The sequence below is a fragment of the Capricornis sumatraensis genome, chromosome 4 (assembly GCF_032405125.1).
Source record: "Capricornis sumatraensis isolate serow.1 chromosome 4, serow.2, whole genome shotgun sequence".
NCBI classification, from domain to species: Eukaryota; Metazoa; Chordata; class Mammalia; order Artiodactyla; family Bovidae; genus Capricornis; species Capricornis sumatraensis.
The window spans coordinates 30512549-30656727 of record NC_091072.1 but is presented as its reverse complement, the minus strand read 5'-3'; the positions used below and the strand labels follow the sequence as shown (position 1 = coordinate 30656727).

Here is a 144179-nt window from a genome sequence, read left to right as displayed (position 1 = left end):
TTGCACACACGTGTTTGCAGTTTCCCATGGGCTTCTCTCAATCCTGTGCTAAAATGCCATCTTTCAGGAACATGACTGCCCCTGACAATGGAAGGTGCTGATACAGAAACTTTCACTAAAAAAACCCTTTTATCAAGTCCTCTCCACAGTGCTTCTCAGCACAACTGAAATTGAGTATACTGAGCCCTAATCTGAAGAATCTGGAGTTGCCAGGGAAGCTGATCTAGTTCCAAGTGGGTTGTTTTTTGTTTTTTTTTTTAATCTCAAATTAGGAGATAAAAGATCCTGGTCAAGGACCTTCTCTGTTTATCACAGGCCAGTCACAGAACCAGCTAGCAGTGTGCCATCGGGCGACAGTGGCCCCCACGGAAGTGATCCTTTCCTTCCCCCCACCCCACCTCGACTCTCCACCACCCACCCCAGCTCTCTTATCACCCCACCATCCTCAAATTTCTGCACACACTGAGGGCTTGAGGAAGCTAGGACGCAGGAAAAATGGAGGCAAAAGCCACGGAAGACATTGCTTTGCTCTGGGTTAGTGAAATACAGACAGGAAAGAGATTATTATGGGTCTGATCTTTGCCAAGTAAGATAAAGGAATCAGCCATCACTCTGTCAACTCTCCCAGAAGGTTTTACAGTATTCCAGATACATCCAATCTTTTCCCATAGATACTTTTATTTGGGAGAGCTTTCATAAATTAGATCTATGAGAAAATTCATTACTCTATTTCCTGGGGTGTTGGAACCACACACTGCCGTCTCCCCGATGGAGTTCATCTCTGCGTCTTTTACAGCACCATCCTAGCCATGGCTCCTCTCACAGCAGAGTCCTGTGGGGTTTTTTTTGTTGTTGTTTTTTAATTTTCTATTTTTTAAAAAATTATTTTTTAATTGGAGACTAATTTACAATACTGTATTGGTTTTGCCATACATCAACATGAATCCGCCACGGGTGCACGCGTGTTCCCCATCCTGAACCCCCCCTCCCACGTCCCTCCCCATACAATCTCTCTGGGTCATTTTTACAGTTGTTCTAGGACTTACAGTGGCTGGTTTGCAAGGTTCAGAATTCTACAAGGCTCGAGGGGGACTAAACCTTCTTCTGATGATTGTATATTACCAGTTACAGGGCTTTCTTTGCTCCTTACTGTCCTCAAACGTGAACATACGCACACACACGCCCTGCCAACGAGGAAAGGGGTTGTTTCCCAGGTGAGGTGGCCAAGACTCTGGAAGCCAGGGTAAGGCCAGAAGCCTTACCCATCTTTTCCAGGAATGTTTAATGTTTGGTCCACATACAGCTGCCTCCCTCCTTGTCCAGAGCCTGGTTTTGACATGCCTGTTCCCTTGTGCCCTGCCTCCCGAAAGAGGTACCAAACCCGAGATCTGAGGTCTCCAGCACGAATCCTCTGCAGTTATACAAAATCCATCCTGTCGTGTACACACACAGCTCCTCGCCTGCCCTTCCTCCCCGTCCGCCCTCCCTGCCTCCTCCCCACTTAGATCCCGATACACCTCCAGGGTTTCCACATCGGAAGGGCAAAGCAGTGTGTGGTACTGTGCGCACAAGGATGCGTTAGGAATAGAGCTGCCCTAGGGTCACCTTCATGTAAGTATTGACAGCTACAAATTAAGGTCCTTAGAGTAGTTGACGTAGATACAACTGTCTAGAAGAGAATTAAATTTCAACGTTCAGTTTAAAGGGATCATAATTCTGCAGGTATCTTTCTCCGAGTGACTGAATGTGACTATTGCATTAGGGTAAATGAATTAAGAAGTGCAAGTGGGATTTACTGTATGTTAGAAAGGAATTTTGCAGCCAAGACTGCCTTGAATAAAATGTGTTTGCACTGAAAAAAAAAATTTTAAATTACTTGGTCTCTGGTTGCTGTAAAGGTCATCCAAGATGGATGTTCTGTTTATATTGTATAGTATTTCATATGAAATAATTACAGTTCATGAAATGTCTTCCCTAATGTTACTGATTTATAACAGCACATTTGTAACATGGTTTTTATCGTGTCAGTGTACCATATTGTAAATGATGATTACTTGTCATGCTTAGTATAATAACTTAAAAGAAAAAAAAGCACAGGGATTTTTGTAAGTCTATATTTGAAAGTCCCTCCATATGGTAATATTGTGTTCATGTTGTTTATGTAGTATTGTGTGAAATATCCATTTTGGATTGTGTTACTTTTTAAGATATTAAATAACATTTGGTTATATGTCTAAGTGGATTTTTTTTTGGGGGGTGCTTGAGAGAAAAATACCTTACATGAGACCACTTTATTTCTCTCCTCAATTAATATTACATCATAACAAAATTTTATTGCACAATCTTGGTTATTAGAGCTTTTGAATTAAAACAACTGAAAATGGAAATTCCTGATCAACATCTTTTCCAGGAATGTTTGAAAAGATCCCATTTTTAGCCAGCTATTCAAATTTAAAACTGAGTGAGGCTTACAGAGGCATATAATTAAGTTTTCTAAATGAAATTATGAAGTAATGTGGTCAGTTTGTTTTCTTGTCACTCATATATCTTCTACCCCCGAATGAATGTGGTTCCCCTATCCAGCACCCACTCGGAAGCTATCCACGTTCTCCAGGGAGGCCTTTTTGTATCGGTTTTGAGTGCCTCCGTGTTAAACTGCCTTCAGAATCTATTATCCATTTCTCTGACTCTCCTCAGTGGTGACAAAACTTTGTCCTGGGAGAACGGACCTCCTTTTTTCAAACCCAAAGTGACCTGCTGTCGAACAAATGATGGAGCTGGGAAACATTATTAGTCAATAACAGTATGGAGCTGTAAAGTCTAGCCTAATTTTCTTGTGAAGGCGATACCCAAAGCAGACGTCCCAAAAGTGTTCTGAACAATGACAGAGCCATTTGGGTAAGTGTGGAAAACCTAAGGGGACTCCTTTGAAGGACAAGCCTTATTTTTAATTGTTTGTCTATACAGACGCTTCATTTTTCAAGCGTGTGATAGGGGAAACAAGAATACTGGAAGTATACTTTGAATTGTGTGCTAGGAGCAAAATCCTCTGTGCTGGAGGAAAGGTAATTGTTCCTTTCAGAACCTTCCGGTGAACTGGACACAGGAGGAAATGTAGTGACTCACCAAGAAGCTGGAAGGCAGGATTCTGACTCCGCTGAGAGAATGGTCACAGTTCATAAAAACTTTTCTTTCGAAAGGAAATGGTATGGTTTAAACTTATTTTTAAGTGTTTAGAGTGGTGTGTTTTTTCCTCCGTAAGGAAAATCCAGAGTCCTCGGTATTTGTCATCTCCGCTCTTGCAGCTGTGAAATCAAGAGTCGGTGAATAATAAAAAGAAGTTATTCACCTGACTTTAATAATTTATTTAACTGTGAAACCTTACCCCTACTGTGGGAATACCTGGATTTAGTGATATTCCCCCTCTGAGCTCCATGGCTCCAGACTCTTCCTGTAAAGCAAACAGCTAGTCATCTAACCCACGGGATAAGTGCGTGTGATGAATGTTCACAGAGCGTCACACACTGCACAGGAATTTCAAGAAAAAACAAGTCACCTGCATGCACGATACCCTGGGTAAGGTTTGGGGTGAATCTTCTCAAAAACAGTGCATTAGAAGTATGATGGTAAAAGGGGGAAGAGAGATGCAATGTGTTAAAAGAGAAATAAGGCCAGAGATGTTAGCTTCGAATTCAGAGGGCAAGATGGGACTACTGATGCTCAGTGAAGACCGGATTCTGTCTTCCTAAGTCAGATCTAGGACTGGTGTCTGGCTCACATGGAATGAGTGTGTCAGCCTGTTGTGTGTCTGAATGATGGTGTCCATGGGTTCCTTAGACAGCCTTTAAAGTCGGTCCAATACTCGCCTCCAGGCCAGCTTCCCTCACGGGCCCTTGTTGCTCTTCCTTGCTGTGAAGCTCCAGGCATCATTTTTCTTTTCCATTACCTGGGGTTTGTTTCACTTTATTACTCTTTTCTCTATAGAAAACTAAGAATTTTTGTGTTACGCTTTCTAGTCTCTTAATGCTTAGACTCATTCCTAATCTCAAGTGTATATCTGTAATAATGTAGCATATAATAGTACAGAATAGGATATATAGAATAGGATATAACACTAAGTATATTAGTAATAATAATAATACAGGGAAGCGTGGTGTGCTGCTTGGGGTCACAGGATCAAATACGACAGTGACTGAACAACAACAGGATTATGTTAATAAGGACATTATAGTACAATGTAAAATATAAAATTAATATGTATATTACTGTATACTTGTATATAATTGAGATTCATATACATTCAGCTCAGTTCAGTTCAGTCGCTCAGTCATGTCCGACTCTTTGCGACCCCATGAATCACAGCACGCCAGGCCTCCCTGTCCATCACCAACTCCCGGAGTTCACTCAGACTCACGTCCATCGAGTCCGTGATGCCATGCAGCCATCTCATCCTCTGTCATCCCCTTCTCCTCCTGCCCCCAATCCCTCCCAGCATCAGAGTCTTTTCCAGTGAGTCAACTCTTCGCATGAGGTGGCCAAAGTACTGGAGCTTCAGCTTTAGCATCATTCCTTGCAAAGAATACCCAGGGCTGATCTCCATATGCATTATATATATTTATACTGTATTGTATCTAATAGTAACACATGCTAAGTTATATACATAATAATTTTGTATATAACTACAATTGATTACTAGCACTTTAAATTTCACATTTATAGTCTTACACTCCTTGTATCCAAAGCCCACTATCTTTGCTTAATCTCATTTCCACTCACCTTTGCACTGAGAAGTTGTTCTCCAGCACAGGGATATAAACTTATCCCAGCTATCAAAGGCCTGAGAAGTCACTAGAAACTTTCATATATATAGATGGTTGATGAAAGACAGACAGATGATAACATAGATATTGCATTAGACCAAAGATCTCCGTATTTTTTTATAGTCTGTAAAAGACAACAAAACGAGAGTGCGACTCTGTTGTAATGATGTATTAAAAATTTGTTTTCTTGGGAAATTGGTTTGGAACCCTCTTGTGTCCACGCTTCAAGCCAGCATCCGCCATTCTTTACTGTATCCTATACTGTGGGGAAAATTTCCCCCGGTAACGCACCTCGTTCAATGTCAATAACAGTTCATTGGTTCTAGCATTTAAAATCTCTTTCTTGAATTTTTCCCGCAGTCATGAGATTTCCCCTGTTGCCATCCCATCTGACCGCAAAGGTGGCAGTGGGTCTGCCCTACACGGTCCAGCTTCACACTGCGTGTCATTGTTGACAGGACATGTGACGGACTAACAAATCTTAAATGGGTTGGAAAAGACAGGCATTGTTCTTTCCATTCCTTCCCTTCATATGTGTTTGATGGCCGTTATGGGACATCTGTGTCAATTGTCAAGAGATCGATATTCAGGCTGGGAACATTTCAGGATTCTCAGGGAGAGATGCCCTTGGAAACAGGAGATGCCATTTCCACAGCTGTATCCCTTCCGTGTCTCCTGCCTGTAAAAGGGATCCAATGAGATGGACCAGGGGCTCCATCTGGCCCTATAAGAAGTTAGGGAAACGGATGCAATAGAGCTTATCTTTTACAGCTGACTTTTGTTCTAGCCAGTTGATAGAACTACCAGTGCTTTGAGAGACTGCCCCAAAGATTTCAGCCGTCAGAATATTTTGTAGATAGCTTATTGAGAACAAAGCACGTCCATTGCATTTTTAGACTTTTTTTGGCTGCTCTGCACGACTTGTGGGATCTTAGTTCTTCTACCAGGGATTGAGCCGGTGCCCCTTGCCGGGGAAGCATGGAGTCCTAACCACTGGGCCACCAGGGTGGTCCCCCGCCACTGCATTTTTAAACAAACATTGTATTACAGTTTTAGAATTACAGAATTATTGTGACTGCTGTATGGAGAATGCCTGTGTAGCTACCCCATCACCAGTTTCCCCTGTTATTAACTTTTTGCTTTAGTGTGGTGCATTGGTCATAATTAATGAGCCAATATTGACACGTTATGAACTAAAGCAATACTTTATTCAGACTTCTTCAGTTTGTCCCGGCTGTCATTTTCTCGTTCCAGGAGGCAGTCTGGGACACCACATTATTATGTGCCCTTCGTCTCCTGTGATCTGAGTTTCTTAGACTTTGTTTTTGATGACTTGGTGGTTTTGAGGAGTACTGCTCAGGAATTTTGTATAATAGCCCTCAATCTGGGTGTTTCATGCTTTTCTGAAGATTAGGCTGGGTACAGGTTATGAGGGGGTCACAGGGGTCAAGTATCATTCGCATCATATATCAAGAAGGCATATTAACAATATGATTCATCACTGTTGACGGAAACCTCAATCACCTGGCTTAAGATAACGTAAGGTCTCTTCACTGCCAAGTTACCCTTTCTCCCTCAGTTCTAGCTGTCCTTTTCAGAAGAAAGTCCCTAAGCTCAGCTCACACTGGAGTCAGGATTTACCCTCCATCTCTTGAAGGGTGGAGAATTTAAACAGATTATTTGAAATTCTGTATAGGAAATGTCTTCTTCCCCATTTATTTTGACATAATTAAGTCACATCAGTATCTGCTCAGTGTATGCTCACTTGATTTATGTGTTGGGTTCCTACTTTTTACATGTTATGCCTCAGTTTTTTCAGCTTCTCCTCTCACTTGCTCCTTTGATGGGCTCCCGAATCCCTTTGACCTACCCCCATCGTTATGGTGGTTTGTTCATTTCTTTGTGAGCACGTCCTAATTTCCCGGCATTATAGGATGCTCTAGGCTCATTTTGTATATCCCACTCCAGTCTCTGAATCAGTCACTTCTCTACAGAGCACCTAGTTTCTTATATTGAAGGATGATAAGAAACCAAGATCTAGGGGATAGTTATGCGCACCCACCAGTATACTGGAGAGCCGTAATTCCTAAGTTTCTTCAGCTGATAGAGCAAGGAGAGACCTGTGTGTGTACTAACCTGTGTACATACATGTCAGTAAATATCTCTGTGCGGAACATCGGTTATCTCTCATAAGCTAAATGTGAATTGACGCTGATGTATCCAACTCTGATCCATTGCTACACAGATCCTTCTGCCTCCTGCCTCTGCTTATCTGTAACCTCCCACCCCAGCTGTGAGAAGAATCCTGGCTCCCATCATCTGCCCTCCATCATCCATTTACTTAATCAGTTACAGTGTACACATTTAGTAGCTCATCCTTTGCATTTTATAAAACTGATTAGATAAATATGGATAAACATGGAAGTGAAAAAATGGAACATTTTTAACTTATTCTTGCTTGATATGGAAGTACTGTGAAGATCGTAAACCTTGGGCTTGTTAGTTCCTAATGGGATTGCTTTAAAGAATTTTAAGGTTCAAAGGGTAAAAGGGCACGATTAGTATTATTTAATGTGCTCCTTTCCTTATGTCACACTGTTAGTACTTGGAAAGAAAGTGGTATGTTGACTTAAGAGCAATATCCATATGTTTGATAAGACCTTACTTTTTTCTCCCCACTCCAGTCTGTGCAAATCTGAATTGTAACCATATTCCAAGGTCCAGATCAAATGTCTTCTCCATCACAAGGCCTCTCTGAACATCCCTTCCCACTTCTGTGTCCTGACAAGAGTATGGCCTCTTGCCCGCTCCTGCAATAAATGTACCGTTTCCAAATCTGTGTTCCCAATTTTCATTTTAAAGTCAGGACTTCGGACTCCCACCCGAAACCATGACATTAACTAAACAATTTATGTCACTTTTATAATGATTACTGGATTTCCTGGGGTCGGGGGGTGGGGATCTCCTCTTGTAACTGTTTCTCAGTGGTCCTTATGAGCTTGGAAAGTTCAAGTAGGCTGGGCTGTGTAAGAAATGGGCTCAGTGAGGTGGCTTCTAGCAGGATTCCAACAACTTTAGGGGCTTATTAAAAGTGGAATGGGAAGCTTTAGTCCCTTGCAAGGTTATCCCCATCCTTCACTCCTGGGCTGTTGCTCGGGAGCCACTGAACGAGCCGCTGTCTAACATGTGAAAGGAGCAGGCCTCACCTGCTGAATATGGGGAGTCCTTTTGTGTTGGTGTAAGAGACTGTGGGTGCAGAGTGGGTCTTCCCAAAGTGGTGGGGGTGTTGATGACTGTGGACACAGTATGTTTCTTTTTAACTGTATCTTAAATGTAAAGACAGCTGACTGTTTATGCAAATGTTCCATAAAAGTATAATGAAAAGTTTACTTTCTTGATTTCACGGGTTTTTTCGCCTATCTTAACCACATGTTTTTCTATTTCTTGTCATTTCTTTCCCCAACCTCCAACCTCTTTTTTTTTCACATCTGTGAGATTTTGACAACTCACTTTTAATATGCTCATTGCTCTCCCCTCCCCCATCTCACACTTTTGAAACAAGTCCTTGGTTTTTCTTTCTTGATTATTGTTGTCACATCTGCCTATGACGTTGTCCCCAGCTGTGACTACTCATTTTGTAGCAGTGACTATTTTAAAAGCCCAACCAGGTAATAGCAAAATTCCTTGCTGCTGCTGCTGCTAAGTCGCTTCAGTTGTGTCCGACTCTGTGCGACCCCTTAGATGGCAGCCTATGAGGCTCTCCCCATCCCTGGGATTCTCCAGGCAAGAACACTGGAGTGGGTTGCCGTTTCCTTCTCCAATGCATGAACGTGAAAAGTGAAAGTGAAGTCTCTCAGTCGTGTCCAACTCCAAGGACTGCAGCCTACCAGGCTCCTCCCTCTATTATTCCCAAATACTCAAATTAGCTTTAAAAAAAGTTTTAAACATTGCTTTGGATTGACTGTGTACCAGATCCCCTCCCCTCAAGCTCTAGATCAGCTGTGGTGTTGGGAGTTGGCTTATTCAGTAGGTAAGCTGGAACAACATTATTCTCTGTGGCCCCAGGGTTCAGAAATGGTGATGCAGTTTGTACCCTGGGGTGTGGTTTCAGGTCAGGTTGAAGTCAATGATGACATAGTCTAGTTCCCTCTGGGGGTGTTTTAGGTAACTTAAATAGTCTTCTAATTCCATTCTTCCTAAAAGTCATGCCTCTATGAAATCTACATCTTAATTTTAGTTTTCTGCCTATTCCAATTTTTCTACAGTAAGCACATATTGTTTTAAAGTCAGAATACTATTTGTGAAAATGTAAAACATTTAAGAATACAATAAGTTGAAGAAGGGTGATAAATTGTGAGTGATGTGTGTCCTGTGTTTTAATCCTCCCTGGGCAGCCAAGTCCTCCCTTTCCTCTCAGCACTTTGTGGCCACTTCACCTCTGATGGGGACTACATGCTGAACCTTGAGATTTTTCTTGAGTATAAAAAGTCTTCTTAATTGTTCAAGTTGCAGATCTATGTATTTCCTGCTTTCCAGAGCATAAACAGTCTCCTGGTCTCAATAAAAGGCAATCCAGAATTTCCTCAGATGAGGTAGGATTAAGAGGGGGGGAAAAAACAGGATTAAAGGTAAGGATTACTCTTCTTTTAGGGGCAGAGTAAAAGCCATCACGTCAGGGGGACGGTGAATCATTCGGAGCCCAGGTAAGCTGGTGCTTGATTCATTTTCCCTAGTTGTTACTTTAGTAATTGAACATTCTTCCCAAATGATTTATCACAGCTAACTCATTTGCCTTCAGAATCCAGTTGAGAAGACTTTGCTGTCAGTCCCGTGGTTAAGACTCCGAGCTTCCAATACAGGGGGCGTGGGTTCAATCCCTGGCTAGAGAACTAAGATCCCACATGCTGTGTGGCTTGGCCTAAAAAAGTAAATATTAAAAAAAGAAGAAAGATTTTTTTTTCCCTTAAAGAATCTAAGTAAGAATCTTTAGATACTTCCTACTGCATCTGGAATCTAGTATTTATCAATTCATGTTGTACTTAATCAATTCTTATCATAATTTCTAATAAATATATCACAATCATAGACATTAAAAAGTATCACTTCAAAAAGGTAGTCCATTAAGCAGTTGCAGTTTAAAAATTTAGGGCCCTGTAGGCGTAGACTAGATCTTTGCAAAACTAGAAAAGTAAATGAGGTCTAAATTGTTCCAGTTGTATTGAGTTATAATTGACATACAGCATTATGTAAGTTTAAGGTTTGTATATATTACATGATGGACTTCCCAGGTGGCACTGGTGGCAAAGAATCTGTCTGCCAATGCAGGAGATTCAAGAGATGCAGTTTCCATCCCTGGGGCGGGAAGATCCCCTGGAGGAGGAAATGGCAACCCACTCCAATACTCTTGCCCGGAGACTCCCACGGACAGAGGAGCCTGGTGGGCTACAGCCCATGGGGACACACAGAGTCGGACCCAGCTGAGCACACACAGACACAGCACACAGTTCTGCAGATTCTACTCCATTGTAGGTTATTAGCCGATAATGGCTATAGTTCCCCACCCTGTTCAGTGTATCCTTGTTGCTTACCTATCTTTGTAGAGTAACCTGGATCTTCACTCCCTTACCCCTAATTTGCCCTCTGCCGTTCCCGCTCCCTGTTCATAACCACAAAATAACACAAGTGAATGTATAAGCGAAACAGAATCCGACATAGTTCTAAAAAGCCAAACACGAGGGTATGTCACTGCCAAGCTGAAGCTCATTCTATGGAGACGTTCTGTACAGCCACTAACATCTTCCAAGGACAGGCAATCCTTTAAAACATTCCTTCCTACCGTTACAAGAATCCTGTTTAAACCGAAAGCCTCATCCTTAAGACAACCTGGAGATGTTAAGGTTTCTACTAGAAGTGAGTAATGTGCCAGCTGTTGGCACAGCCTCTCACCAACACAGACCCCCTGGAGCCATTGCTTCCAGATTCAATGTCACATTCACCCTTTTAAGGATGCTCTGTAGAAGTGAGCGCCATACTCAAGGCTGCCCCTGGGTGGACCTGAGAAATGGGTGAATGAGCCTCGCCCTGGTCTCTGCTCATCAGTTCTCTCCTACAGCCTTGTCTCTCGGATACAGGAGGAAAGCCAACAACTATCTAGAAAAGTTCTCTTTTCCAAAGGGGTTCATGTTATAAAAGAACCTACAAGAGGAGAAAATCCTAGGGGACACAACCTTCCACCTAATTTCACAAGAGTCTGTCTATGTGTCTTTCTGTCCCGTCAGTCTGTAACGAACTTCTGGAGGGGAAGGGCTGTTTCTTAAGTCATGGATGCTTTTCCTGTGCAAACACAAACTTCGATGTTTATGAAGGAATGAATGATACGCGCGCAAACAAAGGAAGGCGTGCATGAGAGTGGCCGACGAAATGTAGGCACTGATGGTAAGATGACCTGCGACAAAGACTCAGATCCATGAGAGCCACCTGGAGCTCATTTCATTCTGCTTTTAAAGTGTGGCTAACCAGATGAGGAGACTGTGGAATAAAGGTCCATTCTTCCAAGAAGCCTCTCAGAAAAACCATGTGGCTCTGATTCTGATATCTATGTGGGGGCGGGGGGTGGCATTCTTGTCAGTGTTCCTAGCGAGGTGTGATTAGCAAGAACTTTTAAAACAGAAACAATAATATTTGCAATATATTTGAGATAGCGCATATTTATGTAGTTGAACACCAACTTTAGTAAAATTAGAATTAGGTTAATAATACAAATCTCTCCTGAACCCTTGTACCACGTGACCACTGCGTTGTACGTGGCTGGAGAGATTCCAGCACACACACATGTATTCACGCATACAAACAATAGCAGTGCAGTATCGTACAAGTAGTGTGAGGAATGGGAAAGCCATTCATAGGTAGGGAACAGATAAGCATTTGGAATGTCTGGTCTATGTGTTATCCCTCACTGATACTAATGTTTTTTTTTTTTGTTGTTAAAAACAAATATATGTTTATTATAGGAAATCTGAAAATTATAAGAAAGCAGAAAAGAAGCAAACAAGAATTATGCATCGTCATATCTCCCAAGATGATCACAAGTATTGTACAGTATGTATTTCTTGTTAATGTTTTTACATATTTTTTTTAAAAATTGGGGCCACCTAGTCCAAACTATTTTGCAACCTGCTTTTCCCCCAAAGTTTTCATGAACATTTCTCATGACTTTAAATATTCTTCTGCCATGTTCCTCTAAATGGTTGCACAACAGGTCTTTCCTTGAATCATTTTCTTTCTGTTTCTCATTGTTGAACTATTCTTTAAACGTTTTCCTGATGCTGGAATTTTTAGGCTGCAGCGAACATCCTTAAAGAAATCTGAATGTTTCCTGAAATTAGAGTTCCTGGGTCAAAATCTGCATGCATGTTTAAGACTTTTAAAATATATTGTCACATTACCCTTCCCAATTTGTTGTGTCCAATTACCCTCCTGCCAGAAGTTATGATAAGATTTATTTTCTAAAGTATTTAAAGGTCGGTTTTACTTTGGTATGTTTATAACTGTATCCATTCCTTTGCCAGTTATATTCAAGTGTTAGATTCTGGTGTCTGATCTGCAGAATTATTCAGTCTGTTGATCGAGTCTTTAGCAGGAAAGATATTAATATCACACATCTCCTAATGAAGCTTTAACAAAATAGTATTAGGATGACAGATTTTTTGACTTTTTCACCTTTAGAAGTACACTGTGGGAAAATGAATCAGTCATGTCTTGTCATAAATATGTTGAGAGAAAGGAACTTTTTTGCTTATGTATCTTTTTCACATGGATGGCCAGCAACGGTATTCCAATTCAGAGTTGTTCCCACTTTGTTGTCTCAAGTTGGAAGCACAGTATAAGTACGATTAAGTCTCCAGCTTGGCAGCAAAACACTTACAGTGTAACCTAGATAGGCTCACCCTGTGTGTACAGGTTGAGTGAAAGCATCTCTAATTCCCTTGAGGATGCAACCTCTTATGTTTTTCATTTGAGTCCAGAGTGAAAGCTGCATGGAAACGCCTTGACAGTATTCTTCTCTATCAGGAACATTAGATTCCCAAGATGCAACATGTTTTCAGATTTATTATTCTCCTATCATGAAGAAACTCAAGGATACTTCAACCTGGAGAAGCTTTTTATTTGATGTCTTTCTTTCAAGGTAACAGCTCTGCAGCAGTTTATTTCATATGCACCCGCTTATTAGTGGTAGCTTTTGGTGAAAACATGCTTATCAAAAAAGGATGATATATAGTGAAGAGCAGCTGCTCCAAATCACAAACTATTCATAAATAGCTTCCCACCCCCACCCTGAGTGAGGCCCTCTATTCACCAGTTATAACAGTCAGCAGAAAATGAAAACCCTGTAGGGTGATAAATAGTTGAAAAAATATTTCTCCCTAGTGTTTCGAATGTTGTCTTATAATGCACTGCACTTTCACTGAACCAGAAATTGTCTGTAATAAAAGAATATTGAGGGGGAAATGTTTAGATTCTCATTGAATGCTAGAACTTAGAAGACATGCTCTGCTTTCACTGACAGAGGTTAATAGCTGAGTATATGTCATCAGCATCAATAAAATGAGAGGTTTTGGTCCAGGGCCCCTAATAAACAATTACAATTTTTAACATGTAAAAGCTGGAGACCTTTTTTTCCTCCTAATTTAAAATAACAGTCCAATTACCAATAAGCAAATGATCACTTTTTAAAAATTATATAAATATTTCATTTCTTTAAAGCCATCAAAAATAAAAGACCACTTCTTTCAGGTGTCTTTTGACTTAAGACCGTCTTTTCCATTTATCTAAGAAACAAATACTATTGTTTCTGGAAAGTATGCTGCTTTTTCTCCTGGTTATTAATCATCTGTTTATACGTTGTAGTGACCATACTGCTACACATACTCTTAACTTGGAGCTTCCTTCCTTATAAAAGGAATTTGGGCAACCCGGAAATCATTTCAGAGTCATCCCAAGATCTGTTGAGGTGGAAGTGAACTCTAAATGGTCAGCTGTGATAACAAATTCACTGTCAGTTCCGGACTGTGATTTCTCTACTTGACCAGCTTGGTTCCGCTAGAGGTGAACTGAATGTCAGTCTTGCCTATAGGTTACTCTTTTTCGAGCTATTAGTACAGTAATCATCCAGTATCTACTGGAGAGAACTGCAGTTGTAAACAGCTTGAGTGTGTCTAAAGTGCAACTCTGTTCTTACCCTAGAGGACTAAAGTCTCAAAGTCCTTGAACTTTTAATTTTTTTCTTTCTAGTGTGTGCACTAAAGCAAGGATGTGAGCTGGTTTCCCTCAGTCTGAGTCTTCCTCGAAACAGATGGGGCTTGTACTTATCTGGATGGTTGGGGGGTGGGGTTGGGGGAGTCCTGAGGACTCCCACCTTGACATTGCAATGAAAACTTTCCCTCAAATCTCTAAATTCTCTCATCTGGCACAATAAATTAGAAAAGCCTGCTGTTCCCTTTGGTAGGCTTATGGAGTACCCCCATGTTAGATTAATATCCAAAAATCATCTCTTCTCTGGTGGAGCAGAAGGCAGGTGATGAGTCCCAGATGTTTCTGCATGACCGTCATTCCCAGACATAATAGATGACATCAGGGAAAGAGCTGTGACTTCTCTTTTTCTTTCTTCCTCTCTTTTTTCCCGCCTTCACCTCCTCCTCCCCCTACTTCTTCCCTCCCCCTCACCCCCGCTTACACACACACATGCACACACACACGCACATACACAAACACACACATCTTTTTCTTTCTTTTCTAAAGGATTCAGAGGGTTTGAAAGTTGACTAAGTAACCTCACGTAATGGCTCAGTTGGTAAAGAATCTACCTGCGTGCAGGAGACACAGGGTCGATCCCTGTGTCGGGAGGATCCCCTGGAGGAGGAAATGGCAGCCCACTCCAGTGTTCTTGCCTGGGAAATCCCATGGACAGAGGAGGCTGGTGGGCTGCAGTACCTGGAGTCGCAAAGAGTCAGACATGATTTAGCAACCAACCACCAGCAGCTTCGTTTGATGGAATAACTTGCCCCACATTTCAGTAACCACAGCTGGCGCTGAGGACTGGGGGTTGTCGGGAGATACCTCAGAGGTGGCAACCTCAGATGTGGGACTTGGACATGGCAGTGTAGAGGGGGCTGTGAACAGCATCGCAGGACAGTGGTTCACTGGGTTGTCCCTCCTGCAGTTCTCCTTGCTCAGAGCTCTGGTTGAGTCCATCCTCTTTGCTTTAGCCCCTGTTGCCTTAGAATTATAGGGAGACCTGTCAGCTCCCTAGGAAATTCCAGGAAGTCTCCAGCTGCCTTAAGGAAAGTGAACTTGGTAATAATTGAACCTCCCCCACTTCTCTTGTATTATGTTGGCCCTTCTGTTAGATTAGAGATGATGACTTTCAAGGATGCATTCAGCACCCTGATTTCTTAGATGAGGGGTCTAGGATTCAGGGGAGCATGTGGTCCAAACATGTGATCCCAGCCTGCACATCCAGACCTGTGTGACCCTAAAGCATGTGTGCAAGGGCCTGTGGGGTGACCCCAGCCTGCACATCCAGACCTGTGTGACTCTAAAGCACATGTGCAGGGGCCCGTGGGCACTCAGTGCGCCCAGCCCCTCTGATTGCAGGCTCTCAGCACGACGGCATGACGTCACCGAACCCACAGAGTTGGCAGAAACGCTCGTTCTGCCTTTAGGAGGCCCACAGTCGGGGCTCGGTGCTCACTGCTGGTGCCCCTACAGCGCCAGATTCCTCCTCCTGACGTGGGGGAAGATCCTGAACAGAACAGAGACAAACTCTAGGCTTTCCTGTGGCCATGTGCTGTGCTGTGCTTTGTCTCACAGTCATGTCTGATTCTTTGTGACTGGATGAACTGCAGCCCACCATACTCCTCTGTCCTTGGGATTCTCCAGGCCAGAATACTGGAGTGGGTAGCCTTTCCCTTCTCCAGGGGACCTTCCCAACCCAGGAATCGAACCAGGTCTCCTGCATTGCAGACAGATTCTTTACCATCTGAGCCATCAGGGAAGCCCTCCTGTGGCCATGGAAGATGATCAGAAGCTTTTCTACAGCTCTGTCTCTTTTATTGCTCTCAAGCTTCATCCACCCGGGATGAATGGAGTTCATCTTTCTCAAATTAAGGAGTTTCCAGAACTAGAGAACAGAGAGGATAGCCAGTGCCATGCTGGAGCAACCCCTGTGATGCTTTCACCAGAGCAGACTTGCTTCATGAGCTTAAAAATCTGTAAACACTTTTCCTAGCCAATGGTTTCCCCTCTAACTGAGGAGTGTGCATGGAGACTCACGTGCTTCTGTGTTTGGATGTAACCTCCCAGGGAATCGGTCTCCGAGGGAGGAGAAGTGAGAAGCATTCTTCAGCTCTCCACTCTGTGCTCCAAGAGGTAGTCCATCAGAGTCTGTTGAAAGTGTTAGTCAGTCAGTCCTGTCCAACTTTTTGTGACCCCATGGACAGTAGCCCACCAGGCTCCTCTGTCCCTGGATTCTCCAGGCAAGAATACTGGATTTGGTAGCCATTCCTTTCTCCAGGGGATTTTCCTGACCTAGGAACTGAACCCAGGTCTCCTGCATTGGAGGCAGATTGTTTACTATCTGAACCACCAGGGAAGAGTCTGTTGGGCAGGAGGGAAACTGAGACTTTGACTCCCTTTCTTACTGATGAAAGCAAGCAGCATTTAAGAGCTTGGGAATGTTCAGCCATCCACGCCCATCATCCACTCTCCCTTACCTCCTGTGCCCGCATCAGATGTATGCAGAGCTTAGCCCTGGAAGTTAGATGGTTTACGTAACTCACTGCTGTCAACTATTTTGATCACACCACCAGGGTAGCTTCAGTAGCTGGCATCCTCTCCTTTTCAAGAAGGGGAGATTTGGACTCAGAGGTCAAATCTGTTGTCCACAGTGACAAACAGCAGTCAGGAGTCAAACACCAGCCAGCCTTACCCCAAAGCCTAGATCTCAGGGATGTCAAGCTGCCTTCTGTACTTTTAGATAAACGGAAAGTATCATTTTGCCTTCTATTTATAAGACTGTTACTTATACAATTCGTGATTCCAGTGTTTTTGGAGTGTAGCATGCCAAACCAGGCTCGCAAAGGGTCACAGCAGAACGTGTCCACAGTCTAACCACAGTGCTGTTTACAGAAGACAGACTTCAGAGCCAGAGAAATTCCACAGAGTGTTGTGTTTCTATGAAGCCAAGTCATCAGGAAGTTTTCTTTTTAAAATAGTATTTAACTTTTTTTTTTCTGTTTATAAAAATAATACACAATCAGTAAAAAAGAAAAATGGAAAAAATAAAAGCCACCTATAATGTTACATTATGGTATACACAGTTTTAATTATATGTGCATATACAGGACTATCCCAGGTGGTACTGGTGGTAGAAGATCCCGCCTGCCAATGCAGGAGACATACGAGACGAGGGTTCGATCCCTGTGTTGGGAAGATCCCCTGGAGGAGGGCACGACAACCCACTCCAGTATTCTTGCCTGGAGAATCCCATGGACAGAGGAGCCTGGTGGGCTACAGTCCATGGGGCTGCAAAGAGTTGGACACGACTGAGTGACTAAGCACACGTGCACATGCATACACGTATACATCTTTTTATTAACATGTAATGTACTAATATGGCTTGCATATTTAACATATTTATAATAGTATATATTGTATATATAAAATCTTTTAATAAAGTTAGACTAATGCTATATAGCATTAATCTAATTTTATGTAATTATATATAAAATATACCTATGATTTAATATATATATGGCTGGGGTTTCTTTTAAGCATGACACTTTCTCTCACCATATGGCCAGCCATTTGCCACTCTGTGGATCAATCCAGGGTCTTCCTCCAGGGCATCTCACCTTACAAGCAAAGTGCTACCCTGGGAGGATTTGCGGTCCTTGGCTGCTCCCAATGGGGCTACAATGACTGTCAACCCACTTTGGGCTGGTGCAGGCATCTGGTGGAAAGCCATCTAAATCTGGCTTGACTTGCCATCTCTTTTCATCAGTTGGTCATTGGGAATTCGCCACGAGGCCATGGGCATCAGCTGAGGTCACCAGTGTGGCTGGTCCGAGCATGCTGGGGTACGACTGACTGGCTTCTGGGCCTAATCTGTGCCTTCAGGAACAGTTAGGCATCAACCTGTGTATATCATCTTTCTGTAATGGTTGAGCACTTCTTGAAATGTCCAATTTTATGGTCAAGCGAACCAGATAGCACACGTTCATGAATGGCAAGTATAAGGTGTCTGTCTGGTCACTTGGGGGACTGCGGTGAGTTGCCACTCTGCCCCTAAACCCCGCCCCCACCCAGGTTCTAATGGCAAGCTAGGAGCTGTTACCCCCAGAAGGAGAAGAGGTATTTGTTGGAAACTAGCTTAAATCGTAAATCTTAAGGTCCTGCATTTTTGATGCTCCACTGAAGCTTGAGATAGGCTCTAAATGTGTCCTGTCCATCAACTGGTGAGTGGATATGGTGTGTTCACACAAGGAAAGTTATTCAGCCACAAAAAGAATGAAGTACCAATATATGCTGCAAACTGGATGGATATTGAAAGCATTATGCCAAGTGAAAGAAGCCAGATGCAAAAACTCAACGTGTATGATTCCATTTATATGAAATATCCAGAATAGGCAAGGCCGTAGAGACAGAAAGCAGAGAAGCAATTACTGCAGCTGGGAGAAGGTGGGAATGAGGTGGTGTTGGGAGCATGACTGTTTGGACGGCATGGAGTTTTCTTCTGGAATGATATTAAAGTCCTAGAACTAGACAGACGTGATGGTTGCAAAACACTGTCAATGTACCGAACACCTCTGTGTAATGGTTAAAAAGGTGAATTATATCATATGCATTTTACCAGAACTTTTAAAAAGTCACAGAATTACATGAGATTTCTTTTTGTAAACACCCTTTTGTCTATCTGGGAGTTTTAAGTTGTTACTACTTTTTTTGCGTTGCTCTTCTTGATTATGTCCTCAGGCTTTTCAAATGGTCTGTAACAGTAGGTATTTCTCTTGTGCCCAGTGTTTTCCAGGAAACCCGCCATTCACAGCCCTGATTTTCCTGATCTGAAAGTGAAAGTTGTTCAGTCATGTCCGACTCTTTGCGACCCCATAGCCTATACAGTCTATGGAATTCTGCAGGCCAGAATACTGGAGTGGGTAGCCGTTCTCTTCTCCAGGGGATCTTCCCAACCCAGGGATTGAACCCAGGTCTCCTTCACTGCAGGCGGATTCGTTACCACCTTGGTTAATTTCTCTGCAGACTTGCTCCATGGAAATTCCCTTGACTTACCTTCACCTATTCTTTGTCTGCACCTCTGTTTCCCCTCACCTTTTATGTTTCTGTTCTTTGCTTAATTTAAGCGTATCTTCAAGTAATTGCAGATTGTCCCATCTGGAAATGTCTATAACCCACCCTTAAAACTGATCGATTAATTGCCATAGTTAAATATACTAGGCCCTCTGCTTTTTTCTAGGCTTCAGTGTTGCTTCTGTTTTCTCATGTTTTATATGTTACTTGTTTTTTCTCCCAAGAAAAAAGAGATTCTTATTATTATCTTTAGTATTCTGAAATTTCATTATGATATGCTTGGATAGAAGCCTTTTTTCATGCATTCATTTGTTCACGTATTCAAATGGTCTCCAAAAATGTAAAGACTTTTATTTTTCAACTCAGAAGTTTTTCTGTTACATCTTCACTAATTTTCACTCCTCTATTTTCTCTAGTCTCTCTTCCCCAAACCCTTATTTGGAAGGACATCATATATATTTCTAAAAGATGGAAGATGTCATATATAGTTTTCCTAGTTTTTTCATAATTTCTTTTAGGCCTGTCTCTCCCAGTTGTTGTTTTGTTTTGTTTTTTAAGAGATTTCCTTGACTCCTTCCTCCAATTACCCTATTGATTTATTTCATCTTGCCTCTCATTGTTTTTTAAAAAATATTTTTATATGGGCCATCTTTAAAGGCTTTCTTGAATTTGTTACAATATTGGTTCTGTTATGTTTTGCGTTTTTGGCCATGAGGCATGTGGGCTCTTCACTCCCTGACCAGGAATGAAACCTGCACCCCTGCATTGGAGAGCAAAGTCTTAACCGCTGGACCACCAAGGAAGTCCTTCTCATATTTCTAATTTGTAAGAATTTTCAACTTGTTTCATACCCATTCCTTTATCAAAACATCCTGCTTTAATTTTATAGATAAAATATAATTCTTCAATCTTCTGGGGAATGCCAAAGTTGTGTGTTCATTTAGTTATTTCTCTATTTTCCACATCATTCCTTCCTTCTGAGATCACATGTTCAATCTGCTTATCATGAAGTCTGTACTTTATATTGATCTCAAGTTATCCATTCGTATTTAAGAGTAAGAGTCGAAAAGAAGGTTGAGAACATTATGAACTGAAATAAGGTTCTTGTTTTGCTGTTGTTTTGTTTTGTTAGGTCATCAGGCAGGAAGGCAGCTGTTACCATTAGGAGTCCATCAAAAGCCAGAATGTGGAGGTTTTTCAAGGGGAAGGTAGTCATTTCATTTTCCAAAAAAGAAATTCTGATTCTTCAGCTTTGGAATGCTTAGGTCATAGCATTCTGTGGAATAGGCTGGGACGTTGATTGCTTAATTTACTTAATTTACTTTTAAAGAAGCCACATGTTTGCAGCCTCAAGTTTCACCTCCCTCTTGCCATTCTGAAGTCTCTAATTCCTAAGCCTGGAGGCATCCCACAGGGTGCACCATCTCTCCCTCCCTTTCATCCAGATTCCCCTGGGTGAATACTCGCTGCTTTCTTCCTTCTCCCTGGGTAGTCCATCCATCATGCTCCCCAGGCCTTCTTCCCTTCAGAGTTTTGTGGAAATCCCTCATCTGCGGATGGGCTCTCTCCAATCTCTCTGACACTGCAGGTTAATATGTTTTTAATCTTTTATTATCCTTACATTATAGGGTGTCTCCAGGGAGAAGATCTTTTTTTTTTCCTCTTTTTACTATGGGCTTAACCTCTCAATTTATTAATTTCGCCCAACTGCAAAATGGTCTTTTCTAAAGTTACTTATAATTTTAAAATTCTGTTATAAATCTCTTCCCTACTTGTGAGTTGACCTTATATCCCCAAAGCCTCTGCTTCACCAAGTTGCTTCAAGTCTTCCTCAGACTTAATGTTGACTGAGTGAATAATTTAACTTTTTTTTCTAAAGGGACTGATTTATTTTGACCTGCTCCATGATCTCCCTAGAGTTCTTTGGAGAAGCATTAACCATTACATGTAGTTAACAACTCCTCTCTCTCACCTGGGTCAGCCTGCACAGAGTTACTCACGTGAAAAGTATCTTGAAGGCAAGTGTTTGCCCTTGTGATTTTCAGGTTAGGGCTTACATTCGAAATGTCTCCGATTTTTGTCAATGACATCTTAATATTCGTAGATGTCTCCTAATTTTCTGTCCTATGAGACTTTGGTTATACTCGAGTTTCTGCTGTTCTGGACAAAGACTATCATTTTGAAATTTCCTTTGGCACTTTCCCAAAGTGAATTTCGACCATACCACTCATTCTATTTCTGAAGTCAGATGACTCTACATTTGGAGAAAACCTGTCTGGATATGTTGTATGAGGCAGATAGAAGTTTAATTTTTGTTTTGCTCTATTTTTGGTTCTGTTGATTGATTCAATTTAAAACCTAATAAAGTGTGTATCAGACAAATTTCTTCATCATACAATACTATTGAGAGGAAACTCAATATTACACTTAGTTCTTCTTATATGCCAGACACTGTTTTGGAGAATTTGTATTCATTAATGCCTTTAATCCTCAAATGATCATGTATTTTTACATTGTACGGATGAGAAAAAGGGAAGCCAGGGTATAAATTCAGGCTGTTGGGCTCCAGAAGGGACATTTTTGTGGAAAGTTGTTTCTTTTCTTTTAGAAATTGTCCAGATAATACCTCTTCCTAAGGAAGAGACATGAATCCTAGAGTTAATTTGGTGGAGAAATAAGAGGAAGAAGGTAAATATCTCAGAAATCAGAAGATGATACCCTTGTTTGTTAGGAATTATAAAAGTTTCGTTAGAAAAAAAAAAAAAAACAGAGGAACCACAGAGCAGAATATCCAAAGAGACTAATAAACCTTCTTGGTTTTAGAGGCAACACTCTCAAACAAATGTTTTTAAATTCTTCCATATCCTACATTCAATATCACTTTTTGATATATTATGGAAAAATATTGAAAAGAATTTTGTACCCAAATTGACTTATCTATTCACTCATTCAACAAGATTTTAATTCACTGATACATCTATATACATACACATATATATACATACATATCTACATTCTTTTTTTAATGTTCATTTCCATTATGGCTTATCATAGCTGCACTCTTCATGATAGTTAATACAGAAACACCCTAAATGTCCATTGACAGAGGAAGGGATACAGAAGAGGTGGTACTTCTGTATCGTGGATTACTAATCAGCTATTTTAAAAAGGACGAAATAATGCCATTTGCAGCAACATGGATGCAACTAGAGATTATAAGTGAGGTAAGTCATTCAAAGAATATTTTTTGAGCACCAGCTGAGAAGCTAACATCATTCTAGGTGGAGAGGATGCGTTTGTGAACTAAAACTGAGCTAATCTCAAGCAGGTTGTTCGCAGGTGGGGGCAGCACCGGCAATAAACATCAGAAACGGATGATGTGGTAGAGGATGCCATGGAAGGAAGGAAGAACAGCCCAGCGTGAGGGAGATTTGGAATCCCTAAGGAGACGGGCACAGGTTACAGTTTCCAACGTGGTGGCTGGGATAAGCCCTTAGAGAAGGTTAGAACTGAGCTAAGGCTTGAAGGAAGTCAGCGCGTTAGCCTTGCTCTATCTAGGGGAAGGCTGTTCCCAGCAGAGGGAATCGCTAAAGAGGAGTACCCCAGCATGTTGGAAAATCAGCAAGGAGGCCCCCCAGTAAAGGGAAGAGGTGAACTCCGAGAGGGATTGGGGATCCAGAATGTTATGAGCTTCGTAGGTTATTTTGGGGGCCATAACTTTTACTCTGAGTGAAATGGAAAAGCATGACAAGGTTTGACACAGTCCAGCTTGGGTTTACAAAGACTGTTCTGGCTGCTGTGTTGAGAAGAGATTACGGAGGAACAGGAAATGGATCAAAAGGATTGCTAGGAGACCAGCACAGTAACCAGGTGGGAGGTGATGGGGACTTGAACCGTTGCAGGGGAGGAGGTGAGGAGTGTTCAGATACGAATGTATTTTGAAGTTGGAGCCAGTAGAATTTTCTTATATTGGACTTGGGTTGAGAGAAAACTCAGGATGCAGGACTGAACTCTGGTTTTTAACTTTAGCATCTGATGTCTCTTCCATGAGGACGATGGGGAAAGTGGTGGGTGGAACAATTTTGGGGATCTGTACCTATCGAGGTTGACATGTCAGACATCTGAGTGTCAAGCAGGCAGTTAGATTATATAAGTGAGGCATTTGGAAGGGAAGTGTGAGCCAGAAGTATAAATCACTCCCATGAATACTTGACTACAAGCAATTCATCTAGTTTACAATGGGGTATACTTTTAAAAGCAATCATCGGGAGCACTTAGGAATTTGTATAAAGTGAGAACCTTTAAAATCTACAAACTGTCTCAAGTAAAGAAAATATTTGTGAATTCTGAGTCTAATAATCAGATGGACATAATATGTTTTATAAATATTATGGGCTGAACCGTGTCTCCCCAAAATTCCTCCATTGAAGTTCTAACCCCCAGTATCTCAGCCTGTGACTGTGTTTGGAGATGGGGCCTTTAAAGAGGTAATTAAAATAACATGAGGGCATGGGGTGGGCCTTAATCCAGTATGACTGGCGTCCTTGTAAGAGGAGGTTACAACACAGACACATGGGCAGGGACGCACACATGAAAACACAGGAGAAGGCAGCCAACTGCAAGCCCAGGAGAGAGGCCTCAGAAGAAACCAACCCTGTGGATGCCTCAACCTGGGACTTCTAGCTTCCAGAAATATGAGAAAATAAATTTCTGTCATAAATGCCCTATCTGTAGTACTTTGTTGTATATTAGTACAAGGACACAACAGATAGCTAATTGAACCTGAATTAATTATGTAGGCTTTTGTATTTTTACAGCAGTTATATATATATATTTATTTATTTATTTATTTATATTTTTTTTTTTGCAGAGTTTTGTAAGCATTGAAGTATGTGCAGTCTGGGCATTGAACCTGAGGCTGAAATGGCGCTGGGGAGGGGCGGGTTGGGGCGAGGGAGGCACTGTGGTCAAGACAGAGAAGGCTTTAACTGAAGGCTTGGAAGTGCAGAATTTCCTCCCGAGAGGATGAGCTTGCCTGTTTTATTCAATGTGTATCTAGAGGGACGATAACTTTGTGTTTTCTCCTTCTGTCTTTTCACTAATTTTTTCCTGTCTGGGTGTTGCCTTTCATGGGGAGAAACAATGACTTTTTAACTCCACTCCTTTCAGAAGAAGGCTTTATTAGCATCTTTATCTTACTGAAGGTGAGGCGAGTCGTTGAAATTTAATATTGTTTATTATCCAGAATCTAGTGTGCGCCGTGTGTGTATGTTGATTTAAATGTGTTCATGAATAAGATATTGTGAAAACAGTTGTTAGGAGATTTAACTTAGTGCAATTAATAGCCAGCAGTTGGGTGCAGCTGAACAGATCGAGTCACTTGGTCATGTGCTGAATATCATCATTTGCTCAGTGGTGTAGAGCCTCGAAAGAGAGTATGGTCAGCTGGGATCCATACCCAAAACTGACCTTGCAAAGATCCAGAAACCCATCTCTGAATTGCTGGCAACACTGGATATTCCTGGAAGGGAGGAGAAAATGAAACATTCCCACTCACTCAGAGATAAGGCTTCGAAGGGAGCTGGCTGGCGGAGGCAGCCATCACCGGTGGGAGTCTCAGCTCCCTGAGAGCCAGGTGTGAAGCACCCTGTAGTAGCTTCCAGAACATTCCCTGGGGCCCAGCACAAAGAAAGCCTTGAGTACGTCAAACAAATAGATCTGATTTTTTTTCCCCCTAAAGAGTGAGTTTTGCTAGGAGGTGGGGCGGGGGCGGGAGTGGTGAAGAGCCTAGAATGCAAGATCAGCACTTTTTAAATAAAACAAGCAAAACTGACTTTCTAATGAAAATTCAGTAAATCCAGAACTCAATTAAAAAAAATCAAGAATCAAGGCTTGGACCCAGAAGGAGACTCTCTAGCTGGAGAGGGATTCCTGGGCTCCCTTCTTTGCTAAGGTTTTACTTCTGCTGGGGTTCGCTGGGCTCTGCTGACCTCAGGGGTGTCCCTACTTGAAAAGTGCTTGCCTGAGCCTGGACGCCATCACCTTCTCTGTGTTCCCTTCAGTATAGCTACAGGAGGTGGGGCCCTGCACACAGGGTTCCAGAAGGTGGAGCAGATGGAAAAGAAGACCCAGTACACGTGAGCATCAGAACAGCCCCACTTTGAAAGACTGAGCTAATGCCTTTTCAGCTCCAAAGACCTGGCACAAAACCAGGTCACCCCTTGTGGGTTCTTGAGTCCCAGCTCTTGGTTTTGCTTCAGAAAACGTACCCGCCCATCAAGACTGTAACCCCGAAATCCAGGGTCCCTTTCTCTGTCCTGTCTGAGGCTCTCCCTCCAAATTCCAGGTTGAAGTTGGAGAGATGGGCTCCCTTCCCTGATGACTCACCTCCCCCTCAACATTACTCTTCCTCCAGTGAGCCCTCCATCCTTACAAGCAGAGAGGGACCGTGTGCTGCCCAAGAGCCACCTGAGCACCGTAAGCCAGCGTAGCCTCAGGGAGCGTCTGTCACACGCAGCCACGGTGGGACTAGCTGCCACCGTTCCCCGTCCCACCCCAACCCCAGCACATTTGGAGGGAGAGAGGAAAGACACATCGTGTGAGCAGCCCTGTGCCAGCCGCCCTGGACCCCCCGGGAACCAGCTCTGCCTGCTTTCCAGTTCCGCCCCCGAGCTGCTCTCCATTTACGATATTTGAGTGGGGGAATCGGAGGATTGAAGTAGAGCGACTGTGTCTTTAAAGTGGTCACAGGAATGTCAAAAACACGCAGCAGCTCCATTTTAATGGTTTTTCTTGGGGAGTAGACAGCCTGGCCGCCAGCACTGCCGCATCCGTGTCCTGAGTCAGGGGCTCGTGGGAAGGAGAAGGATGCTCCAGAGAGCACGTGGGGCCACTTCCGTTCTCCTTGGCTGGGATTCGGGGTGTAAAACTCTCAGAACAAGGCTGGTCTCTCACACCCGTCACTCCCTCAGCCTATTGGCTGCATACATGCGTGGTTAGTCGCTTCAGTCGTGTCTGACTCTTTGCGACCGCATGGGCTATCGCCCGCCAGGCTTCTCTATCCATGGGATTCTCCAGGCAGGAATACTGGAGTGGGTAGCCATGCCCTCCTCCAGGGGATCTTCCGGACTCAGGGGTCGAACCTGTGTCTCTTAGTCTTCTGCACTGACAGGCGGGTTCTTTACCACTGGCGCCACCATTGACTAACAGATGCCAAATAGCTTCACGTTCTAATCCCCCCTCCGCTAACTTTTCCATCAGCCCCACACCCACCCTTGTAATGGTCCTGAACTTGCTGTTATTCAAACATGAGCTCCTGAACTGAAAACTCAACTTTATGATTTAATGCACAGGTTTTGTTTTTTTTACCCCTAAGAAATTTATCTGATCTTGGCCGGGTTTTAGTTTGTCATTACGCCGTATGTAATGTTCTTAGATTAATCTTTCTTCTCACTCCCTCAGCTTGGCTTTATATTAGTCATACCTGGGATCAGAAATGCTTTATTTCTTCATATTCTGAATACTGATATTTCAGATAGATATGGAACATCTCTCTGGAAGCCTCAGAGAGGCTTCATTTGGCTGAGAAAGGGGTTGAGGAGAAATATCTTGTATCCTTTGTAAGATATAAAAAAGCCTTCTCTGTGTTTTTGTGTTTAGGTTTTTTTTAAAGGATGACCTGGGCTACACTTGAGACTTCTTGAGAGTTTGAGTCTGTCTGGCACTTTTATCTTTTACTACTTCCCGTCTCAGTTTTATTCAGCGTGGGGCAAAAAAAAAAAAAAAAAAGTCACAAAACTTCACCACAAAAACATTAGTCAGAGGTGAACGCTTTGTTCTTTGCCAAAACCTTGGAGAAAAGGGAGGTTCAGAATTTAGATTCCACCCCCACCCTTGTCTTTCCTAGAAAGAGCTCTTCTTTGGAAATAACTCAAGACTACAGATTCTTCTGAATCCCACCTGTCTTTGAATCTTTGTGATTTCAGTCTAAATAAAGTAAATGTTCTTGACTTTCAGTTGGGTTTCTAAATGAGGAAGCCATGTGCAAAGTCCCTCCACAGGGCTCTTCTGGTATTTGAAACTTTAGTTCTCTCCCAAATGATGATGGTTCCTCGGAGAGTCTTGACAATAATTTCTAAATTAGCCTTGTCTGAACTTGTGCTTGGTAATCTCAGGTATTTAATTGTAAGTGTCATAGATTCCTAGCATTTCCAGGGCAGATGTCAGATTAAAAAAGACAGTTTGACATCCTCATTGCGTGGGTCATTTTAGTCATTTTCCACACCAGGAGCAAGGTAATTAATATTGTCCCTTCACTGCAGGGCTGCAGTACATGTGGCACTTCCATGTGTGGACTGTGATGCACATTGTACCAGCGGTTTTTCTTATGAGGCACCACAGAGGATACCATCATCAGAAAGCCAGACAGTGAGAAGTAATGAGGTAATTCTATCAAGAAGCGGAGTAGCCAGAGCTAATGAATGGTCCTGTCTTCGAAAATGTCTATTTTACATAATTCTTGAAAAGTGAGCGGAAACCATGCTTTTAAGTTGGCTTAAGAGAGATTGTGTTATAGGGGAAGTCAGATGCGCAAAGTGTTCGAAGGAGGACACTTTGGAGCTTAGAGTCAGATTTGTTGTTCTTCAGCTTCTTACCAATTGCGCAGAGCTCACCGCTGGCTTTGAAATCAGTCAGGCTTCTGGACAAAGTAGGAAAAGAATCAACCGTGGGGAGATGGTGATTTCTGGTACCAATTTTGATGTTGCTTCACAGTCAATGTTTTTTCTGCTGCTGCTGCTACTGCTAAGTCGCTTCAGTCGTGTCCAACTCTGTGCGACCCCATAGATGGCAGCCCACCAGGCTCCTCCATCCCTGGGATTCTCCAGGCAAGAACACTGGAGTGGGTTGCCATTTCCTTCTCCAATGCATGAAAGTGAAAAGTGAAAGGGAAGTCGCTCAGTCATGTCCGACTCTTAGCAACCCCATGGACTGCAGCCCACCAGGCTCCTCCATCCATGAGATTTTCCAGGCAAGAGTACTGGAGTGGGTTGCCTTCTTCCCAAATATTTATCCCTTTTCAGGCATCAGAATGCTTAAGTCCTTACCTCCTTTTTAGCTGGAATTTCACTGGAGAATTTAAATGCGTAATCAGTAGGTTGCTTGGTGAGCAAAGGGATTCAGAGACAAGGGAAGTGAATTGTTTCAGGCGAGGGTACCTCTGGGCGAGGGAGGGACCCAATTCTAGTGCCTGCAGACAGCAGCCTGGCCACCTCTTCCGACTCCATCTGTGTCCATCCGTTCCCTGCTTCTCTGCATGGGTTGCACCCCAGGAATCTTGCCAATCTCTGCTTTGGGCTTTACCTCTTTTTCCAAGTTCTGGGTATGTATCCACCCATTGCCCAAGTCATATACATGAATATACTTAGAGAGCACCTGCCTACCAGACTTTGGTTCCCAATTTTTCTCCAATCAAGGCATCATACAATTGATTTTGTGTCCCCTCATTAGATCACACCCTAGTCCCTGTCTTCTGAGATTGCCCCATGTTGATTTTAATAGGATTAGAGATGGTTTCAAACTCAGTTTAGTTTACCGAATGAAAGTTTACTGGATATATACCATTGAAACTGAAAACATCCAGTGTCTCTTTTGGAGGAATTCAAAGGAAACCAGAGCCTAGTAAAGATGAGTAGAACAGAAAAGTATTTCTAAATTCCTCAGTGGCATTGCTTACTTCATGGATTCATGCCATTACTGTTATTTTATATTACAGTACCAGTCTGTCACATTTCCCCCTGTGGTGGGGGGAGGGAAATCAGTGAATGGTGCATCTTGGACAAAATTTGAAACAGATGAGTTGTTCCTCTTCTGATCACCTGTATGCAGAGTTGATGACTGTGGGGTAAGAGAAATCAGTGGCCAACTTCCCAAGATCCCAAATAATGTCCTCAAATAGAGGGATACGTAAGGATCTGAATTTTTTTTTTTAGCTTTTTTGAGGTATAATTGGCAAATAAAATTGTAAGATAAGATGGACAACATGATTTGTCATGTTTATACAATTGTGAAAGGATTCTCTCCAATGAGTCAATTAATGTGCCCATCACCCCCATATTTAAATTTGTGTGTTTAAGTTCTATTCTCATAGCAAATTTCAATTATAAAACACAGTATTATCCACTAGAGTCCCTGTACTATACATTATGCTGCTGCTAAGTTGCTTCAGTCGTGTCCGACTCTGTGCGACCCCATAGACGGCAGCCCACCAGGCTCCCCCGTCCCTGGGATTCTCCAGGCAAGAACACTGGAGTGGGTTGCCATTTCCTTCTCCAATGCATGAAAGTGAAAAGTGAAAGGGAAGTCCCTCAGTCATGTCCGACTCTTTGCAACCCCCTGGACTGCAGTCTACCAGGCTCCTCCGTCCATGAGATTTTCCAGGCAAGAGTATTGGAGTGGGGTGCCATCGCTGTCTCCAATACATTGTGCTCTCAGAACTTATCCATCTTATGGCTGAAAGTCTGTTCCCTATTTCCCCCACCCTGCCAGCCCCTGGAAACCACTTTTCTATTTTCTTTTTCTATGAGTTTAACCTTTTTTTAAGATTCCACATTTAAGTGATACCACGTGGAATTTGTCTTTCTCTATCTGACTTATTTCACTTAGCATAATACTCTCAAGGTTCATCCATATTATTGCAAATGATAGGATTTCCTTCATTTTTTAAGGCAGAGTAATATTCAATTAGCCATGAAATTAAAAGACTCCTTGGAAGGAAAGTTATGACCAATCTAGATAGCATATTAAAAAGCAGAGGCATTACTTTGCCAACAAAGGTCCATCTAGTCAAGGCTATGGTTTTTCCAGTGGTCATGTATGGATGTGAGAGTTGGACTGTGAAGAAAGCTGAGCGCCAAATAATTGATGCTTTTGAACTGTGATGTTGAAGAAGACTCTTGTGAGTCCCTTGGACTGCAAGGAGATCCAACCAGTCCATCCTAAAGGAGATCAGTCCTGGGTGTTCATTGGAAGGACTGATGCTGAAGCTGAAACTCCAATACTTTGGCCACCTCATGCGAAGAGTTGACTCATTGGAAAAGACCCTGATGCTGGGAGGGATTGGGGGCAGGAGGAGAAGGGGATGACAGAGGATGAGATGGCTGCATGGCATCACGGACTCGATGGACATGAGTTTGGGTAAACTCTGGGAGTTGGTGATGGACAGGGAGGCCTGGCGTGCTGTGATTCATGGGGTTGCAAAGAGTCAGACATGACTGAGCGACTGAACTGAATATTTAATTATATATATATATAAATTATACATGTATCTCACACTTTCTTTATCCATTCACCTATGGACATACACTTAGGCTGTTTCCGTGTTTTGCCCAGGGTGAATAATGCCACTAGGAACACAGAAGAACAGATACTTCTTTGAGATAATGATTTCCTTTCCTTTGGCTATATACCCAGAAGTGGAATTGCTGAATCATATGGTAGGTCTATTTTTAATTTATCCAATATGCTTTATATATTATATTACCTATTATCTATTTTATACATTTATCTATTTTATATATTATATGTAATGTATATATTATATATTTATATATATGATGCCTTTGGTGCCTGCCTGTAGGCCCTTCTGGGAGTTTAGCGGAAAGAGAAAGTCAGTGAGCAAAGTCTTAGATGGTGGAAGCCTTGGATGAGCAGAGGCAGGAGGAAGAGTTGGCTCTTCAGCCATGGCCTTGGAAAGGCCGGGTTCCCAGAATGATGGAGCTATAGTGTGAGGAGCAACGGGCAGACCCCACCAAGGGGACTGATGACAGCACCTCTAGAACTTGGCTTGCTTTCTGGCTTCCCTGCCAGGGCTGGATGGAGCCTGGCTGTTCTGGGCAGGTTCCCTGGTTTCTCTGGGCTGCCGTACATGCCCCACCCCAGATGTCTGAGGCTGAGGTCACCTGAGTGGGTCTCACTCCTCACTGCATAAAAGAGCATATTTACCAGCAAGTGTCAGGAGCTTTGGGAGATCAAAGTCCTACGAGATCAGCTTTGCTTGTGCTGAGCCCTAACCTGTCACCGAAACTTTGGGCTTCACGTTCTCATCATAGACTTCCCTGGTGGCTCAGATGGTAAAGAATCCACCTGCAATCCAGGAGACCTGGGTTTGATCCCTGGGTTGGAAAGATCCCCTGGAGAAGGGATCGGCTACCCACTCCAGTATTCTGGCCTGGAGAATTCCAAGGACTGTATAGTCCATGGGGTTGCTCGGTTGCAAAGTCGGACACGACTGAGCAACTTTCACTTTCAGGCTCCATGTGTGAAGATAAGGCTCTTGACTCCGCCCATACAGCACACACGTTGAGCTTTTTGTTTTTCCTTAACAACAGTAGGGGAATTTTGCTTATTCACCTATATTCTGGATGGGTTTCACTCGTCTTGTGGTCAACAGCTCACATTTTACCATACTTGGCATTTAAAGAGGCACTTCCTGAAATAAACAATGGAGGTGGGTGGCCTAAAGGGAGGGGATGGAAAGGCCAGGAGGGAATTTTCTCTTCCTATCCAGTGAAGGTGATATTTTTATTCCAGGCAAGAAGTCGAATTCACCAACTGATGGATTGGAGGATGATTTGAAAAAGAGGGAAAGAGAGAACCACTGAGTTGCCCACAATAGAGGTGTGTGTGTGTGTGTGTGTGTCTGCCTGCGTGTGTGTGTCTGCATGTGTATGTGTGTGTGTTGTGATATGTTCACCCAAACAAAACCTTCCCAGCCAGTTCCTATGGATGTTTGGGTCTCAGGAAACGTGTGTCAGGATCGAGTGGTGGTGGTCGCAGGACTAAAATGCAAATGATTCTTAGGGAATGGAAATGGGAATTTACTTTTTTAAAAAAATTGCACTCAGCTGCAGTTTATATATTTATTTATGGCCGCCCTGTGTGGCATACAGGATCTTAGTTACTGAGCAGGGATTGAACCTTCACGGCCTGCAGTAGAAGCCTGGAGTCTTATCCAGTGGGCTGCTAGGGAAGTCCCCTGGAAATCTACATTTAATTGGACAATTTTCTTTTCTTCTTTATAAACTAAAAACCTTACTTTATAATCTTAGTACAAAAGGTAGCATACCTTCATTTTAGATAAATTGGAAAATACAGAAAGCCCCATATTTCCCCAGAAATAAAAATCTTAGCTTTCATTCTTGGTCCCTTTATTATTCATCTGAAGATTGAATAAGAAATTTCCAAAAAGGTAGAAAGTTCAAATCCAGATCTCACCTTCTCAACACTTGCTGCCCTTGAGAGGACTGTCTCTTCACTCTCCATCAGCCTCTGCTTGCCAGCGGACAACCGAGCTCCGGGTGGACCCGTCTCCTCCCTCCCTTGCAGGCTCTCCTGGTTTCAAATATCACCTCTTGACTCCAAAATCTGGATTTCCAATCTCGACAGTCCGTGTAATCAATCTTCTACAGAAAATGCAGTTCATTCCACTTTCCTCTCTCCTTCTATCGCCCTAAGACATCTCTCTTACCAGATGCCAAGACTGTGACAACATCCTCTAAACTGCTCTCCTTCACTCCAGGGCCTTCTTCTAACCCATCCTTCATCCTGGGATTAATTTTAATTTTCTAAAGCAATGCTTTGAATGTTGCCTTTCCCCTGTGTCTCTCTGGTGCCTCTAGGGTAATGTGCTAACACTTGACCCTGAAAATCAAAATGCTTTGCAGTCTTGCCCTTATTTACTTGATCGACTCATCTTTCCCATGACAGTCCAGCTATGGCAGAAACATTTCACTTTCACTGAAAATCTATGTTCTCCCTTGCATTTCTCAGCTTCTCTTGCTATTAGACTGGGCCCAGGTGGCTGGGTTCAGCCTAAAGAGATGTGGGTAGAGATAAGGTTTGTCAATTCTAGGCTTGGCCACGACAGCCCCTACCTGGCTGTCTAGTCTCTCTTCAGGTTTCATAGTGTTTCCAGAGGCCACGTGTTGTGAAGGTGCTGCTACGATACAGTGGCACCTCCATCAGCCTGGGACCCTGAGTGTCCATGTGGAATAGAACACCTTGTTGACTCTTGCTGGACATGTAATATGAGTAAGAAGTAAGTTTGCCCCTGGTGTCTGGTAAAGAATCTGCCTGCAGTGTGGGAGACCTGGGTTCAATCTCTGGGTGGGGAAGATCCCCTGAAGAAGGAAATGGCAACCCACTCCAGTATGCTTGCCTGGAGAATCCCATGGACAGAGGAACCTGGCGGGCTATGGTCTATGAGATTCCAAAGATTCCCACACGACTAACACTTTCACTTTTACTTTGAGATTTTTATGCTCAGTTTGTTGCTAGAATTCTTGATTCTGAGTTAAGAGGTGGGAACACTCCTGAGTGGTCACACCAAGATGTGGGTAATGAAGGGTCAGAGTCAAGGGTAGGGGAAGGCTTCTCACAACTACTAATAACTGGCAGGGGTGGGATTTGAACCCAGGTCTTACTCTACTATCTGAGAACCACACTGCTCTTGGGACATTGAAGACTCGACTCTGCAGAGCAAGCCCACAGAGCTCCCTGGGTTTCCCAGAATGACTCTGGGGCCATCATTTGGCCCCTCTGTTGTTGACTCCCAGATCCTGGATGCTATCTCAGCTTACTTCCTTGTGCCTGGTGAGGTCTTTCTAGGCTCTTCTGAAGGTCTCTTCTCCTGGGAACATTTCCAAATCTGAAACTGAGGACTTGAGCCTTCTCCCTCTCACAGCCTCCTGGATATATATCATAGTAGAGTACTTCCTGTCTGCTAATTATCCACTTCCTGTCTTCCATGATGGGGTTGCTCTAGGCAGTGTGGACAACCTATCCCTGTATCCCACTGCCTCCTTCATTTGCCCATCCTAAACCTTTGACACATGTCTGTTCAATAAATGAATGAACGCGTGTCTGAATGACCACATCTAAAAATGCCTCGCAGTTATTATGCTGTCTTGCATTAGAAGAAAGATGTGCTAGCTGTTTGAGACTTTTTTTTTTTATCATGGTTACTCTAAAGGATTGAAATTTTCTTCAATTACCTCTGACTATAACTTATTGACATCTTCAGCCTGAAACAGTATCTAGCAGCTTTCCACTGTGCCTATGTGGGGAGCCTCCTGAGGGCACATTTTGGGTGAATTATAAACTCCTCTTGCTCTGTGTCTCAAATAGGTGTCCCACTTTTCTTTTTTACCTTTCACAGTTGAAGACAATGAAGATTTTAAACTTCACCTTCTTGACCTGAATTTGAAAATAATGGCTTTCTCCTCCCAGTTCCAATTCCAGCACTTAGATGGAGTGACAGAAGAAGGAGCTCTGAGTTAGGTAATCATGACCCATTCTTGGGGAGGATTTGTCCTGCTTGAGACTGGAATGATGGCTGGCTTAGTAACTCTTGTGGATGGAAATGAATCTGGGAAGGAGCAAGGATCCATTGGTGTTGAGCACCTCACCTATGCGTGGTCCTGGGTGCCAGAGTGGGGAGAGAGATCTCAGGGTGTTCACCTGTGTTCCTGCCCTGGGCCTCCCAGGTGGTAGATCACCTTCCCAGTGGCACGAATCCATCCTTACTCAGCATTGCCAGAAAAGGGCATTTCGGGGCAGAGGGAGAGAAAATAGCAGTTACTTGAGCACCCTTGTCCCACCCTAAGCCTTTTACTCAGAGAGTTTTCTTGGTTGTGCTCAACACAGGGATGGGCCAGGCGCCCTGGCTACACCTCAGCAGCAGAGCGCATGCCCCAATCTCTGGCTGGTGGAGAGGCTGCTGGAAAGGGAAGTTGTTGTTAAGTCGCTCAGTTGTGTATGACTCTTTGCAACCCCGTGAATGCAGCAGGCCAGGCTTCCCTGTCCATGGGATTTCCCATGCTGGAGTGGGTTCCTTCTCCAGCGGATCCTCCCGACCCATGGGTCTCCCACATTGCAGGAAGATTCTCTACCCCTGAGCCACCTGGAAAACCCCTGGAAAGGGAAGGATAGCCCCCAAACCAGGCACAAGGTTCAACCACTCCCAGCTCATCCTTCTGAAGACTGCTGGACCCCAAGACCCTGATGCAAGGCCAAAGGGTTGCAAGAAACTGGTGAGACAGAGGCCCTGTCGCAGGTGAAACCACCCACAGTGTATGACCTGGCTACCTGGCTGGGTTTGCACGAGGCCAGGACACCCAGTCAGTTCAGAGAAGGCCGTCACCTGTGTCCTGAGTCACCTGGTGGCTGGTGCAAGGCCCCTTTCTTCCTCATCATCACCATTACTGACTCCCTCACAAACTGATGGTCTAAAACTTTACTGGATTTTCCTTCCTGAGAGGATCTTCTCACATTCACCCTGTCTCTCTCAATTTAGAGAGACAGTGAGAGCCACAAAATTTAAGTTATTCCCTGAAAGGCAGAGCCTGGGTGGGCCTCCAGCCACCACATCAACAGACCACATCTACCAGCCAAAATGTGGCGCCCTGGCCATCCTCCCTTTCTGATGTATAATTGCTTCCTGATTTTCTCTTTCCAAATGGAAAGGAATTTTATTTTACTTAGTCATTTAGAGTTTTACAATAATGCAAAATTAATATCAGGAATTCTGATGAAGGAAAAAATAGCAGATCAACCAAAGCACAGCATTTATGTTCTTATTATTTTTATAACTAATAGTTTGATTATCATTATTAGATTATTTTCTTGAAAATTATTTATTATCAGATTATCATATTATTTTATTATCATAATTATTTTTGATTGGTGTAAAATTGGCTTAACATTGGTGTAAAATTTGCTTAACCATTTTCAAGGGAGCGACTCAGTGGCATTTGGTTAATTCCCAATATTGAGTGACCACCACCTCTATCGAATTCCAAACCATTTTTCTCAGCCCCAGAGGAGCCCCCAGACCTCCTGGCAGTCCCTCCCCATTCCTTTTTCTCCTTGGCCTCTGGTAACTATTAATCTGCTTTTGGTCTCTATGGATTTACCTATTATTAATATTTCATATGAATGGAATCACACCATATGTGATCTCTGTGCTTGACTTTTTTTCAATGATTATTTTAAAGCATAGTTTTCTACAGTAAGAAGTAGCTAAATGGAAAACATTAAGCTCAGTAGGATTATTAAGTATTCACTCCTGAACAGAGTTTCATGTTCAAGGGTGTAGTGGTGTTTTAATCTTTTTTTTTTTTAAACCATGCTATACTGTACATGCTCAGGACTAACTTGTCTTATAACTAGAAGTTTGAACCTTTTGAGCACCTTCACCCATCCCCCACTCCCTGCCTCTGGCAACCACCAACCTCTTCTCTGTGTCTATGAGTTTGAGATCATTCAGTATTTATCTTCGTCTGGCTTATTTCCATTAACACAATCCCCTCAAGGCCCACTAAGGTCCAATAAATAAACAAGTGTTTCATTTATCCTTGGTGCCCCCCTCTGCCTGGGCAAGCTAGTACCACTGTCTTTTGTGCCTTACTACTACTGTTATTGGGCTTCCCTCGTAGCTCAGTCAGTAAAGAATCTGCCACACAGTGCAGGAGACCCGAGTTCAATCCCTGGGTCAGGAAGATCCCCTGGAGAAAGAAAATGGCAACCCACTCCCATATTCTTGCCTAGAAAATCCCAAGGACAGGGGGTACAACTTAGCAACTCAACTACCACTATTGTTATTACTATTAATAAAGCACAAATGGCTTTATTAATTAATAAAGCACATTAATTAATGAAGCACAAAAGCCCCCAGTGGTACTAGGGGCTTCCCTGGTAGCTCAGCTGGTAAAGAATCCGCCTGCAATGCAGGAGACCCTGGTTTGATTCCTGGATTGGGAAGATCCCCTGGAGGAGGGCATGGCAACCCACTCCAGTATTCTTGTCTGGAGAATCCCACGGACAGAGGAGTCTGGCAGGAGGCAGTCCATGGGGCTTCAAAGAGTCGGACATGACTGAGCAACTAAGCACAGCACAGCATTACTATTAATACACTTTATTTTCAGAACAGTCTTAGATTTACAGGAAAATTAAGCAGATAGTACAGAGAGTTAAAATAGAGAGTATATAGGAATGTACCACCCTCTGCCCTTTATACGATTTCCCTTACCCTTAACATCCTACTTTAGTACGGTAATGAACCATTGTCACAATTAATGAGCCAGTGTCAATGTATCATTGTCAAAGTCCGTAGTTGATTCAGATTTCCTTAGTTTTTTACCTAATGTCCTTCTTCTGTTCTAGGATCCCATCCAGGACACCCCATGACAGAGTAACGTCATGTCCTCTTAGACTTCTCATGGCTGGGACAGTCTCCAGCCCCGTGACTTTGAGGACCTTGACAGTTTGAAGGAGCACTGGTCAGGTTTATTATGGGATCTCCCGTTACCAGGATTTGTCTGATGTTTTTTCCCGAGACTGGCGTTGTTATGGGTTTTTTAAAGGAAGTTCACAGATGTAGAGGCTTTCCTGATGGCTCAGACGGTAAAGCGTCTGCCTGCGATGCGGGAGACCCGGGTTCAATTCCTGGGTTGGGAAGATCCCTTGGAGAAGGAAATGGCAATCCACTCCACACTCTTGCCTGGAAAATCCCATGGACGGAGGAGCCTGATAGGCTACAGTCCATGGGGTCACAAAGAGTCGGACATGACTGAGCGACTTCACTTTCACTTTTCACTTTCACAGATGTAAAGTACCGTTTTCATCATATTTATAGGAAGGGTACAGATCAACATAATGTATGACTGTTGATCTTGACCTTGGTCACCTCACTAAGGCAGTGTTTGTCAGCTTTCTCCACTGCAAAGTTACTCTCATGGTCCATCCCTTCCTGACTTTAAAATTTCAAAAAAAAAAAAAAAAATCTTGTTCTCAGGACTAGATTGCACTGTTTATGTAACCAAGTGGATGTTTTGTATAGATGCAGCCTTGAGGGTTGGAGTGGCCTCGCTGTCTGTTCAGCATTGCAGCCGTCAAAACAGAGGCAAACCTATTCAGGGGCTGTGTGTGCCCCAGAACTGCAGCCCCGGTGATGAACACGGGGCACAATCCACCCTGACGGGAGAACCAAAACAAAGTTTCTGCTGGTTCACTGGACACTTCCCGAGAACAGTCAGCGGTTCTTCTCTGCTTGAATTCTTCTTTAAAGCTCTTCCCAGTTTTATCAGTTATGACGTCATAGCTAGTGTGAGCAGGCGCAGGAATGCAGGAGCAGAATCATATTTCATGTAGTCATTCAACAAACTTTCTTAAAATGGGCCCAGCATTCAGCAAGGGCATGTCATTAGGGTCATTAAGCACCCTGTGACAAACAGGTTTTAGTTCTGCTTCAGTAAAGTGAGGAAATCTATCTAATACATGATGTATAACAGAAGCCCCAAAGGTATGGTTGCAAAACCTATCGAATAATCATGCTGTTGCTTTCATGAAAATTCAAGTAAATGAGAGATGAACTCTGGGCTCTTGACACCCAGATTTAGGAATAAACTTTTTTTTTTGGTTGCCTCGGGTCTTGTGGCACGTGGGATCTTCCCTTGCAGTGCTCAGACCCTCTAGTTGTGGCGCTCACGCTTAGTTGCTCCATGGCCTGTGGGATCTGAGTTCCCCAGGGATCAAACCTTCGTACCCTGCATTGCAAGGTGGATTCTTAACCACTGGACCACCAGGCAAGTCCCTAGGAATAAACTTTGGCCTGGATGTTTTCAATTAAAGTGTAACAGGACAGATTTGGATGGTGGCGAGAGAACGTCCAAGGTCCTTTTCATTATACTTTGCTGATACTTTCAGGTTCTTCAGTGAAAAACTTGAATGTCCTGCTTGCCATTAATAAAACCTTTGGAAAAGATAGGAAGAAAATAAGCACCTCTCTTTATCAAATAAGACTGGGAGGGAACTGAATAAACTTATCTGGGTAACTGGATACTTTACATAATTATGTGGAACGTAACTTTCTGGCTGGGAGCTTAAAATTCAGGACAGCATGTGGCTCCACTGACCCACCCTCTGGCTACGGCCCCAGAGCATGGGAGGAAGGGAGAGGAGGAGGGCAGAGGGTGTGGAGGAAGAGGGTGGACTCAGCTGGGCTGGGTAGCTTGAGTCTTGGGGGGAGGTCGTTCTGGGGCTCGGGTGACAGATGATGAGCAGCAGACAAAAGCCTTTGCCCAGTAAACACGCTTCGAAAGGTGATGGAGCAGCTGATGCTCCCCATCACCATCACCCTGGTCATCGCAGTATGGTCAGCTTGCACAGGGCATTCTGCTCTCCGAGGGCTGTTCTATCCATTTTCTCAAGAGATATTTAAGAATGGAGATTTCAGATTGGTCAGTGCCTTTGACCGAGTGACATAGCTGTTACAGACTGAATGTCTGTGTCTTCCCCAGTTTATATGTCAAAGCCCCAACACCCTAGTGTGGCTGGATTGGAGGTGCAGAGGAAGGAATTAAGGTGAAAGGAGGTCATAAGAGTGAGGCTTCGATCAAATAGGTTTACTGTTTATAATAAGAGACATCAGAGAGCTTGCTTTCTCTCTCTGTCCCTGTACACACAGGCCGAGAAGAGGCCAACTGAGGTCACAGTAGGAAGGAAGAGAGCCAGGAAGAGAGACCCCACCAGAAATGAAACATGGTCTTGGACTTCTGGCCTCTAGAACTGTGAGCAAACAAATGTCTGTAGTTTAAGCCACCCGGCCTGGTATTTTGTTACGTTGACCCAAGCAGACGAAGACATTTGGAGGCACATGGAGCCTTTCAGCTGAAGCTTCAAGACTGTGCTATACTTGCCACTGAAGGGGAGGAAATAGGCTTATAGGCTTAAAACCTTCTTATATTGGGGTACTTTGCAGTCACTGCCGAAGACGTGTTTCAGTCTCTCAGGAAAGAGTGAAAGGAGCTCTGAGTTTGGTTCAGGTACTGTCTCTGGTCCACCCGGCAGGGGGCTGGCTTGTCTGAGTTTGTCAGGTTTCATCACTGCAACTCCACTTCGGTCACCTGCCCCTAATATCTTCATTTTAATGACCTGGTTTATGAATAACCTGGATTCCCTTAGTCTGAAATTACCAGCGGACTTTAGGGTGGGTCTCTCCCGACTCCCATAGTGAGGGAGCGGGCTGCAGGCACGGCTGCACTGGGAACCAAGGTCAGGTACGGATCAGGAAACCTGAAAGCCTCTGTTACCATCTAGTGACCCGGTAGCACCATTGTTCTGATCAGCTGATCACATCAACTCTGCTGAAAGCAAAATGCCCCCAAAGCTGGAACTTGGGGCCAGAGAAAATTATGGCAGAATAGTTGGAAAGTTCCCAGGTTTGTGGCCGAGTTGGGGAATTCCTGAAGAGGAAATCCTGGGAGAAACTGAGTTGCATCAGGGCCCCTAAGACCTGGCGCTGATAGAGGGGGATCTAGGAAAGGGTGGGCTGATCCCATTTCTAGGGGAGTCGCCTTTGGGACTGTCAGCCACTCCATGACTCCTACGAGCTTTGACCTCCAGGGCAGGCCAAACGGACCCCTTCGATTTCCCTGAAATGCTAGGATTTATTTATGTCTGTATCGTATCTGCAGACGTGTATGATGTGGGTTTCCTCCACTGTGTTTCTTCAGCTGCACTTTCGTAATTTATTCTGCCAGGCTCGGCCTGTCCTTGACATACCAAGCCATTAACTTGAAATCAGAAAAGGTCTGAGAGGCCTCTACATTCTTTCCTGTGATTATCAGGCCCTACGCTAGCTGGATATAAAGTCACCGGGCTGGAAAGGGGAAAAGAAATGGCCTAAACGGTCATGGAAAAGTCTAAACAGAAGATTTTCTTTCTCTCTCCGCTGGCAATGATTTATTTTCATGGTTTTATGAGACTTTAATGAGGAAACCTTATCTCTATGCCTGGTAATTATCAACCAAATTCCCATTTCCTGTCAGAAAATCCACCATAAGTAAAAACAAAAAAAGGTGGAATCGAGAGACTCTTTGACCTCCGAGAGCTGTATGTCTGAGGAATCACTCACTGCCACGCAGAGAATGTGACGGCGAAGCACGTGTGTGACGTCCCTTGTACACTGACCGCTGCTGCAACTGGACTGATCAGTGCAAATCAATTTAGTGTAACTCGGAGCAAGCAAAGATGCCCTGGTCCTGCTGAATGCTGTCTCAAGACACAGCTGATTAGGACAAAGGGAAGTGCCATTCCCCTCTTCAGTGCTTAATCACTAGGCCATGTCTGACTCTCTGCAACCCCATGGACTGTAGCCCACCAGGCTCCTCTGTCCATGGGATACTCCAAGCAAGAATACTGTAGTGGATTGCCAGGCCCTCCTCCAGGGGACCTTCCCAACCCAGGGACTGAACCCAAGTCTCCCACATTGCAGGCAGATTCCTTACCATCTGAGCCACCAGAGAAGCCCAAGAATACTGGAGTGGGTAGCCTATCCCTTCTCCAGGGGAACTTCCCGACCCAGGAATCAAACTGGGTTCTCCTGCATTGCAGGTGGATTCTTTACCAGCTGAGCTACCAGGGAAGCCCCATTTCCCTCTTTATGATTTAACCTAATTTCTAGTCTGGTTCAGTGCCTTCTGCTGGGTAAATGAGTTCACACCTAAAGCAAAGGCCTGACAAGATGCTATGAATTTTGCCTTTTGGAAAGTTGAGTTTGGGATTTTTTGTTTGTTTGTTTTGGGGGGTTTCTCTGGCAACCAGTCACAGCTCTTGCCTGTACATAAAGAAGCTACAATGTCAGTCACCTAGTGAAATTGCCATGATTCAAGCCACCAGAATGGATTCTCCCCAGCATCTTGAGATTGAAGCAGAGAGCTTATCAAGCCTCCAGACCTCTAGGATGGAACAGGAGCTCAAACGAGCTCACCAGAAAGGAGGAGGCCAGTGAGAGTGTTAGAATCTTTTTAGAATTTTAAGGCGCCATAGCACCCAGAGCAGCCAGGAAGTCAGAACACATCAAATCTTTATTTTCGGTTCCAGTTTTGTTAACAAGGTGAGAATCTCTTTTTCTTGCACTTTTCTCTAGGTGTAAAATTTGTCATGCTCCCAAATAACCTACAAATTTCTCCCTGCCTGTTCTGTCATTTAAAAAGAATTATGTTTGTGCCTTTATCATATCTTCACTGGCATCTGGGCCAGTGATAAGAGACCCATAAAAAGAATGTAATGACTTACTTTAAAGAAATACTCTTCAAAAAGGTATTTTCAAGTCACTGCAGATAGGACCGGATAGCCTTGTTTCAGGTTCAACAAAGTGAACTCTGGGAGAAAGTGAGATGGCCTTCATTTGCTCTTGCCCTCACTAGAGCTGGGTACCACTTCCCTCACCCCATCGCAGCATCCCTCCTGTTCTTCCCTTCCCCAGGAGGGTAGGTAGGAACAGGACTCTAGACAATAGAGTTACTCTGCAGCACAGAAGTGGTCAACAGGTTTAGACATCACTGTGATTTTTATTATCTTTTTAGTGATTAATTAATTTATACCCTTGACTGTATATAATGCAGGGGTATTCATGCTTGGCAGACTTTTTTGGACTAATCAATGAGCTGGGTCAGGCTTTTTTCTTCTTCTCTTTTCTCTCTTGAGGAGCCATTACAAGTTAATCACCTTGCTAAGATCACAATGAAGAACAGGCTCTTGACACACCAGTATTATCCAGAAGAAGCATATGGCAAGAACTAGGACTTCTATAAATTAAGATCCAGACAGTATATGGATCTAGAACAACACTATCCAAGAAAAATATAATGTGAGTCACAGAAGAAATTTAAAATTTCTGGTAATGTCATTAACAACAGAAAAAGGAAACAAATGAAATTCATTTTAACATATTTTAGTTCACAATGCAATTCTAAAACATTACTATTTCCACATATATCAATGAAAAAATGCTAATTAAATCTTTTCTCTTTTTTGCATTAAATCTGTTTAATCTGGTGTCTTTCATACTTATATTAAATCTCAATTTGGACTTAAATTCAATCTCACATTTTAAGTTTTCAGTAGCCACATATGGCCAGTGGCTACCCAATCACACAGCTTGAATACACAATATTTATCTGCTCCAAATAACTACTTCATGTTGATGAGTGGCAAAACCAATACAATACTGTAAAGTTAAAAAAATAATAATAATAAATAAAATATATATATTAAAAAAAACTATACAACCTCAGTCATTTATTTGCTGCTCTGGGTACATGAATGACTGTACTTAGTAATGGTGTGGAGTCTCCCCCAGAAAATTCTGCCTCCCCTATCCTCTCCACTATCCATTCTGAAGCAGAATTTAGGGACTTACTTACCTGGTAGTCTAGTAGCTAAGACCCAGTTCAATCCCTGGTCAAGGAACTAGCTCCCACAACTAAGATCCTGCCTGCTGCAACTAAGGCCCAATGCAGCCAAATAAATAAATAAAATATTTTTTAGAAATAATTTAGAACAAGGGTTAGAATTCAGTTAGGCCCAGTCTATCCCTGCCTTCAGAGAATCATGCCTTACAGCTGGCTGTAAAATTTAGATCCCTGATTCTCAAAGGTTGGGATGCATAAGAATCAGCTTACTTGAATTCAGATTCCTGGGCAGAACTCCAAACTAACCATGAACTCCAAACCGAACTGGCAACCATGATGGTTTCTAGAGGTAAGGCCACCAAGTAATTTTAATTCTCCTTGAAGTTTGAGAACCACAGACACCTTCAAACAACTTAGGATGGTGTTTCTCTAGGGACTTCTGGGTCGCTACTCGTTCAGGGATTCATTCAACTTCCTGCGACAACTCGCATCGCACACGTCATCCCGGGCGCGCGGAGCCTGCTGGGAAGCCTGCGGGTCAATTTCCGCCCTACGTGTCATCGTCTCCTTGCCCTCAGCCAGTTGCATCCAGAGACCTATATAAAACCCATGCCAACCGAGGAACAGCCCTGGGGTGTATTTTTAAGGCTCCAACTCTCCTTTTGAACTTTCTTCCCTCTATTTTTGTGTGTGCCAACAGAGCCGGCCAGGTGCACCACCTGATGCCTACACAACCACAGCCCTGGGGGCTTTCAGGGTGTTTAGAAAAATCTTCTCATTAATCTTCAGGGCACCCCTGTAAAGTGAATGACAAGTGAAACTGTCTTCATTTGGCAGGAGGGAAACCGAGGCATCTGGTGGTTGATGTGTGAAGAAACTTGGGGTCTTCCCCTCCTCCACCACCCACTCCCCATTTCCCCGCAGCAGAGGTAGGTGGGACTCAGAAGGTGTAGGAGGAGGGGAGCTGGTGACTGGAACACCTCCTCTTCCTCCACGTGCTAGAACTTGAGCATCCAGGGCTCTGAACCGCCTTCTGCTGCCTCTTTCAAGCCACAGGGAAATGACAGTGCAGGCTTGTGTTAGCATCTTGTTGAAAAGTCGAATTAAGCATGGTGAAGACAGGACTCATTTATCTTTTCTTCCTTTATTCCCATCTGCTGCACTTCCTAGTGTTCATGGCTAAAGAGGGGGCCTGCTGAAATGTTGAAAAAGAAGCCCCTGCCCCCTGGATTCCATGTCACACATTAGTCATTTGTCAAATCCTGCTACTTTCTACAACAGATTTCCTGCCTCTGGCTTTTACAACTTATCACTACTGTGAGAAGCTCTGTCCAAATTTAGATGATCTTCTGACCAGAGCATCCTAAGCTTTTCCATTCCTTCCTTCCTTCCCTCCTTCCTTCCTTCAATAATGCATTCATTTCACCAGGCAATTATCAACTGTTGTATGGGCAGACTTTGCTGGTGCTACAGATGTGGTCTGGTGACTTCATGGGAAGATACAATCCCAGCATTCTGCTTAGCTTACAGTCTCGTTGGAGAACACTTGACAACAGATTATTACAAGGCAATGTGATTTGCTCTGCAATAAATGAAACAAGAAAAGTGTTACAGAGACGGCTCTGAAGGATAAATGAAAGTTTGCTAGACGGAGAGTGGGAAAGAGCATCCTGGACATGGAACCAAGGTAAGAGAGTTGACAATGGTTCGTCCGGGGGCTCAGCTGAGAAATTTGACATGAAATATCCAAGATGTAGAGGGACGTTAAACCATAGAAATGGATGGGAGGCAGAATTTGGAATTTAATTCCATAGGAATGAGAGACAAGGGTGGTTAGCTGATGGCTTCTTCATTGTGTTACTCCTTTTTCCTGTGAAATTTGCTCCTTGCATTGGCCATAGCAACCAGAACATTTAATTCTACAGAAATAAGAATTTGACTCCTCTCAAAAATGGAAGAAATGACACAGGGAACTATATTCAACATCTTATAATAAACCATAATGGAAAAGATTATAAACCTAACCAGAAACTAACACAACATTGTACATCAACTGTACTTCAATAAAAAATAAAATAATTTTTTAAAAATTGGAAGAAATGAAATGACTACCTTATAAATTCTGTGAGGACAGGAAAGATAGTTTTTCCTCTATGCATCCCCAAAAGGTAGCCCAGTACCTGGTGTGAAGGAGGAGCTCAAGAAATCCTTGATGAGCTAGACTGACTACTCTGAAAGCAGTTTGAAAGGTGTATTAATTTCCTGTGGTTGCTGAAACAGATGACTAGAAACTGAGTGGCTTAAAAGAACAGAAATGTATCCTTTCATGGATCTGGAAGTGAGAAGTCTGAAACTGAGAAGGCTGCTCCCTCTAAAGGCTCTAGGAGAGAAGACTGTTACTTGCTTCTTCCAGCTACTGGTATTGTGACGTGTGGGGTTGCATGTGGCTGGTGTAAAGAGTGTCAGCCAGCAGGGCCTGATCTGGTCCAGAGTGTAAGGAAACACTTGGCCTGAGTTCTCGGGGAAGGGGCACTAAGTAGGTGAGGATGGGGTACTCGTCAAGGAGGAGAAAGTGACAGGATGGAAATGCCCCAAAGCAAGAAGAGCTTACAGAGTGAAAGGGAGAGTGACCCGAGATCAGGTAAAAGGACACACAAGGTGCCCGCCCCAGGAAGCCTGCTGCAGGAGTAAGATTAAGAGGAGTAAGATTAAGTCAGGTAGTGGGGCGGCAGGGGCAGTCAGTGATGGGTTCAGGCAGGCGAGGGGCCTGGTCAGCATCTGAGCAGGACCCTCAAGTGGAAGAGAGGAGAACGACCCAGAGCCAGCCTTCAGCATCTCAAGAACACCTGTCAGGAAGCTGACGCACAGTGATACGCAGAAGTCCTGGCTGGGCTGCTGGTGAGAAGGGGCACGTGGGCTGTTACTGGTTTCTGGGGTGATGCCATAAGGATGCTCCGGGAGAGAGTTCCCTGGTGTTCCAGTGTTAAAGACTTCACCTTCCAGTGCGGGGAGTGTGGGTTCAATCTGGTCTAAGATCTCACATGCCTCATGGCTAAAAATACAAAGCAGAAGCAACATTGTAACAATAATAATGACTTTAAAAATGATCCACATCCAAAAAAAAAAAAAATGCTCTGAGAGAGACAGTATATTTGAGTAGTGATGTTGGCTAGAGCCTGGACTCAGACGGCCACAGAGTTCGTGGCTATTCCATTTTCTTGAAATATCCCCAAGAGGCAAATCTGTAGTGATAGAGTGTAGTTTAGAGGTTGCCTGGGGGTGGGTAGGGGGAAAGGCGGGGTGAGTGCTAACATGCTCATGGATATGGAGTTTCTTTTCAGGATGATAAAATGTTCTAGAGTTGATTGTGGAATAATTGCACATCTCTGTGACCATACTAATGCCATTAAATTGATACTTTAAAAGGAAGGGTTATAAGACATGTGAACTGAATCTTGATAAAACTGTCATATTTTTAAAAAGTAAATATGCTTAGTATATTCAAAATCTAATCTCCTTCCTTCCTCCTACCAATCTGTCAAGTTTATAAGCTTGGGATGGAGTATGCTTAGTCCATGAAATGAAGTATAATTATATTGTCACTTGGGTGATAAGAAAAAATAGCAATCCAAAACGGAAAGGTTTGTTTGAAAAAGTACAGACAAAGAGAAAGAATATATGCTGTGTAAGCAAGTCTCCTCAGTTTTATTTATTCTTTTTTCATTCAACACATTTATGGGACATTTATGAAACATGTGAGGCACGGCGCTAGGTGCAATTTTATGATTTCAAAGCAACACATAAGCATATCTTCCATCACACAGACCTGAGACCAAGTTTCCTGTGGTTTATAACTAGGCTGTCGAGCCTACCATCTTTCTTCCTCCTCACAAGTAGCTTACAAGAGCTGATTTTGGTCTATCACCAATTGCTTACAAAGATTAAACACGTAATCACATTTGGAAATCTCTTGAGATTTACAGACATGTAAAACACTTTCATAGAAAATTCGTAAAAGAGCTGTGTCTTGAACAATGAGTTTGTCTGATAGCACCGTTGAGGATCTTAAACTCACAGGGATTGGGTATGGAAAAGCCATTTCACCACCGGGACTTCCAGATCTGCTTTGGTTTTAGAAGGGTGGGAAATTGACCCAGCTGGGATCAGTAGCTGATGCCAGGCTGATGGCCCCTGAAGAGACCAGCAGATTATGAAGTTGCTGTGGGAGACTCGGGTCTACCAAAGTCAAATCAGAACCCACCACTCCTTAGGGCAAACCAGGACCTTAGATCCACGTGACTTAAAAGTGTTGTCGAAGGCCCCATGCCAGGTCTTCAGAACCTGCATCTCCAGAAGAGGGCCAGGGATGCTGGCAATCCCAGAAGGTTTGCAAACTGCTGTCTATGACAGTTCAGATCCTCTGTGGCTTTCGAAGAGCCCTTTAAAAGTAAAGAGAGTTGGGACTTTGTAAGTCAGGCCTCTTGGAGGTGAGAAAGAATTCCCTGGGCCTGCTCTAATTTATGCTGAAGTCTTCAGCACGTAGTTGAGTTGGGGTCTGGTGATTCTGCATATAGGCAGGCAGTAGCCATTCATCTTATCTTCAACTTAAAGATCACGCCTTTCATCTGTCTTTGGTATTTGCAGGTCAGTCCAATGAACTTCCTCCCGGAATTAGCAATGAAGTGGTAAAATAGGAGGAAAGTTGTGTGTATAGTCCTAGCAAATGTTACTCTGATGGGACAAAATGCATTTAGAGAAAGTAGAATTTTCCTTGGGAAAAGAACAAAACTTAGAAAAAAAATCAAAAGAAAAAAATTCTAGGTAAACAGTTAAGCCACCAAAACATATGTATTGCTTTAAGTTTAAGGTTTTTCCTCCATTCAGTGTCTGAATTTCCTTTATTATTCACCAATATTTATGATTCCAAAAGTGTCTTATTCTCATTTTTGTTGTTGTTCAGTTGGTCAGTTGTGTCCGACTCGTCTCGACCCTGTGGACTGCAGCACACCAGGCTTCCCAGTCCTTCACCATCTCCCAGAGTTTGCTCACACTCATGTCCGTTGAGTCGGTGATGCCATCCAACCATCTCATTGTCTGTCATCCCCTTCTCCTTCCTTCAATCTTTCCCAGCATCAGGGTGTTTTTCTAAAGAGTCAGCTCTTTGTATCAGGTGGGCAAAGTACTGGACCTTCAAAACCACTTACAGAGTAACTACACCTTGTCAGGCAAATGTCTGAAATTTTATTATGCAACTTGAAGATTTTAAGAATGAGTGAGGGGAAAAATTGGTAGAACAGAGTGGGAAGGACAAACTCAAGACCCTGTATCTGTTCGTACCCCTCTAGACTTGGATAATCCACTTTTAACTGAATTACTGGCTTTCTTTTAGGGCTCCTTCCTTTACAGGGGAGCACAATGAGCTCCACGGAATTAATTAGAACACAGTCCTTCACAGAGAAAGAAAACTTCAAACAATAGATGCTCTTTCAGTAACCATCACAATGTTCCCAAAGCACTAATTGGCTTTCAGACAGATAACAAAGGCTGATTTGCCTTTCCTATTGACTTGAAGGTTTGCTAGCGCTTTAAAAACACATTACATAAAACCTTAGAAATCTTTTGTGAAGATAAATGTGATATTTTTAAGCAGTGATCCTTTGCTCTCATGATTCAAGGTCTAGAGATGGCTCCCAGACTTCTTGAATCAGGGTGAGCATAGATTTTCATTTTTCAAGGTAAACAACACATGAGGGGCTTCATTGTCCTGCTGAGACCTGATCTGTTGGCTTTTCTTGATGAAAAGTCTCATCTGCAGGTGGGCTTCATTTAGTGCAAACTCATTTTTAATGCAGTGATACATGTCTATGACTCTGAGCATATAGAAGTGCGGGTATCCCTTGTCTTGCAACAAGGTCTCCTAAAGCAGACTTAGGAGACTAAAAACATTTCAGCTCAGGCTCAGTGCCTCTTCTTTGGGGTTTCTTAAAAACCAAGGTCTCTAAGGTGTCGCTTTGCCCAACTATTACCTAATCAAATGGCCGAGTGGTTAGTGACTGGGATTCAGTCGCGTCACACTGACTCTGGTCCCTGCGCTCCACCATTTTTCTTGGAATTCTGGGTCACTCAAGGGTCCACTTTGCTGTGGTTGTTGAAGAAACCTTGCTCTCAGCGACACGGGTGCGTCAAACTTATGCTCAATACGTCACCATTTCAAGCAATGGAGTGAGATTTCTGCAAGTATGTCCACACTCATCAGCCAAACATCCCTTTCCCCGCCTGTGATGATAGATGGTATGTATGGCAGGTGTTGCTGGAGTTTACGGAGCCACTAGTGGTAAAGAACCCACCTGCTAATGCAGAAGATGTAAGAGACCCGGGTTTGATCCCTGGGTTGGGAAGATTCCTTAGAGTAGGAAAGGCAACCCACTCCAGTATTCTTGCCAGGGGCCCATGGACAGAGGAGTCTGGGGGCTACAGTCCATGGGGTTGCACAGAGTCAGACATGACTGAAGTGCCTGCGCACCCACTCACATTCTAGATGGGATCCTCTGAGTCAGCCTTCCCACAGGCAGATGGGCAGACAGGCAGTCCAGCTCCTACCATTTGTGTGTTCACACCACGGACATGCTAGGAGAAGGCTCGTAGAAGCCCGTATCTATGGTAAACTCTTCAGCCGTGCAGGGAGAAAATTTTGTGCGCTCAGACTTTGGGAAGGAACCCATATCTTTCACTTTGTTCTCTGCATTCTGCAATTCTTAGTGAGTTTGACTGATGAGTGAGCCAAACCAAGATATGCCTTTTCTGGGACTTCGTATAAGGTGAAGAAACATCACGAGCTGGGTCAGAAATAGACAGCAGCTACCGCTTTCAAATGGCCTCCGTTTCCCACCGCCCCCCCCCCCCCCATGGAAGAAGACATACAGCATGGCTCCCAGGTGTAGACAGACCCCAGACAAGAGCCTGCTTTGTGCAAAACAGAGGGGCCAGGACTCCATAGAATACCCACCTGGGGTCTGGTCACTACTCGGGATACCCTGTTCAGACAAGCCATCTGAGTACATGAAAAAACAAAAGAAAATAACCTATAGTTGAACAAATGAAAAGCTAGAATTTTCCTTACCTCTAGAAAAAATAAACAAAAAAATTTCTAAAGAAATAGGCACTTTTGTGTATGGAATCATCCGAGAAGAAATTAACAGTTGTATGGCCTTGCATGAATCAAGGAGGAGGTTAATTCACCCACTGTGCGGAGTGTTGGGGACACGGCGCAAGCAGCTAGGCCAGCATCGCCAGCAGTGCCAGCAGGATGGTGACCAGTGCGCAGGCGCTGGGTGGGGCGCCCGGGGCTGAGCTGGCCGGGTCCTTCAGCATACACATCACCCGGGACCAGGACCCGTTGTTGGGCAGGGGGGTGACGCCTGTCACCTTGCACATGAGGTTGTAGATATCCACGACTCTGATGGGAGCGGCTCTGAAGTCGGATTTGAAATCTGCAAGGGAAAGGCAAGGAAGCAAGTGGTCAAGGCCACTCCTGGGCTGGGCAGGGCAGAGAGGGGTGAGTCACGTGGTGGAGGGATTATGCTTGGCATTTCAGCAGCTCTAGGACTGGTAGATCCCCCTTGTCCACAGAAACTGGCCAAGGGATTGTGAACCTGGAAGGTGATCTGGAAGGTTCTAGGTGTGAAAGGAAGTTGCTTTCTATGGTTTACGGAGATGTGAGTATGTGCTAAGTCGCTTTAGCGTATCTGACTCTGCGACTGCATGGACTGTAGCCCCCCAGACTCCTCTGTCCATGGGATTCTCCAGGCAAGAATACTGGAGTGGGTTGCCATTACCTTCTCCAGGGGAATCTTCCCAACTCAGGGGATGAAGCTGCATCTCTTGCGTCTCCTGCATCTGCAGGTGGGATCTTTACCACTTAGCGCCATGTTTCTTTGAAAGACAAATCAGACAACAAACTGATTTGTGCATAACTGTGCTTCCCTTTGTAACAACAGAGCTTTCCTTGAGGAACCAAAGGCCACTTGAAGCTGCCCATTTCTGCAAGCCTCATCTTGCCCAGCTCCTCAAACCCAATTTGGTTGCATAGGATTCTACCAGGCCACCTATCTGGCAGGGACTGGTTAGCCTGGGTGCCCCCAGCTCAAGAATGTTTCCCATTTTTCTGCCACGTGGAGGTCCCAGGACTGGACAGAACCAGCAATTGTATAGTTTTTCTCAGTGTGGCTAATGCACAAGCCACAGAGATGGTCTCCCAAGTGTGTCTGGAAGATCAGTGGAACATTCCTTGGGAGCTTTTCACTAGCAGATAAAGTAACTTAGCTGTGGGGAAGATAAAGAAGCTGGTATTGGAGTTGGGGACCTGAGTGAAGGCTGCAAACCATCTCATGAAGGAGAATGCTTCCACCCAGTTGCTACGTGGACACAGGGGCAGGGCTGGCTGTTCACAGCATAGAAAATAAGGGCGCTGAGGGGACCTTCTCTTTCTCCATAGGAGGCAGAAGAGATGCTGAATGAACATCATCGACTCAATGGACATGAGAATGAGCAAACTCCAGGAGACAGTGAAGGACAGGGAAGCTGGGTGAGCTGCAGTCCATGGGGTTGCGGAGTCGGACATGACTAAGTGACCGAACAATAACAAAGAGTGAATGTGAGACGTTAGTGATATTCATAAGCTGCTTCATGGTTAGGTTCCAAACCGGCGCTTCCAACAAAGTACCCAAAACTATTGAAGTTGAATTTAGGAGGGACTTTTATCTATCAATAGTGGCTTCCCTGGTGACTCAGTTGGTAAAGAGTCTGCCTGCAGTGTGGGAGACCTGGGTTCGATCCCTGGGTCAGGAAGATCCCGTGGAGAAGAAGATGGCAACCCACTCCAATATTCTTGCCTGGAGAATCCCATGGACAGAGGACCCTGGTGGGCTACAGTCCACGGGGTCACAAAGAGTTGGACTTGACTGAGTGACTAACTCACTTTATCCATCAATAAGGGCCCAGACATGTGCTCTTTTAGTCCCTCCATAATTTTTTTAAAAGGTAGTTTGGGGGCTATAAGGACAAGTTTTCTATCTTAGAAAATAATCTTTATAATTGCTTTGCTAAAACAATCACGTATCCTTGATTTAAAAGCAAAGAAACACTAACAGCGACAGCAATGTGACCCAGAAGTGTCCACACCAAATTCTGCTCTTAACGTTAACCCTGAAATTACAAATACAGAAGCAACAGAGAGAGCTCTGCCCCAGAGTGTGTTAGATCCAGAGCAACAACTCAAATGATGGGTTTTGCTCATTTTGAGATATAAAAGTAGAATTCCATATAAAGAAGTTCACGGGCTTTACAGAGCAGCCTGCAGCCACTCACCAGCTGGATAACCTCAGGGGATGGTCAGAGATGCTGCCTAAATCCTAGTTGCAGGCTCCTGTCTGTGCTCAATTGATGGGAGCTGTTGATATTAATAGAATAAGTGCCCAGCAAGGGAAGGTTCGCATTGAAAATATTTACCCCATAGCTTATGTGAAATGTTCACTTACTTTTAGGGTAGGGAGAGTAAGGATCTGCATTGCCTCAGGGTAAACACTAATTTCAAACAAATTCAGAGCCGCCCTGGGAAGGAGAATGTAGAGGCTGAAGTGCCAACCCTTCTCATCTGAAGGAAAACATTAAATTAGCTGAGGATGGTGGTTGTTGCTGCTGCTGCTGCTGCTAAGTCGCTTCAGTCATGTCCGACTCTGTGCGACTGCATAGATGGCAGCCCACCAGGCTGCCCCCGTCCCTGGGATTCTCCAGGCAAGAACATTGGAGTGGGTTGCCATTTCCTTCTCCAATGCATGAAAGTGAAAAGTGAAAGTGAAGTCGCTCAGTCGTGTCTGACCCTCAGCAACCCCATGGACTGCAGCCTACCAGGCTTCTCCGCCCATGGGATTTTCCAGGCAAGAGTACTGGAGTGGAGTGCCATTACCTTCTCCGGAGGATGGTGGTTACACCTCCCCAGAGAAGAATCAGCCACAGCTGAGGAATCAGTGGGGAGGTGGTCCCGTGACACGGAAGACTTATCTCCCTGACTTGCTGTGGATGTAAGGTCACCCTGCCGCATCACGTGGTGGCCGTGTCCTGTCACGTGTGCAGGTGGAGGTCAATAGCAAATCCAAGACAGCCGTCCCCAGCCTTTCAGACATCTCCTTCTTTAACATTTGGCAAGAAAAATTGAGGTCAAGCTCTTCTGACCAAAAAAAAAAAAAAAAAGTTAGTGGATGGACTTAGAGATTGTTATACTGAGTGAAGTAAGTCAGGCAGAGAAGAAGAAATATCATATGTGCTTAGTCACTCCGTTGTGTCCGATTCTTGGCGACCTCATGGACTGTAGCCCTCCATGCTCCTCTGTCCGTGGGATTCTCCAGGCAAGAACACGGGAGTGGGTCATGGCCTCCTCTAAGGAATCTTCCTGACCCAGGGATCAAACCTGCATCTTCTGCACTGCAGGCGAATTCTTTACCATCTGAGCCACTAGGCTACCTAGAAATAATGTATGACATCCCTTATATGTGAAATCTAAAAAGAAATGATACAAATGAACTTCCTTACAAAACAGAAGGAAGACTTAGAGACTTAGGGCAAGGTTAGACTGTTCCAATTAGGAGCTGGGATTAACCAGAGAGAGCCTGTCTTCCAGAATGATTTCCCTTTCGCTTAGCTGGACCAGACTTCCTGACTTCTAAAGCTGTATCTGGGCAGCCGTAGTGATGCTCAGCATCCTGTATGAGCGAGAATTACCTCCAATTAATCAGGAGGGGAGTACGTTTACCTCAAAGTGCAGCTAGATTGTTATAAAAGACCTCGCTCTTAAATTTTCTTCTGCGTAAACAGTCAGTGTGTAGAGCTGTTCAATCTTGTGTGCAAAGTGAAGCCAGAAACGTGATGGTTTGCGGGAGGCTGTATCTGCCTGGAAACAGTTTTGCAATTAGCCCAGTGCATTTTCGTCTGGGGTCGTCTTTCTGTCTATAAAAGACCTGGGCTTTTAGTTTTAAAGGAGCGTATGATGGAGGCCTTTGTTAATGGACAAAAAGCTCCCCACTGAATTTCAGCTGTTGCAGCTCTGGGTACTGGGTTTAAAATTTTGGTTTGAGGCTAGATTCATTTCTGTTTCAAAATCTGCCCAAGACGCTTGCTCATAAACACTCCAGCTGACAAGTGTTTTGTGTTCATGATCTGATTCCTCTCTTTTAGGGAGGGAGGAGGTGATGCCTTTGAATGAAAGCACCCCTGTCTCACTGGCCTCTGTGTAAAGGCCATGGCCTTCGATGTCTCCATGCTGAGCTAGCGGTTGACCTCACAGCATCCTCAAGCCTCCATCCTGAACTCGGCTGGCTTCTGAGCTCCACAGATCTAACCTGGTGCTTGGCTAACAGGTAGCTGTTATTGGTTGACGGTATCAAGAGGAAACATCCTCTGAACTCTTTGAGGTCAATGTCGTGAACCCAGCTGTGCCCTAGAAATGCTTGCAGCTACTGGTCCTGTTGCTTGCTTAAGGACGTGGGGACTTGGATGATGTGTGGGCAATGATATGGACCCACGTGTGTTCCCTAAGCTCGGCCTCCCAGAGGCACCCGTGGAGGGGGCGGAAGTTGACACCTTGTAGCTCTCAGCAGGTTTTTTTTTGTTTGTGGTTGAGAGAATGACCTGAGGTGAATGGAATGAAGGAGGGCTCACAAGCATCTCTGTCCAGTATGTTGAGGAGGAGGGCAGGGCTTCCAGGTGTGACCTCTAGCCTATCACCTGATAGGATGGCGTGGGCTTTTGTGGGCTAAAACATTTTGATCGAAACATTCAGAAAAAGGAACTTTGACTGTGGATATCAGGGTAAGCTAATAAGCTTAATGTTTAATAAGGAGTGTGCATAGCAGGAAGGAAGACAAGGAGCTCGTGATCTCATCAGCTGACTCTTGATGGTTGTTGACTGCTTTTCAGGCTTTTTTTTTTTAAGGGCGTGTACAGGTAATAGTATGATTGTTAGAGGGTTTGATAAACTTCCAAAATGTGAATTTTACAGTGCTGTGTTAATTAAAGCAAATGACCAAATGGGCCCCCCTCCACCCCACCTCTCTTCCAGACCCAGGAAGGCATCAGGTCCAAGAAAGGCAAAGTCAATTCGCTCTCATCCTAGACACTGCAGAAGTCATTCTGGCTCATCCTCAAAGTGAGTCACAAAACTGTTTCCTAGCCTGCCGTGAGCACATCCTAGCTTCTGGTGGGCCTTAGACTGGCTGACCCGCACAGGGGTGGCCGCTCTAGACAGGGAGGAAGTGTGGAAGTGTCAGACCCCGTGAAGCGAGCACGTCGACTCTGGGACTTGTGGCTGTCAGCAACCTGGTGCCTGATAAGCTTTCTTGGACATCAGATGGCTGTGAAGGGATGTTTTGATGAATTAAGTAAAAAATGAATCACAAACATGTGGAATACATTTTCCTCACTGTGCTTGAGATTTAAAACTTACAGGGAGAAGTATTTGGCCACATTTGCCAAACCCAAGAAGCATTTGAAAGCAAGCCAGCCAAAGACATTTCGTGGAGACCGGCTGGCTTTGCTCAGCTTTGCTCATAAAGAAGATCCATAAAGAAATCGCTCCAGCCTTTCCCAGCGCCGTCAGCCCCTGATGCCTTGGGGGAGGAGTGACTAAGATCTCGCCTACCAGGTCCGAAGGCCAGGAAGATGCCCCTCATGGCTCTGAGCTCGTTGTCGTATCCGTGCCAGCCCCGTTGCCAGCCTTCAGGCTTGCGGGTGACAGTGCTGTTCATCCAGAATGGAAGCGACTCTCGATTCTGAAATCAACAAGGCATTGACATCACCCTGTGACCAGGCCAGGGGGTGAGCAAGCATCAGGTTCAAACTACCACCCACCCAGAACAGGGCTTTCCTGCTCAGGGGTCTCAGCCAGGGTTGTCCGACCTCAGCCGGATCACTTCCCACTCCAGGTAGCTCGAACCTTTAGAGGTGGCCTGTTAAATTGCCAGAGAGCCCTAGTTCTGAAAGTCTCTTCTTGCACTGGGCTGAACTGTGCCTCATAATCAGTTTCAGAGCCACTAAACACAGCGTGTCAGAGACAGAAGGGACGTGAAAGTGTACCTGTGGTATAATAAAAAATAGAGTTGGCCTTTGTCCCAGGTTCCCTGGCCCAGAGCCCCTAAACCCTTGGAATTTCCTGAGTGCTGGGGGTGTTTTGTGAGTCCTTAGTTCCAACACCTGAGTTTATGCTAATGGGATGATGGGATGATCTTTGGGATCGGGGGCTAGATAGCTTCAGGATGGGGGCTGGTCACCAGAAGAACCAAGAAGAGAGTTAGAACTTCCAGCCCTATCCTCTGATCTCTAAGACTGAGTTCAACCTTGTGGGTAATGATTTTGTTACCTGAGCCAACACAGTGAGACCCCACGTAAACCCCCAGGAACAGCAGGGTCCGGGGAGCGTCTGGGTTAATGAACACACAGTGATGGGAGGCTGGTGCCCCCGACCTGGGTTCTCAGCACCCCTCACCGCCACAGCGTGCCCTGGGCCTCTCTTCCATTTGCCTGCCCCTGCGTAGCACCCTTTATAAGAAGATTGTCATCATGAGTATAGCAACTCTCTGAGTTCTGCGATTCATCTCAGTGAGTCATCAAAGCTGAAGGCGTGTGGTGAGAACCCTCAGATTCGTGGCCAAGTCAGACACAAGTGTGGGCAGCCTGGGGACCTGGGACTTGGGACGAGCATTCAGATGTGCGGGCTGTCTTGTGGGCCGGAGCCTTTAAAGTATGGGTCTGCTCTAACCTGGGGTGGTATCAGAGTGGAATTGAAATGGTAGGACACCCGGTTGCTGTGGGAGAAATGTTGCTGGCAAACACAGCGGCTAATGGAATCGCTTCGTTTTCCTAGCCCAGCCTCAGAAGCCCTGAGGCAGCGGGCCTGCACCACCCCAGGGGCCCCTCCATTGGAGGAATCAGCCCTGTCCTCTGTTTGTCCAGCTCTACCCCGAGGAGCGACTCCAAGCACAGAAGTCCTCCTCTCCACTGAGCCAGCCTTTGAAGATGGCCCCATGTTCCTCTCCTCCATGCCTTGTGGATCTTCACATCCTTTGACCATTCTTCATTCAGATTGGCTTCCAGACCTGTTGCTGCCCTGTCACCCGTCTTTCCTTCAGAACTAAATTTTCCTAGGCTGTAGCAGCATACTTGAGAGACAGCAAAGCTCACAGGAGGTTTTGCAAATCCCAAGGAGACTGTAGCCAGCTGGACACAAACCGAGCTCTTTGAGGCAGACTAAGCCTTCATTCCTGATAGTCTGATCATCTTCTGGCTCAACAGGGTTTAATATGACAAGTTTTCCAAATGCAGGAGGTAGAACTGACTAGTCGTGATGAATGCATGGAAGCAGCGGAGCTCAAGGACCAGGGATTTACAGGTCAGCTTCCCTGGTGGCTCAGACGATAAAGAATCTGCTTACAATGCAGGAGACCTGGGTTAGATCGCTGGGTTGGGAAGATCCCCTGGAGAAAGGAATGGCAACCCACTCCAGTGTTCTTGCCTGGAGAATCCCACGGACGGAGGAGCCTTGTGGGCTACAGTCAGTGGGGTTGCAGAGTCGAACACGACTGAGGGACTCACGCCTTCGCAAGGCTTGTAACAGCACATGTATGCCGTTCTGTGTGTTGTGCGGTTCACTGAGAGCCTCCCCCGACATCCACTTAGACGTCAACACCTCCTGCTGTGGACAGTATTTTTTTTTTCCCATTTTGGCACAGAGGGGTTCAGTGACACTCTTAAAGTCACACAGCTGTTGGGAGGCAGGGCTGGGCCTGGAAGCCAGGGCGTCAGTCTCCTGGTCTTTGTGCACCTCCAGGACCCCACAGCCAGAGGTCACTGCAGGGCTCCTACAGCCTGTCCCTTGCCACTTCATTCACTGAGTGGCAGCCAGTATGGAGATGAGATTTTGAATAGGATGTGGGTTAAATTCTGGTTTGTTGCTTTCCAACTCTGTGATCCTGGGCAAGCTGCATCTCTTGTCCGAGCTTCAGCTTCCTTGCTGGATGTGACAACACCCGCCTCAGAGACTCTGAGGGATAACCTGACTGTGTGCTATGCCTGACACACAGTAGGTGCTCGATAAACAGCTGGGGGCAGTCTCCAGATGCCACCGGCTGCAGGGTGAGGTGCTCCAGGCTTGTGCAGCAGGGTTGATCCCGCCTTTGCTTATTTAGCTGTCATATCACATTCACAGCCGTCCCGTCTCACCCCATAAATCTCTCCCTGGCATTACTACTTTCCAAATCGCACTGTTTCATTGACTCTCTGTTTCCTCAATTTCCATCCCTCCTTCTCCAGCTGTAGCTTGTATTTTTCCACGGAAATATATTTATTAACTTACTGCATTTCTAGTTTATACCCGTTTTGTTCTTTGTGGTCATGCTCACAACACATACCAGCTTAGCTTCGTTTGTTAATTTCACGTGCTGCTCCCCTCCCCACCCCAGTCTACAAGGCAGTGATTCCTGAAGAACTAGGTAGGACACGTCACTAGCAGTGTCACGAATTGTGAACCCCATGGGACACGTATGTCCCATGGGGGAGGGACAGGTAGAAGGGAGACGAAGCCTGCCTGAATTTGAAAATTCCAGTCTAACTTCCACATGCAAACATACAACAACAAGGCATCTCAGCCCTGAAGATGATGGGAGATCTGTATGATTGCAGATAAAGCCACTGGTATTTTTATTAACATGACAAGTTGCTCTGGTGAAACAACTGTTCTTGCTTTTTTTTTTTTAAAACAACTATGTTTACTGATTTTAAAAAGTAATAATAACCTGGCTAGCTAGTTATGTGAGAAGCTAAGTGATTGAATGGATTACGTGACATAATCAGACTGAGTGGATTACATGACATAATCTAATTACATGACTTAATGAACCTCAAGAAGGGGAGTTGATGAATTTTTCCCTTGTCCTTCCTGGTGGCTTTTACTGATTCACTTGGTCCTGTGTCTCCTCCCACTGCCCCACCCCCACATTATCACACCAGTGCAGGCCTGTGCAGCCGTGTAATGCACACCTCACACGTGCAACCCTGCTGGTGAGATGGTCCACACCTCCCACGTCCCCGGGCTGGGGTGTCCTCAGGTTACGGGTTGAGGAGCCTCCATCCCTCCTGAAACCTCCCAGGTCCGGGGACCACCATACAGCGCCACCTAGCGACAGATGAAAAGTCTGTGTGTGTGTGTGTGTGTGTGTGTGTGTGTGTGTGTGTGCCCTCCAGATGAAAAGTGTGTGTGTGTGTGTGTGTGTGTGTGTGTGTGTGTGTGTGTGTGTCTGAGTTGGGGCAGTGTGGACACAGAAGAGAGTCCCTGCGAGGCCCGGGGACCTTGTGTAGTGACTGCACGTGGGAAGAGCATGAGAAAGAAGCAGCGTGAGGATGCTGGAAGGAGTGAGGCGGTTTCTGTAGGAAGCTGTGCCAGTCAGAGGGGCTGATCAACCATCTTGGTTTGCCCGGGACTGAGGAGTTCCAGGGATCCAAAAAAAATATGACTGACCTGGGCAAGCCCGGACAAGTTGGTGACTCTGTAATGAACACTTCCTTGGCAAGTCAAATAAAACCTTCGCTGAGTGTCATTTGTTGTCCAGCACTTTCCGGTACCCCTCCTCTGTACAGGGGTGGATAGCAGTGCCAGGACCTCCCCCCGATTTATGAGCCCCTAAACTAGTTCGTTGTTTCTGATGGGAAGGACCCAGAAACCGTTCCCCAGGAGGAACACTGAGGAACGGCTGTTACTGTGTTTATAGACGTATGTTCTAGTATTTGCTGCCTGCCTTGTATTCTTGATGCCTCTCTCCACTACCAGCTCACCACCAAACGCCTGCCAGAAGCTTGCTGAACTGGGGAAGCCAGGCGATTACTTGTGAGATGAGTGTTTTGGTTTCTAGCCTAGATCTTTGTCTCATTCATCCGTGGCATTAACGACAACAACAAAGTAGCCTTCACTCTTTACCCCCCAGATCAGAAAACCAGTTAAGGAGGTTTGTTCGGCACTTGCCGGGACCCATCTCTTTGACTCGGCATTTTTGGATTCCTTTCTAGACCTGAGCTGAGCTGTCGGGGGTGGGGTGGGGGCACAGTCAGAAATGGGGGTGGCGCTGGGAAGGAGGGTCAGGGTGACAGGAGTGATGGAAGGCCGGGGAGAAGCAAAGGGCAGCCTGGACAGTCTGCAGTCGCTGCTGTCTGTCTGTGGCTGAGGCACTTGCTTTGCTGAATTGTCCAGCATTTACTCACTTCGCACTGCTGCATTTGGAGACTATATTAGCATGTGCTGTTCTTACCGGCTCCTTTCAATCTTTCCTGGGAGCAGATCAGAAAACAGTAGCTAAGCCACAGAGAAAATGATTCCTGAGGAGGCAGGAGGGTCACCAGGTCTGAAAACATCTGGATGCCAGCTCTCGCCTCACACCCCAAAGTGACTTCTCCCCTGATGGCCGAGGAGGTGGAAATCCATCCTCCATGGGTTCCGTCCCCTGACCACAGGCACTGGTGGGGGCCTTGTCTGCGTAGCCCTGCTCTGCCTGGGTGACCTTCTCTCCCATCTCTCCCTGGAAACACGCTGTCTACACCACTGGATCCCAAGCCTTGGCTGTGCACACAGCACCCTGAATTTATCCCGAGTCTCACTTTGGGTGTTTGGGTTCACAGGTGGGTAAGGCGGCGACCCTTCCGGCCTGGAAACCGCTGGGAGTCTTTCACCTGGCATTTGTCCCGGGCTGTGTTCAACGATTATCTGTCCTTTCCTGAGAATGCTTCGTCTTATGCTGGTTGCCACGCTGAGTCTGTGTTTCAGCCGCTGTGGGTGCAGAGTCAGTCTCAGAGTCGCTCACTCGGGGTGCTTTCCAAAGAGGAATCATGGCGGCCGACTGGCTTTTCCAGTATCCTTGGCCGGCACCAGGTTCACTGACGGTTATACATCTTGACCGCCATCCCTCGTGTCAGCCCCTGAAAGTGTAATTCCTACTGAGAAGTGGGGTCAGGGACCCGAGTGTCCCCTCCTTCTCTTTGGATGAGGCCTCTCACCCCATGTCTAGGGTGCTGGGGAACAAAGGTGAAATCAGGTCCAATTAAAATCAGTAAGTAACATTTGAACCCCTGTCTAAGGTGTGTAACGGGCCTAATACAAATGAAATCGACCTTATTCCCCTAGGACAGGGTTGTAACAGGAGCTTCCCCTGCCCTCCACAGTGCAATAAGCTCACAGCATCTCAGGCTGGAAAAGGCACCCGGTGATGTCTCGGGAGAGGCCTGAGTCGGGACTCTTGTGGAAGGGAGCACGGTTTGGCTGGCTCTGGGGTTTTGCTGCCAGGGTTAAGATCGAGCTAGGTGACAAAGCGCCATGTCTCGGGCTTTGTGGCATCACTGTTCTAAACCCTCCTTTCGAGAGGCTTCTTTTGGGGTGACTCTTCAGAGCCCTTGGGAGCGGTGGTCACAGACCCTCAGATGTTTGTTTGCTACCCTGCTGCGAAAACAAGTCCCCCCAACCGTTTCTCCGTCTTAGAAGGCCGCCTCTTTCTAAAGCAGAATTTAATGTCTTAGGCCCCAGGCCCTGGTCTCACCCTGGCAAGCCCACTGCCACGCACAGCCTCGTTCTGGAAATTGGGAAATGCCGAACAGCAGGAGCAGCAGGGCCCAGAGGCGGCAGAATTCCTCAGAGAAGAGAGAGCTGGAGCAGGGCGCCCAGCGGGTGAGCTTCCTTCTACTTCTTTCCCCCAAGATCGTGCTTGCTGAAGCCCGCCGAGGGTGAGGAGGGCATCGCGTGCCCTCCAACGGCTTATGGCAATGACCTTGGTCGCTGCCAGAAGGCAAGCAGCTTCCAGCCCCCGACGCAGGCATCCTGGACCTCCGGCATCTCAGGCCCATGAGAAACCACTCCGGCTGCTGCTAAAACTCAGGAGCCATGCTCTCCAGCTTGTCTTGATTTCCCCAAGTATTTTGGGCCCGGGGCCTAACTGCCGCTCAATCCCAGGCCTGAGAATTGAGCCTGGCATTTCATATCCTTTGCCGGTTTTTGAAATAAATCTTTCCTCGGGAGACCAATATGGGCCTTTTTTTGGAAGCTGAAGCCTGCATTTGCTGCATTTCTCTCCACGCAGATAAGAGTCCGGAGGATCCACAATGAAGCTCTACGTCTCACGATCTTTCACCAGCTTCTGGCCGCCTTTCTGAGCACGGTGTCAGGAGGGGGACACTGTCCAGGAGAGGCCATGGGAATCAGCCCCTGAAGCTGAGCGGGACCGGGGACAGCTGAGGTGTCTGCCCAACCCTGGACTCCAGCTGAGGGCTAACTGGGCCAGGACAATGGCCACTGGAGGTTTCAACACCTTTTCTCTGTTGAAATCTCTTCTAGGGCTACTAACAATTAGTCCAGCTGAAAGGCTTGACTTAGCTTTCCTCTCTGGGTACTTAGTCACTCATTTATTAGCCTATAAAGTAAACAATTTGTCAAAAAGACCTTGATGCTGGGAAAGATTGAGGGCAAGGGGATAAGGGGATGACAGAGGATGAGGTGGTTGGATGGCATCATTGACTCAATGGACGTGAGTTTGAGCAAACTCTGGGAGGTAATGAAGGACAGGGAAGCCCGGCGTGCTGCAGTCCATGGGGTTGCAAACAGTCGGACAGGACTGAGCGACTGAACAATAACAACAAGTAATCAAGAACCAGCTGTCTCTATTTATGAATTCATTTCTTAATTTCGTATTCCACAAACAGGTACTGAGCCTCTGCCATGTACCAGGTTCCACAGAGGAAAACCCAGGCTAAGATGCTACAGACCTGCCCTCAAGGAGCTTCCATCCCAGGAAGCATCTGGGCCTGCCTCCTGAGTGTCTTTGGATCACCCTAGACATTGTGACAACTCCAGTGGCTCAGTGGGTGAAGAATCTGCCTGCTATGCAGGAGACGCAGGAGACGTGGGTTCAATCCCAGGGTCGGGAAGATCCCCTGGAGGAGGGAACTGGCAACTCACTCCAGTATTCTTGCCTGGAGAACCCCATAGACAGAGGAACCTGGTGGGCTACAGTCCAAAGGGTCAAAAAGAGTCGGACGCGACGGAGCAACCTGCACAAAGCCTGCCCAGCCCCTTACTAAGTGCCCCCTGGTGGAGGGATGGATGCAGAGCCTGGGTGGGTGAAAAGATCTGTGGGGAAACCCCATGGGCTGGGGCTCAGTGAGTGCGGCCACATGCATGGCTCAAAAGCTCCAGTGACGGTGTGACCATTGTCCCCTGACAAGGACATGCAAACAGAGGGTTTACAGAGGATGGTGACCAGGTCTTAGAGAGACAGAGGGGTGGAGGCACCATTTAGGAAGCCCTGTTTCCATGCTTGAAGAAAGGAGCTTGGCAGGTGTGACTGGCTGGGGCTTAACCTAGGCAGGTGGCCTGGGTTGTTTTTTTTTTTTTTTTCCTTTTCTGCTACTTCATGGTTAGTCTTCTGGGAAAATGAACACATTCAGCTTCCTGCCCCTGTAGGAGAGGAAGCCAGAGAAGGTACTGGCACTAGTTGGAAATCCAGTCTGTATATTAACTCTCACAATGAAAAACAAACCGTGGGAGCCACTGGGCAGGGGGCCTTGCTTTTATAATGTCAGGGTAATGGTGCCATTCCAGGTGACAAAGTCAATCTGTTTCCCTGCCTTTATCTTTGTCAGTGACAGCTCTCCGAGCAGCCATTTAAAAAAAAATAAAAAACAGAAAGAACTCAGTGGTATCTTCCTGTCGGAGCATCTGCCTAAGAGCCTGCCGAACTTAAGTTGGTGCCAAAAGTTGGTGTTTATATGGGAAGGGCATTTTTGCCAAGGAAACCAAATCTTACATGTTTATGGGATGGTGGTTGTAGGGGAAAAGGAAGGAAAGATGGGATTCTGTTTTATTGGCCCCAACCAGCATCAATTTGTCCTGACTCAGCTGTTTTCATATTTAAGCCAGAAAGGAAAAAAAAAGCTCCTCTGATAGCCAAACCCAGACTCAGAGCAGCTGCTTTTAAAGCTGAGAAATTGTCCCGCTGCAGATGCAACCCAAGATCCCTCGCTGGGCACTGGTACGGAGGCTACAGAGCAAACACAGCGTTCTGTCACCACGTGGGGAGAGACTTTGCAAATAAGAATGGGGGTAGATTAATAGTCCTGGCACAGAGCAGCAACAGGGGCATAGAGCGACGTTTTCGATTCTCTGTAGTCAAGTAAATTTAGTAAACAGCAGGGAGACGAAAAAAAAAAAATCTAAGCAAGGAAAGAATGAGTGCTCTCTTTTAGGATTTTTCAGAAGATAGAGTAAAACCCCAATATTAAATCTAAGTATCAGAAATTATAAATTAAAATTAGAAATTATAACTTTTAAAATTATAATTTATGAATTATAAAATTATAAATTTTAACTAGGAATTAAAATCCTTAGATTATTAAATCTAAGAATCAGATTATTATTTTCATATGTGAATCTTGAAAATAAAAAATCTGTAAATTCAAAGATAGTAAAATGATTAAGATATTCAGTCTAGGAGACTAAGGTACCACAAAAAACTGGCTGAAAGATATCTAAATTTCTCTTAAGGGGACTGGGGACTGCCATGATTTTCTAAGGAAACATTTATGTTTTTATGTTATATACACCTTGAGTTACAGTAATATATACTGTATATCCATTGCACTTTACTCTTTGAGTTGCCTTCTAGGAAGCTCAGAACCAGCTTTGTAAACTGCAGTTCACATCAGGGAATCCCCGTTTTCCATACCTGAGTCCCTAGATGTCCATTCATTTGCCTGATCAGTATTTCTGCTGATGGCCACCTGCCCTCACTCTGGCAGATTAAACCCCAGTCTTAGGTCTGATATGATTGTCTCTTAGTGTCCACAGGGAACTGTTTCCATGAGCCCCTTGGGTACCAAACTCCATGGACGCTCAAGTCTCTTGTACAAAATGGCACAGCATTTGCAGATAAGGACACCCTTTCTCCTGGGTATCTCAAATCACCTCTGGATTACTTATGATACCGCAGGCAATGCAATGTGATATAAATAGCTATAAATATAATGGAAACATGATGTAAATAGTTACCAACACTCAGCAAATTCAAGCTTTGCTGTTTGGAACTTTCGGGAATCTTTTTCCCCCGGAGTATTTTTGATTTGCAGTTGTTTGAATCTACAGATGCGTAACCTCAAATTCAACTGTACAACGACCCTTGTGTGCCAACATCTGCCACTCCCTTTTACCCTGTAGTCTGATCAGTTTGCAGCCCAGCTTCAAATTCATACCGACAAGAACTCAGGCCCTGTCTGGGAACCGAGTGTACACGGGACTGCAGTTTCCCCTGGAAGAGGGTTGGGGGTGGGCTTTCCCATCTGGCCAGGTATCAAAGCTGATGCAAGAGACTAATGAGCATGGGGTCCGGGCAGACAAGGAGAAGGCTGCTGAGGTCTTTAGGGCATCAGGCAATTAGGGTTTGGACTCAGAAGGCAAGAGAAGCTCTGTAAAATCAAGCTGGCAAACCCGAGACCTGGACCTGCCTGCGGACTTTTGTTTGCCAGTCACTGCTCTTTAAGGTGAAAGCAAAGCGGAGCCTCTCCTGGCTCTTCACTGCCCTAAAGCAATTGCTTTGGTTCTCAGTTATTGTTCCACTTTCAACTGAATAGGTTACATTGTAAGCCTGGGTAATTGAGTTAAGGCCCATTTGTTAAAATACAAGTCTGGAGCCACGAAGTCTAAACCTTGGCTCTGGGTCGGAGCCTCCCGTTTGCATCTGCAGTCATCTGACCAAGCCTTTCAATTCTCTCAAGAAGGAAATAAACGCAGCCGATGAGAGAGTTGGGTGAAAAAACGAACATTTTCAAGTGGAAAAGGTGAGTAATTATTTACCTTTGGCTGTTTGATAGGATTTGTATCATGGATGTCTTGTTGTGTGTTTTATGTTTACCTCAGTTATGAACCATCCTTCATCGGCCTCTAGGGTCAGAGGGGAGACAAACTTCCCTTTCTTGTAATAGAACCTGCTCGGAATGTCTTCCTTCTCGTAGACAGTCATGTGCTCCACTCGCCTCACTTTGTTATATATCTGTAAAGAGAACCAAGAAGGACCAGGTTTGCATTCTCTTTCTTACATATGCATGACCATATATTGGACCTGGTGGAGAGGATCCTCTTATAAAAACTTACTTATGTCAAAAATGGTGACTGCAGCCATGAAATTAAAAGATGCTTACTCCTTGGAAGAAAAGTTGTGACCAACCTAGATAGCATATTTAAAAGCAGAGACATTACTTTGCCAACAAAGGTCCGTCTAGTCAAGGCTATGGTTTTTCCAGTGGTCATGTATGGATGTGAGAGTTGGACTGTGAAGAAAGCTGAGTGCTAAAGAATTGATGCTTTTGAACTGTGGTGTTGGAGAAGACTCTTGAGAGTCCCTTGGACTGCAAGGAGATCCAACCAGTCCATTCTAAAGGAGATCAGCCCTGGGTGTTCCTTGGAAGGAATGATGCTAAAGTTGAAGCTCCAGTACTTTGGCCACCTCATGCGAAGAGTTGACTCCTTGGAAAAGACTGATGCTGAGAGAGATTGGGGGCAGGAGGAAAAGGGGACAACAGAGGATGAGATGGCTAGATGGCACCACTGACTTGATGGACATGAGTTTGAGTGAACTCCAGGAGATGGTGATGGTCAGGGAGGCCTGGCGTGCTGCGATTCATGGAGTCGCAAAGAGTCGGACACAACTGAGTGACTGAACTAAACTGAACTGATGTCAAAAATACTATAGCAAAATTAAAATATGAATGGGAAATTGGTCTGCCTGGGATTAAATACCCCCAAGGTCAAAGAAGTGCATTTATTCTTTGATTAGACCTAGAGCATGTCCTACCTACAACTGATTCTAAAAAAACTAGTAGGGATGTCCCTGGTAGTCCAGTGGTTAGGGCGCCATTCTTCCTAAGTACAGGGGGCTTGAGTTCGAGCCCTGGTCTGGGAACTAGGATCCCACATGCCATGTGCCCCCACCCCCCCAAATAAAGTACTAGTAACTGTTTGCCAGTAATTACACTGCTGATCTGACGAACATGTAAACCCTATACATATTTTTAGTATTTAACAGCAGCTTAAATCTGTATGGCTGAAATTAAAACCAACTGGCTGATGTTGATTCTTTGGTGCTTAGCCAAATCAGGCATTCATTCCTGGGTAGACCTGAATAGAAAATTGAGTTTATCCACTCAACTCTGAAAAATAATGAGTCTTTAGGCTGCTTGGTAGAAAGTTTCTAATGGCCCTGTGAGTTATGATTTCCTATATTAGAAAACCCGTAATTCTTAAGGAAAGGAGGGTGCACCCCCAGAAAGATTTTAGTTAAGTGGAAACTCCCATGGAACACAGGGGGTCTCACAAACTCTTGTGCCCATCATGTGGCGAGCTGTCACCCAAAATCACAGCCCCTGCTCCTGAATAATCCACCAACCGCTTTAGGCAGCTTGCACCTGCCTGACGTACACACCACACTGGAAGCGAGAAGCTCTTCCCAGCTCACGAGCCGCTGATGCTCTGGCATCCTGAGGCCCAGGTACCAAGTTGGAGACACGGATGGTGCTCCGTGCCCACGAAACAGAACTTCTTTGCAAGAAGCCATTGACTGTGGGAGCTGCCAGTGTGGAAAGCATTCTTCCCAGTTTCACACTTATGGAGTTCACGAGAATGCTGAGCACACATGTTGAATGCCTGCACTTGCTGACCATGGGGCATCTGTGTGGGGAGGGGATGAGGCTGGGGGGAACAGCTTTGTGGGCACTGTGTTCCTCAACCCCACACTGACAGATCTCAGACTCTTAGGTGGGAGGGAGCAGGCAGGGTTGGGAGGGGTGTCTCTCTCTGGGCCAAAAGGGAAGACAACCCCCCCACCCACCCACCCACAGCCTGCACCAGTGCACCATCAACACCAACCACACCACTGCCGTGAGGACGGGTAGAGGTGCCAGGCCCAGCTCAGCCCCATTCCTGGCTCCCTGTGGGTGGTGCCCTGACTGCAGGTGGTGTGGGACCCCTGGAGGAAGACAGCAATTCTCTCCAGGAGGGGCAGAAGCCCCAGGGCCTGCCCTGGGAGACGACCAGGCCACACAGGGCCAAGCAGTCAGCCAGAGGTGCCACTTGCTCCTTTAGCTCCTCAGTGTGGTGTGCCAGCCACTCAGATGGAAGTATTGTTCGGAGGGACAGGTGAGTGGGGGTCTTGCCATCCCAGGTGCCCAGTTCCTGGGGGGCAAGGACTGCCACACCCTTTTGGGAATGGCACTCTCCAGGGGTGGTCGCTGCCCTTGGTGACCGTCTGCAGTCCCTGCCGTGGGCCCAGCAAGCTTCTCGTGCTTCAGAGCCACCCAGGAGGGCGGCGACGATGCTACCAGCTCCCAGGTGGGACAGAGATGCAGCAGGAAGGCTGGTCAGGGAGCCGCTCAGCTGCTGAGGGTTGGAGTCCCATCCCTGGCCAACCTATGGCACACGCAGCCTCAGCCCAGGTTCACTGGTCACCTTCTCCCCGTGCCCTGATGGGAACAGACCAGACTGGCCGCTTTCTTCCAGAGAAGAGCACACAGTGCGGGCATCCGCTGTGCCCGACACGTGCTGCATGTCGCCCAAGAAGAAAGCAGCCCTGTTAGTGGCTGAGCCCTTGGCAAGCTGAGCACTGCACATCCTTCGTCTCGCTTCAGAGCCACTAATGTTCCGAGCTCATCTCAGACAAGAGAAGACACGGGAGGATGAACTGCTGGAAAGAAGTCACCCGGCGAGGGAGGGGCCACGTGGGTCACCTATCTCCAGAGTCCTGGCATCCCGGGGTTGCCCAGCATTTCTGCCTTGAAACTACAGATAAAGACCCAGCACAGACACCCCCGTCCCCTCCGACTCGGCCCACCACCCACCCTTCTTACCTCAGAATGCTTCCCGGGGGCTGGCCACAGGCTCACAACGGGCCCTCGCCCCTTCAGCTGCTGCAGGTCACGGAGGCTGATGTAGTTATCCAGCTCAATCACTTTGTCTATCCAGGAAATGTCAGTCATCCCGTGATCTGAGAAGATGATGACGTTAAGGTCGTCCTGCAGCTCCCGTTCCTTGGGGGTAGGTGGGGGGCAGGAGAGGCGGTCAGGACGGCATCACAGAAGGGCCGTCTCAACAGTGGCTGTCTTGCAAAGAGGTGTTTTCATTTTCTTTTTAACTTAATTTTTTCACACCAAAAACATTCATTTTGTACTGGGGTATAGCCAATTAACAATGTTATGATGGTTTCAGGTGAACAGTGAAGGGACTCAGCCGTACATATACATGTATCCACTCTATACCCCCAAACTCCTCTCCCTTCCAGGCTGCCACATAACACTGAGCAGAGTTCCCTATGCTATACAGTAGGATTTTGTTGGTTATCCGCTTTAAATATAGCAGTGTGTACCTGACCTTCCCAAAGTCCTTACTTAACTTACGGGCTTTACGAGAAAGAGTTCATCCTCAGTTCTGAATTTAATCATCTAATTGTCTGCCTTAATGCAACACGGCTCAAAATCGTGGCAGAAGGACTTTGGGGAGGGAAGCCCAGGAGCCCATGCTGAACCTGATATATACAGGCCCCAGGTTTTTAAGGTAGCCAGTCGGTTTTCATCCTCTTTGGGGCTTGCAACATACTCATGTGGGAAATATGACGACTATCACTTGCCCATTTTACACACATTTGAAAAATTAAGCCCAGGAAAATTTTAAAAATTAATACTTTAAGTCAGACAGAGAAAGTAAAATATCATATGATATCAGTTTTATGTGGAATCTTAAAAAAATGTTTCAAATGAAATTATTTACAAAACAGAATTAGACTCATGGGCATAGAAATCAAACTTATGGCTACCAAAGGGGAAAGTGGAAGGAGAAGGATAAATTAGGAGGTTGGAATTAACATATACACTACTGTATATAAAGTGAACTTAAGGTGGTGGTGGTGGTGGTGGTTTAGTCACTAAGTCCTGTCCAACTCTTTGCAAACCCATGGACTGTGGCCCACCAGGCTCCTCTGTCCATGGGATTCTCCAGGCAAGAATACTGGAGTGGGTTGCCATGCCCTCCTCCAGGGGATCTTCCTGACTCAGAGATCGAAACTGAGTCTCCTGAGGCTCCTGTTTGGCAGGTGTATGCTTTACCACTGGGCCACCTGGGAATACTGTAAAAATACAAGGGACTATATTCAATACGTTTTAATAGCCTATAATGAAAAAGAACCATATATATGTGTGTGTGTGTGTGTGTGTGTGTGTGTGTGTGTGTGTAACTGAATTGCTTTGCTGTACACCTGAAATTAGCACATTTCAAACCAACTATACTGCCATAAAAAAACAAAATTAAGAAATAATACTTTGCTTAAAGTCATTCAGTTAAGGGTGTGGCAGGATCAGGGAGAGAACCCAGGCCTGGTTTCGATGCCCATGGCGACCTGGTGACCGGACTGATAGGCCTGGGGTAAAGCATCGGCCCATCCCACCCGCTGAGCCAGGCGGCCATGCAGATCAGGTCACTTCAGCACCACTGGCCGGGCTGTTCACAGGGGATCTTGCAGTGTTTGGGAGATGCTATATGAAGAAAAGCTTCCCTGGGGGCTCAGCTGGTGAAGAATCTGCCTGCAATGTGGGAGACCTGGGTTCGATCCCTGGGTTGGGAAGATCCCCTGGAGAAGTATTCTCAGTATTCTCACCTGGAGAGTTCCAGGGACGGTATAGTCCATGGGGTTGCAAAGAGCTGGACACGACTGAGCGACTTTAACTGTATGAAGAAAAAGAGAACCTACCCCCCCCCCACCGCCACCCCCAGTCCCTCAAGCTGGCCCAGTCAGCTCTCAGAGTAAGAAGGGCGATGCCGAGGGCTGGGACAGTCCAGGAGACAGGAGAGGGACAGAGGGCGGTTAGTCCGTGGGCCGGGTTTCCGGTCACCTGGATCCACTTGGTCACGTACGCCATCACGGTGTCCACGGCCTTCACGGCGTCTTTCCTCTGTGCCGACGAGGGCCCGTAATGGTGGCCTTCCACATCGACACGCTCATAGTAGATGGCTGCGAGGTCCGCCTGGCCACTCCTGGGGGGCAGGGAGAGACGTGTGGCTGAGAGACGCCCCCCAGCCTTCTCCCCTCCCGACCTGCGGCCCCGGTGGGGGCGGGCCTGTAGGCCGGGCACAGCTGACACCCTAAAACAAGCAAGCAGGTTCTCTGAGGGAGAGACAGGAAGAGTGCGTCTAGACCTGCCAGTCCCGAGCACCTTGGTGGCGAGAGCCACAGAATGTGCTTCTGCGTCGCCTCCCCTCTCAGCTCATCAGGACCCAGGAGTTGGAAGAGGTGGCCACAGGCAGGGGACGGTTCTGAAAGCCCCCCCTCCCTTCCCGATGCCTTCGGAAGATTAGAGAAAGGAGGAGCAATCATTCAAGTAACGGCTGTCCCATTACTGCTGGCCTTCGAGGAAGACTCTAAAGAAAACACTGTAGCTGTAGGTGTAACTGACTGGCAAGGATAAGAGCAAGCTTTACCAGGCCACCTTGCGCGAGGCAGACAGGTTTGTGTTCAAGGCTTTGACATCAGCAGATACCCCCAGCATGCTTGTTCCCTGGGCACCCAGGAAGGCTCAGCTCTAGGGTGGACACAGAGTGAATTCTAGCACTGACCACACTTCCTGCCTCCCAGGAAGACTCAGTGCTGGCTAAACGCCCCCTCTGGGCCAGAGTACTGGTGGTGAAAACATAGCTATGTAAGCCTCCACGCGGGGCTGAGACCGAGTGGGAACTAGAGAGACGAACTGGACTAGGAGGCTGAGGGAGTCAGGGAGGAGAGAAAACACGGGGCCATGTGCCCTCCCTGCCCTGCACAGCGAGGGGCTTCCCACCGTGACTGCCCCGCCCCAACCCCTCCCAAAGCAGGGGAGCAGAACTACATTGGTGAGGATGCTGGTGATGACGAGTGAAGCAGTACAAGCAACTGACAGAAGAGGAAGCAATGGAAAAGCAATGAAGGCTAACTCCTTTGCTTGGACTTTATGTAAAGATTAATAACAAATACTCTTGGCAGACTGCCTCATATCTCGAAAAACTCTAAACACACAAGGGAGGCGGCAAGGTCTCTCTGGGTGTGGTCTCCCTGACCCTTAGAATGAGAGGATGTGTGTCCTGAACACCTGCAGTGCCTTGGGCCTTGCGATCTACCGCAGAGGAGAAAGAACCCCAGAGTAGTTCAAGGGCATGGTTGCACGAACGAACACCCCCGCCCGTCCTTCAGGTCTCAGGGAGATGCTGCCTCCTCCAGGAGCGTGTCCGGATGCCCAGGCTCAGCTGGGTAGTCCTTCCGGGCACTCCTGCAGCATTCCTGGTTCACCTCCAGGTTGTGACTCTTCACACTGTGCTCTAATCGCCCATTTATGTATCCTTCTCTCCTCTTAACTGCGGGATTCTTTCTCCCTGGGGTGCATTCACTCGCCGTTGTATCTCAGCTCAGCCTAGAATCTGGCATACAGTAGGAGCTCTGTAACTGTCGGTTGAAGGTATAATCATAGTAAGTGCTGAATGTGTGTGTGCATGCTAGATCGCTTCAGTTGTGTCCAATTCTTTGTGACCCTATGGACTATAGCCCGCCAGGCTCCTCTGCCCATGGAAGTCTCCAGGCAAGAATCCTGGAGTGGGTTGCCATGCCCTCCTCCAGGGGATCTTCCCAACCCAGGGATCGAACCTGAATCTCCTGCACTGCAGGTGGATTTTTTTACAGCTGAGGCACAGAGGGGGGAAGCCCCAAGTGCTCAATAAACGATAGCTATTCTGGGTCAGGCACTATGTTGAGGGCTTTTTATGCATTATCAGAATTCATCCTTACAGCAACCCTATCAGGCATGAATAGCAAAAACAGAGAGTTCAGGATGGTTGTCCATTATCACTCAGCTCATGAGAAGCAGAGCCAGCACTAAGACCCCGGTGGGGCTGACTCGACATCCTGACCCAACACCCTGAAAGGACTCAGCAGCCCGCACCAATGGGAAAACATTCTGCTTAGCCCAACTGACTTGTGGAAATGGTTCTCATTCGGCTATCTGGTCCTGCCAACCCCAAGAAGGCCGGTGTGAGGCGTGGCGAAGGCAGCGGTGAGACGCAGTCACTCTCATTTCCTGGTGTGAGCTCTGTTGTATGGGCCTCCAGGCTGTGGGTCTGTGGTGAAGAGCGTCCCCAGAGAAAAGCTTTGGCAGATTTTGCAGGTGAGGAAATAGGCCAAAAGGGATGCAAGGAGTTACTCAAAGGCCTCACAGACCCGAGTCACGGCTGCTGTGCTGTGTGCTTAGTCTCTCAGTCGTGTCTGATTTTTCGTGACCCCATGGACTGTAGCCCACCAGGCTCCTCTGTCCATGGGATGCTCCAGGCAACAATACTGGAATGGGTTGCCACACCCTCCTCCAGGGGATCTTCCCAACCCAGGGATCGAACCCAGGTCTCCCACATTGCAAATGGATTCTTTACAGTCTGAGCCACCAGGAAAACCCAAGAATACTGAAGAGGGTAGCCTATCTCTTCTCCAGGGGGAGTCATGGCTAGGACTGGAAATTGTGGACCTTCTACATCCAAGGTCAGGACCCTTTGCTCCACAAGCCCAGGCTTTCGAATGTCCACACCGATGCCGTTCACTGCACAGGGATGGAGTCCAGAGCAGGTTCAGCCCAGCATCTTCCTTCTCCACGGTCATACTCATCAAGAGGGCACAACCTTTAATGATACCGTGATGTTCTCATATCTCGAGGTGTACTTCATTCATGGTTTGGAGGAGACATGGCTTTCAAGGTAAGGGAAATTGCCAGTCAAGCGTGATTTTCTCTTTTTAGAATGAAGCAGACTAGTCCTTCTTTAACAAATACCATGTCCTCTCTCCTCCATGATGTTGTTGTTCAGTTGCTAAGTCATGTCTGACTCTGTGACCCCATGGACAACAGCACACGAGCCTTCCCTGTCCTTCACCATCTCCCAGAGTTACTCAAACTCATGTCCGTTGAGTTGGTGATGCCATCCAACCATCTCACCCTCTGTTCTCCCTTTCTCTCCTGCCCTCAATTTTTTTTTAGCATCAGGGTCTTTTCCAATGAATTGGCTGCTCACATCAAGTGGCCAAAACATTGGAGTTTCAGCTTCAGCATCAGTCCGTCCTCCATGGTGGGGACTAGATTCAGTTATTATTTGGTCGTTTCTCACAAATAATATTATCATCATTCATACTTGCTAACATGTGGATTACTAATAATAAATCCCCCTGCATTTATAGACAGCAGAGAACAAAACGTCCCTGAGGGTCCCCATAATGTAGGCGGTGGGGAAAATTTCTTTACTCGGGGATGGCATGTTCATACCTATCCCTAAACTTTTTTGAGGCCCATGTTCATTACACTGATGGGCTGATGGCATTTCCTTCACCATGTTTGTGCATAATAGAACTTTCCACAAAATCATGCCCTCAGACATGCTTCTGCATTTAGCTGCCTTATGTACTTGAGCCTGGAGCATCCCAGACGTGCGGGTCCACACAGTACATCCTATGTTTACTGTGCACACCTCCAGGGTGGGGCGTGGACATGGGGAGAATTTCGCAAGGTTGACTGGTTGCCCTGAAGTTCAATGAAATGCTTTCAGGTCACTACGTTTTAGACACTGCACCTTAATACAGCAGCCACTGGGCTGGCTTCTTTAAGGCTATTTGGCATATTCATAAATCTCCATGTGGTCAGAAAGCTAGTAAGTCTCACAGGTTTACCTGATGGCTTTGTGTCAGGAAGCTGTCAACCCCAGATGCCAGGAACACTGGAGCTGCGATGCTTGTGATTTGGGGATTTATATGCATGCCTTTTGTGAAAGACGTCTATGTGGGAGCGCGTTGATTCATGAGGGACCGGAGTCTTCAAGGGCTGAGTGTGCTTGCCTGTTTGGAGCTTAGCTGACAAATTCTTGGTGGCCAGCTGTTTTCCACATGGGTCTGGTCTCCATCACAGGTCAGCTCATTTGTAACGGAGGGGCCGGGTGAGCAGCGACGGATGGGAACGCCTACAGATCTGTTTCTGGCCCTTTATAGCCTCCAGCCCAGGAACCATGCCAGAAGGACATGTGGCCATGAGCCCAGTTACCTGAAAGCTATGTGGGGCCCCCAGCCCTGGGGTTTCAGGGACACCCAGATCTCCCATCACCTTAGGATTCTGTCCAGATCTCTTTGCAATATAAAAAAATTCAGGATGTCACATCCATTCTGTCCAGATCTCTTTGCAATACAAAAATGTTCAGGATGTCACATCCATTTTCCTTACTGAAGTGGATTGAAAAGAAGGAATTAGGCAGAGAGAAATGGAGGCAGTTTAAAGGGATAGTTGAAATTGTTGACTATGAAAAAATTCAAGACTTAGAAGTTAAGTCAGTTTCCCTGACTCTCACCTGCTATTCAGGAGAGCTCTACTGACTTCTGTGTTTTTCAAACTGGGTGTGATGATAGTTCCATGGGGAAGAAGAAAAAAGCTTTTATGTTCTAATATGCCAATAGGCTTTGTACGTTTCCAAGAAGATGGCAGAGGAGGCAATTTCTCCAAACGTTTGCCACCACAGATCTCTCCCCTCCCTTTTTTTTTTTTTTTTTTGCCAAAAACTTATCAATGTTTTCTGAGAGACAAGCATTCACTATATCATGATTAGAGAAACGCTGACATTCACATGGCTTCTCTACTGTCCATCAGCATAAAGAAGAAAGTCCCAAAGACCCAGAGAGTTCCTTGCTCTCAATTCAGTGTTTCCAAAGACTGCTCCTACCTAAAATTTCTCATGCTAGCAGGTAGCAATCACCACGTGAAAGGCTCACCACCTCTCTGAAACATTGTGCCACCTCTCCCAAAGGGTTCCTAATCCACTTGAGCATTGTTTATTGGTCCTGGAAACAAGGAAGAACACTGGCATGGCTAAGAATTTGGGACACTCACTTGAAGACATCAAGAGCGCCGCTGACTGCGTTGACAAAATTGATATCCGTTGGGACAGATTTATACTCCAGGCAGTAAGTAGGTCTGACACCAAGAATCTCAACTTCACAGCCTAAGGAGGAGAAAGATGGTAAATGGTTACCTTCTTCAGTAATCAAGATAGAGCCATAGGACAATTTTAGAAAGCAAATAACATTAGTCGAAACAAAAATTTTTGTTTCTTTTTATTAAATAAAAATGTATTAGTGATAGGTGGTGTATTTAGCTCTAATTTTGTTTAAGGGGGTCTTAAATGTCATTTCTATACAACATTTGGGTAGGAGGAGAAGAGGGTGACAGGGTGAGATGGTCAGATGGCATCACAGACTCAATGGACATTGAGTCAATGGACTTTGAGCAAAGTCTGGGAGATAGTGAAGGACAGGGAAGCCTGGCATGCTGCAGTCCATGAGATCGCAAAGAGTCGAACACAACTGAGTGACTGAATGATGAATGACGATACAACACTGGTATCTTCTGACAAGAACTAGCAAAATTGGTTAATGGTTATCTTTCTCAGTTTGAAACAATAACAAAAATTAATTAGAACACAAAATGTCTCAATTAAAACTTTTGTTCTATAGAATGTTTACAACTACTAATTCTTCTAGTGTATCTTTGCCTGTTCTAGAATCAAGTAGAGAAAGTGAAAGCGAAAGTCGCTCAGTCATATCTGACACTTTGCAACCCTGTGGACTATCCAGTCCATGGAATTCTCCAGTCCAGAATATTGGAGTGGGAAGCCTTTCCCTTCTCCGGGGGATCTTCCCACCCCAGGGATCGAACCCAGGTCTCCCACACTGTAGGCAGATTCTTTACCAGCTGAGCCACAAGGGAAGCCCAGTATCAAGTAAAAGGTAGTATCTGACTAGCCTGGGAATAATAATGACTGGACTCAGAAGTACTGTACTGATGGAAATGCCTAAAAATCACTGAGTTCAAGCAAGGATTCTAAGCTAAACTCTTGCCTCTTCCAAAATGAAGTAAAAGAATGAAAGGCATTTAGATGTTAGGAGCTGTTGTGGCCTCAGGTTTTTCATCACAGGCCCTGAACAAGTTGAAATGGTTGCCCTGAGAAAGAGACACCAAACCTTATTGTCAGAAAATAGAGGAGGAGAGGAATGAGCCAGCCTCAGTTTAAAATAGTTGAGTCTATTTCTTGGGCACCAAGTAGGTCACTATGTTCAGACATAGCATCTCCATCCGGTTTTGTTCTAGAATCTAGCCTAGTGGGAGAGGACCTTGTGAAAACAGTGTCAGACTCGAAATCTAAAGTGAGGTGCCTGTTTCCTGGGTGGTAAGGGGACTCAGACACAGGCACGTGTAATTCAGAAGTTGTTTCCTCCTGGAAGCTTTCCTCGAATCCCCATTTGCACTCAGTCTCATAGACTGTGTCTGGCCGATGTGTTGGGGGGATGGAGGTGGAAAGAAAGAGATGCCCCAAGTAATGAGAGCGGTGGAAACAAGAGTTCAGAGGGAGAAACAATGAGGTGTGTGGAGACCAGCAAGTACAGCAACATTCCCAGGCAAGGAGGGGTCTGGAGGCCAGACAGTCAGCTTTCTTGTAGCCCAGAGAAAACGAGTCCCACGTAAACTTGGTATAATCCTTATGTATCCTATATAATACTGGATCGTGCCTCCATTTTATCAGGAGAAACTGAGGCAGAAAGGCGGCGAGATTTCCCACTGCCGCAGCGCAAGTGGGAGGAGGAGCTGGCATTAGAATCTAGGGTTACCTGACTCTGAAACGTCAGGTATTCTTTTAAAACAGTACCTGATGAATTCAGACATGCATGGACAGAAATTATGGAAACTAAGGACAGAGACATTGCAATACTATTAAGATTTACACAAGTTTATTGAGAAATAAGTCAAAATAAAAGAATCTAAGAATGAATAAGATCAGGTTCTAAAATAAAGCAACAGCAAATGATGAAGTCTCAAAAAACAGTTAAGTATTAGTAATAAGTATTAATGTAATTATGCGAAAATTTTTTTGAAAAATAAGATGCATATTTTAAAAATGTTTAATATAATAACCTGTATCCAAAGTTCCAAGTTATTTCAACAAAAATGAAAAGAAAAGCATTTTTATTTTTGTTAGCAGGAAGGAATCAATAATATATAGCTTTTATTCTAGACACTGATTTTAAATGATTGGAATATACAGAAAAAAGCTGTATGCATAACTTCTAAGTCACTAAAGGAAAAAAAAGATGCGTAAAAATCAAAGTACATGAGAAGTTTTTTTAAAAAAGAGATATCCAAGAAGCACTAATACTGAAAGCATAATTAAAGGGAAAATCAAATATACTTGTTTCAAAACAAATGTGAATGGGTTACACTCTATTCTTGCAAGAATGTCAACATGAAGTAACTATAAACTATTTTTTTATAGTTTAAGTAAAAGGACACAGAAATATTAGATATAAAAGAGTAGACCAAAGAAACCCACCAAAAGTAAACCAAAAAATCAGGTCTATCAATAGTATTAAAGTTGATTATGGTCTCATAAGCCTGAAACAGCTACAAATCCACATTAATCATTTAGAATGTGAATTAGTATTTATGTACCATAAATATACACAACACAACACACAAAAGACTTGGAAATATAAAGTGCAAAATTACAGTCTTGGTGGGAGACTTTAATGACAGCTCAAGACATAAAGAAAATACAAATATATAAGATATAGCTACATAAAGATACAGAGGCTTTCAATGTTAGTATCAATAAGTTGTATTCAATGTGCGTGTGAGCTCAGTCACCTCCGTCATGTACTACTCTTTGCGACCCTATGGACTGTAGCCCACCAGGCTCCCCTGTCCATGGAATTCTCCAGGCAAGAAAACTGGAGTGTGTTGCCATGCCCTCCTCCAGGGGATCTTCCCAACCCAGGGATCAAACCAGGGTCTCCTGCATTGCAGGCGAATTCTTTACCATCTGACCCACCTGGGAAGCCCAAGTTGTAGTCAATAGACATTGAAAATTTATCTTATTATTATATAATGTTATTATTGAATCTTATTATAGAATTCTTATAAGAATGGAATTATTATAAAAATACAACAGTTGGAAAAGCTGACCATATTCTCATCCACAGAGAAAATCTCAATAACTTCCCAAAAGTAGAAACTTTATCGCACAACGCATATTATCTCTGACCACAGGTAATAAAACTAGAAATTAATCATAACAGTTAACTAAAAATAAATCCAACTCATTATAAATAAAAAAGAAAACCTCTATGAAACTTGATGTAAAGAGGAAATGAAAACTTCACTGACAGACTAGTTACTAACAATGGTGAAAATTCTACATTTCAAAACTTCATGGGACACATTTTCATTTAGGTCAGAAGCGAATAGGAACATTGCCATCACCACTGTAATTTGTTAGTGTTACAGAACTTCTTATCAAGACAGTTAACAAGAAGCAGAAATAAAAAATGAATGCTGGAATCAGAGGCACGCACAAGCATTCCTCAATGGGAACATTTAAAAAAAACTTTTTGTCACCCGTGGCAAAACACTCATTTTGCTTCATGACGCAGCACAGAACACACACACTCACAGAAGAAACAGATGTTGCGCCAAACTATGTGCAATGCCTGCTAATATTCTTGTTCTGTTTTATGTAGGTTTTTTAAAACACTGATTTGCGATCCATATTTAATATCACTGTCCCTGGGAATCAAGACCAGTGTTTGAAAAACACCAATATGAGGGCATACGCCTAAGAGTGAATTTCTGGGTCGCGCTCCTCTATAGTGGCAATGTTAGGTAATACTTTTGCCATTTTTGATTGTATACATGCTTTGCCTTGCAAGCCACTTCAGAAAACATATTCTAAGAAAATAAAATTGCATATACAAGCATCTTTAATACAATATTATTTAGAATATAAAATTAAGAAGCAATTTAAACATTTGGTAATAGAGATATGTTTAAATTATGGCACATCCAAATAATGAAATGCCATATAAGAATTAAAATTATGTCATTTGTATTCACTGGCATACTATTTTATGTGAAAAAAGGCTAGTGAATAGTTGGTAAAGGAATTATCTCATTTTTGTAAATATTTAAAAGATGATTATGTCTAAGAAAGAATGGAAGTGAATATAACAAAATATAAGAAAGGGTAAAATTTCAGTGGCTGATTCGGTAGACTTATTCTTGGCTAAACTGAAGTCATTCCGAAGTTCCTTTCCATCCCTTAGAAAAAGAGGAAAATTTCTCAAGTGCCCAGGCTCACTTATGACTAGGAATGGTCACGTGACCCACCACTGGCATTGATACATGCTGAGATGCTTCGAGTGGGAAGCTTTGTTTCCACATGAAAAATAAACATGAGATGCCAGCGCTATCTCTTTTCCCCTTTTGCAGTTAGGAATGCAGGTTGTAAGGATATGATCTCTGGACTGGTGTCAGCCGTTTCGAAACCATGAGTCCACAAGCATAAAGATAAAAAATTAATATGCCAATATGGACCAGAAGGATAGAAAGAGCCTAGGTTTTTCAACGGACATGTTAAGCTGCTGAACCACATAAAGTGCATACTTCTTATGTGATACAAAGAAATTCCTATGTGTTTAGCCATTGTACACTGTTGGCTAGTTTTTCTAAAATTTGCGCTAAGTAGTTTCTAACTGATACAAAAGGATCATAGTTGACTTTTAAATTCCTATTATTATTGAATTGAACAAACTTTCCTAAAATAAATACCTTTTATTTTTGTAATAAGAAATCAAAGACATATTTTTTAGTTGTAACTTCCAACTTTCTTCTAAAAGACCCATTAGGACATAAAAGTTCTAGTGTGAATATCCACTTTTTAAAAATTATGAATAATGCTGATATAAACATTCTCGTACACATTCTTGGATGCACTTAGGTATGCATTTCTGTTGTAATCTGCATAGGAATAGATTTGCTAAATTTGGGATATGTGTATGTTCACCTTTATTATTAGATAGTTCTGAAGAGTTTTTCAAAGCTGTTAAATTAATTTGCTCCTCCCAGCACTATATGAGCCTGTGTTTCTCCACCCTTGTCATCACTTGGATGTGTAACTATTATTTTCCATTTAAGAATGACTTTGGTTGCATTCTACTGTGTTATATGTAGTATTTTCATTATTCCTCAGTCTAAGATATTTTCCAAATTTCCATACTTACTTCTTTGAACTATGAGTTATTTAGAAGTCTCTGGTTATTTTACACATATGTGGATTAAATTTTTCTATTATTGACCATAATTGCACTGTAGTCAGAGAACACATTCTGTATAATTTCATGTAGTTCCAGTTTGTTGAGAAATGCCCTATGGCTAACATATGGTCATTTGTGACAAATGTTCCATGTACACTTGGGAGTGATGGGTATTTAGCAGTAGCTGGGTAGAGAGTTCTAGTAATATTAATTAAGTAAATATGTTAATTATGTTGCATAGATTTTCTGTATCTTTCTAACCTTTTCATTTTCTATTTTTTTATCTATTACTGAGAAAGATGTCTTAAAAATCTATCATCATTGTGAATTTACTCATTTCTCCTTTTAGTTTCATCAATGTTTGCTTTATTTATTTTTAGATTGTGTAATTAGGAGCATTAAAATTTAGAGTTATTACAACTTCTTGGTAGATTGAAATTTTATATCAATGTGAACTGTTATTCTTTATTTAAAAATAGTCTAAGCTTAGGGTCTGCACTAGCTAATGTTATAGCTACACCAGCTCTCCTTTGGTGAGTGTTTGTGTGCTGTGTCTTTAAAAAATGCTATCACTTTAAACATTTCTGCATACTTACATTTTAATGTAAGTTGTTTTGTTTTACATTTTTGGCCCTACTGCACAGCATCTGGGATCTTAAGTTCCCTGACCAGGAATGGAACCTCTGCCCCCTGCAGTGGAAGCTCGGAGTCTTAACTGCTGAACCATCAGGGAAGTCCCAATGTACATCTTTTATAAGCAGCATATATTGGTTTTTGTTTTTAATCCAGCCTGACAATAGTTGTTTTAATGTAAATTTCTATTAAAGCTTAACAAAAACACATACAAAGTGAATAAATGATAAATGTACTGTTGAACAAATTCTGACAAAGTAAATACAGCTGTGTAGCCAGCACCCAGCCCAGGAAACAGAACATGACCTTCACATACGAGTACCTTCTCACGCCCCCTTTTAGTCACTGCCCTTCCAAGTGTAAACACCATTCTAACACTGTAGATTAGCTTTACCTGCTTTTGAACTTTATATAAATAGACTCTTTCAGATTAATTGGAGTATTTAATGAAATATTAGGAAGAAAAAAACTTTTACATGTAATGGACTTAAGGAAATTTTTGTGTTTAAATCAGCCACCCAAATACATGTCTTGAATTCATGATTCATTTGATAGCTTTTGTCTCCTTTCTTATTTCCTTTCAGATTATGTATGTACGATTATTATTGTTCAATTTTCTCTCTTCTATTACCGTGTATTTATATATTTTAATTAACCTCCATCTGGCATAGTGCCCTAAAGATGATATTTTTTAATTGAAATATTGGTTTATTGAAATATAAATTTGTACTCCCAAAACTTTCCAGGCAATGCAAAGACATCTGAACACTTCAACTCTGAATTTTACATTTCTCCCACCTTCTACGCTTCTCTTGTCATGTATTTTAATTCCTTATGAATTTTTAATCTAAAATTTATTATGAAATATTATTATTATTAATTTATCTTTTTCTACACACTTACTCTTTCTGTGGCTCTTCATTCCTTCCTCCATCTCTGCACTTCCATTTGTGATCATTTTTCTTCTGCCTAAAGAGTTTTGCCTTTCCTCTACTCTAAACCTGTTGGTAATTAATTCTCTCAGTTTTCTGTCTCCAGAAAAAAATCATTATTTTGCCTCCATTTCTGAAGGATACTTTTCACTGAATACAGAGAAATGCTTTCCTTCCATCGCTTTGGGAGTATCACTGTATTGTTTTTCTGGATTCCAACGTTTCTGTTGGAAAGTCGGCTGTCAGTCCTATCCCTGCCTCTCTGCACAATTTTCTGCTGCTGCCTTGAAGATTTTCTCATCGTCTGAGGAGTCAGCAGTTCTCATAGCCACGGTGTTCTCTCCTGGGTTTCACAGCACTTCTTGAGTCTGTGACTCGATATTTCTTGTCCATTTTGGAAAGTTCTCAAACATCATCTCTCAAATATTACTTGTGTCTTATCCTCTGTCTCCAGTCCTTCCTCATGTGGCCGTTTCACGATGTCCCCTATGTCTTGAACATTTTTTCCTGCCTTTTTTCATCCTTTTGCCTATTTAAGCGGGAGCACTGTCTCCAGCTCTAGAATTCACTTTCCAGAAAAGGTTCTAGTTTATTAGTACAAGTCTCCATTTTGTCACTTAGTCCTCTTATCATACCTCTCTTTAGGTCTTCTGGTATCTGGATCAGTGGGTTTGAGTCTATTGTCTACTGTGTTTCTCTTGATTTTTCAGTCAAGATTGGTCTATTTATTTCCCCTGAGATTTCAGTCAGGCCTTGTTTCCCCATATTCTGTTTTTTTTAATAGCTGAATGCTCTCTGTTGTATATGGAAAATTGTAGCTATCATTTGATGCTCTGTATGTTATTAACTTCTTCTGGAAAGCATATGCTTTTGCTTATCATGGGCATGTAGGCTGCAGGCAGACCATCTTAACCCAGAGTGAATTTACTTTTTAAACTATTTATTTACTTGTCTGGCACCGGGTCTCACCTGCAGCACATGGGATCTTTCATTTGTGGCATGTGGGATGTAGTTCCCTGAGCAGGGATTGAATCCAGGCTCCGTGCCCTGGGAGCACTGAGTCTATACTAGAGGACCACTGGGGAGGTCCCAACCCAGAGTGAATTTAGTCAGAGATGAAGATGATTTGATATTCCAGTGGTCATGTATGGATGTGAGAGTTGGACTATAAAGAAAGCTGAGCACTGAAGAACTGATGCTTTTGAACTGTGGTGTTGGAGAAGACTCTTGAGAGTCCCTTGGACTGCAAAGGGTGATCCAACCTGTCCATCTTAAAGGAAATCAGTCCGGAATGTTCATTGGAAGGACTGAGGCTGAAGCTGAAACTCCAATACTTTGGTCACCTGATGCGAAGAGCTGACTCATTTGAAAAGACCCTGATGCTGGGAAAGATTGAAGGGAGGAGGAGAAGGGGACAACAGAGGATGAGATGGTTGGATGGCATCACTGACTCAATGGACATGAGTTTGAGGAAACACTGGGAGTTGGTGATGGACAGGGAGGCCTGGCATGCTTCAGTCCTTGGGGTCGCAAAGAGTCAGACAAGACTGAGTGACTGAACTGAACTGAAGACGACTTGAGGCTCAGCTTGGGCTTTATAAGGGCTTCAAGCATCCAGAGGTCGTCACCCCCTGTCTGCTTCTAGTTCATTCTTACCCGAAGTTATTATCACGACTGAAAGCCTAAGGTGTTTTCTATATCTCTTCTCCATGGTGACCCGTGAATGCCAATCTTTGTCATTTCCCCCATGCTGAGATCCTGTTAAAACCTCAGGTTAGTGTCTTAGTCTCTCAGGGGCTGCTTTTGAGGTCAGTGTTTGAATGGAGGAGAACTATGGTGCCGATTGTCAGATACACCCAGTTCTCTAGATCTTGGTCTGTGTCTGATGCATTACCTTCCCCCCAACACACACAATCCAGCAGCATTTTCAGTTGTTGCTGGAGAGAAGTGTTGTTTCCAAATATCTTTGCCTGTCATTGTACCAAGTGTAATCCCAAATTTCAATAAATGATTTTTAAGAATAAAAAGTTAACAATTTTATTGGAAACACATCTCGTAATGAAAAGAATAGGATCTTTTAAAAATCAGTGTGTATATCCATGGATGAATATGATGGATCTGTAGAATGAGACAAGTTTAGAATTGACTCTATTCCTATTTGTTAAATCTAAGTGCTAAGAAAGTAGTTTACATAAACAAGTAGATGGAAATAGAAATAGTTTGTCATTTAATTCTTTGAACTGCTTCTTTGAATGCTAACATTCACATAGTGATCTATCATCATAAATTTTTAAATACTGCTTCAGCTGACAATCAATTAAGTTTTTCTTAAATAATTTAAAAGAGAGCATTGGAAATTACTTGTTTTTTTTAGGTTTTGTTATTTTGTCACTGCATGTATTCTTTTCTATACACCTACTCCAATATTTTGAACTGTTCCTTTGGTTGGCCCTGGAGGCTTTTAAATGCTAGGGCAATGCATCTTAGTAAGGTTCTTAATCAACAAAGGGTACTCCTTTCTTATATATAGTGGGAAAAGGGTGTATTTTTAATCAGAACAGACTTTGCACTATATATGAAAGGTGATGATTTTCAAAGAGATTCCTTTAATGGTGCTCTTGGAAATCCTTACAGTTTGAAGACCCCTGAACCAGGAAAACAGGCATTAGTACTGCTACTCTAAGGGAGCTTCAGAAGGCAGCAGGGTTTAGTGTCATGAGGAGCTGGAGGTAAGATGTGAAGGGTGGCTGTCATTTATTCTCAGGCTTGTCCCCCAGCTGAAACTCTAGCAGCTGAGCAGAGAGAGGGAGAACCTTCACTGCAGAGAAAACCAAGCATTATTGCTCACTGTCTGCAGATAAGCAGAAAGCTAGATGATGGAGTGAGAGGATTGTGTCTCAACTCAGCAGAGATGCCCTGAATGCAAGTCCTGTGGGAACAGTTATTTTGGATAGAATCTATATACCTCCATGTGGATCCAGGAAGGGAGAGCCCAGTCCCCGAGTACACAGAAACAGGGGCCAGTGCAATCCTTCTGCACACTCTGTCCAGAACGGTCTCTCCTGGGTGGAATCTCAAAAGGCAACACCAGTCATCACCAGACCTCTAGTATTGAAAACCCAGAATGAATAAATAACTGGCAAAGGAAGCAGCCAGCCAGCAAAGACAGCCACGGTGGAATGAAACATGGAATTAGTGAGTGGTAGTTTTAGAGAGGGGAAGGCTCATTATTCCTGGGAGAATTTGTGTGGGGGTTTGGTTTTATTTTCCTTAGTCTTTATCTGATGGAAATCAGAGCATTGGAGGGGCTGTGTTGCGTGGATCCCATGAGCTCTTTCTCTGGTCAGGAGGCTGTGGACCCCTCTCTGGATCCACCATGGGCTCAGTCTGTGGGCCTGGGCGCCCTGCGGCTGCTTCCAGAACATTTTCATGGCCTCCCCAGGAGCGTGAGTTTGGTCAACTGAGGGCCTTCAGGTCACCCTAGCTGTGCCTGAGGAAAGCAGGGATTCCGAGTCTGTGGGGAAACAAGGGCAGTGGCCTGGCTCTAGCATTTTCAAAGACGAGCCGGGAACTTGGCAGGAAGCGTCTGGCTTCACCAGCCCATCGAGGGCAGGCCTTGGCTTTGCTGCATCTTGTTTCCTCATGGTTCCCAGGGAACTTGGAAGGGAACTGCCCTTAATTAGGGCTCATTGTCTAGGTCCTCATCTTATCTCTGTCAGAAGTCTGTTTTCCCACCTCAGCAACCCAATACAAATATCCTGAGCTGAAAATAAAGAGTTAGACGGAACTTAAAAGACAGCCCAAGAGAACCACTAATCCCATGTACCTTTATGCAAACAAGAAAAAATAATTAAGGCTTTCTTCTTCAAAACACTTAACTTCCATCCACTAGAAAATTATTTTAATATATCCTAGCAACACTTGACTCTCATGGACCAAAATACTGTCAAAATAAACATGGGAACCTGCGATGGTGACAGTGTCAGCCACACCCCCAAGGACGCGGCATCCGAATGCAAGGAACAGCCCTTCACAGCAGCCTCACGTCAACACGTTTTATTTTATAGCTGAGAAAACAACAGCCTCAGGTGGAAGAGGTGACTGCCCCAAGGTCTCCTTGCTGTCTACTAATCAGCTTCCTGGCTCTGATACTTTTCCACTGTTTTCCTGAATAATCCTTCCTTCCTGGCAGCTCCCTCCAAGGACCACCAAGCTGAGCCCGTGAAAATCACGCCTCTCCAAACTTCCTAGAACACAGGTCTCACCTTCCAAGTGCCTCTCGGCTTGCCAACTCTGATGCGTCTTGTAACAATAATCCTTGCAAGCTGCATTTTATGCAGGTGTACAGGTGCTGAATACGTGTCTCAGGAGAGCTTATTAAAACAGCTAAGCCAATTAGCTCTCTTAGACACATGTAACCTTTTCCAGGGAGACACATCGGAGGCACGGGAGCTTGTGGGGACAAGTCCTTGGGGGAACCTTGGCCTTTGATCTCAGAGACCCTTTCCCGAGTCGGCCTGGCCCACAGGGCTGGGAGGATTCTTCTGATCTAGGGGCCTTGGGGCTGGGGGGACTGGCCCGGGCACAAGGTGCCACAAGGGCTGGCCCGTGATCAGGGGGAGGGAGCTGAGATGAGAAGCATCCATCCAATAGAGAGGATTGTGGAAACTCCACCGAAAATGACTCACTGGGCATAAGAGGTGACTGATAGGAACCCAAGGGCGGGGGTGGCATGTGCCTAACCCTGGCTGGGCAGCTGCTTTTGGAAGGCGGTGGGGAAACTTCAGCAAGGCATTGTGAGGCCATTGTCAGACACCACTGACGCGACTTAGCAACAGCAGGAGTCAGTGGATTCACTAACCAGAACAAAAAAAGGTGTTTTGTTTTTTCTTTTCCTATTTAATTGAAAAGTGTGGGGAAAAAATCATTACACATTTTATTCTTTCTACATTTTGTTTCCTTCAAAAACCAGTATGAGATGAGGTACAATGATCGTTGTCACTATACAATCCCAGACTCTTCTGCAATAGAGGGAAATTAAAGAATACTGTGGGGTTATTATTATGAACCCTTCTTGATACTACACTGAAATTAAACAGCTACAGAGTTTGGAGCTGGCCAGTGATGCTGCAGATAATAAATTCAGATGCTGTCTTTGCCCCTTGGCAGGGAACCCTGGGATGGCCACTCTCTCCTGAAACCTTTTCTTTCCTCTCGTCTCTGCAGCAAGTGGGGCCAACAGATTTCAGCTGGCCTGCTCTCCAGTGGGCCCTCCCCTGCCCCTCGGGTGATGTCAGGCCGCTCATCAGATGCCTTCAAAGGGTGATGTCACTCTCCTTCGTTGTACTTTTCACGGCTCTTCTGTCTTTCCTCCTGCTTCCAGAGCAACCCCTTTGCTTCCTCTCCAGCCTCACTCGCCCCATCTGATCCTCGAGCGCCACCTTCCCCCAGGCCATGCCTGGGACACTCTCCACTCTGCTTGTCGCCTCTCCCCTGGCTGACCTTCCCGGCCACAGCTTCATCACCCCGGGTCCTCTCTGCACCACCTTGATGTGTCTCCAGCTCCCCTCTCTGAGCCTGTGACTTGACAGGGTCAACTCAGGCATTCCTCTGCCTCCACACCGCTCCTCTTTCAATTCCCAGGTTAGGCAAAGACTCGGCCTCCCTCTGTACCAATCTGTAAGCTGGAAACCAAGTGTCCGGCTGGTCGCTGCTCGACCCCTCCATCGCAGATCCAGTGTGTCGCCAGGTCCTGGTGATTTTAGCCCCTAAGTGTGTCCCCAACCCCCCCGTTTCTCCCCACCTCTGCTACCGTTGTCCACACTGTTCTCACCTCTCTCCTGGGTCCGTGCAGGACCTTCCTGGTGGGCTGGCCACCCTTCATCCACCCCCTCTGGATGCCTGTGCTCCCTGCTCCAAGGCCCTGCCAAAGTCCTCTTATCAAATTCACATACTATACTGTCCCCTCCTTCCGTAAGACCTTCCAGTGACTTCTAGTTCCTCTCAGGATAAGAGTACATTTTTCAGTTGGCCCATGCCTGGAGCCTGGCCTGACCTCAGCTTCTCTCCACCCCACCCACACCCCGTCCATCCTACTCTCTTAGTTTTTTGAAACTTCCAAGCTCCTCTCATCCCTTAACACGTGTCATCTGCTCAGATCGGATGCTCCTTCCGCCGCTACCCTCTCACCACGCCCTCAGGTGTTAACATACATCGCCCTCTAGGGTGAAACCAGATCCCCTATTAGATGAAGTCATAAGGCAATCGACTTTTCGTCATTATACTTTAAAGAAGTGGACTTTTCATTTATCCAGGCAAGTATTAGATTATCATCTGTCTCCTGGACTGGATGGATGGTAAGTTCCCTGGGGGAGCGGGGCAGAGGCGGGGAGAGCCTGTATCTGGTTTTGCTCATGGCCGTCTCCTGAGAGCTTATTAGGGGCCCTGAGTCACACCCTTGTAAGATGTTTTATGAAGAAGCAGATTTGCCATGATTTGTGAAGAATGGGAGTGCGTCCCTGGGTTTCTCTTTAAGGCTTTCCAATGACTATAATGGACGTTGCTGAGAAACCCTGGCTGAGACACCATCCTGTGAGAGGAGCCTGGCTGTGGCTGAACAGCTCTGAAGGCTCGGGAGAGCTGGGGGAGCAGTCCGCAGCAGGCAGCACTCCAGAGCGACGCCGCCCTCCCCAGCCTCTCTGCCGCGGGACTGGCTGAGCCTCTAAAGGAGGCTTTCGAAGATCGATCACGCCTCTGAGACAACCTCTGACCTGAAATGCGAATGTGTCACCTTTTCCTTGCTGATGCAGACAGACCACGGCAGCATCAACACAGACCTTACCCCCAGGTACCAGCAAACAAAGGAAAGCACCCCAGCTGCATTCAACCCAGAGCTGTTGTTCGGTCACCAAGCCGTGTCCGACTCTTTGTGACCCATGAACTGCAGCACGCCAGGCTTCCCTGTCCTTCACTGTCTCCCTGAGTTTGCTCCAACTCGTGTCTGTTGAGTCAGTGATGCCATCCAGAGACTCTTAGAGAATTCCGACCCAAGAGTACTTGGCAGACAAAATGAACCAGAGGGTTTGGGGGGTGTTATTGATACTTTGGTGAGTTTTTGAGACATGTTTCTCTCACATTGGAAAAAAACCCCAAATCTCCTAGATATTATAGATGTATATATGTTGTCATGTCAAAGACCATCTGGTATTTCTCATCACTATATTCTCTTGTATTGTATGAGCATTGAATTGTGAGTGTAGTATGTATGTGTTTGTTTTTCTAGCAAAAAAACAACAAAATAGTTTTGATCAGTTTCCTAAAGAGATCTTGATTTAGAAGTATAGGTAACTGAAAATTACTTACTGACTAAAGCCTCTTCGGGTCCTAAAATTGCAACCACCTTAAAGATCAATGCCAAACTGGCAGTGATACTGGAAAATTTAGTGAAAATCTGGGTCCCTGTGTTTGAATGTTTGAAAAAAAATTCCAGTCTATAATCCAGATGTTTGGAGTCACATATAGATAGAATCCAAGAACTTAGACATTTGCATGATTGATGCTGGGCTCCTAGACTGCCCCTAGACTAGGTTCATTCATCTAAGTTTGGCCAAGGGAAAGCTGTCAGGGACCTAGCATGGTGGGGCAGAGCAAGATGCTATAAACAGTCCGCAAGTCCTGATCAGTAGCCAGGAACTGTTTCCTCACTTATCCAGACTAAATCAACTTGATTTTAATAACCCAAACTGGACTGGGAAGCTTCCTTGGTGGCTCAGACAGTAAAGAATCTGTCTGCAATGTGGGAGGCCTGGGTTTGATCCCTGGGTTGGGAAGATCCCCTGGAGGAGGGCATGGCAACCCACTCCAGTGTTCTTGCCTGGAGAATCCTCATGGACAGAGGAGCCTGGTGGGCTGTAGTCCATGGGGTCACAAAGAGTCAGACACGACTGCGTGAGCACACGCAAACTGGACTGGAGCTAGGTCACATACCCACCTGTTAACTCCCCACCCAGCCCACTTCTGGGAGGCAGGGGAGGAGAAGCTGGTTGGAAATGTGTCTTTCCCCACATAAGGTGTCTTATTTGTTTCAACACCTGCACAGGATAGAGGCCATATCCACACCCAACACCATCCCCAGCCGTATGAACAGTTGCCCCCAGTTCTTCCTGACTGCTTGGCCTTACGGAGTTAGTGCTGCAAAATCATGACTGAAGATGTAAACTTAGAGTCTCCAGACGCTTGCTCCAAGAGTTTTAACCACAGACTCCTAAAAGGCTGCTGTTTTTGTTCCTTTGGGGGCGGGGGGGTGGGGTGGGGGGTGGGGGGCAGTTCATCAGAGTCATGAGAATAAACTTGAAAACTTCTGCCATTGTGTAAAGTACCATCAGTTGTTCACAGAGCTCAGATTCTATTTCCATGCAATGGTTTACTTACCCTCCTATATTCCCCCATGTCACCTCTTCTCCTCAAGGCATCCTTCTCCTTGGTTTGGTCTCCATCTGAAGTGAATATTGGAGACTCTTCTCTTCCCTGCTCAATAAAACCCCCTGGACTTCGAACCAGAGGGATGGAACAGGGAAATACAGTTAGGGGATGACACACCCTCAACTTATGCTTCACAGATCACTCCTAGATCCTGGCTGATCTGGGGGAGCCTTCCCTCCATTTGGTTTAGGGCCTGGGATCATTTCCTGAGGGGATCATCTCCCCCCTGCACAGCTCCATGGCATCACTGGGTGGGGAAACGAAGGCTCTGCTTACAATATTAAATTTCTCAAGACTTGAGGTGGGGTCCTTTGGACTCTTCACCAGTGATCAATTTTTCAGTCTGCCGCTTTATCTACCTGACAGGAAGACTTGAACTCCTGCCATTTTTAAATTGCACTTCTAAATATTGACTTCATGGCGAGACTCGAAGTGTCATAACACAGCTCACTGAAGCAACGAAGATTTCCCAGGCCTCGTCAAGAGGTCTGTGCAATGTCCAGTGGGGAGTGGAGAGGGGAGAGGAGGATTTGAGAAGCAAAGAAAACCAAGTCACATTTGGAAGAAACGCCACTGCACTCTGCTTAATCTTGCAGAGACCAAGGACCACACCGGGCCAGGCGCTGTGTCTGGAGGGGGCTGAGGTGGGAAGGGAAAGGACAACAGCGGCCGCTAATGCCTCAGCAGTCAGCCAGTAAGAACGGAGGGGCCGGAGCATGCCGGACATGGGCTGGGCGGCAGGCCCTTCAGAGCCAGCAGGTTCTCAAGGAATCTGAATTTGTGGATCCAGTTTACAAGGACTGGACGGTGTCTAAGAAGCCAGAGACTTTTCATCCAATTTCTATCAAGACTTCCACACAGCCAGACAGTTAGCTAATCTTCGTTTGGAGGAAATTCTAGGAGGTTATCTTTCTTAGCTTCTGCCCTCCTGACAGGTAACACCTTAAACTGACCTCAAGGAGTATTTGTCATGTCACATTAGCTGGGACTCAGAGAAAGCGACTGGCTTTTTCTTGCCTTTCAGGAGCCGTTTTGGAGGTGCAGCAAGATACTTTACATGCAAACTAGTGTCGAGACTTTGTAGCTACTCGGTGATATATAAATTCAAATTGTTGATTATGGTTACGGAGCCAGATGCCCCAAGGTGAGATCAAGAGTGAAGCTCTGTAGTAGGACAGAGAGAAGTCTGAAATGCGGCAAGTGTCTCCTTTAGGGTCTCCCCCACCTTTCCAGGAGCATCGGCATCCAAAGCCACCCAAAAGGTCATGGGAGAGGGGGAACATAGGCCGATGAAGCATGTGAGGAGAGGGGAGGAGATTCCGGGGGAGATCCTCTTCAAGGCAGGAAGAACTCAAGTTCCAAGACACGGAAAGTTAAATTAATCCGATATTGTGGAAGGTGACCCTTATGGCACCAGGGCAATATTAGTCTTGATGGTCTGTTCTGAGGTGGTCCCTAAGACAGTGCAATCCATCTGTGCCTCTCCTGGGCCTAAGCACCAGGATCCTTGTGCTTTTCGATGCTGATTACTGCAAATGACCTCAAAATGCAGCAACGTTTGGCTCTGGACCTCATCATGTTGTGCTGAAACTGAGCTTGACTCCTCTCGGAGTCTGATTAGCTTGGCTGAGGCACCCAGTTGTTTTCTTAATCTTACATCCAACTGTTTGAAAAATGGAGCCTCCATTTAAGGTGATGGCATCTTCTAAACCCTACCCTTGCTTGAAAGCTTTTTCTCACGTCAGCCAAGGTAGCCGTTAGGGACGAAACCCCAGGTGTTTCCTGAAGCAACTCTAATACGCCCCCAACTCTGCATCTGCCAGTAGGACTGGTCTGCCTGTTCCACTGCTCAGAGGTGAAGTAGCAGATGTGATGTGAAAGCCGCCCTGGTCGTCCCAGGCTCACCTGTGGACGCTAGTCACTGCTCAGCGGCAGCTTTAGGGCACTTGCCGCAGCATGGCAGGTCGCCCCGCTCCCCATCTGTCTGTGTTCCACGCTCCTCCTCCGGGAGCTGGCATGGCCTTGAATGCCTGAACCACTCTCCTTGTGACCGCCGCCAACCAGCATCCTGCAAACTCCTGCTCAAGGCCCACGTCGTCGATGTGGGCCACCTGTGACTCAGCCTGGGCTTACTCACCCTTTTCTCCAGGCTTCCCCATTCCCCCAGAACCCGCCACACTCTCACCATTTCATCAGGCTGCTTTGCCACCAGCCCAGCCCAGCAAAATCCCTCTAGCAGCTTCTCTGTTTGTACCGTTCATTTCTTCTAGGCACCCCCCATCTCTCCTTCCACAACAACAATCATCTGGGATTGCACCATGAAGCAACAGGAAAAAAGTGTCTGCAGCCATGTGTGTGGAAAAGTCGAATTGCCCACTTGCCTAGCAACACGTCTGGTCAATGGGAAGGCAGAGGTGAGTCGATTATTTTGTTGTCATGGAATCCTGTCATCCTTAATGACAGAGTTTTGGCTGACAAAACGAGAGCCTCCCGGACTTCCCTGGTGGTCCAGTGGTTCAGACTCTGCACTTCCACCGTAGGGGGCACAGGTTCGATCCCTGGTTGGGGCAACTAAGATCCCATAAGCCATGCAGCGCAGCCGAAAAATAGAACAAAAGAAAAGGACGAGAGATGCTGAAGTCTCCTTGCGGCCTCCAGGACAGTCTACAGGACTGCTTATCTCCCTCACTGAAGTAAGTTAAGTCCTTCAGTTTCTCACGGACTATATATATAGCAGGCAGACTATTAATATAGAGGCTTCATTGAATGCACAACCATAAAGTCGCAAGAGCTTTGAACCCTCTTTTCAGTATTGTAGGAGATCTCAAAATCTACAGAAACGGTACTCTAAATTCTTTTGTAAGGCAAATAAGCTCCCTATTACTTATCTCTCCTGGGTATCCAAAATTTTGCCCATGAAAATGCATGCTATACTGCAGAAATATTGCTGAACCAAGGATAGTAAGAGATGGCATAGTGTCTGGTCTGATGCTCGTGTTCAAACCAAAATATAAAGGAGACTTCCCTGGTGGTTAAGAATCTGCCTGCCAATGCTGGGGACACAGGTTTGATCCCTGGTCTGGGAACTAACATCCCACCTGCCGCAGGGCAACAAAACAGAGGAAAGACCCTGGCCTGGTCTTCAAACACATCTATGTGCAGCAAAATATGAAGGAACACTTCCATAAGGTACTTTTTGACCAAAGATCCCAGTTTTTCAAACCCTGGCTTGGTCTTCACACACCTCCACGTGCATGCTTGTCTTCAGAGATGCCACTGTACTCTGAGGTTTGGGAGGCTGGTGTGGCCTGGAGGTCAGCACACTCACCTGGCCAGTAGTACATGTAGACCTTCCTTTGGGCCTTGGTCAGAGTGACCCACAGAGGTTCTGATCCATTCCACCAGAGGGGCAACCGGCTGTCTCTGTTGATACCTAAGTCAAATGACTTGTTGGTGTCAGGGTCCCACATGTAGTTCCCGGTCATCTGATGGACCTCACAGTGGCGACCTACATTAACGAAGACACAAGGCTGTCAGTTTATTGTTCTGGTGTTTTTACACGTCGTCTTTATTTTCTGAATTTATAAGCCATTCGCGTTCATTTAGGGAGCAAAGAACAGCATATATTCTTGGGGTGTTTTTTTAGTATTATTATTTTTTAAATCATAGATGTTTCTTTTCTCTTAGATTGTACCTTAAAGGCAAACAACCCAGTAAGAAGTCCAATACTGACTGACGATGGGGCCATTTCGAGTGAAAGTAATTGGCCAAGTCTGAAGCTATTTTAAGTTAAACTGAGACCATGGTGTGTAAAGCCTGACCTATTGTTCGTGGCTCGACGTCTAGAAAAGAATTTCAGTGTGAACGCTGTAGATTCCCGTGGGCTTGGGTTATGTTCTCAGCCTAGAGTTCTCTCTGCAGCCTTTCCAAACCCTCCTCCCACCAGATCACGAATCTAGACCCCATGGAGTTTGTTTCCATTTCTCCCGGATAAAGAGAAGTTATCGCTTCAAGTGCTGAATGATGATAGAACCCCTGATGTTTGGAACAGAATGGTGAAAAAGAGACTCCGCTTTGAAAAACAAAGCAAGAAGACAGCCCTGCCAGTGGAGTGTGGTACAGACACGAGAGGAGCTTCTGTTGGGTGCAGAAGTGAAAGACACAGCGCTTGGACTCATTTGAAACGTGAGGCTTAAATTATTTATTTTGGAGCAATCTGTTACATCTTTAAAGTAAAAATAACACAAACATTGGCAAGTGCATCAAAAATTGCTGCGATTTAGTGAGCATCATTTGGCACCGGGATGAAACAGGCTTCATCGAGCTCACTGACGATGCTTCATCAAAGTGGCTTTTTTGTTTCCTTGTTTGTTTGCCGTTGTTCTTTCTTCTTGCCAGCGCCTACTCCTCAACACCCACACTTTACTTTTAATCAAAAAAGGAGAAACCGTAAAATATAATTTTGAAAATTTGTAGACTCAAAATATCCCAAAGTAAAAACCTTTTATTTCATCATAGAAACTCAGGTGTTCCACAAGTGATGCTTTCAATTTAAAGCCCAGAGAGCCAAACAAAATTATTTTCGCCCAAAACTGTAGATTTAGTTTTTCGACACTGACCTAAGCTTTCACATGTGAATTGACAGAATTAACAAATAAATAAAAACTTTGAGCAAATTATCCAATGACTAAAGAACTTCTTAGTTTCATTTATTCCTCCAACTAACATTTATTAAATGCTCCTATGGATTATACATTGTGATAGATGTAGAGATTTACATTTGAATAAATGTGGTCCCCATACTCAAGCACCTTGTTATGCGTGTTGTTGTTTAGTTGCTAAGTTGTGTTCGACTCTTTGCTCCTCTGTGGACTGCAGCCCTCCAGGCTCCTCCGTCCATGGGATTCTCCAGGCAAGAATACTGGAGTGGATTGCCATTTCCTTCTCCAGAGGATCTTCCCCACCCACGGCTCGACCCACGTCTCCTGCACTGGCAATTGGATTCTTTACCGCTGAGCCACCTGGGAAGCCCTTTTAGCATTGGCCAAAAAGTTCAAATAGTAGGGAGAAGGGGTGTGTGTGTGTGTGTGTGTGTGCAGCAGTCTCTACTTTTAATTGGAACTGTTTTGATTACTCTAGAAGAAATGCATGAAACCCAGATGAAAGCAGGGGCTAATATGATTCAGTTTTGAAAATGTTCTGTATTCAGAGAAGCATGAAGCAAACAAACAAAAAAAAATTTTTTTAAGTATTTACAACTTCCGTCCTTTACTTGTCTCAGAAACCCTACAATAACATTTGATGAAATTTCCCTCTTTTTTTCAACACTCATATTCAACCCTCTAGACCCAAAGATTTTCAGGCTTTCTCACTATCCTTTGCTCTATCCCTCATGGGTGAAAAGTGATGGCCTCCCCTAGACGGTAGAGCTGTGATATGACTGGATTATGGGGTGTGTGTGTGTGTGTGTGTGCATGTATGTGTGAGAGAGGGAGGCAGACAGAGAATATTCTCCTGGAGAATTGCTGCTGAACTAAGTTCTCTGCCTCTCCCACTTATATTTTTCAGGTACCCGTAAGGCCTCACTGAGGAGAGCTAAGGTCTGTGTGCGCAGCTAATGCACAGCTCTACCACACTTCTACATTTCAGACGATGAAGTCTTCTTTCCTGTGGTCATCTGGGTCTCTTCACTTTTTCCCTAAAGGGTCTTTGGTTTTCAACATTAGCTTTTGTATCTTCTTTCCATACCAGTTGGTCATGGTGCCTGTAGACTCCGGTGAACCTCAGAGACCTTAATTATGGCCCTCTCCAGGGGAGTGCCTTTGAGAGATGACCTCCAGAGACGGCTTTGGTCACCACTGGCACCCGGGCTGGTCCAGGCTGGCCCAGAGTTGCACATCTCTTCTAAGGGGAGCTCAGACCTAAGCAGGTAAATTATCCATCCCCACTGTCCTGAGACCCAACCCCTCTCCAGAGGATGAATGACATGAGCACCAGTAGGGAGGGTCCCAACCACTTCCTGGGAGAGGATGGTGCCCAAGAAGATCCCGGAACCAGTGGTTTCCCTCCTATCATTAACGGGTTTCGAAGTGAAGAGGGAGATATTTCAACAAGAAGGTCATCTTGGAACCCTGTTCAGAAAGTGAGTTTTATTCTTTTAGTGGATTGGGCCTTGAGTTGAAGTGAGAGGGTGTATTCTTCAAAGGCTTAATCACAGATGCTGGGCTGGTCCCCAGGGGCATCCCTTTGTTCTGGGAAGCACTGCCTTTCAGGGAAGCCGGCAGGAAGACGGTGGCTCTCCATCTCCTCGTCTGCTCAAATCTTCGCTCCCAGCTGAGCTGATTTTCCTTCACATGAATACATGAAGGCTGGCAGTCTGGCTGTGACAGTCTGAGTCTGCTCTTCCTCAAGCTGGTTTCCTTACCCACCCTGGCCCTCTCTCGCGCTTTTGTTTTTATTGCTTGGGGAAAAGAGGAAAAGAACAGAACAGAACGGAGCACATTGTACTGGCTTCTGCAGCCCACAAGCTCTCCTCTCCATATTTCTGCCTGACCCGTGTCTATTTTTAGGCATCTGCAACTCTTCTTGATTTTTCTCTGCTCTGGGCTTTCTAAACGGAGCCTCGCTGTAGTTTGATTACTCGGACCCTTTGCTCAAAACATCAGTAGAAACTTTCTTGACACCATCACAAACCACAAATCCCAGGTGGATTTCAGGTACGGTGTTAAGGAAGATCTGCCTCCTCTCCCTCCTCCCCCGCCTCCTCCAAATGCAGCTCTGTACACACATATGCCTATGAATACATACGTGAACTGGAGAAGGTAAGAGCAACCCACTCCAGTATTGTTGCCTGGAAAATCCCATGGACAGAGGAGCTGGCGGGCTATAGTCCATGGGGTCGCAAAGAGTCGGACATGTCTTAGCAGCTAAACCACCACCACGTAGATGAATACCTGGCACATAGTGAAACCTCTGAACATTAACTTACATTATGAACATGAGGGTAGAGAGTCACGCCGACAAATGGAATCTGGGGATCAGCTGGAGCCTCCTTTCTTCTGAGCTCTCCACGTCATTTGTCCCAAACCCATTTCCACTGAATTCCTGCACTTCCCCATGACACTCAGTACATCGCAGGCATCTCTCCTGCTAGACTTCTGCTTCCATGACATATGGCACCCCAGAAGTGACGCTCAGTGCTTTATTGCATGGCACAAAGAAACCCGCTTACATGAAATATACATGAGTCTGGTAAACGTAACTGGGGATTCAGTGGGGTGCGAAGAGGAAGACTGAGAGCAGAGCAAAGAACTGCGGATTGAGGGTCAGACATCCACATTCTTCAAAGTCCTTTCAGCTACCCCCACCAAGGTTTCCTCCTTGGCCCCTCACTCAAAAACCTCTGGCCTTGTACACCTTACTGATTCATCTCCGCTACACAGCACCTACCTCCAAAGTTTCTCCGTGAATTTCAAAGTTCTCTCAAAGCAGTTCAGCCCTCCAGAGCTCCTGCATCAATCCTAAATTTGCATAGCTCATTAGCTTATGCATGCGTGCCAAGTTGCTCAGTCCTGTCTGACTCTTTTCGACCCCATGGACTGTGGCCTGCCAGGCACCCCTGTCCATGGGATTCTCTAGGCAAGAATACTGGAGTGGATTGCCGTGCCTCCTCCAGGGGATCTTCCTGACCCAGAGGTTGAACCCAAGTCTCTTATGTCTCCTGCATTGGCAGCTGGAGAGTCTCAGTTGGAGACTAAACTGAACTGATAAGCTAATGAGGGCTTCCCACTACTGCCTCTTAGGAAGCCCTCATTAGCTTATCAGTTCAGTTCAGTTCAGTTGCTCAGTCGTGTCCGACTCTTTGCGACCCCATAGACTGAAGCACACCAGGCCTCCCTGTCCATCACCAACTCCCAGAGTTTACTCAAACTCATGTCCATTGAGTCAGTGATGCCATCCAGCCATCTCATCCTCTGTCGTCCCCTTCTCCTGCCTTCAATATTTTCCAGCCTCAGTGTCTTTTCCAATGAGTCAGTTCTTTGCATCAGGTGGCCAAATATTGGAGTTTCAGCTTCAGCATCAGTCCTTCCAATGAATATTCAGGACTGATCTCCTTTAGGATGGACTGGTTGGATCTCCTTGCAGTCCAAGGGACTCTCAAGAGTCTTCTCCAACACCACAGTTCAAAAGCATCAGTTATTTAGTGCTCAGCTTTCTTTATAGCACAACTCTCACATCCATACATGACTACTGGAAAAACCAAAGCTTTGACTAGATGGAACTTTGTTGGTAAAGTAATGTTTCTACTTTTTAATATGCTGTCTAGGTTGGTCATAACTTTTCTTCCAAGGAGCAAGAGTCTTTTAATTTATTAGTTTATAGAATGCTCTTTAAAAAATGGGGGCAAGAGGAAGGAAGGAAGAAAATAAGGAAGGACAAAAAGGGAAAAAAAAGAAAATGTTTCTTTGAACAGGAACTGCCCACTTCAGAAGGCCATTCTAGTTAGAGTTGTTACATTTATTTTAGCCCCCCACCCAAAAAAAGTTGTAAGATTCCCAGTTAAATTTGAGTTTCAGATAAACAATTTTTTACTATAAATATACCCCCATTGTTCCATGGAACATACTTCTCCTAAAAAATTATTTGTTGTTTACCTAAACTTCTAATTTAACTGAGTATCTTGTATCCTATCTGGCATTTCTAGAGAAAGCATCCTTTATTTGCTCCTATTTCATAGTCACAGTGAAGGAGAAGTGCAATTAGGAGTATTCAACTGAGGTGATAGCATGTGCAAATAATGGTGAGACGAGGGGGTGAACGTTTTATTCAGGTAAAACATAGAACTTTCCTCTCTATCACTCAGGGCTCCCTTTCCTGGGAAGGCAAGATCTCCTTAATGACACGCTGGGCTAGCACAATTCAAAAGTGTCGGAGCTGCACTCAGCCAAGGTCCTGGCATGACACATGTATGTTGTCAAAGGGGTTATTTGCAAAGGGGTGGCCAGGGCCCTGGGGGGCTAATAAGAGATGGTGAAGCAACCCGGGCTTTTTCCACTTTCACCCATCGTGCAGCTGCCCCCCCCCCCCCCACCGCCCAGGCTTGCAGGGAAATCAATACCCGGCCTCTGCTGTCCCCCCAGTGCTGTCCAGCTGAGGCAATCCGTGGGATCCTCCAGGGGCTCCAGGCAGGCCAGAGAAGGGCGAGGAGGGCAAAGAGACTAGTAGAGAATTCCCAGCACAGCTGCCAAAGAGAATGCTAAGGTGTGGGCTTCTCACGAAAATCAATCGTGTTGACTTCTTAGTTCAAGGAGTGAGTCCTTAACTGGATATGGGGACCTCCTGAGCCTGAGGTCCCACCACACGGCCTTGTGAGTGCATACGCCCCTGCACACAGCTCGGGAATGGAATTGCCTGTTCTAACTTGTGCGTGCATGTTGCTCAGTCGCTTCAGTCATGTCTGACTCTATGTGACCCTACGGACCATAGCCCACAAGGCTCCTCTGTCCATGGGATTCTCCAGGCAAGAATATGGGAGCAAGTTGCCATGCCCTCCTGCAGGCAATCCTCCCCACCTAAGGATCGAACTTCCGTCTCAGGTTCTTTACCATCTGAGCCACCAGGGAAACCCCTGGCCTAACCCACCACCTATGAGTTCAGAAGTAAGGAATGACTCTCCACATTTTCTATGTATTAGCTGCAAAGAGGTTGAATATTTTGCTCACTGTCCCAGTGCTAATAAATCGTACTGGACGAGTTGGCGGGGGGTGGGCTGCAAAGAGATATGAGCAACTAGAACTTGGATCATCTCTCTTTCATCATCATGTTCTGGGCACTTCACTTTTCATGGTTGCAATACTTTTAGTGGTTATATTTGCAATCTGGAACATAAAACTATGCTGCTGATTTCAAGATGAGACCTCTTGGCCTTTTTTAGACCATTTATTTATGCCTCTAAACACATATGCTGAGAAACGACATAGTGAATTGAATCACTAAACACTCAGGTTCCACAACCAATGAGGAATTTCTCTATTATACAAAAGCTTTCTGAATTCTTGGGCTGTGTAATCACCTTTACAAAGTAATACTAATCTTTAGTTTCTAAAGCCATTCATTGTTTTTCTGACATCCAAGTGTTTCCATTAGATGAATATGGCCACATCTATTATATATCAAAATAGCTGGTTGAAAAGTGAAGTCATACTTTAGGCACATCAGTTTAGTCAAAACAAAGAGATATAAATACAGGTTACAAAATGTTAATGCAGACTTTGGAAGTGATTCTTTTAGAGCATACACATTTTCACCCAGAGGCAGCACTCAGGTGACTTCTGAGCCCAGAGCTGCAGGCAGGCCTCTGCGGCCACATCTGCAGAAGTCTGGGTTACAAGCATGCGTGATGGACACCCGGCGCCAGCTGTGGGCAAGCTGTCCATCTCTGAGAGGTTGACGGGTACAGTGGAGACAGCATGAGCGTGTGGTCAGACGGGTCAGAGTTGAGGTGAAGGGGTCTTCCCCCGTTTCTAGCTGTGGAAATTGAGGCTAATCTTTAAATTCTCAGAGCCTCACATTTCCATCTCTAAAATGGGAATAATAATACTTCCCTGGCTGGACTGTGATGAGTATTAAAGACAAAAATACTTTAAAAACATATGTAATGCTTATCATGTTCCAAGGTTTGTTCTAAGTCCATCTGTTACAGGTTGAATGGTGCTGTGCTTAGTCACTCACTCATGTCCGACTCTTTGCAACCCTATGGACTGTAGCCAAACAGGCTCCTCTGTTCATGAGGATTCTCCAGGCGAGACTACTGGAGTGGGTTGCCGCGCCCTCCTCAGGTTGAATGGTACCCTCCCCAAAAAAGATATATTGAAGTCCTCAATGCCCAGTACCTCAAAAGGTGACCTTATTTGGAAAGTGGATCTTTACAGAGGAAATCAAGTTCAAGTGAGGTCACAGGGGGCCCCTAATCCCATCAGACTGATGTCCTTATAAAGGGGGGCATTTAGACACTGGGAGCGACACGCACAGAGGAAAGATGCTGTGAAGCCACAGGGAGAAGACAGTCATCGACAAGCCAAGGAACACCAGGGACCCCAGAAGCTGGGGGTGGCGAGGAAGGACCCTCCCCTGGCGCCTTCAGAGGGACCAGGGCCCTGCCAACTCCTTGGTTTCTGGCCTCTGGCCGCCAGAACAGCAAGACAATGCATCTGTGGTGTTCCAAGGCACCCAACTTGTGGTACTTACAGCAGCTTTAGGAAACCAGCAAGTTTAATCTTCACAATCACCCTAATGGGCAAGTACTCATGGTAGGCCCACTTTACAGGTGAAGTAACTGAGGCCCAGAGAGGTAGACTGATTGAATTCTCACACCAGCAGGTGACGTGGAGCCAGGATTCAACCAAGGGAGCCTGGACCCAGAGTCCTCACTCTTGACCACGATGACCCTCTAACACTAGCTCACTGGGGGTCACTAGTTCACCTGGCACTGCGTACCCTCTGCAGCCTTAACACGCCCACAGAGACGGAGCTGCTGCCGCTCCTGGATCAGCTTTCATGCCATCATAGAGCGTCTGTCCTCAAGGACTGGTTGACTTCTGGGGACCCTAAGGGGTCAGGGGTCAGGTTCCAGGAATCAGCCCACTCAGGAAGTACTTTACCTGGGCCGGAGTTAGACTCAGGAGGGGTCATGACCTGAAGGCCAAAGGTCTGAGCCACCTTGACAGGCGTCTGCTGATCAGCTTAGTAACAGGACTAGTTAGTTACCAGTTCTCGGCCACCTCCCCTGTACCTGGAACTAGGTGATTCCATCTCATTTAGTCTTCAACACAACTCTGAGAGGCAGATAATACTGTGCTCGTGTGGCAGGTGGGAGAGTAAGGCTCAGAGTGGCTGAGGGGCAAGGCCAGTGCCAGGCAGCCGGCAGGAGGGCAGAGCCCCAGTTCAAAGCCAGGTCTCCAGGACTCAGTGCCCGCACCCTCTCCAGCAGCCTCTGCCCTCCGGCCACCGGGTGGCTCCCTAGCCCACCAGGGCTTGGTTATTTGGGTAGAAACTGCCCCAGATCCCGGGACTGCCGCTGAGACTCTCCCCAAGGTAATCACAGGGAGGAGCTCGGATCTTCAGAAAAGCCAGACCCGCCTGCCACTGGCAATTGATTGTCATGCACGAGCTGTACCATAAATACCTCTGCAGGAGGGGAGACGGCCAGACAAGGGGTGCTAACAAAGCGGATGGGCCTTTTATGCCCCCTCTCCCTCTGCAAGGCGTCCAGCTGCAGAACGAGAGGCTCCCAAAGGTCTGCAGTGTAGGGGTCTCCAGTTAATGGCTGCATTTTAGAGATTGAACGTATCTACAGACATCACCTCAAATTGACATGATGCCAAGAAGTAACTGCATGCTGGATTCAGAGCCCGGCAGCCTGAGAACATTGTATAAGCCAGACTTTTCCACCACTAGATTCCTCTCTGCGCTTTCCCATTTGGAGGGTCTAAAGATGAGTTGAGACCCTGTTTAGACTAGTGAATGTTCAGGAACATCTCGATACCCAAGAGATATGAAAGAATGAAGAGTGCGCTGCTGGAAGCACTGACTTAACCTACAAACTGTAATTGGCTTTATGGGTCACCTCTGCTAGAAAATACACCTTATTTTCTTAACTTGTTCAAAGACAGAATTTGGTGTGTTAAAGAAGCAGTTTCGAGTGAAATATGCAAGATCAAGTTGAAAGAGAAGTTCACAATTTGCACATCTTTAAATGCAATGACTGATGTATGTGCTAGACACAGTCCTGATTAAGTCTGAGTCACAAATATTGCAAGTCCGAGATAACAGGCTTTGATTATAGTGTGAAGTGTAGGGACTTGCAACAAAAATAACACCAGAATGTTAAGAGGGGAGAGATTTTTCTATTAGAGATATTCATGCTCAGAGTTTTGAGGTCACTGGACTCAAAAGAATGTATTATTTTTCTGGAATATGCTAGCTTGGTGTAATTATTGAGCAGCTAGAAAACAGGTACAGAAACAAAAGTTATTTTCCAGAATAAGGACAAAAATGTAAGCTTGGGACTTTTAAACACCCTTTATTTGGGGAAACCTAATTTTTACCGAAGCTCGAGGATATTTCCAGACAATTTAATCTATCCTCATCTCAGCACAAAGCTGGAAAAGAACTTGAATTGATTACTGCATTTAAGATGGAATCCCTCCTGAAACACACTCCCATTTTATTGAGCATTTCTGTGCTGTGCTGCGCTTAGTGGCTCAGTCATGTCTGACTATTTGCGACCCCATGGACTGTAGCCTGCCAGGCTCCTCTGTCCATGGGGAATCTCCAGGCAAGAATACTGGAGTGGGTTGCCATTTCCTCCTCCAGGGGATCTTCCCGACCCAGGGATCAAACCCAGGTCTCCCGCATGAGCATTTTTAGGGACTTCCAAAGATGGTAGGTATGAGACTTCCCTGACAGTCCAGTGGTTAAGGCTCTGGACACAGGAGTTTTGTGTCTTGCAAGGGGCACAGGTTCAATCCCTGATTGGGGAAATAAGATCCCACAGGCCATGCAGCCAAAAAGTTTAAAAATAAAAATAATAAATAAAACTGAGTCTCAAAAAAAATTTTTATTTTTAAGATGGTAGGTTGTTGGAGGGGAAAAGTCCTTATTCCTTCCTAGCCCTTAGTCTTCCATACACAGGAGTGTGTGTGTTAGTCACTCAGTCATGTCTGATTCTTTGCAAACCCATGGACTGAAGCTCGCCCAGCTCCTCTGTCCATGAAATTCTCTAGGCAACAGTCCTGGAGTGGGTTGTCATTCCCTTCTCCAGGGGATCTTCTCAACCCAGGGATCAAACCCAGGTCTCCTGCACTGCAGGCAGATTCTTTACGGTCTGAGCCACCAGGGAATACATCATACACAAGAGAGAGCCCACCAATACCTCGGTCTAGAAGCTTCTTCTCCCTCTCCCTAGTGATAAAGCATTCAGCTCCTCCCCACTCAGCCACCCTCCCCTCCCACAGTGACGTCAGGTCAGCCATGGTCCTCTTGCTACTGGAGTGGGGTGACTTTGGCATAAAACAGGCTCCCGCCGCCTCCCGTCCTGTCTGCCTGCAGGTGGTGGGCGGCCCCTTCTGTGTTCCCTCCCCATAAATTCACCCAGGACAGGAGTCTTCCTCCCACCAGCACAGAGGGTTACTCTAGTTCTCCAGCTGCCCCGACCTGTGACTGGGGCAGGGCTGGGGGTAAGGAGGGGAGTTCAATTCTGTTTAAAAAGGGAGAGGTCACACTTAGGTCCTGGATCCAAGCCATGTTCGATGATCCATCTTTTCAACTGGTGCACAACCTGGAAGGGCTGATGGGTGATCTCCAACAACAGGTACCAAAAGAGTATTGGATCAACCATTAATGACAACAATTGATAGAGAATGATCAAATTCAGCTATTCAGGCATGTAAGGGAGTCACAATGTTAATGATTTAATCCAGTCCCTGGTGGCTTAGTTGATAAAGACTCATCCTGCAGGGCAGGAGACACAGGCTCCATCCCTGAGTTGGGAAGATACCCTGGAGAAGGAAATGGCAACCTGCTCCAGTATTCTTGCCTGGGAAATCCTATAGACCAGAGGAGTCTGGCGGGGTACCCTCCATGGGGTTGCAAGAGTCAGAACTTAGTGACTAAACTACCAGTGTGTACCCACCAATCTACAATGACCACCAAAACCCCCCATGTGTGAAGTATGATGCTAGCGCATGCAAGTTCAGTGCCTTGGGTCAGGTGTGGCTGTAGTGAGACCAGTATCCCACATCATGGGATTAAAAAATCAGTTTAGGTCATGGCTGTAGCCACAGCTTATGCGCTCAGGTCAATGAGCGAGCCACAGGCAAACTGACAGCATTTGGAGCTGAGGCTGCACCTGGCCTAATGGTCCGTGTACATAATTCTGCTTAGGTGCTCTTAGCATATATAAAATGTGTTGAAAGATAACTTGCCCTGGGGATGAAAGAGTAACTCAAACGAGCAATTCATCACATGGCTAGGTGTGAGAAGTATCTTTCTGATGTACTGAGAGCTTCCCAGTCCAAACTGAAGACGTCATCAGAATAGAGGAGCTTTTTGAGTTAAAAATAAAAGCATCAGGAAGGATGGAAACTGGCAGGAACTAAGGACCAATGAGAAGCACGTGGCCGACCGGAAAGCACTTTGGAGCCCAACAGATCAAAGTCTGCCCCCGCGCTGGGATCTCACACAAGTCATTTAACTGCAGAGAGCCTCAGCTTTCTCCTCTGGAAAACAATCATACCTTTGTGTATGCAGGGTGCTCAGTCGCTCAGTCGCCTCTGATTCTTTGCGAACCCATGGACTGTAGCCCACTCTGCTCCTTTGCACATGGTATTTTCCCAGGCAAGAATACTGGAGTCGGCTGCCATTTCCTACTCCAGGGGATACTGCCAACCCGGGGATCAAACCCTAGTCTCTTGGGTCTCCTGCATTGACAGATTCTTTACCACTAGCACCACCTGGGAAGCCCCATACATTTGTCCAGAGTTAAATAATTTGGGGTAGGCAAAACTTTAGCATGGTGTCTGGCACACAGTAGGCACTGGAGAAATGCAAACCACCACCTAAATCCTCTTTTAAAGGGCAATCCTACTGGGCTTCCCTGGTGGCCCAGAGGTTAAGACTGAGCTTTCAGTGCAGGGGGAGCGGGTTTGATCCTTGTTGGATCCCTCACCGGGAAACTGATATATCACATGCTGTGTGGCCAAAATAATAATAATAAATAAATAAAGGGCAACCTTATCAAACAGCATGCAGTGGTCAATGGCTCCAGGAGGGATAAGGCTGGGTAGCCTATTTATTGTCTCATGGTCACACACAAGCCCGTGAAGTAGACTCTCAAATCCCCTTAAAGCGGGGGAGGGGGAGGAAAAAGGCACTACCGCCCTTTACCATTACTCAAGAAGGTTTGTAACCAGTGGATTCCCAGTTCAGAAACTAACCTCAGGCGTTTATGACAGCTCCCCTGCGCCTGGCCCGACACTGCCCTCTACTGGCCGTCACAATAATCACCGCTCGCAGCCTCACCCAGCATCTCGCTGGGCGCCGCGCACCTTTGCCAGCCTGGTATTTTGTTCTGACATTTTTCATATGTAAAGGCATCCCAGCATCCCCAGAGCTGCTTGTGAAGATACTAACATGCTGAGGATTCAGGCCGAGGCACAGAGAGAGGCCAGCGGGGCCAGGCGGCCACACACCCAGGGCAGCCCCCTTAGTCGCTGCCGCAAACTGTGAACCTGTAGGAGGAGGGATCCCTGGTCCGGACTTGAGTAGTAAACCAGAGTCAGACTAGCGGGACCTAATCAGGAATATGCGATTCTATCAGACAGATATCATATGTAGGAATAAGTGAATAGCTTTTCATTTTAGACTGCCAGCTGTTGCACAGCCAACAAAATAAACTTGAATATTAGGAGCATAGATACTTTCCACCATTGACAGGCAAGCGGGCAACACTAATGTGAACGCTCTGAAAGACTCTCCCTCCTACAATAAGACAACAATATACAATAAAACTAGATCTTGGGTAACACACACACACACATGCACGTGAGTTTAAAATATTGCCAAGCTCACAAGTGGTCCCAGGTCAGTAGTGTCCCTTCCTTCTTAGCAAAGCAGATGAATATCTTCTCTTGAGTAAAGTTCCTATTTAAGCCCTCAGATTTCCCACAGGCTAAGTTCAATCAACTATGAGCTAAAAGAAAGAAAGACCTAAGACACAGAGAAACACATCATATGGCTCAGGCAGGTAGCTCCTAGCCAACGGCCTTTGCCTTCCTTCCATAGTGAATAATCGTTGCAACAGACCAGCCAGCAATTCTAGTTTCCAGCCACCCTCGCATCCAGGTGGAGCCATGACCTGTGGTTTGGACAAAGGAAGGAAGGCAGAAGAGGTAGATGCCGTTTCCAGGCCTGGCCCACAAAGACCATGCTTGGGGTCCTCTAAGGGCCCTCCTGTCCACTAGCAGGATGCTGGCGCTCAGGGTGATCCTGGAGGCCACATGTTGAACACGGCAGAGCCTTCGTCAGTCAGTGTCCTTGAATGACCACACAGGGCATAGCCCCACATCAATCCGTCAACTTGACATGACGGAAGTAACAGAGAAAAGACCCAGAGTGTTAAACCACTGAGATTGTGGAGGTTAAGTGTGCAGCAGTTGATTTTGCCTTAACTAATCAGTCATTGTGAACATCAGCAGAAACAATAAACCACAAATTTAGCACCAAGGGCTTTAGAGTTTTGGGATTATCATATTTAGAATATGAAATAAGCTTTATGACATGTTTAAAGAAATAAAAGAGAATCAACATTATCAAGGAACAAAAGACTATCAAAAATAACCCGGCAGGGTTAAGAAAGAATCAAACAGAACTTTGGACATTAAAAATATAATCATTTAAATTAAAATTTGGTGGCAAGATAAATCACAGAATAAATACAGCTGAAGATAGTGAAACTGAAGATATAATTGAATGACCCAGAGGAAAGAGATTAAAGAGAAAGAGATCAAAATACGAAAGAAAGACTGTGGTGGGCTGAATGGTGGCTCCTTAAAAGGTACATCCCCCCAGAGTTTGTGGATGTGATTGTACTTAGGAAAAGGTTCTCCACAGGTGAAATTAAGGATCTTGAGATGAGACCATCCTAGATTATCCAAGTGTCCTTATAAGAAGAGGACGTACAGTCGCACAAAAGGAGAGGATGATGTGACGATGGAGGCAGAGATCAGAGTGATGACTACAAGCCAAGGACACCAACGAGTTCTGGCAGCGCTGGGAGCTGGGAGAGAGGCACGGAACGTCCTCCCTCTGAGCCTCTAGAAGGAACCAAGCCCGCCAACATCTCAAGCTGAGAGTTTTGGACCCTCGAACTGTGAAAGAAAAAACTTCTGTTGTTTTAGGCTACCTGGTTTGCGGCAATTAGTTACAGCAGCCGTGGGAAACTAAGACAAAGGCAAGAGATGAGGCTAGAGTGGGAAGTTCTGCGTTACATCAGTTAAGAGCTCCAGAAGGAAGAACAGGGGGACGGGAGGAAGGGCAACGTTACAAGGGATAATGGCTGATACTTTCTCAAACTGATGAAATATAGGAATCCTTAGACAAGGGACCCAACATACTAAACAGCAGGTTAAAAGTTTTTAAGACTTATTTTTGATGTGGACCATTTTTAAAGTCGTTATTGAATTTGTTACAATATTATTTCTGTTGTTTTATGTTTTATGGTTTTTTTGGCCTCGAGGCATGTGAGGATCTTAGCTTCCTGACCAGGGATCAGACTCCGACTTCCTGCATTGGAAGGCGAAGTCTTAACCCCTGCATCACCAGGGAAGTCCTAAAGAAGGTTAAATTGTAATACCAAAATTTATACTAAAAAGACCCACAATGAGAATGATGAAAATCCATGTCTTCAGAGTCTATCTGTACCTAGGACCAGCATTTCTGGGTCACGGGCAGCATTTTCCCAGGACAGTTCTGATTCATAGCTGTTGTTTCTGATTCTCAGCAACTTTTTTTCATTTTCAAAAGTATCTTCTTGATTTGCACAGATTTTTGAATGTCACCAAACCCCACCCCCACCCCTGCAAAAGACAAAAATAGCAGTACCAACATCCCATGGACAACAGCTACGACAAAACTCCCTGTGAACCTCAAGGTAAAAAAGCCTGTGAGAACCACCCAACAAGGGCCACAAAGAGCCGTGTCACATCTGTGGGGTGAGCAGAGGGAGAATTGCGTGAACCCTCTTCTAGAAAAGTCCCAACATCTTAGAACTTTGTACACTTATCACGCTGTCCTAACTTGGATGACCCCTTGTCCCAATTTGGATTCTTAAAAATGCAGTATTCTTGCCAAAAAAAAGCTTTTAATGAATCTAACTGTGAAGAAAAGTCAGACCAATCTAAAATACAGCCATGGGCTTCTCAAGAATGTCAACATGGTGGAAGTCCAAAGGAAACAAAAAGGCAGGGATGTCAGCCTTGATGGAGAGCAAAGAAGCATGGCAGCTGAGTGGACTGCTTGAACCATGATTAGATTTTTCATTTCAGAAAAGGTTATAAAGGATTTTTTTTGGGGGGGGGGCAGTGGAGAAAAATCTGAAAATAATTGTGGTCATATGGAATTATATCCTAGACATGCTGCATTATTTGTGGGGGTGGGGTGGCGGCGGCGGGTAAAGTGTCATGATATTAACAACTGATATTCTTTTTTTGGCTGCACCATGTGGCACCTGGGATCTTAGTTCCCCGACCAGGTATCGAACCTATGCCCCCTGCAGGGGAAGCACAGAGTCCTAAACACTGGGCCACTGGGGAAGTCCCAGAAATTGAGTTGCAGCTGATTCAGCAGGCACAGAAGCCAAAATAAAACAGAACCCTGTATTTCCTGTGTGAGCATAAAAGCAAATGTGCCAAATGTTAACAATGAGAGAGGCAGAGCACACAGATACTCATAATACTATTTCAGCATTTCTGTAGCTTTGAGACTTTTTCATTATAGAAACTTGGGGGATAGCCATATGATGGAATATTACTCGGCAATTAAAAGGAACAAACTGTGGACACCTGCCACCTGGTGACTGAACCTCACAAACAGTTCAGTCCAATTCAGTCACTCAGTTGTGTCCGACTCTTTGCGACCCCATGGACTGCAGCACACCAGGCTTCCCTGTCCATCACCAACTCCCGGAGTTTACCCAAACTCACGTCCATTGAGTCGATGATGCCATCCAACTATCTCACCCTCTGTTGTTCCTTTCTCCCGTCTTCAAGAGTCTTTTCCAATGAGTCAACACTTCGCATGAGGTGGTCAAAGTATTGGAGTTTCAGCTTCATCATCAGTCCTTCCAATGAATATACAGGACTGGTTTCCTTTAGGATGGACTGGTTGGATCTCCTGCAGTCCAAAGGACTCTCAAGAGTCTTCTCCAACTCCACAGTTCAAAAGCATCAATTCTTCGTTGCTCAGCTGTCTTTATAGTCCAGCTCTCACATCCATACATGACTACTGGAAAAACCATAGCTTTGACTAGACAGACATTTGTTGGCAAAGTAATCTCTCTGCTTTTTAATATGCTGTCTAGGTTGGTCATAGCTTCTCTTCCAAGGAGTAAGCGTCTTTTAATTTCATGGCTGCAGTCACCATCTGCAGTGATTCTGGAGCCCAAGAAAATAAAGTCTCTCACTGTTTCCATTGTTTCCCCATCTATTTGCCATGAAGTGATGGGATGAGATGTCATGATCTTAGTGTTTTGAATGTTGAGTTTTAAGTCAACTTTTTCACTCTCCTCTTTCACTTTCATCAAGAGACTCTTTAGTTCCTCTTTGCTTTCTGCCATAAGGGTGTCATCTGCATATCTGAAGTTATTGATGTTTCTCCCAGCGATCTTGATTCTAGCTTGTACTTCATCCAGCCTGGCATTTCATATGATGTACACTGCATATAAGTTAAATAAGCAGGGTGACAATGTACAGTCTTGACGTACTCCTTTCCTGATTTGGAACCAGTCTGTCGTTCAAAAATAGTATGCTCAGTAAAAGAAGCAAGGCCCAAGGAACCATGTATTGAAAGACTCCATTTATGAGAAATATCCATAAAAGGCAAAACTAAAAAGACATAAAGTAGATTAGTGGTGATCTGGGGCAGAGGTGGTGACAAATGGGAGTCAACAGTAAATGTGCATGAGGGGTGAGACCTCATGAAGGGTGAGACCACCGAAATGGGGAGAGGGGATAAGCAAAGACCAGAGAACAAGCAAAGACCAGTGAACAAGCCTTCACTGGAGGCTCTGTGTGAAGGGGTTAGCAGAAGAGAAGTCAGTGTAACTTCGTATAAGGGTGGATTGAGAGGAGGGAGGAAACTTAGAATCCAATGAAGCGTCTGTTGAAGGCAGGGATGGTCAAAAGATAAATTCCACAGAGAGAGGCTGAAAGATGGCCCTGAATGTTGCTATTAGAAGGTTTGGCCGTCAGGCTGCTTCAGAGGCTCAGAACCCAGCAGCCCCATGTGCCCGGCCGGCCAGCAGGCCCCGTGCTGGAAGAGTGGGCTGAAGTCGATACATTAATAATAAATAGCTCCTCAAGATTACGCCTCGAATTGCTCCCTGGCTGCCCTTTTTCCTTGCCACGGTTCTATGCAGGGATTTCTCCAGTGAAACACAGGGGCATGGAGTCCATTAGTTTTTTTCCCCAAAGAATTATTAAACTTTGTTCCTCGGGGAAATTGGTAGTGAAGGATGTGATTTTAAGTACAACTTTCTGGCCGAGGTTTCTAACCCCCTCCCCCCGTACTCCGCTCCCTAATCCTACCTTAAACCAGGTGACTTTCCCTCTTTTTAAAATCATACTCTGGGGGCGACCCTGGTGGTGGCTCAGTGGTGAAGAATCCGCCTGCCAATGCAGGAGACTCGGGTTTGATCCCTGACCAGGGTTGATCTCACAAGTCGGAGCAACTAAGCCCATTGGGCCACAACTACTGAACCTGCAGTCTGCAGCCCGGAGCCACCACTCCTGAGCCCACGTGTTGCAACTAGTGAAGTCCGCACACCCTAGAGCCCGAGCTTCACAAGGAAGTCACTGCACTCAGCCTGCGCACCGCATCTAGAGAGTGGCCCCTGCTCACTGCAACTAGAGAAAAGCAACGAAGACCCAACACAGCCAGATATAAATAAATAACATTATTATAAAAAAGAAGATGATACCATTTTTACAGGGTCTCTGGTAGTCCTTAAAAAAAAAATCATAACTATGAATCTTAACAGGGCAAGGCGTAGGGATAAAAACAATATTCATCCTTTGAAAAGTAAGTGTATGGCTGTCTGGCTTCAAATGCCAACCACAGCTGCAGTGCCCTTTGGGTTCAGTAGCGACGGTTGTCCAGAGGGCGCACGGGGCAACACCACTCTCCTCCCTTTGACATGCATCAAGGTCGGAAAGTTCCAGGGGAAACAGACTGGAACTGGTCACAGCAGGGGACGACACTCCTGGCAGTCCAGCAGTTAACTTTCCGCCCTTCCAGTGCAGGGGGCACGGATTTGATCTCTAGTTGGGGAACTGCAATCCCACATGCTCCTCAATGCAATGTTGAGCCAAACAAATAATAAATAAAAATTTTTAAAAGAACTTGCATTTAAAAAAAAGAGAGAAGTGATCACGATGATAGATAAGACAGAGGACCTCGTCACAGCATTTAAACCCACTCCTTGGAGCCCTCAAGCTCAGAGGGGGCTTCCCTATAGCTCAGATGGTAAAGACTCTGCTTGCAATGCAGGAGACCTGGGTTTGATCCCTGGGTCAGAAAGATCCCCTGGAGGAGGGCATGGCAACCCACTCCAGTATTCTGGCCTGGAGAATCCCATGGACAGAGGAGCCTGGCGGGCTACGGTCCATGGGGTCGCAAAGAGTCGGACACAACTGAGCGACTAACACTTGGAGCCCTCAACCCCTGATTTTTTTTTCTTTCAGGAAAGAAACTTGAACCCAGAAAGACTTGGAAGCCACAGGGTTTAGAAGGCACCGTAGCTGGACTAGAACTAATACCTCCTGCTTCTAATCTATCACCCTTCTCACGAAGAAGACACCAAAGACAGAGAGGAAGCGACCGGGCCACACCCAGCGTGACGAGCTGGTCAGCACCAGGGTGGGCGCCCAAATGCAGAGAGGGCGGGGACTCGTGTGATGGGACAGGCGGTTACACATGGCTTTGACCAGAAAGACTAGAAGACATGGCCAAGTCAAACACAAGGTAATCTTGTTTTGGCAGAAGCACTGCCTTTTTATTTCGCATTACTAAGAAATTCGTATTCTGCTGACCATGAAACCACCTGAGGTGGAAGCCGGGTAAAAAGGATACCTTCTACCTCACACCCTTCGCCCGAGGGAGCTGCTATTTCTGAAAACTTTTCCAGACTCCTGGTTATAAATGACTTAAACTCCCAAACCTAAAATCTCTTGGGAAGAAGACAGAAGTTGTTTTAAGCCACCAGAGCGCTGCAGTCCTCCCCGGTTTGGAATTTAGCAGAAAGGTAAACCATAAGGAGTTTCCAATTGGCTGTCTACTCACTTCTTAAAAATATTTGACAGAGTGTGCAAGATACTTAATTATACACACTTCTGCTTTGCATTTCAGAAACCTATCCTCAACTGGTATGGACTGGGGCAGGGGAGAAGGGGGCTGTCGGGCTGAGTTTTAGGCAGTGTTTGCAACGTCCATTTGGATTTTTCATCCACTGTGAAACTACAAAGCTCCCCCGTGGTGGCCTAGCCTCGGGGGCTGCCTTTCTGTAAGAAGAGGGGGTGTGATGGCAAAGAGAATTTAAAAAGAAATGGGGTGAGTATTGAGGATAAAGCAGTTTCCAAGTAACTTTAGTGAAAGTGCTTGTTGCTCAATTGTGTCTGACTCTTTGGGACCCTATGGACTGTAGCCCACCAGGCTCCTCTGTCCATGGGATTCTCCAGGCAAGAATACTGCAGTGGGGTGCCGTTCCCTTCTCCAGGGGATCTTCCTGACCCAGGGATCAAACCCGGGTCTCTTGCATTCCAGGCAGATTCTTTACTATCTGAGCCACCAGGGAAGTGCTGCTGCTGCTGCTGCTGCTGCTGCTGCTGCTGCTGCGTCGCTTCAGTCGTGTCCGAGGGAAGTCCTAAGTAACTCTGAAACAAACACAAAGGGATGCTTACTGGATTCCTACCAAGTGTCAGGGTACTGAGACACTGGAGGGGGCGGGCCCTGCCCTCACTGGGACCACCAGGCCCTCCCAGGCCCCAGAACCAAGTGTACGAACAAACACCTGGTCCGGGGTCACTGCGATGGCCTGGGTCAGTGTCCCAGATGTGGCTTGTCAAAAGAGGCCTGTTTAAACCATGCCGTGCAACTGTTCAGCCGTGGCCGTCTGAGATAAGTAGCTAAGTGTCTGAGGTTGAATCCTCTCTTTTATACTCAACCCCAGAAGCGCTTATTGTTCGCATTGTCCATTGAGACACACAAAGGAGGGTTTAAAAACAGAGTTGTCCCTGAGGTTCTTGGTCTGGAAGAAGCCTGGAAGGGCAGGGACACAGGCACTGTGGAGTGTGTGTGTGCAGGCGTGTGTGGTGTGGTAACGAATGCAGCTACAAGGTCTCTGGCTGAGGGGCAGACACTTGGATGGCCACAGGACAGCGCTGCGCCGAGAGCCACTTCCCTGAAAGCAGGTGGTGCCAACAGGAACACAGGACGCTGTGCTCCCAGGCTCTGCCAGCCTGGGGCCCTGTGAGCATGAATAAGCGCTTTCATATCTCTCAGCCTCAGTTTCCTCAGATAGAAAACCAGGGCAACCGTGCCTGCCTTACAGGGTTTTCTGAGGATGGCCTGAAATTCTATTTGAAAGCACCAAACACTAAGCGCTGTAGACACACAGCTGTAGAAGTCCGGTAGGCGTTTGGGAAATGCACATTCTGTTCCCTCTTGACTGAATCTGGCTGCTTGTTATGAAGGAGGACAACAGTCGTGCTGCAGAGACAGAGGCCTCCATTGTCATCACAGATTCTGACTCCAGCAACCAGAGGCTGCGTGGCGAAGATGCCGAGGGACGCATGGGGGTGCAGAGGTCCTCTGTGCTGGTCCTGATTTACCCATTTCCTGGCTAGATAACCTCGCACTAGCTGTTTACCCTCCCCAGACTTGAGTTCTCTTATCTGTGAATTTGCCCTTACATAGCTTCCAAGGTGATTATAAAGATCATTTGAAGATATCAAGATTAGAAAGTAACTGTTTTTATTTGCAGGAAATAGGATCTTGTGGATCCTTGCGGTGCGGAAAATCCTGAGGAATCCACAAAATTCAATTAGAGCTAATAAACAAATTCAGCAAGGTAGCGAGATGCAAGACCAACGCCCAGAAATCCGCCGTTTTCATACACTGCAAAAGTGAAATTAAGAAAATAATTCCACTCATAATAAAATAAAAAATAAAATTCCTATAAATTATTTAAAAAGAAGAGCGAGACTTGGGCACTGAAAATTATAAAGTGTTGTGTGAAGACTTTGGAACCTGAATGGATGTCCCATGTTTGCGGATCAAAAAATTTAATACTGTTATGTTGGTAATATGCCCTAAATTGTTGTATAGATTCAACACAACACCTAACAAAATCCTAGCTAGAGTTTTTTTTTTTCCCCCAGCAATTGAAAAGCTCATACTAAAACTCATCTGGAAATACAAGTGACTCAAGATAGCCAAAACAATCTTCAAGAAGAAGAAGTACGAAGTGGAAAAACATACACACCCCAATTTCACAACTTACTACAAAGCTACAGCGATCATGACAGTGTGGTCCTAGTGTTAGGGCGAACGTAGGGAGTTAAACTGAGAGCCCAGAAATAAACTCTAACATTCACGGTCAGTTGATTTTCTACAAAAAAATGTCAAGAAAATTCAGCAGGAAAGAAATTAGTATTTCAACAAATGATGCCAGAACAGTTATCTCACACCACACACAAAAATTAGCTCCACATGTATCGTGAACCTAGATGTAAGAACTGAAAATACAAAACTCGCAGAAGACTAATGATCAGGGCTGAAGTCCGAATGCCTTAGGACTGGGTATGTGGTCCAGGACCTTTGCAAAATCATCGAGGAGGAAAAGAGGTCACATCACCGCCCACCCAGTAGGGACTGAAACTGAATCTCCACTGAGCCCAGTGGGATGGAGGTCAGAGTCAGATTGAGATTTATTTATTTTTTATTGCAATAAAATATACATAATATAAAACTTGCCACTTGAACCACTTTTAAGTGTGCAGTTCAGTTTTACGAAGAACATTCACTCTGAGTGTGTAGCCGTCAGCACCACCCATATCCAGAACTTTTTATTATCCCAGACTGAAACTCCGCCTCATTCAGCATTAACTCCTTATTCCCCAGCCCCTGATAACCACCTTCTACCCACTATCTCTGTGAATCTGCCGATTCTGGGTACTGCAGGAAAGTGGAATCAAACACTACATCTCTTTTTTGTCTATGGCTTATTTGACTTAGAATGTTTTCAGGTTTACCCAGAGATTTAGATTATTTTTTGTTTAAAGAAAATCAAGAAATGCACAATTTCTAATACACTCAGTGGACATGAGTTTGAGTAAACTCCAGGAGTTGGTGATGGACGGCGAGGCCTGGCGTGCTGCAGTCCGTGGAGTCGCTAAGAGTCGAATACAGCTAAGTGACTGAAGTGACTGAACCAATGCACTCAAGTTTGTGAACTTGGATCCACTTTACACACAGATGGGCTCATTCATCTTCCCCTAATTCTGGTCCAATTCTTATCTGATCCTGAAATTGTTTTTCTCTCTGATCCTCCACATTCAGTCTTGCCAGTTCCCCATCAGACCCCTGACCCCAGGTCCACTCCAGAGACTTGACTCCCAGGGTCCTTAACTCTCCCCTTGGTCTTGGACAGCCTTGTCCAAACCCACACAGCTCAGAAATATCAGAGAAATTGTCTCAAAGCCTAGCTCTGCTCTCCAAATGCTCCATCATTCCCGCCTCTGCCCCTTGGCTTGAATGATGCCAGTCACCCCCCACCAAGCCTTTTCTCCAGGTTTCAACTCCTCCCTCAGATCCTGGTGGCTCAGGTGATAGAGTCTGCCTACAACGTGGGAGACCTGGGTTTGATCCCTGGGTTGGGAAGATCCCTTGGAGAAGAAAATGGCAACCCACTCCAGTATTCTTGCCTGTAAAATCCCATGGACAGAGGAGCCTGGTGGGCTACACTCCATGGGGTTGCAAAGAGTCAGACACAACTGAGCGACTAACACTTTCACTTTCCCACATCCTTCAGGCTTTACTCAAATACCATCACCTCAGCAAACCTCCTCAGAAGTGGTCCCCGCACATCCTGTGCCTATTCTGTCCTGGCCTGTGACTCCACACACACTGAGCTGTTCAGCTTCATTACAAGTTCATCCAAGACAGAGGACACATCCCTTCGGAAGAGCAGTTTCACCTAGAAAACGTTCGCATAGCCCTGCCTAAGGAGTGATCAAACACGAACGTACATTATGAATTTATGTCAAAGTTACATGTTGCTGTAATAATTACCAGATTCAGTGGTTCAGACAGTAAGTGGTCCAGGAGTCAGCCAATGAATGAAAATGGGCTCTCTGAAATATGACCATCTGTGGGTCAAGGCGGTATGGGGGGTGGAGGCATCTTACTTTGGCCTGAAAGAAAAAGATGGGTTGGAGGGCAGCTGCAGCCAGGCTGGGGTTGAGGCCAGGGAGTTGCAGGGAGGGCGGGAGTAGAGCTCTCCCAGAAATAAGAAGCGGTATCAGCCAAGGCAAGGACAGGACGTTCTGGGAGAGGCCTCCCACCAAAACGGGGAAGTAAAGAGGTCACTCTCCAGAGTTCCATCCCCACAAGGCTTTCACGACTGGCTGACCAAACCCCAGTGATCCCTGCATTTGAAGGGTAGGAACCAGTCTGTGTCCACTGACAGAATCTCCCAAGGCGTGATTCACCACACAGCTGGCTGGTGGGTTCAAAAGTCCAACAGGTGGTTGAGAGTCAGATAAATAAAAAAGGCATTTTTGTTTTCATTGGATTATTTTAGCTTTCAGCAGCTGTTGACACAGTCTGAGAATGAACTCTCTGGAACATGATTTTCCTTCTTATCTGTTCCATCAGAACTCGGGGAGGCTATTTGAGGCTCGTGAAGAAGAGCAGCCATCCTCCGAGGACCATCCAGACCCAGGGAAGTGGGGAGAATGGCTGAGCTGAGCCCCAAACACCCCCATCTCCACCCCCACCACACACAACCTTCTAGAGGCTTCTGCCTCCCCCTTGACCAGATCTTGATGAAGTCTACACAGAAGGCTTCTTCGGATCCCATCTCTACTTCAACTTACACATCTCGGCAGATGTTCTAGAGGCTGAGGGAAGAAGCAAAAGCTGTCCAGCAGGGAAGCCCCACCAAGACAGAGTGGAGTGCTGAAGGGCGCCTGCCAAGTGGCAAGCATGGATGAAGAGGCAGGAAGGACCGGAAATGATGGCTCAGCTTCCAGCCCCCTGCATCTGAGGGAGGCCGTCCTTTGGGCTGGGACGCTCTGCTCTAGGTCCCACTTGTCCTGGCACTGCAGGAGCGCCCACTCTTATAGGCAGGCGCCCAGGGGGAGTCACTTCCTCAGGGCGGGAAGAATGGGCAGGGCCCCTCACACAAGCCTGTCTGCGATTTCGGCCTGGGCAGCCCTCATCCAGGTGCTTGTACCCTGCATGACTCCGTGACCAGCTCTCAAGCCCCTTCTCCTCGTAGGGAAAGGGCCGAAGACAGGAGGAGGTCACGATCAAGCACCAGATCCAACATGGGACCCAGAGGAGCCCAACCTGCCCTGGGGTCCCCGCCTGGGCGACCGTGGACACAATGGCCTTATTCAGGGATGGGGACTCTGAAATCCGAGTAGGTGTTGCCGAAAGTGTCTCTAAAATAAACATTGACCTGCTGACTCAGGCTCCCTCTGAATCCATTTGAAGTACTCTTTAACCCGTCTGTGGCAAAGCAGCAGCCTGCGGTCCCATCGGTCAGCAGCAGGGAGAGGGGGGTGAGACGGGAGACCCACCTGGGGAGGAGACCGCCTGGCTCTGTGAGGGGAACCTCCTGAAGGAGGGTTTGCTGAGCTCAGAATCAAAGGCTTTCAACATGTCTTCAAGCTCTGCCGCCACCCTCGCCAGCCCCTCCTGCCAGGAATGTGTTTCTTGAAGCCAGACGAACCCCTGTAACAAGAATGCCCTGGCCTCACTGTGGACGCCAAGAGAAACAGGCTTTTCGAAAAGTGGCACTTCAGTGTAGACAGCTCTGGTGGTGGGAGCTGAAATAATGACGCGCCAAGAGAGATTACCTTTGTAAATTCTGGGAATGTGCTTTTTTTCTCCAGGCTTGAGCCTCTGAGTGCTCCTAACCGATTTGGCCACCCGGACACCTCACACACCCACTCCTCAGCATCCACCACACACACTGTAGTTTTAAGTGGAAACGTGAAAAGATGCATTAGGTGTCCCCGGGAAGTAAGTGACAAAATTCAGAGAAAAGTTCATGCAGTTGAGAAGACAGATTTAACTGTGTGTCTGTGAGAAATATCCTCTACCAGCTGTGGGGCAAGTAGAAAGACAAGTCCATGTACGGGGGTCCACTGGGACCCACAGGAGCAATTTCTCTCTTGGACTCCCATCATTTTTCTACACATTTCTGGAACTCTCCTTCACTCTACTATCTTTGATCCCCTCAAGGGCCAAGTCCAGGTGAATATCCTAATCCAACCTGAAGTCTAGTCTGATGAAAATTGACTTCATCAAATAAACAGCTATCCAAGCTTTGCCATCTCTGCTCACAGGAGTCCCAGACTTCTGAATTTCTTGTAGCCTTGGAATTGACTCAGGTTCCCTTCCTCTTAGCTCTTCCATATTCACTCATACTCATTCAGCAAGTTCTGCCCCAAGGGCATGCCTCAAATTCAACTTTTCACTTACAGCCCATCATAAAGAATAGATGCTCAAAGTACATCACTGCAGTACTAGTTACCATTGTAACTAGTGTTGTAACCAGGACATAAAAGTATCAACATCCATCAATAGAAGAATGGATAAAGAAATTGTAGCACATATATACAATGCAATATTATTCAGCCACAAAAATGAACGAGACTGTAGTGATGTGAATGGACCTAGAGTCTGTCACACAAAGTGAAGTCAGAAAGAGAAAATCAAATACCCTGTACTAACACACACGAATATATATGGAAGCCAGAAAAATGGTACAGATTTACTTACTTGCAGGGAAGGAATAGAAGCACAGATTCAGAGAAGGGGACACAGAGGGGGAGGAAGCATTGACATATACACAATCGCATGCATGCTCAGTCGTGTCCAACTCCTTGTGACCCCACAGACTGTAGCCCACCAGGCTCCTCTGTCCATGGGATTCTCCAGGCAAGAATACTGGAGGGGGTTGCCATTTCCTTCTCCAGGGGCTCTTCTCAACACAGAGATTGAATGTGCATCTCCGGCGTCTCCTGCATTGGCAGGCAGATTGTTTACCAATGTGCCTCCTGGAAAGCCCTATATATACACTTGTCTGTTGCTTGCTTGCTAAGTCACTTCAGTCATGTCCAACTCTGTGCAACCCCACAGACGGCAGCCTACCAGGCTCCCCCATCCCTGGGATTCTCCAGGCAAGAATACTGGAGTGGGGTGCCATTTCCTTCTCCAGAGGGTCTTCCCAACACAGAGATTGAGTGTGCATCTCCTGCATCGGCAGGCAGATTCTTTACCAATGTGCCTCCTGGAAAGCCCTATATATACACTAGCATGTGTGAAATAGATCCAGGGGAGGGGAGGCCAGGGAGCCTGGAGGCCAAGTCCACGCTGCTTGTGCTGCAGGCTCACAGAGACCCCCCAGGTGAAACCTTGAATTCTGCAGAAGGTTGAGGATGTGGGCTTTTTCCAAAAAGTGATTTCTCAAGTACTATTTGCATTGATTTCCTTTGGCCCAAGTGACAGCTGGTTTTATTTAAATCAGCTATTTTCTTGAAAGCAAGGGAAAGCTTACCTTATCCCATAATCCCTCACTCCAGAATGTAGGGCCTTGCAGTCTGGGAAGAATTCACTTCAGGTGGCATTTCTAGGAGGGCGGTCAGAATTGTACCAGCACAGATATTAATTCTAAGTAGTTAAATTTCTTGGTTTTGCCTTGATTCCAGTAGATGATTAATCAAGTGCCTCTGTCCAGGCTCCGGCTGCCTCCTGGACTGGTCATAAGGAGACCTCTGTTTGTGGATCCCAGGTCACGCGCACCACCTTCAGGACATACCAGGACTGGAGTCAGCGCCATGCTGGTTCCTGTGTGACATCTGGGCCTCTGAAGCCTGCCCTCCGATCTCAGCCCTGCCATTGATGCCCTCAGGTGTCTGGAGGGAAGCACCCAGTCTCCCAGCACTTTATTTGGTAGTTCAGTCAGTCGTGTCCGACTCCTTGTGACCCTATGTGACCCCGCTGTCGTCCACCAGGGTCCTCTGTCCATGGGATTCTCCAGGCAATAATACTGGAGTAGGTTGCCATTTCCTCCCCCAGGGGATCTTCCCAACCCAGGGATCGAATCTGAGTCTCTTCCATCTCCTGCACTGGCCGGCAAATTCCACTGCTGAGCCACCGGGGAGCCACATTTGTCCTGCTGCAAACACATTTTGGGCTTCCCCGGTGGTGCTAGTGGTAAAGAGTCCTCTGGCCAGTGCAGGAGATGCAAGAGACTCAGGTTCGATCCTGGGTCGGGAAGATCCCCTCGGGGAGGAAGTGGTAACCTACTCCAATACCCTTCCCTGGAGAATCCCACGGACAGAGGAACCTGGAGGGCTACAGTCCATGGGATTGCAAATAGGCAGGCATGACTGAGCGCACAACACACGCAGCACACACAGGCCTCCCAGGAAGTGCCAGTCCTGACCCTTTCTCATTTCATGCCTGCTTCTGGCAGCAGCTGAGATTCTGGCCTGATCGGGGCCCAGAAACTAAGGAAACGGAGGTTCAGGGCACCATGACAACTTGTGCCTGAAGTCTTCCCGACCCTGCGAAGACTCCCACCACAGCTTCAAGCAGCTTCTCTCCCAGCTTCAAGGCCAAGTTCTTTCCAGTAACCCATCATTCCTCATTACGCAAAGAGAACACCAAGGGCGTTATGTCTTGTGGTCAATAATTCACGTAAGGAAGTGAGATCATAGTCTGTCTTAGGAATTCTGAGGAACCTTAAGACAGTGTGTATTTCAGTACCAAAGGGATCTAGCGTGATTCTTTTGTTGGTTCATAAAATGCTCAAACACTCAAACCCTAAGTGTACTTCCCAACAGATATATCCTTCCATGTATATATATATAGAAAGAGGAATCTTTCAATATAGGGTGGAAAAATAAGCATGGACATTGGGGAAAATAGTCTAGATCTCACCCTGAGTCGGTTCCAGGGCAGTGGACATGATAGCAGCCTCGTGGCTGGGCATTGCCCAGCTCGTAGTCCTGCTCCAAGCCTTACGTCCACTCAGCGTGTATAAGACAAGCCACACCCAAAGACATCTGCACATGAACATGTCTTGCAGGACACAGCCTACACATAATATTGCTTCCATAAAGTAAAAGGTGGGGGCTTCCTTGGTGGCTCAGTGGTAAAGAATCTGCCTGCCAATGCAGGAGACACGGGTTCAGTCCCTGGTCCGGGAAGATCCCACGTGCCGCGGGGCAACTGAACCCATGCGCAACTGCTGAGTCTGTGCTCTGGAGCCCGGAAGCAGCAACAACGGAGCCCTAGGGTTGCAACTCCTGAAGCCTGCAAGTTTGAAAGTAAAGAGGTCTCTGTCAAACATTCCTGGGATCTGCACTGTCCCCCCATGAAAAGAGCACTTCTGTCATGACCAGACTATACCCACAGCCTGACAAGAAAGTGTCTGCGTGACTAAGACTTTGTGCCAATTAGTCCTTGCAGGGATATCAGGAACGGGGGGGTCTGACGAACAAAGGGTCGTGTCACTGGCTTGGCTCCTCCACGGAGACTGTAATGGTCCCTTTTTGCTCACTGGAGTCTGGCTTGCTCAGACTGGATTTTGTTCATCTTTTACTGAGACTGAGAAAAGTGCGCGCGGCAGTTTGTGAATTGAGTCTCCCGGCAAGGCTCTGAAAGACAACTGGTGTGGGGGGTGGTCTGCAGGTGTGAAAACCCCGGACAGACGGAGTGGAAGCCGGGCTGTGACACACAATAGCATCTGTGTGTGGCCCAGCAGCCAGCAAACGGCTTCCTTCCCCGCAAGGGGAGAGCCGTGCCAAGTGAGGACCACAAGATCTTAGAGATGCTCATCGTCTGTCTGTTGGAGGGAGACGTTTTAAAATGGACAAATAATTTCCTTGCTGTGTGCAGTCTGGATTTTCTTTCCTCTCCATGCCCTTATTTCTAATTCCCAAACTCTCTCCCCTCCTTCATCTGACAGCATTTTTATGTACACATGCGTTCGGTCTCCATGTATGAAGTCAGAGACATAGCAATTTGTCTTTCCAGAATCCTGGGGCTTTGCCTGTTCTGTGAAGATCCATAATGAGATACCAGAGTTCTCATTCCCTTCCTGTTAACATAATTAGTTCTCATTCCCTTCCTGTTAACATAATTCATGGAGTTTTTCCCTGTGCTCAGAGCACAGAGCTAAGTCCTACAGAAGCATCATCAATAACAGTGCATTCTCACCAGTGTCCTTGGATAGTTTGCTAAATTCTTTCTGAGCGCCTCTTGCTGGCCCTTGCAATGGTTAACTGGTAAACAGATTGGAAGCTAGGAATCCCACTGTGCCATCAGGTGTACATTCTATGACACAGATAGAGGATCAAATTCATGGAATCACATTTGGTGTGCCTGCAATCCCAGGTGAAGGTCATCTTTAGGCAAAAGTCAGCTTTCCCAAACACTGGCCCAGTTTGGGTGAGCTGGGGATTTGGGTTTTGTTTTCTTAACAGATGCTAGAAGTTAAAAACAGGAATCTGAACTATGCATCAATTTTTTCTTCTCCATGTCATTTTACCTGGCCCAAAAAGGCAAACGAAGGAGCAAGTAGTGTTGCTAAGTAACACTTTAGGATATAACCTGAATACTCCCTCCAAGTCATACAGGAATCCCACGTGTAACTTTCATAGCCCAACAAGCCAAAACAGTTCCAGGATGACAGATGACTGCAGAGCAAAAGGGACAGAAGGAATTTGATCCAAACGAAGACCTGTCGGCTTTTTAAATTTCAACTTAGAAAATATGGAGTTGGCTAGAATTTTTAACTTGCAAAACAAATAACCACTTTAACCATCGTCTAATCGTAGAGTCCTCTGTTCTCCACACTGCGAAGCCAAAACAGGTCCCAGGGAATAACTTTAGGAAAATAACACATTCATGCACACACAAAAAAAGGAACCTCAGCCGAGAACACACACTTCTTGCCTATCCCTGGGGTCCCCAAAGATGAAAGCAGACTGAATCTTTAAACATGATTCTAATGCCAGGAGCTCACTGTTCCTGAAGGACTCCAGCCCGCCCTCCGCACCCAGAGGAGGGCAGGGTACTCACCGGTCATGAGGCTGTAGTAATTGGGATAAGAGAGAGTGGGAAAGTCCGGGGTCAAGTAATCCACTTTGACCCCTCTGCTCACAATCTCTTTGAACCCGGGCAAGGACTCCAGGGCCTCATCGCTGATGTAGTCTGCTCGGAAGCCGTCCAACAGAAACACCAGGAGTTTCCGGCGGGCCGAGGCTGGCTGCGCCAGGCTGAGCACGAGGGCCAGCAAGAGGACCCTCAGCTTCCCTGCCATGCCGTCAGGAGCTTGCCCCAGCCGAGGATGCAGAGTCTGCAGCTATTCTCTCTTCTAGGGGCTGGGCCTTGACTACTGGCCTTCCTGAGCCAAGTTCACTTTCAGAATTTAAAGGTACAGCACCCCCTTTTAAAAAACGTCTAGGCTCACCCTTTACTAGCAAGTCTGGAGATGGTCTCCTTCAGAGAAGTCAAGTTCCCAAACCACCCGGAATAAATACCAGGGGACAGAGAGAGTGCAACCCGTCAGCCACAAAGGGGCACTTGCCATGGGTGCTTGCCACCTATTGAACCTCTACAATGGTGAAGTCACGTGCTGCTCAGCGGCTGACCTCTGACACCCCCCATCCCACCCCCCGCCAAGGAGTCTGGGGTGGAGGTCAGAAATGAGGCACTCTACGCCAGGAAACTGGCAGGGAAGGTCTTCAGATGGTGGTCAGATATTTTCAGGAGCTGGTTTACCCTCATATCCAGTTGTTTCCTCATATCCAGAAAAGCACTAAAATCCATCTGCTAGTTACTATATCTCGTGACTAGCAGAAGCTCCACGAGAACAGAAGAAACTCTACCAGAAAAAACAAAAAAACAAAAAATATGTGCTTGATGGCATGTACTCCCCCTTTGCCAGAATCACATATACACTGTCCCCTTGACCTCTTTGGAGCAGTTTCCAAGAGCTATCGGAGGCCCTGTCTCCAGGCTGCCGTCCTCATTTTACCCCAAATAAAACTTAACTCACAACGCTCACAGAGTGCATCTTTTTTAGTCGAGAGTTATGGCGACCAGTGAAGAGCCCCAGAGTGGACTTCCCTCCTTCCCCTGAACTCTACGAGGAACCTGAGCCTCGGTACCAGCAGGGGCCCCTCGAGCCCGTCCACCTCCTCGGGGAGTGCAGACAAATTTGGGGAAGTCTCTTTTGGTTCTAGGACCTCCCGCAGTGGCTGAGGATCCCGAGTTCTTGTTTTTTTAATATGGGGAGAGGGACCAGGGCCCTGCCCACTGACCTTGCTATGGGCCACAGGCCCCAGGTCTCTGGGGACATAGTGCGGAGACCACTCACTGGGACCAGTTCCCTCCATCCCCGGTGATCTGGGGCCAAGAGCACTGGAGGCAGAGCCAGCCTGGAACCCCACCGCTCCATCCCCACACTGGAGGCGCAGCCCTCAGGCTCCCTGGCAACTGAGTCCTCGAGGCAGCTAAGCCTGGGTCCCTGCCCTGTCTTTTCATCACGTGGTCTTCCCAACCACAGAGACCTCTCGTTCCTGCTGCAGGTGAACCCTGGAGCAGCGAGGTGGAAATAGAGACAGCAGAAGAACTCCAGAGGCACTCTGGGTCCAGGGCTCACCTTCCCCTCAGGGCCCGCCCAGGGCTCTCTCCCGCCTGGGAAGGCATGAGGGTATTAGGCACTTCCCTGCAGCCCTTGCAGTAGCTCGCATCCTCTGCTCCCTCCCAGGAAGGGAATGTTCTGAGCCTTCCAAGAATCCCCGGCCTCTGCTGACCCGGCTGGGCCCATCTGGCTCTGCCTCTCTGTGATGGGACCAGGTCTGAAGGGTTAGAAGGGGATGGACAAAGCTGGGGTGGCTGGAGATGGATCAGCCACACTGGAGAAGGGAGCATCCCCAGGAACCCAGGATGCCACCTCTAGGACCCAAGTTCTTTCACCTGGGGGTTGGGGGATCGTGGTGGTGTGTGTGCTCACTATGGTGAGCTACAACCCATGGGGTCCCTGCCTCCTCACCCCATGGTTCTTCCAGGTAAGAATACTGGGGTGGGTAGCCATTCCCTTCTCCAAGGGATCTTCCCGACCCAGGGATCAGACCCAGGTCTCGCGCACCGCAGGCAGATTCTTTGCCATCTGAGCCGTCGGGGTATATTGGAAGACACGTCACTTAAAGGACTCACTACAACCCAAATGGAAAGGCCCCCCATCAGGTGCTCTTAACTAGCTCATATGCAGCGAAATGAAAGGGAATTGACTACTGGATTTATATTTCCCACTAAAAAGGGTTCCTACACTGGACTGGTCTATAGAGAGGAATGCTAACCTCAAACTCACCTTAAAAGGACCCTCAAAAAAAAGAGGAACTACATTCACACCAGGACGAGAAGAAGACGACATCAGAAGTAGACAGCTCACCCGAGATGCTGGACCTGACTCCTACGATCATTTATAATTTTTCCCGACCTCTTGGACCTTTGCATATGAATCCAATGTTTTCATATCATGGATGTGATTCTATGCTAATTTTATAAATCAATCCAAATTGTTGGGTTTGTGGTCAATTACCTCTATCTAGTACTTCTGGGTTACATGGTGGATATCCCCCCTCCAAAGCTCTGTTTGACAGCCCTTCGAAAATGTATTTCAGAAGAAATTTTAATCCTATTCAGGCTACTCATGATTGCTATTAATATAGCATAACCATATTTATTTAAGAATGTATTTCCAAGATCAAATGGCAAAGTTCAACAATGCAAAACTGCGGTTACACTTGCACCAGTCTAATAGATGGGATCCTCTTACCTAGCCAATTGATAATACCTGCTCTGACCCTGGTCATAGATTTAAAGTCTCTTTTCAGCTCATAAGGCTCAATCAAAACAACAAGCCAACTCTCAGTCAATAACTGTGATCTCTCGTTTATTAAAAGGAAACCCCCCACATTATGAGATGGGCTTAGACAGTTAACAACAGGCTTTGGTCATTTAAGTTTAAAAGCTCCTCAGTGTTGGGAACAATTAAATCACACTAAGGATAATCAGCCTAGAAACATTGGGAAACTAGGCTGGGTGCCTTATGAACAATGCCTACATATTATTACCCTTAGAGACAGTGATCGGTATGGAACTGACTGGGTCAGACAACCAGAGAGTCACTAGGTTGTACCAAATGGGATTCAATGGATTTGTGGTACTAATTTATGGCCTTGGCTTCCACCTGGATGGATAGGAAAGTATACTCTGGGATTTGCATGGTGACTGACTCTTGTGACTCACAGAAGCTTCAGGAGACCAGCAGAAACTTTCTACCAAACACACACACACACACACACACACGTATATATGCTTGGTTGCATGTGTTATCCCTTTACCAAAATCACACATACACTGTCCTTCCCTACTACCTCTTTGGAGCAGCCTCTTAGAGCTATCTGAGCTGCTTTCTCCTGGGCTACAGTCCTCAATTTGCCCCCAAATAAAACTTAACTAGCAACTCTCACCTTGTCCATCTTTTTTAGTCGACAAACCGTATTATTTTAGGGCAAATATTCCAGAAATAGAAGCACCCACAGAGAGGTAGAATTTTAGATGACGGAAGTCAACTCTTAACTTCGCAGTCGGGCTGACCAAAGGGAGGAGTCAAGGAAAAGGGTGTTCTCTTAATTTGCTGTTATCCCTCGTCTCTGCCCAATTTAAACTCTCACAGTGAATTCCTCAGAATTTAGTAACGTGAACCTCTTAACTCAGGGTGTCAACAGGAGACAGTAGACTTCTGTGGAGATACCCTGTGAACTTTTCAGCAGTGCCCCCAGCTCCAGAGCATTTAACAACAAATTATCTGTCTACGTGTCAATCATTGTATCCATCTATGTGCAGAACTTACTTTATATTTCAAGGTGCTTGTGTTCAAACATAACTGTAGGAGGAGATACCTCTCAGCAGAATCATAGAGTCAGAAAGTTCCAGAGTTGGACAAGATAGTTGGGGGATCATTACTGGCACATTGGCCTGAGACAGCACTGCCCTAGAAGGGCAGCAATGAGAAAGACTTGGTGGGCGAGAGTTCGAGATGGACAAGCACAGCTAGGGACAACCATGAGGCTTTGTGCCAAGAAGGACCAGGCAGAAGAGGGCCTGGGAGGCTGGCCAGGAGGTCAATACAGGGCAGCAACCACAGGTGGGTCAGGAGACAAAGCACGAAGTCCAGACACCAGGTATCTGTGGGTCTTTCATTTGGCAGAAAATTCAATATAAAGGCTTATAAAATGTGCGTGGCCCATAGCAAGCACTTGAAGAATGCTATTATTATCATTATAACATTGCTCGGATCCTGGTGAAGCTTGCAAGGTTCTGGACAAAGCTTCCTAGGGACTGGAGGTAGTCTGACCTTAATCAACTCTAGAACGGCTGTCAACCAACCTCTGTTCTCTGCCTGTGATGCAACAGAGGCATCAACTAACCTTATTGTGGTCATCTTTTCACAAATATATATCTGTACTGAATCAAAATAAAAGAAAAAACACTCTGCAATGTATAAGAATTAAACTTTTTTTTTTAAGAGTAAAAGGCAACATTAAAAAAAATTCATACAACAATCATTCTATGCCTTCCTACTAGGAAAGCAGTTTTATCTGTGCACACTTTAAATTAAATGGTCTTCAAGAATGTACTCGGGCTTCCCAGCTGGCTCAGTGGTAAAGAATCCACCTCCCCGAGCAGGAGATGCCTGCATTCGGGAAGATCTCCTGTGTTAGAAAGGTCACCTGGAGGAGGAAATGGCAATCCGCTCCAGGATTCTTGCCAGGAGAATCCCATGGACAGAGGAGCAGAGTCGGACACAACTGAGTGAGCACCCAGGTGCACAAGAACGCACCCTGTACATACAGGGCAGCTAAGTGAGCAAGATCACCCAGACACTAAGTGGAATGGCCAAGAGCTGCTAGCCTGACTCCTAATCTCATGCTGTGGTCCTGCTTGGGCCTTTCATGGTGGGGAGCAGGGGCTCTCTCTTGATATGATCAGTCTCAGTTGGGGCTGCAGAAACTTGTCTCCTATGGTAGACCCTGGCCTCACTGCTCCAGAGTGCAGACTGAACCCATCCCACCACGATTCTAGTCTGTAAGACTGGGTTATTATAGACCTTTAAAGATGCCTCCTTTTTTTTTTTTTTTTTTTCAGTTATAGCTCAAGCAAGCAGAACTTTATTAAACAGGCAGCAGATAGTACACCCTTGAAACACGAGGGCGGGCTGACCTCGAAGGAGTGGCCCCTCGTATCATTTTGATCCAAAGCCAGGCTTGGGAACCACTGCTGACAAAGACAGGCAGCAACAGACAGGCCTGAACAAGGTCATGTCATCTTCAGATCTGCATGTTAGAAAGCAGGATTCAGAAGCCATGAGGAGGCGACATGGGTGCTGATGGAGGCAAGAATAATAACATCCACCTTTCTTGATATTAAGGACTTTACATGCGGGACTTTCCCGGTGGTCCAGGGATTGAGAATCCACCTGCCAATATGCCAATGCAGGGGACATGGGTTCGATCCCTGGTTGGGGAGCTAAAATCGCACATGCCTCAGGCGAAACCCGTGCTTCACAACAAGAGAAGCCTGAGAATTTCAACAAGCTACTCAACTAGAGAAAGCCCAAGCCCTGCAATGAAGACCCAGTGCTGCCACACACACACAAAAAAACTTTACATGCACTAATTCACTTAGATCACTGATCATTTATAAGGCAGGTATTTATATCCCTACAATACAAAGGAAATCGAGGTTCAGAGACGCCTAAGGTCAAACAACCCGAAGAGTCAGAACTGCAGTTCCAGCCCAGATCTCTTTTATAGCTTTGTATTTTAGGGGAACATATTCAGTTTGTGAAATAAGGAAGAAAAATCAAAGTCTGTGTGAAAGAAAAAATAATAATAAACCCTAAATATCTTCAGCTTGTCTTGATTAAACTGAGAGGGGGAAATAGGAAGTTGCTGTGAGAACACCGCAGAAGTGACTGTTGCAGGCAATATCCACTGATGGATGCGAAAATTAGTAGAAGAACCAGAAAGTGAGAAAGTGTTCATAAAACAAAAGAATGGGGCCCAAGGCAGGAGACATAAGAGAGACACAGGTTCGATTCCTGGGTTGGGAAGATCCCCTGGAGGAGGGCATAGCAACCCATTCCAGGATTTTTGCCTGAAGAAGAACCCAAGACAGAGGAGCCTGTTGGGCTACAGTCCATGGGGTCACAGAGAGTTGGACACAGCTGAAGCAAGAGCATGCACACACTATGCATTTTGTATTAAGGACTTGAGCATCCATGGATTTTGGCCTGGGGATGCAGGAGAGTCCTGGAAACAACTCCCTGCACACACCATGGGAGGACTGTACCTAGTGTGACCCTGATGATGGACCATCTAGAGTTATTCTGCATCTTCTCATGGTAAAATTTCTAAATCTTCTTACTGAAATCGGCAGAAGATTTTTTTGTGTATCAAAATATGTTTTAGTGGTTCCAGTGATGACAGAAAACTTAAAACACTGTGACCATTAAACAAAAGTTTGTCAAAGGAAATCATGAATGCTGAGCTAACTCCACTGTGCACCAGAGAAGCTGTCATGGATTAGCTTGTACAAGGAGATAGATACGGGTATTTATTGTTACAGTGTCTGTAATGGCAAAAAAGTAGAAATAATCTAAAAATTCGTTAACAAGAGTATGAATAAGTGATATCAGTTTTCAAAGAACAGAACACTATAGCTATCCAAAAGAACTGAAAGTGTTAGCTGCTCAGTCATGTCCCGCTCTTTGCGACCTCATGGACTGTAGCCCGCCAGGCTCCTCTGTCCATGGAACTTCCAGGCAACAATACTGGAGTGGGTTGCCACACCCTTCTCTAGGGGATCTTCCTGACCCAGGGACCAAACCCAGGTCTCCTGCTTCACCAGGCAGATTCTTTACTGTCTGAGCGACCGCAGAAGCCCCAAAAGATGTAGACGTAGAATGAGAAGTAGATGTCTAGTTCTTGAAGATCTCAAGAATAACAGTAAGTGAGAAAAACCAGTTGGAGATGAATACATACAGTCTAAAATATTAACATAAAAACATCCAGCACAATATTCCGTATAATAGTACCAACACCATGGAAACGATAAACATCAAAATCAGCACTGAGGTTTCCTCTGAAAAGGACAGAAGAGAGTGAGACCAGAGAGAGGTGCACTGGGGGTTTCAACTTTGTAATGTACTAGTCATTTAAGAAACAAAATAAAAACGCCAAGGGTCCATGTAGGACAAAATGCTACAGTTTCACAACTATGAGGGCTGGGACAAGGGTGCTATTTATATTATGCCCTTGGATTTTGTGCAGGCCAGAAACATATTATAACCTAAAAATCATCAGCAGCCCTGGTGATGAATTGAACACGTGGGTGGTAAGAGAAAGGGGTCTTGGATAGTTCCCAAGGTTCTGCCTCCAATGACGGAGTAGCACCATTTGTCAAGATCAGTACTGTAGGAGAATTGCCATCTTTAAGCAATCACCTCATCATATAAATCAGAAAAAAAGAGGGAAGTTAACCTAATTCAAACCACGATTCAAGGTAACAAAGGAACTTTATCTTCAGAATAGAACTAGGGAAGTGATCTCAGCATGGCTGTCAAAAGTACGCAATTCTGAGCCCTGGCCCAAGCACTCTTGTACAAATGACCTAAGGGTCTCTCTTTATGTCTTTGCTGGATAAACAGAAATCATCATGTAGGCTGAGGAAAGTAAAATGGATTATTTAATAATTACATAAAAGCTGAACGTAAAACTCACCTTAAACCAATAGAAACTCCTCAATGTTTTTCAAGAAAACTGAAGAAATGGTTAGTCGAAGGAGTTTACATTAAATACGTGAAATATGAAGGGAAAATGCAGTAGCATGTAAACCTTGATAAGGAATTGCTACAAAAAAAAAAAAAGAGCAAGAGAGAGAATTGTCACATCTTGTTTGCTGCCAGCTGGGAAGAACTGCTTTGAAAAAAATCAACTACAATCACAGAATTATAGAGTTGAGAATATGAAAGAGACTGCAGACATAATCTAGCGGTAATCTGTTCATTTTGGAGAAGAGAAAGTTGCATGTCAAATAGGGAAAGGAATGAAAGACCACAAAGGTAAATAAAATAATGAGTCCAGAGTAGGTATCATCTCCCATAATAATGCTTTTTAAAATTTCAGCTTCATTTATTCCACTTCTCTTCCCACCCAACCCCCTTTCATTGTTTATTTGCCTGTAATATATTTCTTTCCTGCTTTCCTGTAATGGTCCACAGGCACTTTGAAACCCTTGGGGCCAGCTACGTTTGGGAGTTGATCGTTTTTCTGATTTGAAAAGGTAACATGATGCATGTAGAATATATCATATAAACTCCAGCAGCATCTGAGGCATCACCCGATTATCAAATCTGTTAATATTTCTACAGAAAAATGAATGTACGTTCACACTAAGTGGGATTAAAGAGAAGACCACAAATAGCCTCCCATTAGATCAAGGTGAGTGTATGCCATCCAGTGAGTTCAGATAAGATCAGGATTTTCCTCAAGTTATCATGCTTTCAGAGCTTTTGAATTCCAGAAGTGGTTAATGACATATGCTTTAGGAGAAAACTCTAAATGTATCAGGAGAAGATATATACTTTGCCCTTAGTCTATAGGGCATGGTATGGCTGAGTCTATGTGGTGTATTGTTAGAAAGACAGAACAGAAGGGGTGGAGCCAGTCTCACTTTGGCCTTGGGTCCTTGCCAGCTCCATTTCTAGTCCACAGAATCCTTTCAATGAACCTCCAGCTTCAAAAGGGGGTGTGAGTGAGACGGATCTTTGCACCAACAGCCACCAGTAAGACTACTAGTTGCCAAGACACAAAAAGTACCTCTTTCTTTTTTAAGACTTTTTTAAATGTGGAGCATTTTTAAAGTCTTTTCTTGAATTTGTTACAATACAGTTTCTGTTTTTTATGTTTTGGGTTTTTCCAGCCACAAGGAAGGTAGGATCCTAGCTTCCCGGGATCGAACCCGCACCCCCTGCATTGGAAAGCACAGTCTTAACCCCTGGACCACCAGGGAAGTCCCAGTATCTGTTTTCAAACCAGGGCCTCCTACTGGGTTCCAGAAAGAAGTCTCCAGTCTCCCTCCTTGAGAAATTTTAACTAACGTTAATGATGCATCTGCCTTAACTGGGTCAGGTGGAACCAGACCAGCTCACCAAGGAAGATATTTACTAGACCTATGTTTATCCAGGCAGATAAGTTTGGTCTTGGTTTGACCCAGGCTCTTCCCTGACTGCAAGAGGCTGACCTCAAATGTCCAGTTATTGGGAGTCTGTTCAGTGAAGAGATCCAAGGATTGAAGCAATCTGCAAATAAGAATTCATTACAAAGACAGTTTATCTTCTTAAAAACACTGACTAATATTGAACACCAAATGCTGTTATTATGCAAAATATGTGCAGCACTCTGACCTCATGCTATAAAAGAACTAAATGTACGTATCACAGAGAATGTATATTTCAAGTCAAAGTTTGCAGCCTGTAACTGAAGTTTAATTTTAAATCTGGTTATAGAAGTGTAGCCAACACAATCTACAGAGTTCACTCAGCCTTATCAGTTAATTGAAGTAGCCTCTTGATCAAGAACACACCACTTACCAATAAAGTAAATGTATTTTACTTAAAAGAAGGAAGAAGCAGTCAACAAAACCTTTAAAGAGCCTGATAGGGATGTCATTTCTAGGAAGATGATGAACCAAGACTGATCTGCCTGGTGAAAACAACTAAAATGCCAAGTGATTTCATAGTGGAGACCCTTTCACCTCTTCAAAACACATAAAGTGAAAGTCGCTCAGTCGTGTCCAACTTTTGGGACCCCATGTACTATACAGTCCATGGAATTCTCCAGGCCAAAATGCTAGAGTGGGTAGCTGTTCCCTTCTCCAGGCGATCTTCCCAACCCAGGGATCGAACCCAGGTCTCCCGCATTGCAGGCAGATTCTTTACCAGCTGAGCCACCAGGGAAGCCCACAAAACACATACGCAATATGACAAATCCCTGTTAGTAACTGTGGTTTTGGGGGCCAGTTCTTCCAGGTTTGAGTCAAAATTTCTGCATAAGAGGAGGTGGGGCGGGCACAAGTTACTATCCAATAAACCCTCGCATCTCTGAAATTCACCACACAGGGCGTCGGGCTAAAGACACTCGGCTTCTTTCCTCCTGGGCCCTGCCTGCAGATCTGGTCTCGCATGATCTCCATACTAGACATTTAACTTCATAGAAAGCAACCTGTTTACTACAGAAGTTGCACTTTTTAAACTAGGAGATGTCAGGAGCAACTCTTATGTCAGGAAACCCAGAACTCTCTAACAGAAAATACGCCTTGGTTCCCATTTCAGAATAATATTGTTGAACACAGAGGAGCTTGTCTGAGTGAGCAGGGGCCTGTTTTAGGCTCTATGTGACAGCACTTGAAATCTTTAGGATTCTATGTTTTTATACCTAATCAGTTCTAACAACTTATTGAGCTTTATCTCCACAAAGTTTATGCTAAGGCAGAAAGACACAGAAGTTTTGCTAATGATAAGCTGCCAAGGGCTAAGTAAAAAGGACCTTTGCTTTGAGGGACAGTGATGACTATGGAAGAGGGAAGTGATGAGGAGGGCTGTTCGGTGAGGTCTGCACTGAGGTTGAGCGCTGGACTTGCCCCCTTCTTTGTCCACCTGTAAGGTCTGCCTGGATACCTGTTTTAAAACACAAACAGGATTTCATCTGTTTATGCCCATAAACAGGAGAAATGGCCTCAGTTTTTCAAAGAGCTGTCTCCCTCTAGTGGCCAAAGTTGTTTTTTTTTTTTTTTTAAGCCTCAAGCTTCCAAAGGAGCCTGGATCTGCTAAGAATATAAAACATCTACATTTTTTTATGGGGAGTATGTAAATAATCCTTGAATTTGGAAACGTCACTATGGTATATAATAAGTCCTCTCACTATAAATCCTGAATAATAATGCCAATTTCAAAGGGTTATTGTGAGGAAATATTTTGTTGCTGTTCAGCTGCTCAGGTGCGTCTGACTCTTTGCGACCCCATGGACTGCAGCAGGCCATGTTTCCCTGTCCTTCACCATGGCTTGGAGTTTGGTTAAACTCATGTCCATTGAGTCCATGATGCCATCCAACCATGTCGCCCTCTGTCGAAATATCTGAGTATCATCAAATGAGATCAACAAAGGAGCCCTGTTTTGGTTTGGCAACTGGAGGCTGATGAGGCGCTCTCACTGGCCAGGCAGTGGCTTTGGCTCAAGCTCAGGAGCACAAAAGTCCAAGAGCAAATGTCATATGATAAGAACCCTCATGATCACTTCCAAATAGTTGAAACCAAGAACCTTCAAATGATGAGGCAAGACTATGAACATCAAGGTCGGCTGTGGGGACTCCTCCTGACAAGTGGGGATACCCTGTCATAGGCAGAACAGGTAGCGCTAGTGATAAAGAATCTGCCTGCCAACATAGAAGATGCAGGATACTGGGGTTCAATCCCTGGGTTGGGAAATTCCCTAGAGGAGGAGATGGCAACACACTCCAGTATTTTTGCCTGGGAAATCCCATAGACAGAGGAGCCTGGTGGGCCACAGTCCATGGGGTTGCAAAGAGTCGGACACGACTGAAATGACTTAGCACTCACCAGCACGCAGCCGGGAGCCCAGTCCTTCCTGCCCAGGAGAAAAGGGGGAGCAAACAATGGGTGTTCCAGACAACTCCCACCCGGTTCAAGGCTGCACTTCCTTTCAGCTTCTGCTGCTCCAGCTGGACGGCAGCCACCACAGGCCCACAGGTTCACACGTGCTCCCGGAGGGGAGGTGTGAGCACACGTGCCCCGCCACTGCCAGGCTTTGGGAAACCAGGCTCAAGCTGCTGAGGCTGCCGTGCCATGGTTATGGCTCACAGGGGGCATCAGGCGATTCCGCAGCAAAGCCACATCACCTCTTCCACTTCCTTAGCTCTGTCTGCAATAATCTGGGAGAAGGCAATGGCAACCCACTCCAGTACTCTTGCCTGGAAAATCCCATGGGTGGAGGAGCCTGGTAGGCTGCAGTCCATGGGGTCCTTAAGAGTTGGACACGACTGAGCAACTACACTTTCACTTTCAGGAAATGGCAACCCACTCTAGTGTTCTTGCCCGGAGAATCCCAGGGACAGGGGAACCTGGTAGGTGTAAGAAACGCCGCGGGAAGAAGGAGCCACCCCTATGGACCGTTGATCAGGGCCTTTTATTGGGCGGTCGCTCTCGGGCAGAACTCCCAGGGGCGGGTGAGCAAGGAAGCGAGGGGTGTCTGCGAAGCAAAGGGAGTCTGCGAGGTATGAGGGGTGGGGAAGGGTTTTATAGCCCGGGCCGGGCTCCCATATAAGGAAGAAAACGCAGGCTTAGTGGTGATTGGTCTCCAAGGGCTCCATGTCGGCTCCTGATTGGACGGCTTGGTTGTCGGCCCGCCTCCGGGGCGTGTCTGCAGCACTCTGGGTCAGGACATGTCCCGACATGCCCAGGCATGGCTCAACACGCCGGACCTTGCCCTGACCTTTCAGTAGGCTGTCGTCTATGGGGTCGTACAGAGTTGGACACGATTGAAGCAACTTAGTAGCAGCAGCAGCAATAATCTGGGGGCCCTGGGCCTGCAAAGTGTGATACTGATTTACATGAAACCCCAAAGACCCCCAAATCACTAGCCTGTGCTGACTAATGGTTTCTTAGGGGTGATGCTGTTCTGCGCTTAGTTGCTCAGTCAAGTCCAACTCTTTTGCAACCCTATGGCCTGTAGTCCACCGGGGTCTCTGTCCATGGGATTCTCCAGACAAGAATAATGGAGTGGGTTGCCATGCCCTCCTCCAGGGGATCTTCCCAACCTAGGGATGGAACCCAGGTCTCCCTCATTCCAAGCAGAATCTTTACCGCCTGAGGCACCAGTGAAGCCCGTCTTAAGATTTCCTTACTGAGTTACAACATCTTTCATTCTCAGAGCTGGACAACCTCCTCTACCTGCCCCCGCCCCTAGCACACATGAGGCTGTTGTGGGGGTCTCCCTCAAGATTTTTATGGGGACCCACTGCCATTCACTTTGGCTGGGTCTTTTGTGGAGGGCTTTACCATCAAAATTCTCACTCTGCCTCCGCATCAGTAAATACCCTTTTCAGGCTTCATTCCAGGCTTAAAAACTAGTGTGGGTAATTTTCTTCCTGAGTTTGATTCAGCAGTGTCTTGTTTCTATGGAAACCCGGGCTGCTACAGAAGCCCAAGTCTAACTTCCTATTGCCCAGCCCTGCGTTTCACCAGCGATTTTAAAGTTGATTTTCACCTTCCCCGTGTATTAACCTCTGACTTTCAGAAGCTGAAGTAGCTCTGTGGAATGCATACGATCCACGCTCAGAGAACTCAGAGAAAGCAGAGTCCAAAGGAGCTATTTTACACTGCGCAGTCTTCAGACACCGAAGCCTGCAAACGGTGAAGACAAACATGGCGGATTCTCTAAGATGGCGCGCAGCTGTGGACAGGATGGCTGGTCGACCGCAGCGTGCCGGGATTGATTGGTAATGTCTGCCCCAGGCATCAGGGAGGCCATGGGGGCGCATGCTCCCCCTGAATCAAACACCGTCTACTTCAGAGCAAAGCAGCATATTTAGGCTGCCCGTCACCCGGGCCTCTAGTTCAGGGGTCAAGCAAGAAGGTTGCCAGAGTCACTTCTCATCCACCCAGACAACAGCCTTCTAGAGTCTGGTTCCTTGGGGTTGGAGCGCTGACACCCCATTCCTTTCATCTGGTCAAGCACTTTGATCTAAACGTTAAGCGTTGGCCCTGTTCTGCATAGAGCAGGGGCAGGGAGTATCTGATTTGCCCTTCCCGGAATTGGAGACTCCAGGACTCTTAGTCGAGGAGGTTGTCGTTGTTGGTTTTCCAGGAGGAAAGCTGGCCTGAGCTGTCTTAGGCGAAGCCCTGGACTATCCTTGGGAGGGGGTGGAGAGGTGGGGGTGTGTGACAGTGAAGACCTCAGTGCACCCCGGGAGAGGCAGGATGCACCCGGGTCCAGGGACGACCATCCAAGCAGGCCTCTCCCACCCTCTCTCTGAGAGTCTCATCGCTCCGTCGTTGTTTCCAGACTCTGCCACTGGCTCCTCTAGAGAACCAACCTTCTCCCTCAGCGCCTGAGCCTGTGTCTAGAGAACCAACCTTCTCCCTCAGCGCCTGAGCCTGTGTCTAGAGAACCAACCTTCTCCCTCAGCGCCTGAGCCTGTGTCTAGAGAACCAACCTTCTCCCTCAGCGCCTGAGCCTGTGTCTAGAGAACCAACCTTCTCCCTCAGCGCCTGAGCCTGTGACTCCCCAGGAGCAAGACTGCCTCCTTGCTTGCACTCAGTAAGTTTGGTGGGGTTGGCTGTATGCTCACTTTCACCTTGATTCTCTGCCCCAAATCAAATGCTGTCAGCAAAGGCTTGACTGCAGCTAGAAACAGAAAACCAGTTACTTTAACTAACTATTCAGTATTCCTTAATGGACTCTGGAGAATGGAATGGCAACCTACTCCAGTATTCTTGCCTGGAAAATTCTGTGGACAGAGGAGCGTGGTGGGCCCCAGTCCATAGGGTTCTGAAGGACTAGACAAGGATAAAAGTAAAAACTCCTTAACATTTGACAGATTATAGTTCCATTTGAAACAAATAAGAAAGCATTAAATTCATTTAGTAGGCTTATAATTATTGTCTAAATAAACAGACATTTCCTAATGAAGAGGCCACATTTTACATATATTTCTAATACCGAATCAATGAATACCAAAGTAAAGGTCACTACTCTTGGGAGGACTTTTTAAAAGTGTTGTATTATGATCACTGACAGGAGGGACGTTTAACCATAGCACTCTTGAACCTGAAAAACATTCATAATCTTTGGCCCAACCGTCTTCTCTCTAGGAATTCAATCTAAGGAAATAATTAGAAACAGAAAAGATTTTGTTTAGATATGTTCACATTAGTATGGTCTATTCAGCAAAAATATTGGTTATAAAATTACATTTTTTCAATAGAATTGAACACTGAGAAACCATTAACCATTATTTTTCAAAACTTACTATTTTGGGAATATACAATATAATGTTTATATAAATGAATAGAATATAAAACTTTATAATAAATAAACTGTTATATGTAAGGTACAGAATAAGTTTATATACTATATTTAATAATGTATATATTATGTTTCACTGTTGTTGTTTAGTCGCTAAGTTGTGTCCGACTCTTTTGAGACCTATGGGCTGTAGCCCACTAGGCTCCTCTGTCCATGGGATTTCCCAGACAAGAATACTGGATTGTGTTGCCATTGTATTCTCCAGAGGATCTTCCTGACCCAGGGATCAAACCCACATCTTCTGCATTAGCAGATTCTTTATCACTGAGCCTCCTGGGAAGCCCTACATTATGCATACATACATATATATCACATAGAAAAAAAGCTGTGAATAAAAATACACTAAAATGCAAAAAATAGTTTTCTCTAGGTGGTGGGACTGTGAGTGGTTTTTATTTTCTTAATATTGCTTTTTTGTGGATTCAGGTTTCTCATATAAGCCTGAAGATCTGCCAAGAAGAAAGGAATATGCTGGCCAGGCTGACACAAGTTGGATGTAGACATGTGTGACAATTATACATCCAATTCTAAAATAATAAACTACCATTACTTTTAATTTCTTAAGATAAATATTTAGTGGCAGTTAAAAAGAAAGAAAGAAAATAGTCATGATGAGGTATTTGGCAAGTACAGAAATGTAAAAGCATCAAGGAAAGAATCAGGGAGAATCTACCAGTCAGAAGGAAGGGCCACCATCAGTATCCTGAGCTTGCCCGAGCTGCGCCCTGGAGTCCTGTTTGCACCATGCAAATGCCTCAGGAGGTGTCACAGTGGAGAGTGGGGGCCAACCAGGTCCTCAGTCCAGTGGGGTGCCGAAACAGACCCCCCTTCCCAACTTGGGTCAATCGATTTGTACCTTAGACTATACACTCCCCTTGAAGAAAGGCTCCATGGAAAATAAGAGATATAACATTTGAACATGTCCATATTAAGCCTCTTCCCTGAAACTAAATGTTTAGATTGCGTCCAGTTTTCTCTAATGTGATGGAAGGTTACGTGAGCAGCTTTGTATTGTAATCTTTGCCTGTATTTCTGCCTCCATAATTGAAATTTCCAAGAAAAGAGTAATGATCATTTTCAGAGTTCTTGATGTCACTAAGTTGCCCCCATAAAGTCAACCTGTTTATATTCCCAGGCATCTGCCCATCCTGCCACACCCTTAGCTGAGCATAATTTAAAAGAAAAAAAAGATTGTTAATTTGACAGATTTTAAATATTTGCCCATTTAAAATCCTGGGCTTCTTCCCCCTTGGATACCTCTTCCAAGAAGTCTTCCATCAGCAAAATCTGCTGTCCATGGTCCCTGTGAAGAGGACATGGGTGCCCCTCTCTAGAGTGACCGGAACTGTCCAAGGAGGCTTGTGCTTGGACATTTTCTCATGGTCCCAGGCCAGCCCCATGACCACCCCAAAGCGAGCCCAGTTTGTGGAATAAGGCTCCTCCCCCTGGGAAACAGCAGATGCCAAGGGTCTGAAGTCCTTCTTTCTTTCCAAATCCCCTCTAGACCCACAGAATCTCAGCAGCAGACATTCCCCTTGGGAGACTCGGCCTTCAGGCCTCTGGTTACATAGATAAGGGCTCTGAGCCCTGGTGGGGAAAACAAGTGTACAGTCAACGGAACAGCCAGGAAGAGACCTGGGAGCCTTTGCCCAGTATTCTTCCCACCACCAGCCTCCAACTGTCCTTCTATCTGCTGACACTCTGGGAAGGGTCTGTCTTCGCCCTACAGGCGTAAGGACAACACGGAAGGATTCCCCACCAGAGGGCGAGGGGAAACTAAAATCTAGCGCAAGTACAGGAGTAGAACGTAACAGCAGAAAGAAAACAAACTCAGAGACGCTTCCTCAACTGGCAGGTTCTTAGGACCCTAGCGGTCAGCCTTCGAATGGCCACTAGGTGGAGCTCTACTTTCAAAATAAAGCCTTAAGCCCTTGGCTCTAAGCTGGCTTTCCATTCAAACGGCCTTAGCCTGACAATGTCAACGGCATATTACAAGGATTTGCTCAACAAGTCCATTGGATCCCATCCAGATTTTGTACCAGTTTACAGTCTGTAGGCAACCACGAGCTGAACTTTTTCCATTTTGGTCCCTAGATTATTGTCTTAAAAGTAAATGCAATGGAGATGCACATATACATTTAAAAGAAACAAGGGAGTTACAAAACGTGTTTATCTCAACAAAGATAATTTAAAGCATATATTTAAAATATATTCTAACAAAATATATATTTTATATGTATTATGTAAGTATAATGTAAAATGCACATATATTGATTTTGTGTATAATGTATATTTACTTATTGTGTTTTATATATAATCACAGTTTACTCCCTAAGTCGTGTCTCTTTTGAGACCCCCATGGACTGTAGTCTGTCAGGTTCCTCTGTCCATGTCTCCAGGCAAGAATACTGGAGTGGGGTGCCATTTCCTACTCCAGGGGATCTTCCGGAAACAGGGACCTAACCCTCATCTCCTGCATTGGCAGGCAGATTCTTTACCGCGGAGCCACCTGGGAAGCCCATATATGGTATATATTAAAATCTCTTTTCTGCTGTTGAGTGATAAATACATAGTTTGTAATTCCAATCATATATAAACACCTGTTAAATGTATTCTATATTATATGTAATATGTTAAACACAACTCGAGGGACGTGAGTTTGAGTGAACTCCGGGAGTTGGTGATGGACAGGGAGGCCTGGCGTGCTGCGATTCATGGGGTTGCAAAGAGTCGGACACGACTGAGCGACTGAACTGAAATGAAACATGTATTTTATATAATAAAATTTTTTCAGATGTATATTTAAAGTTCTCTGTGGCTCAGTGATAAATACAGATTTTCTAACTCCTGTGGTTCTGCTTTCTCCATAATAATCACCAAAACCCTTGGGAAAGCCGAGTAGCCTTTTCATTAACTCGTTCAAGGTTTTTAAAATCTATGTTTCTCTAGCCCATATTTGTTCAGAAATAATTAAAAATAGAAAAGAAAAGGGGGGAGATTCATTTAAAGAGAAATAGGCATTTACTGTTGGTTCTCCCTTAATCAGGACAGAGACCACAGAGGAAAATAAGAGAGTCTGCTGTAGCTATGAGGTGAG

The 144179-nt window shown here is 45.6% G+C and overlaps 1 protein-coding gene across 4 annotated transcripts; it reads right to left on the bottom strand.

Annotated features, from left to right (window-relative positions):
* Positions 1 to 47162: 47162 nt before the first annotated feature.
* On the bottom strand, positions 47163 to 126167 carry ENPP6 (ectonucleotide pyrophosphatase/phosphodiesterase 6). Of its 4 annotated transcripts, XM_068970328.1 has the most exons (10): positions 125925 to 126167; positions 95098 to 95277; positions 76472 to 76583; positions 71438 to 71579; positions 69404 to 69583; positions 66418 to 66555; positions 56127 to 56256; positions 50861 to 50925; positions 50442 to 50486; positions 47163 to 47874 (listed from the first exon to the last, which is right to left on the bottom strand). In XM_068970328.1, exons 1-10 carry the CDS (start codon positions 126163 to 126165, stop codon positions 47770 to 47772), a joined length of 1338 nt encoding a protein of 445 aa, XP_068826429.1. In that variant the 5' UTR covers positions 126166 to 126167; the 3' UTR covers positions 47163 to 47769. The 4 variants fall into 4 exon arrangements, with proteins under 4 accessions (XP_068826429.1, XP_068826430.1, XP_068826431.1 ...); XM_068970329.1 differs by lacking the exon at positions 50442 to 50486; XM_068970330.1 differs by lacking the exons at positions 50442 to 50486; positions 50861 to 50925.
* Positions 126168 to 144179: the final 18012 nt, after the last annotated feature.

Bases quoted from the DNA above. Each gene is read 5' to 3' on its own strand.
- ENPP6 (XM_068970328.1), bottom strand. From the start codon at position 126,165: ATGGCAGGGAAGCTGAGGGTCCTCTTGCTGGCCCTCGTGCTCAGCCTG. The intron at 95,278-125,924 runs GTGAGTACCCTG...TCGTTAATGTAG, and splicing joins TTACTACAGCCTCATGACCG to GTCGCCACTGTGAGGTCCAT. The intron at 56,257-66,417 runs GTAAACATAAAA...TGTTGATTTCAG, and splicing joins AAGGATGGTTCATAACTGAG to AATCGAGAGTCGCTTCCATT.